Here is a 144,179-nt window from a genome sequence, read left to right as displayed (position 1 = left end):
AGCCCAATGCTCTCCAGTTCCATCCATATTGTCACAAAGCGTAGGTGCTCTTTCTTTCTGCTGCATAGAATTCCATTGTGTAAATGGACCATAGTTTTTTGATCCATTCATTTACTGATGGGCACCTAGGCTACTCCCAGCACTCAGCTATTGTAAATTCTGCTGGTATGAACATTGCGGCACACAGGTGCTTTTTGGATTGGTGTTTCAGGTTTCTTAGGATATAATCCTAGCAGTGGAATTGCTGGGTCAAAAGGCAGATCCATTTTTAGTTTTCTGAGAAAATTCCATATTGTTTTCCACAGTGGTTGTACCAGTCTGCAGTCCCACCAACAGTGTACTAGGGTCCCCTTTTCTCCACAACCTCTCCAACACTTGTTTGTTGCTTTGTTTATGATGGCCATTCTGACTGGTGTGAAGTGGTATCTCATTGTGGTTTTAATTTGCAACTCTCTGATAGCTAGTGATATTGAGCATCTTTTCATGTGTCTCTGGATCCTCTGTATGTCCTCCTTTGAGAAGGGTCTATTCAAGTCCTTTGCTCATTTTTTACTTGGGTTGCTTGTGTTCTTAGAGTGCAGTTGTGTGAGTTCTTTATATATTTTGGAGATTAAACCTTTGTCTGAGGTATCATTGGCAAATATGTTTCCCCATATGGTTGGTTCTCTTTTTATTTTAAAACTGTTTACTTTAGCCATGCAGAAGCTTTTTTATTTTGATGAGATCCCATTTGTTTCTTCTTTCCTTTATGTCCCTTGCTCCAGGGGATATATCAGTAAAAATGTTGCTGCGTGAAATAGCTGAGCTTTTCCTGCCTATGTTACTCTCTAGGACTTTAATGGTACCACGACTTATATTTAAATCTTCACCCACCTTGAATTTATTTTTATGGATGATGTAAGTTGGTGCTCAAGTTTCATTTTTTTGCATGTAGCTGTCCAGCTCCCCCCAACACCATTTGTTGAACAGGCTATTTTTATTCCATTTTATGTTGCTGCCCACTTTGTCAAATATTAATTGACCTTAGAGACTTGGGTTTATTTCTGGGCTCTCTTTCCTGTTCCATTGGTCTATGTGCCTGTTTTTATGCCAGTACCAGGCTATTTTGATGACAGTGGCCTTGTAATACAGTTTGGTATCAGGTATTGTGATCCCTCCTACTTTGCTTGTTTTTCTCCAAGTTGCAGCAGTTATTTGGGATCATTTATGGTTCAATAAAAATTTTTGAAGTGTTTGTTCTACGTCTGTGAAATATGCCATTGGTACTTTAATAGGTATTGCATTGAATCTGTAAATTGCTTTGGGTAGTATGGACATTGTGATGATGTTAATTCTTCTGATCCATGAGCACAGTATCTCTTTCCATTTGTTAGTTTCTTCCTTGATTTCTTTCTTTAATGTACTGTAGTTTTCTGAGTATAGGTCTTTTACCTCCTTGGTCAGCTTTATTCCTAGATATTTTCTTTTTCTTGTTGCTATATCAAACGGGATTTTTTTTTCTTGATTTCTGCTTCCGATGTTTCATTGTTCGTATACAAAACTGCCTTTGATTTGTGGTTACTGACTTTGTATCCTACTGTTTTGCCAAATTCATTTATTAGGTCAAGCAGTTTTTTGGTGGAGTCTATTGGATTTTCTATGTCCACTATCATGTCATCTGCAAAAAATGAGTTTTGTTTCCTCCATTTTCATTTGGATGCCTTTTCTTTCCTTTTCTTGTCTGATTGCTGTGGCTAAAACTTCCAATACTATATTGAATAGAAGTGGTGAAAGTGGACAGTGTTGTCTTGTTCCTGATCTTAGTGGAAAAGATTTTAGTTTTTGCCCATTGAGTATGACGTTGACTGTAGGTCTCTCATATATGGCCTTTATGTTGAGGAATGCTCCCTCTATTCCCACTTTGCTGAGTGTTTTTATCAAAAATGTGTGCTGTACCTTATCAAAAGCTTTTTCCACATCTATTGATATGATCACATGATTTTTTTCTTTGCTTTTCTTTATGTGATGTATTACATTTATTGATTTGTGAATATTGTACCATCCTTGCATCCCTAGGATGAATCCCATTTGGTCATGGTGTATGATCTTTTTAATGTATTGTTGGATGCAGTTTGCCAATATTTTGTTGAGGATTCTAGCATCTATGTTCATCCGCGATATTGGTCTGAAGTTTTCTTTCTTTGTTGTGTCTTTATCTGGTTTTGGGATTAGGATGATGCTGGCTTCATAAAAAGAATTTGGGAGTCTTCCATTTTTTTTTTTTTTTTTGGAATAGTCTGTGAAGGATAGGGGTTAGCTCTTCCTTAAATGCTTTGTAGAATTCTCCTGTGAAACCATCTGGTCCAGGGCTTTTGTGTGTTGGGAGTTTTTTGATTAGTGCTTGAATTTCATCTGCTGTTATTGATCTCTTCAGACTTTCTGCTTCTTCATTGAGTTTTGGAAGATTATATTTTTCTAGAAATTTGGCCATTTCACTTAGATTTTCAAATTTCTTGACATACAGTTCTTCATAGTAATTTCTTACAATCTGTTGTTTCTGTGGTATCAGTTGTAGTCTTTCCTCTTTCATTTCTGATTGTGTTTATTTGAGCCCTCTCTCTGTTTTTCTGGATTAGCCTGCTAAAAGGCTTTTCGATTTTGCTCATGTTTTCAAAGAACAAGCTCCTGGAGTCATTGATCCTTAGAAGTGTACTTTCAGTCTCTATGTCACTTAATTCTGCTCTAATCTTGGTTAGTTCCTTCCTTCTGCTTGCTCTGGGCTGTCTTCATTGTTGTTTCTCAACTTCTTTTAGGTGTAGGGTTATGTTGTTTGTTTGAAATGTTTCTATCTTTTTCTTTAGGTAGGCCTGTATTGCTATGAACTTCCCTCTCAGGACTTCCTTCTCTGTGTCCCGTAAGTTTTGGGTTATTGTGAGTTCATATTCATTTGTTTCCAAAAACTTTTTTATTTTTTCCCTAATTTCATTCTTGACCCATTCATTGGTTAATAGTGTGCTATTCAAACTCCATGATTTTGAGTGTTTTGGGTTTTTCCTCCGTGGGGTTGGTTTCTAGTTTCAGTCCCTTGTGTTTGAAGGAAATGTTTGATATGATTTCAATTTTCCTGAACTTGTTGAAGCTTGTTTCATGTCCTATCACGCAGTCTATCTTTGAAAATGTTCCATGTGCATTTGAAAAGAATATGTATTTAGCTTCTTTAGGATGAAAGGCTCTATATATATCAGTTAAATCTATTTCATCTAGGGCATTGTTCAATGCCACAATATCTTTGTTGATATTTTGTTTGGGAGATCTAACCATTTTTGACAGTGGGGTGTTAAAATCCCCTAGTATAATTGTGCAGCTGTCAATATCTTTGTTGAAGTCCTCCAAGGTTTTCTGTATGTATTTGGGTGCTCTGATGTTAGGTGCATATTGATTTACAGTGTTTATATCCTTTTGGTGGATTCTTCCCTTGAGTATTATGAAGTGACCTTCTGGGTCTCTCTTTGTGGCCCCTTTTTTTAAAGTCTATTTTTCTGATATGAGAATTGGTACCTCAGCTTCTTTTTCCTGTTTGTTTGCTTGGAAAATTTGTTTCCAGTCCTTCACTTTCAGTCTGTGTAGTTCCTTTGTCCTAAGGTGGGTCTCTTGTAGGCAGCATATGTTTGGCTCATGCTTTCTTATCCATTCAGCTATTGTATGTCTTTTGATTGGAACATTTGATCCATTTACCTTTAAGGTTATTATTGATACATACTTATTCATTGCCATTTTTCTACCCATGTTCCTCTCTCTCTCTCTTTTCCTTCCTTTCCTTAAAGCAGTTTCTTTAGCATCTCTTGCAAAGCTGGTTTGCTGGAGGTGCATTCTTTTAGACTTCTTTTGTTTGGGAAGCTCCTTATTTGGCCTTCTATCTTGATGGAGAGCCTTGCTGGGTAAAGTAGCCTTAGTTGCAGGCCTTTGGTTCTCATTACTTGGAATATTTCTTGCCATTCTCTTCTGGCTTGGAGTGTTTCCATTAAGGAGTCAGCTGCTAGACTTATCAGGGCTCCCTTGTATGTTACTTCCTATTTCTCCCTTTCTGCCTTTAAGATCCTCTCTTTGTCTTGGTATTTTGCCATTTTAATTATGACATTTGTGGAAGTGGGCCTCTTTGGGTCCTCTTGATTGGTTCTCTCTGTGTTTCCTGGATTTGTGTGACTTTTTTCTCTCATCAAATTAGGGAAGTTTTCCATCATTACTTTCTCAAACAGGTTTTCTACACCATGCTCTTCTTCTCCTTCTGGTATCCCTATTATATTGATATTATTACATTTCATATTGTCCTGCATTTCCCTTAACCCCTCTTCATTCTTTCTGAGCCTCTTTTCCTTTTCTTGCTCTTTTTGGATGTTTTTTTTTTCTACCTTGTCCTCCAGCTCACTGATCTGATCTTCTGCTTCATTGATCCTGCTGTTGATTCCTTCTACTGTGTTCTTCAGTTCAGAAATTGTATTCTTCATTTCCTCTTGGTCCTTGTTGATAGTTTCTATTTCCTTTTTCATGTTGATATAGTTTGCAATGAGTTCATTGTAGTTTCCCTGTAGTTTCTCGTAATGCTTGTGAGCTCATTGAGCTTCCTGATAACCACTGCTTTTAACTTAATATCTGATAGAGTTGCTTCCATTTCATTTAGCGTTCTTTCTGGCGCTTCCTCCTTTCCTTTCATCTGGAGAATTTTTTTTGTCTTCCCATTGTTTGTGAGACTCTTCTCGTTAGCCTCAGCTTCTTAAATTTATCTCTTCGGACTCCCTGGGTTTATGGTGTGAACTTCTATGGTAGAATAACTGTAAGATTCAGTGGTGCTGTCTCCTGCATTTCACTAGCTCACTAGTCTTGGGCTGTCATTAATGTTGGCTCCGTGTTTCTCTTTGGGTTTTGATTATTGTTGGGTCTTTCTTTGGTGAGTCCTTCCCACCAGCTTGTTAACTGAGGGTCACTCTGTCCACCACCTCTTGTATTTTGTTGTGCTGGTGTGGGCAGGGTGTGTTGAAGCTGGTTCTTCTCTGTGTACAAGGTTTTGAGGATTCTCTCTTGCTCTTATTCAGTTGTTTGTTCTCTGTAATTTCTCCATTATTAGTTTTATTGCCGGATAGGTCCTGGATTAAGGTTAGTGTGGCTTCCACTCCCTCCTTCACCTTTTTCTGTTGTTATCTGTTGTTGGTTCTTTTGTTGTTGGGTTTCCTCTTCCAGCAGGTATCCTGGTGTTCACCACTTCCACCTACTGTTTTTTGTGATCAGTTGGAGAGGGAAGGCAAAATGGTGAAAGGCAGCAAGAGTGTATTCTATGATATTCACAATAGCAGCTGGTAGAGAAGAGATAGGAGATCCTTTGGCTATGTATAGTGTTAACTATGATATTCCACCCTACTAACCAGTTTTTAGAAAGGGTGGAGAGAAGATAAGACTCTTGTTGGGGAGGGAAGGGTTGTGAGTTGGATCTAGAAAGCAGTGAGCTTGTGGGAGGTCAGATTCTGAGGTAATGTGAGAGTAAAGGATAGAAAATAGGTGTAGCATGTGGGAGAATAGAGTTAACTACAAGAGTAATAGAGTTCAGGAGACCGTGAAGTGGGCTAATATCTGGGAGGAGTGCTGTGTGGTATTTACAATTGTATGGAACAGCTGTTATTTACAATAATAATGGAGCAACAATCATATGACAGAATCTATGTAATCTGGATAACCAGAATAGGAAGTATCGGACCCTGAGTAGTGTGCTAATGGAACACAAGTGAAGTGAAAGACAGTAAATTAACAATACACTATGAAAGAGAGAACAAGGGGAAACCAGTCAAACAATACATTTTACCCAGCCAAGCAAGGACAATTAAACAGAAATAAGAGGAATACAAAAATACTAATAAAATAAGATATAAGAATAATAAAAAATAATACAAGTATGCAATAACTTGCAGGTTCTCTGTAGTTGCAAAGTGAAATTTGTCTCACTGTCTCAGCTGTTGGAATTTGGAATAACCCCTCTTTGGGTCCAACTCTGGTCTTTTCACAGTTCCAGGCGTTTTTTTTGTCTCACTTGTGGGAATTAAAAAAAAGAGCAAGAAGGAAGGAAGGAGGAAGAGGTAAGGAAAGGAAAGGAAAGGAAAGGAAAGGAAAGGAAAGGAAAGGAAAGGAAAGGAAAGGAAAGGAAAGGAAAGGAAAGGAAAGGAAAGGAAAGGAAAGGAAGGGAAAGGAAAGGAAGGGAAAGGGAAAGGGAAAAGGAAAGGGAAAGGGAAAGGGAAAGGAAAGGAAAGGAAAGGAAAGGAACCCCTGGCTGGCATAGCTTAGTGGATTGAGCTCAGGCTGCGAACCAAAGTGTTGCAGGTTCAATTCCCAGTCAGGGTACATGCCTGGGTGGCAGGCCATGACCCCCAGCAACCGCGCATTGATGTTTCTCTCTCTCTCTCTTTCTCCCTCCATTCCCTCTCTAAAAATAAATAAATAAAATCTTTAAAAAAAAAAAGAAAGAAAAAAAACAAGAAAGAAGGCAAGAGAGAAAAAGGAGTTGAAAGATAAAAAAAATAATAAAAATTAAAAAAATAAAGAATTACTTAAAAAACAATAACAAAACTCTTGCTGGTTTCAAACTGGCCAAACTGTTTTTCCTGGTCTTCTTGGCTGAAGCAGGTTGAGGGGTGATTGGTTTCTCCCTTCTTGATCCACACACAGTCAGCCTCCAGACCAGCTCCCCAGCAGCCTCTGGTCTGTCAGGTTCCACAAGTTTGGGCATGCACTCTCCCTGGGGCTAGCTGGGTGCCTCTCTCCAGGGCTTCTGGTGTGGGAGCCAGGCCTTCCCCAGAACTTGCTCTCCCTGGGTTGCAGGCGTGCGTGTTCCACCAGGCTGCCTCTGGTCCCTCAGGTTTGGGTGCACACTCTTTCCAGGGCAATGGGAGTGCATGTAGGGCCTTTTGCTCCACTTTGGAAGCCCTGCCAAGCTGGGTGTGGAGGAGGCCTGAGTGGCTGCTGTAGGAGAATTCCCCAGTGTCTCTTTTTTCACTTTCTTTTTGAGAAATTCCTCCTACTCAAGCCTGCCGCTGCATACAGAGGCCTGGCCTCTCACATAGCCCAACTCTCTAACTAGTCTGGGGACTATCCTGGTCAGGGCCCATCACAGCCCAACTCTCAACTCTCCCCAGCCAGTGTCCACAGACTCTGTGGGTGCTCACAGCCCCTGTGTGTTTGCCACTTAATCCTTATTGCTCTCTCTGTGACTTCAAGCAACCAGGTCTCTCCTGGTGCTTCTCAATCCTTAGCTTGGCAGGGGAGGGAGCTGTTGACCCAGCTCTCTCCTAAGAACCCTATGGCAGACCCAGTGGGCACTAGGCCTGGGGCTGCAGCTGCCCTGGTCCCCGTGCTGGCCCCAGGGACCTTATTGTCCTGAAGCACTCTCCTTACCATCTGGTTTTTCAATGTCCTCTACAATTTTTGGTCTCCTATCTTCATATATGCTGGGGTCCTGTTGGCTGTTTGCTCTGTTCCTCTGTGAATTGGCTATGTTTTTCTGCCATGTGTAGGGGGAAGTGGAATTCACTCCCTCCTACCTCACCTTCATCTTCAGTCTCTTAAATAAAATATTTTTAAAAATAAAGAAAAAATGGGATCATGGAGTGAGAGTGGAGGGGGGCACTGCAGTGAAAGAGGAACAAGGAAAATTCTGCTTACCAGCATGAAGGTCAGAGAGGCTGGTATCTGCCCAGAACTCTGAAGCAGGTCCAGAGTGGGGTAGGGAAGAAGGAGGTTCTTCCAAGGGAAATTGAAAACCTAAGCTTACATCATGTACAGGTTTGCAGTCCCCATGTACACAATTAGGGAGGTGTGAAAATCCCTACAGTAAAATTTTAACATGAGAATTGGTTATAATTGGGTGAGATCTATAGCATCCTGGAGGAAATAAAAGCAAAATCAATCTTTAGGAAAAATTTCCCAGCCCTAAAATTCCTGCATTAAAAACAAACAAATTAAACCCCTGCTATATGTGAGGTTCCAATTTAGAAATTTCAAAATATAGAAGGAAATAATCCACATTGAGTACAAATTAGCAGAAGCCAAACAAGAGGATTAGCCTCCCCTATTCCAACCATACTTGAGTTTGTAAAACATTATTTTAAAAGTTTATAAAGAAACATTATTTAAAATTATTAAAGAGATTAGAAAACATATCATATAAGGGAACTTTGAGAAGATTAGGAAAAAAACAACAGCAGTTGTAGCAGCTATATTTATATTAGACAAAATAAACATTAAGACAAAAAGCATCATCACATGGTGATATGGGAGCAATTTACCATCAAGTTATTTTAAAAATCCAAAGCTGTGTGTTTCTAACAACACAGTTACAAAACAGATAAAGAAAAGTCAATAGATTTATAAAGAGGAGAGTTCCAACCAAGATGGAGGCTATGTGGAAACTCTTTACTTCCTTGCACAACCAAAAGGAGGATAACAACTAATCTAAAAACAATAGACAATCAGAAGTGCCAGAAAATCAAACTCCACAGAACTCTGACAACCAAGGAGCTAAAGAAACAGTCACCAGACCAAAAGTGCCACAATGCAGCAAAGAAGGTTGCCTTGCCTGTGTGAATACCTATGGTCCCACCATCCTAAAACATAATAGGTGGGCCAAGAAAAAGAAATAGGACCCAAATGAAAGAACAGATCAAAACTCCAGAAAAAATGTATATCCTAGAATGAAGGAAATGATAAAAATCATATTTGGGGAAATAAGTGAAATTGAACCGCTACCTCATTTCATGAATAAAAATCAATTCCAGCTGGGTTTTACAGCAAAAGTAAAATTTTTAGTAAAAAATATGAAGTGAATATTTTTCTGAAGTTAAAGCAGAAAAGATTTTTTTATACAGGACATGGCAAGCACTAGCACTAAAATAAAATACTGATAACTTTGACTATATCAAAACTAAGAATTCACATTCATCAATATAAACACCTTTAAGAAAGAGAGCAAAAACCAGTTACAAACTGGGAGAAAATATTACAAAATGTATAACCTACACCAGACTGGTATAAGAATATGAGAAAGACAAGATTTCTGGACAAGATGGAGACACAGGTAAACATGCTTCACCTCCACGCACAACTATAGCAAAAAATACAGCTACACTACAAAACAAATATCACTCAGAATTGTCAGAAAATCAATTTGTGTGGAAGTCTGACATCAAGAATTTAAAGAAGCCACATTCACCCAGATGGATAGGAGGGACAGAGATGCAGAGAAGCATGGAGACATGGTGTGGTACAGAGAGACATGGAAATGGGAATAGGTGGCTCCACATCCTCAAGTGGTAGATTAAAATGGGAGGGATACTTGGGGAGCGAGGGATCCCAGCCCCATTCCAGACCACCCAGCTAGGGTCCCAGCACCAGGAAGATAAGTCCCCATAACTTCTGGCTGTAAAAATCAGTGGGGGCTGGGGTGGTAGAAGAAAATGCATCCACTTAAAGGGCCTGTAATGGACTTAGGACTCATGCAGACTCACCCCCTCTGGATTCAGCACCAGGACAGCAGCTGAGAGGCCATCAGTGGCATATGGGGAGAAAGTGAAGCATGACTGGGGAGGCAGCTTCTTCCCAGGCAAAACTCCAGAGGCCAGGCAGCAGCACTGTCCCTTCTGTGAGCCCTCCTCCACACAGAGCCACAGAGTGGTGACATGGGTTGCCCTGCCCTCACAATTACCTAAGGCTCCTCCCCATACAACTTAAAAGGTGTGCTAAGAAAGGGAGTCAAAGCAGCAGCTCTACCTAATACACAGAAACAACCACAGGGAGGCTGCCAAAATGAGGAGACAAAGAAATAGGGTTCAAAGAAAGAACAAAACAAAAACCCAGAAAAAGAACTAAATGAAATAGAGATAAGCAACCTATCAGATGCACAGTTCAAAACATTGGTTATCAGGACACTCCAGGAACTCACTGGATACTTCAAGGCCGTAAAATAGATCCAGACAGAAATGAGGGTTGCATTAAGTAAAATAAAGAAAATTTACAGGGAACCAACAGTGGAGAGGATGAAGCCAAGAATCAAATCAATGATTTGGAACACAGGAAGGAAAAAACATTCAGTCAAAACAGTAGGAAGGAAAAAGAATTCCAAAAATGAGGAGAGGCTTAGGAACCTCTGGGACATACTTAAATGTACCAACATCTGAATCATTGGGGTGCTAGAAGGAAAAGGGGAAGAGCAAGAAATTGAAAACTTATCTGAAAAAATAATGAAAGAAAACTTCCTTCTTTCATTATGAAGGAAATAGCCATACAAGTCCAGGCAGCAGAGAGAGTCCCAAACAAGATGGAATCAAAGAGGTCCATACCAAGACACATCAAAATTAAAATGCCAAAGATTAAAGATAAAGAAAGAATCTTAAAAGCAGCAAGAAAAAAGCAGACAATTACCTATAAAAGAGTTCCCATAAAACTATCAGCTGATTTCTCAAAACAAACTTTGCAGGTGAGAAGGGACTGGCAAGAAGTATACAAAGTGATGAAAAGCAAGGACCTACAACCAAGATTACTCTATCCAGCAAAGCTATCATTTAGAATGGAAGGGCAGATAAAGTGCTTCCCAGATAAGGTCAAGCTAAAGGAGTTCATCATCTCCAAGCCCTTATTATATGAAATGCTAAAGGGAATTATATAAGAAAAAGATAAAAATGATGAACATTAAAATGGCAATAATTCACAATTATCAATAATGAACCCAAATAACAACTAAACAAACATGCAGAACAAGAACAGAATCATAGATATGGAGATCATTTGGAGGGTTTTCAGTTGGAAGGGGAAGGAGGAGAATGGAGGTAAAGAGGCAGGGATTAAGAACCAAAAATTGGTAGGTACAAAATAGACAGATGGATGTTAAGGACAGTATAAGTAATGGAGTAGCCATAGAACTTACATGCATAATCTATGGACATCAATTAAAGGGGAGGGGGATTGCTAGAGGGAATGTGGGTAGCAGGTGAAGTGGGGCAAAGGGGAATAAATTGGGACAACTGTAATAGCAGAATCAATAAAACATATTTTAAAAAACAAGAATATGAGAAAAAACAACCCAATAAAAATAAACAGGAAAAAGAAATAAAGAAGAAAGGTAATGTACATGAAAAAATGTTTACAATTGTTAGGGATAAGGAAAATCAAATTAAGATCAGATTGAGATTTTATACTCATTGGATCCACAAAAATTAAGAAGTCAGAGAGCATCAAGTGTTGATATGAATTAGGTATACTTTGTTCAAAGGGGTGATATTTGGTACAACTGGTTACATGTCCAGTAAAATTGTCTGAAAAAGAGTCTTGCTCATGTATATCAGCATGTTGATAGCTGCAGTGTTTATAATATAAAAACTGAATATCTCTTGTTGACCCCAAGAAGGGGTCTACAAAAGGACTGAAAAAGGACTTCTCATGGTTAATTGGACTCAAATTCATAACTAGGCTCTAGCACTCATTGTTTACAGAGGTCCCTCACCCAAGCTGCATTTCAGGGAAAATCACAGGCTGGGCTGCCAAGCTTTCAGCACTGTGCTCCTGCCATCTGAGTCAGCCCTTATACAAGATCATAAATCAACCAATAGGCTGAAGACTTGTCCCAGCCATTGGGACTACATCGCTATATCCTCATTTGCATCTTCACCAACCAACTAGAATAACTAACTGCATTCCAACTAATCAGGACAGAGCCTTTTTGGACTGCTCAAACTGCGCTGACTTGAATTCCTCAGTGCTTGAGAACTGACCAATCAAGGACCAGGGGTAGGGAATCCTCTATAAGTCAGCTTCACCTCTATCTCCATGGAGCGCACTTTCAGTGTGCATTGAAGGCTGTGTTTCCCCAGCTACAGTGGCAATATCAGACCTGAAGCTGTCTTGCCAGACGGCCAGAGTGGAGCAGCACTGTAACACCAGGGCTGGCTCATAGCAATGCTGTTCAACAACTGAGCTGTTTTAGAATTGAGCTGTTTGCACTGAATAAGTCTGTCTCCCTCTTCACCAAATTGGGATTCCTGTTGGCACTGAATTGGCAGCAGTGACCTTCAGTTGACACTTTCAGTAGCAAAATAAATTGTGGAATGTTCACAAAATGGCATATCATACCACAGAAAAATAAAAATACAGCTACATGCAGTAACACAGATGAAACACAGCAGTATAATAATGGCTTTAAAAACAAGTCCCAGAATATAATGTACTGCAAGATGCCCTTTTTATTAACAACTCAAAATAAGTAATGTACTTTTAGAAATACACACAAAAACACAGAAGTGAGAGAACAAAAAGCATAGAAACCAGAATAGTGGTTACTCAGTTGGGGGAGCCAGAACTGGGGGGAAGGACAGAATAAATAAGTAGATGAGAGCCATTGGAAGTGTCCTCTCTATCATGTGGAGCAGTGGGCTCCCATGTGCTTATTCTTACATACACAAATACAATAAAATAGGTCACAACAGGATAATGATGGGCATTCTAAGCCAAGAATTCTCACATCCAATCCTGGGCACCTGTGGTCCATTTGAAAGTTAATAATATAGTAATCAAAGAAATAATAGAGAATGACAAAATCTAAACACTTTCTTTGAAAAGGTTCTTTGAATAGACAACAGAGACAAACATCCAGCATGATATGAAGAAAGGCACAAAAACAACCTTAGAAATATAAAGAAACAATTACAGATACAGTCAAAATTTAAGTAATCATTTAAGATAACTTTTTGCCCCCAAATTTGAAAATATGGATACAGTTAAATAGTATCTACACAAATAGAACTTAATACAAGTAACATGAGAATAGAAATGCAGAATAGATTATATCTAGTTGTTTAAGTAGAACCAGTGGTTAAAACTCTTCCCACAAATATAAATATGCACAGTAAAACAAGTGCATTTTTCCAAAACTTCAAGGAACAAATAATCTTAAGCAGATTTCTTCAAAAAGTTGAAAAGTAGGATAACTCTCCCAATGCGACATACATTCTAAACAAGAAAAGTACATGAAAGGAAAACTATATGCTAGATTCACCTATGGGCACAGATACAATGACCCTACATCAAACAGTGGTACATGGAATTGAACAGTATATTCAAAAAAGTGACAGAGTAGGATTTATAACAGGAACACAATGACACCTTTACCTTAGACAACAAAACAGTGTGCTCCATCACATTAAAAGATTAAAGAAGAGCCCTGATCAGTGTGGCTCAACTGGTTGAGCACAATCCCACAAAGTGAAAGGTACCCGGTTCAATTCCTTGTTGGGGCACATGCCTGAGTTGCAGGTTCAGTCCCTGATTAGAGCATGTATGAGAGGGACCCAATCAATGTTTCTCACATTGCTCTTCCTCCCTTCCCCTTCTCTTAAAATAAATAAATAAAATCTTTAAGAAAGAAATAAAGCCACAGTCCCTTCAATATATATAGAAGGAGCATTTGATAACATTCAATATCCACTTGTAATAATGATTCTTGGTAAAATCAGAGAAGGAAATTTCCTTAGTCTGAATAAGGCCAGCTATCAGAACGTCAAGGAAACACTATACATAATAGTGAAAGTTTGAAATCATTACCTTTAAAACAAGGAATAAGAATTTTTTAAAAAGGAAAAAACAAGAGAATCTACAGGTAAAACTAGCAGATGTTATAGAGGATTCAATCACCAATTGATAAATATACAAACAAACCATTTGGAAATATAATTTTTAAAGGTACTAATCACAATAGCAATAAAATCTATGGATACCTTTGAACAAATCTGACAGAAAATGTTCATGAACTTCTATTGCTAAAAGTATAAAACTTCACAGATGAATTTAAAGGACCTACATAAATGGAGAGTATACTGTTTTAATAGACTATTCAAAATAAAAAAAACACCATCTCACTAAAATAATATACAAATACCATCTAATTCTAATTTACATCCAAATAAGACTTTTCATATAACCTGAAGTGCTGATCTTAAAATTCCAATGAAAAAAAGAACCAAGAAAAGCCAAGTCTATTCTGAAGATGGGGATGGTGGAATTTCTACTTCACATTCCAGCCTCATCATAATGTTACAGATATTGAAATAATATTTTTACATATTATAATACATGAGGGGGACCCCCCAAAAGAATTTATTTATAAAAAATGGTGTATTTATTCTTACATATTTAAACTTCAGTCACCTTCAAAGCACTCACTATTTGATGCAATACACCTATCAAGATGTTATTGCCACTGCTCAAAACAGTTTTTAAACTCATTGATCTTTATTCCTCTTAGTGCTTTTGCCATTTTTTGTTTCACCTCTTCCACATTGGCAAAATGTTTCCCTCTGAGGACATTTTTTATCTGGGAAACAAAAAAAAAGTCACTCGGGGTGACATCAGGTGAACAGGAAGGATGGGTGATGGGGGTCATGCTGTTTTTGGTCAAAAACTGCTGAACACTCAACATGCTGTAGGCAGGTGCACTCATAAATCACCCATTATGAAACGGGCAAGCACATTTGGAGTCTTCAAAAAAATTCACTGAAGCCAAACACAGCCTCTCACAACAATGGCAGCTGGAACACTGATACAAATGGGTTCCTAGAAAACTCACCTGATAGGAGAAGCCTGTACAACAAGGGAACTGACTTTTAGAAGATAATTCTGTTTTGTTTCGTTTTTTTCTTCTGGGATTCCCCCTCATAAGCCCAGGAAGCACAGAGTCCCAAACAAGATGAATCCAATGAAGCCCACACCAATACACACCTTTAAAGGCCAAAGGCTAAAGATAGAGAAAATCTTAAAAGCAGCAAGAGAAAAGAAGTTAGTTACCTACAAGGGAGCTCCTATAAGTCTGTCAGCTGATTTCTCAACAGAAACATTTCAGTCAAAGGGATTGGCATGAAATATTTAAAGTAATCAAAAGTGAGGACCTACAACTAACATTACCCAGCAAAATTATCATTTATAATTGAAGAACAGATAAAGAGCTTTTCAGACAAGAAAAACTTAAAGGAGTTTATCACCACCAAGGCAATATTATAGGAAATGTTAAAGGGACTTCTTTAATATCAAAAGTAAAAATTATCAAATGGCAAAAACTACTTATCTATCAACAATTAAAGGTAAATGGATTAAATAATTCAGTCAAAAGACTTAGGGTGACTGGATAATAAAACAAGACCCTTACTTTACATCTACAAGAAACTCACTTCAGATTGAAAGACACACGCATACTGAAAGTAAAGGGATGAAAAAAGATATTTCATGAAAATGGAGACAACTAAAAAGTTGGTATAGCAATACTTATATCAGACAAAGCAGACTTTAAAACAAAGGCTACAAGAGACAAAGAGCAACCCAGCAATTTAAATTCTGGGTACTTATCTCAAGAAATCCATCATACTAATTTGAAAAAAATGTATGTATCCATATGTTCTTTACAGCATTATTTACAATAGCCAAGTGACTTAAGTGTCCATCAATAAATAGGTAAATAAATAGTGCATATATAATATGGAATCTGACTCAGCCATAAAAAAATGAAATCTTGTCATCTGCAACATGGATGGAAATAGTATTGTGCTTAGTGAAATAAGTCAAACAAAAACAAGGCCATAGATGCCATATGTGGAATCTAAAAACAAAATAAAAAATAATTGAACACACAAAACAGAAAAAAACCCAGAAAACATTTCTCCCAGGGGGCCACTGTTTTTCTTATTTTTAATGTCTTAAGTATACTTTATTGGTTATGCTACTACAGTTGTCCCTTTGCCCTACTCCACCCAGTACTCCCCCACCCCACCAGCGATCATCCTCGTAGTTCATGTCCATGGGTCGTGTATGTAAGTTCTTTGGCTTCTCCATTACCTATACTGTTCTTAACACCTCCCTGTCTATTTTGTACCTACCCAATTATGTTTCTAAATCCTTATACCTTTTTCCCCAATCTCTTCCTTCCCCCTCCCAGCTGATAACCATCCAAATGGTCTCCATATCTATGGTTCTATTCCTGTTTTAGTTGTTTGCTTAGTTTTTTTTTTTTGAGTCAGTTGTTGATAGTTGTGAATCTGTTGCCATTTTAATGTTCATAGTTTTTATCTTTTTTTTTCTTAAATAAGTCCCGTTAACACTTCATGTAATAAGGGCTTAATGATGAACTCTTTTAACTTTACCTTGTCTAGGTAGCACTTTATCTGCCCTTCCATTCTAAATATAGCTTTTACTAGATAGAGTAATCTTGGATGTAGGTCCATGCTTTTCATCACTCTGTATACTTCTTGCCAGCCCCTTCTTGCTTGCAAAGTCTGTTTTGAGAAATCAGCTGATAGCCTTATAGGAACTCCTTTGTAGGTAACACTCTACCTTTCTCTTGCTGCTTTTAAGGTTCTCTCATTTTTTTAATCTTTGATATTTTAATTATGATGTGTCTTGGTGTGGATCTGTTTGGGTCCAACTTGTTTGGGACTTCTGTGCTTCCTGGACTTGTATGCCTATTTCCTTTGCCAAATTAGGGACGTTTTCTTTCATTATTTTTGGAACTTTTAAATTTCTTGTCCTTCTTCTTTTCCTTCTGGCATCCCTGTAATTAGGACGTTGGCCCTTTTGGAGACGTCCCAGAGTCTTCTTAAACTCTCCTTGTTTTGTTTTGTTTTTTGTTTGTTTTTTAATTCTTGTTTCTTCATTTTGTTCTAGTCAAATGTTTATTTCTTCCTTATGTTCCAAACCATTGATTTGAATCCCAGCTTCCTTCCTTTCACTCTTGGTTTCCTCTGGATTTTTCTGTATTCCCCATAGTATAGCCTTCACTCCTTCCATTATACTTTTGCCATATTCAATGAGATCTTTGAGCATTCTGACCATCAGTGTTTTGAACTCTACATCTGATAGGTTGGCTATCTCCACATCACTTAATTCTTTTTTCTGGGGTTCTGTTCTGTTCCTTCATTTGGGCCATATCTCTGTCTCCTGATTTTGGCAGCCATCCCATGTCTGTATACTAGGTTGAGCTGCTTTTATTTCCTATCTTCGAGTACCTATTAAGTTGTATTGGACAGAGTCTTTGGTATTTGCCAGGGCAGGGAAATCCACTTGCCACTTTGTGGCTCTGTGTGTGAGGGAAGGGTGGAAGAGGGGACAATGCTGCTGCTAGCTGACTTCTGGGGTCTTGTCTGGCACTCACCTCTTTTCCAGTTACTTCATCCACTTCCTGAATGTGATTGGTGCTCCTCCAGCTGCTGTCCTGGTTGTGGTTCCCAAGGTGGGTGGGTTTGCACACATTCTGGGCTCTCCTGAGAAACCAGTTTTTTCTGCCGTCCCAACCCACAGTGTGTTTACAGCCAAGTTATGAGACTTGACTTTTCCCTGGGCTGCAACCTTGGTCTGCCCAGTCTGGCCTGGGGCTGTGCTCGCTCACTCACAAGGTGTCCCCCTGATTTTTATCTACCACTAGTGAATGTGGGACTACCAGTTTCAAAGGCCACTGCTGCCTCACCACCCCCATTTGCCCCCACCACACAGCATCATCTCTACCCTGACTGCCTGTCTCCACCCTCCTACTCATCTGAATGAATATGGCTTCTTTAAATTCTTGGTTGTTTGACCTCTGTACAGTTCTGGATGTTTTTCTGGGTATTTTCTGGCAGTTTTGGGTGTTTTTCACTTTTAATATGGTTGTGCAATGGGGTGAAGCATGTCTACCAACGTCTCCATCTTGACTGGAAGACACAGAGAACATTATCTGACAGTTACCAGATGGGAGTGAGGTTAGGGGGTTAGGTGAAAAAGGTGAAGAGATTAAGGAATAGATATTGGTAGTTACAAAAGAGTCATGGGACTTCCGGCCAAGGTGGAGGTGTAGGTAGATACACTTTGTTTCCTCATATAACCAAAAGAAGGACAACAAATTTAAAAGCAAAAACTAACCAGTACTGCCAGCAAGTCAAAGTATATGGAAGACTGACAACCACAGAGTTAAAGAAGAAACATTCATTCAGACTGGTAAGAGGGGCAGAGATGGGCAGCTGGGGTTAGAGGACTCACAGCAAGGTGGTAGCTGTAGGACGCAACAGGTGGTCCCACAGTTGCGTAAGGATAAACCAGGGGAAACAACTGGGGAGTGAGACAAGACCATGCAACCCAGGGTTCCAGCTTGGAGAAACAGCCTCAAAATCTCTGGCTAAGAACCTGTGGGGGTTGAGGCAGTGGGAGAATCTCCTAGCTTCATAGGAAAGATTTTTGGAGAGACCCACAGGGTCCTAGAATGTACACAAACCCACCTACCTGGGAATCAGCACCAGAAGGGCCCAATTTGCTTGTGGATAGCGGGGGGGGCGGGGGGGCGGGGGGGAATGACTGAAAAGAGGCCCAGAGCCGAGTTAAGTGGCATTGTTCTCTCTTGGATCCCTTCCCCATATACAGCACCAAACACTGCAAGTTGGGTTGTCCCACTCTGGTGAATACCTAAGGCTCTGCCTTATACAATGTAACAGGGGCACAGACACACACACAAAAAATGGCCCAAATGAAAGAATAGATCAAAACTCCAAAAATAGAACTATGTGATGAAGAGACACCCAACCTATCACATGCAGAGTTAAAAACACTGGTAATCAGGATGCTCACAGAAATGGTGGAGTATGGTCACAAAATAGAGGAAAAAGTGAAGATTATGCAAAGTGAAATAAAGAAAAATATACAGGGAACCAACAGTGAAGGGAAGGAAACTGGGACTCATATCAACAGTTTGGACCAGAAGGAAGAAATATTCAACCAGAACAGAATGAAGAAACAAGAATTCAAAAAATTAAGAACAGGCTTCAGAACCTCTGGGACAACTTTAAATGTTCCAACATCTGAATCACAGGGGTGCCAGAAGGAGAAGATGAAGAGCAAGAAATTGAAAACTTATTTAGAAACCTAATGAAGGAGAACTTACCTAATCTGGCAAAGGAAATAAGACTTCCATGAAGTCCAGGAATCTCAGAGAGTCCCAAACAAGTTGGACCCAAGGAAGCACACATCAAGGCACATCATAATCATATTACCCAAGATTAAAGATAGGGAGAGAATATCAAAAGCAGCAAGAGAAAAGGAGACAGTTACCTACAAAGGAGTGCCCATAAGAATATCAGTTGATTTCTCAAAACAAACCTTTCAGGCAAGAAGGGGCTGGAAATAAATATGCCAAGTCATGAAAAGCAAGGACTTCCATCCAAGATTACTCTACCCAGCAAAGCTATCATTTGGAATGGAAGGGCAGATAAAGTGCTTAACCAGATAAGGTCAAGTTAAAGGAGTTCATCATCACTCAGCCCTTATCATATGAAATATTAAAGTGACTTATCTAAGAAGAAGATGATCAAAACTATGAATAGTAAAATGACAACAAACTCACAACTATCAACCACTGAACCTAAAAAAAGACAAAAACGAACCAAGCAAACAATCAGAACAGGAACAGAATCACAGAAATGGAGATCATATGAAGGGTTATCAGTGGGGAGGGGGAGGTGGGAGAATGGGGAAAAAGTTACAGGGAATAAGAAGCATAAATGGTAGGTACAGAATAGACAGGGGGAGGTTAAGAATAGTATAGGAAATGGAGAAAATAGAATTTATATGTATGACCCATAGACATGAACCAAGGGAGGGAAATGCTGGTGCGATGGGGGTGCAGGGCAGACAGGAATAAAGGGGGAAAAAAACTTGAACAATTGTAATAGCATAATCAAAAATATATTAAAAACAAAAACAGAAAGAAAATAGTCATGAGTATGTAAAGTATAGCATAGGGAACATAGTCAATAATATTGTAATAACTATGTATGGTATCAGATGGAGGTGATCACTTTATAAATTATATGAATGTTAATCAGTATTTTAATTAGTACACCTGAAAATAATATTATATGTCAATGTAATTGAAAAATAAAGATTATTGTAACAAAGAAATGATTGTGGATATGTTTTCATAGTGCATGTAAGCCTATGCAATAAAAAAAATAAAGATCCACTATGAAGGAAAGCCAATGGACACAACAAAGAACAGAATACCAAGAATTTAATGTAACACAATAATTGGAGACTCTGTTTAAAATTTTAGCCATAAAAATATTCAATAAGAAAAAAGTGTTGAAATAAAATCAGGAAGGTTATGGTAGGGGGATGAAGCAGTTTTAGAAATAAATGTTATAAAACTTAAAATTTGATAGAGAGCTTAAATAGAAGATTAGAAAGGGTTCTAGATGGATGGAAGTAGAGAAAGCTAGAAAGAGGCAATATTCAAAGAAGTATTTCCTACAATTTTCCAGAACTGATGAAAAACATGAGTCCTAAAATTCAGAAAGCCAACAGCCCATACGGGATAAAAATAAATTTACAAAAATCAGAGCAAAATGCTAAACTATAATGACCAAGACAATATCCACAAAAGAACAACTTCAAAAATTTAGATAAAATAGACAATTTTATAGAAAAATGTTACCTAAATTGACTAAATTCATTATGGACACCTAGAAATGATTTTTAGTGTACAATTCCGTGGCCTTTAGGACGTTCACAATTTTGTGCAACCAACTCTACTTAGTTTCAAAGCACTTTAATCACCCCAAAAGAGAACTGTGAATCTATCAGGCAGCCTGCATTCATCTCCCAACTCCCAGTCTCTAGTAACCTACTATCCAGTTTCTATGAATTTGTTTATTCTGGATATTTTGTACAAATGGAATCATAAAATATGTAGTCTTTTACATCTCATTTCTGTCACTTAAATTATTTTTGAAGTTTCTTGATTTTGTAATACATATCAGTATTTCATACCTTTTCATGGCTGATTAATATCCCATTGTTTGGATATACTACAATTTTTTTAATCCATTCATCTGTAATTAATACTTCAGTGGCTCTCACCTTTTGGCTATTGTGAATAGTGCTTCTATGAACATGGATGTACAAATATTTCTTTGAGACCTTGCTTTCAATTTTTATAGGTATATACCTGAAAGTGGAATTGCTGAATCATATGGTAATTTTACTTTAAATTTGTTTTTAAAGAACTGCCATAGTTTTCCCCAGTGGTGGTACCATTTTACATTCCCCCAACAGTGCACAAGATTTTCAACTTTCCCACACCCTTGTCAACTTTTGTTTTCTATGCTAGTAGCTATCCTAATTAATGGGTGTGAGGTGATACCTCATTGTAATTTTGACTTGTATTTCCCTAGTAATGTTAAGTAACTTTTCAAGTGTTTATTGGCTATTTACCTATCTTCTTGGGGAAATGTCTATTAAGTTCTTTGCCCATTTTTAAATTTTTTTAAGTTCTTTATATATTCTGATTAATCCCTCCAAGGATATATAATTTACAAATATTTTCTTCCATTCTGTGGGCTGCCTTTTTACTGTTGGTAGCATCTTCCAAGCACCTTTTAAATTTTCATGGCACAATCTATTTTTTTCCTTGGTGTCTTTGGTGTCATATCCAAATCATTACCAAATCTAATGTCAAAACTTCTGTCCTGTTTTCTTCTAAGAGTTCTATTGTTCTGGGTCATGCTTCTGTCCTTTTACATTTATTGAGATTTGTTTTATGACTAAGCATATGGTCTATATTGAAGATTGCCCCATGTGTACTTGAGAAGAATGTATATTCTATATTTGTTGGCTGGGATGTTCTATAGAATGTTAGTTGGCATATTATGTTGGTCAAATCTTCTGTTTCACTGCTGATGTTCTACCTAGTGGCTCTAACCATTATTGAAAATGGGGTACTGAAGTCTACAACTATTATTGTTGTTTATTTCTCTCTTCATTTCTGCCAGTTTTTGCTTCATGTTTTGGTGCTGTGTTATTAGGTGCATACATTTATAATCGTTATATGCTCTCAATGGGTTGATCCTTTTACTATTATAAAATGTCCCTCTTTATCTCTAGTAACAATTTTTAAAATCTGAGGTCTATTTTGCCTGATATTAGTATTGTACTTCAGCTTTCCTATAGTTGCTGTTTGCATAATATACCTTTTCCCATTCTTGTTGTGTCTTTTAATTTAAAGTGTACCCTCCTTGTGAGAGCCCTGCCCTTGTTCTAGCAGGGAGTTATTCTCTAGTAGTGTAATGTTGTGGTTGTTTTCTCTAACATGTTCCCTGGGGAAACCTAGGTTTGCTATGAATCTGGCTGAGAATCTAAGTTCTGTGCATTAGAAACAATTTGCACTTTCCCAAATTGTGCCTGGGATAGCCACACGATTTTTCCCACCAAACCTTTGAACTGGTTTCTAAGCAAACATAAACCAGTTCAAAGGTGGCAGCCATGCATTAGATAAAAAGTAAAAGGTGAGGCAGCAGAAATGCCTTTGAATGGTTTTCTGTAGCTAATTCACTACTTTTCTTCTCTATGCAGTAATAGGTGATTTAAGTTTTCCAGTAGTAATGCTTTTGAATTACAGTACAGTCCGAGTTACTCCTCTGCTCTGACATTGCTGCTTAAGAACTAGCTTTTGTTAGCCAGATATTTGAAAGGTTGAGGGTCGAGTGATTTGGCATTTGTTTTAAATAAACATTTAAACTTTCAAAGAAAATAATAAAGTGTACCCTCCTGCAGACAAGTTAAATTAAAAAAAAATCCAATCTGACAATCTCTGACTGGAGAGATTCTGGTTGGATTAATTCATTCACATTTACTGCTAGTATAGTTGAGTTTATATCTGCTCCTTTACTTTTTGTTCTTTGTCTTGTCTTTTTTGTTCCTCATATCTTCCTTTACTATTTTCTTTTGTACTAAATGACTCCTAATGTATACTGTACAAAGTTCCTAAAATTAGATTTTTATCTAAATGAGTAAGTTACTCTACATTGTTAAAATGATTATACTTAGTTTCTTCCTCTAAGTCTCTCACTCTGGGAAACATAAGGACAATTTTTACTGATAGTCACACTGAGATATAGGAGGGCAGTGACCTAGCCAAGGTCACAACATGCCAGTAGGTGAGACAAGAACTGTACTGAAGACCACCTTCCTTTCACTGCATACAGCAGTTTCTCCTTGTCAAAAAGGCTACAACTTCTCTAGCTCAGTATAGTTTAGATTTCATACAGTATGATGCTGAAACTCTTCACACTCATTAACTGCATTAGGATGTCAATATCAGAACAAGGGGGACACAATTCTCTTACAGGCTAATGATTAAAAAAATAAAAATAAAAAAGCATTTCTCAGAAACAAAATAGTCATGAATTTGACTCCCTTATGAGCCAAGTTCTCAAGTTTAAGATTTATTAACCTATTTAAAAATCCCTTCTATGAAGACAATGATGGCTAGGAGCACAAGAATAAACTCTTCCTCTTCTAAAATCTAATACATAACGAATCACCCCCAAAAAAGGAAAAAAAATTACAGGCCAGAATAATTTTTAAAAATCAGCAGACAATCCTTGTGTTAATCCTGACTCGACGACATCTCCTACCAAAGGAGAGGGATTCTTGGCACAAGCTATTTAGCAAAATCTCAGAATGGAAAAGTACCATATTTTGTGTGTATAATGTGTTCCATGTATAATGCACACCCACATTTTTGGCCCAAACTTTCAGGAAAAAGATCTTTCATTTTAATTTTTAATTCAATTATTTATTTATTTATATTTAGATACTTGTATTATAAGAGAATTTGAGCATTTATTTTTGAACATATTATAGTACAAGAAACTCTATGTAACATAATTACAAAACACAAGAACTGATATAAGGCATTTCAGGTACTACTCATGTATAATGTGCATCCTTATTTTTCCCTCAAAAATTTGGGCAAAAAAGTACACTTTATACACAGCAGATACGGTAAAACCCAAGTCCTCCCACCACAGCTTCATGCTGCCCTGCAGACACCTCCCTAAGATCCAAACCCAGAACCCTCCTCTGGGTGGCAGGGAGGAGCACAGAGATCTGGTCAGGGCTGCTCACCTTCAGCAGGAGTATGAAATGAAAACATGAAATGAGAGGAAGATGAGCATAACACAGAAAAATCAGACAGAGGCAAATAGCAAGCCAGAGAAAACATATTCAATGAAAAAAACAAGTTGCACAGTAACAACTCTTGGAAAAAAAATTAAGGAATACAGTGAATTTAAGAAAACAAGACTTCAGAGCTGAGGTCTTAACATAACAATGAGAAGGAAACAAGAAAAACAAGGGTAAGAAAAACTGTGAGTCAAAACACCATCATCAGAAAACTATAAACACATAGCAGCTGGAAATATGCAGCAGAAAAGCAAACCTCTTAAAATGCAAGAGTTATCATGAATGCAAAGGAAAAAGAGATGGAAACAAAATGACATTAAGGAGAACAGTGTTGCCTGACATAAAGCAGTCACCATCATGAGGAATGCAAACAATGATTACAGTAAAAACATTCAGTTACCTTCCATTATGGAAAGCAGGAAGGGCTGAAATGGTGGTCACTACATAGTAACGTAGTTACCAATTTTGTAGTAACGTAGTTACAAAATTTGCAGCAACGACGGTGGACCTGGCTGTGGTCTAGAGTGATGTTTGTGTGCATGTGTATTGGTTGCATTATCTGTACATACTTTTGGTTCTGCTAATTTTTTGTTTTTGTTTTTTAAGCTAACCAACTTCATTTTCCTAAATTACAGTCAATATAAGACTGAGTACACTACAACTTTCTATAAACATGTCTTATTTATTGCCAAGCTATTTCATGCTTTACTAACAAAAATACCTGCCAATTTAACAGCATCTTAAAAGAAAGATTGTTTAGAGGCAATTAAAATGATTCAAAGATAACATCAATCAGTTGCCTCCCATATGTGTCCGGACCGGGGATCGAACACGCAACCTAAGTATGTGCTCTGACTGGGAATCAAACCGGCAACCTTTTGGTGTCTGGTATGATACTCCAAACAACTTAGCCACCCAGGCAGACAGGCCCCTGATTTTATAACATAATGCATAGAACCAAAAAAATTAACCCAAGTATTGTTTCAAAGAATTTCTTCTCTCTTAAAATTTTAATTATGAGCTAGCTATCACTCAAAGTAAACATAAAATGCAGCCAACCTCTGTTGACAAACATGATGACTACTGATTATAATTGAAAATTTCCATTAGAAAAGTCAATTAAAAGTTTATAAATTAATATTAATCAGCAGTACTCTGCCTTGAGTTTCCAAATTCCTTTGCCACCAGAAGTTCTATGAAAAGTGCAGAGGTTTCTCAATAGTTCTCGAAAGACACAAGACTGTGAAACTGATAACTTAGATTCAAACTCCTGCAGTATCTCCTGGGTACTGGCCTGGCCATCCACACGGGCCTGAAAAGCAATGAAGTTCCTCATTTCCACCAGCAGGTCATCATATTCTGTGGTGGAGGGCAATGGAACAGAAGTCTCTTGAAGGTGCACATTTTCACTTTCTAGCCGCTCTGGCAAAATCAGGTGGTTTCTAGCTCTCATTTTAGCCAGCAGTGAAGACGAAGTGAGGGTCCCGGATGAGGACTCTGCATCTTCCACTTTTCCACTAACATGCTCAGAAATATCATCTTTTCCATCCTTTTTCATGCTGCTGTCCTGAAGAAAGAGGACCACTGCATTGATACATTTAACATCTAATTTATGGCCCCAGTAATTTCCCCAAAGGTTCTGAGGGGCTTTAAATAACACATGTGCCCAGGCTAGGATGGAAAAGTTATGGGGAAAGAATGAAACAGTATCTACCACAGAGGGAAAGCAGAGTCAAGCACTTAAATCCATCCACTACCAAAGAACATTTCCTTAAAAAACAAACAAAAATCCCCTCCAAAACTACACTATTCACTTGGTCACCATTCTAGATGATGATGATGGAGGGAGAGACAAGTGGCTGGGGAACAGGTTTCCAGAGGTGGCTTCTAGGAAATTGCCTTTAGGAGGAATAAGTTCTATGGGCTTTTCTTGTTCTTCCTTCCAAATTTACCCTGATCTAGGTTGGCACTGTAGGGTAAGGAACAATATCACAGGTATACTTCTTTTTCTTCACTTTTAAATCATTTTATTCTTTACTACTTTATACCTCATATGTATTTCCTTAAAAAAACAAAGGTTCTCTGTTCCTTTGTGAAGGTTCTCTGTGTTCATATTAATCTAAAATAGGAGTCTGAACCTGGGAGTTTTCAAATTTTATCAGTAACATAACCCTTAACCAGCAAAGACCAAAGAGAGTGTTGACTCTGGCCTAGTAGTTACTCTCAGGGCAGTCAGGGAGAGATGGGCACACGCTCTGGCAGCTAGTGAATCACAAACATTCAAGGCAGTCTTCTAGACCTTTATTCTAGAGGGCAGTGGTCTTTGGAACTAGTACTGAACCTCTGGGTGGGGCAGACTGTATGGGCAATGACTCACATGTCACCTATCCCTGTATTAACTTTCTCCTCCCTGCCCCGCCATATTAACTTTCTAAGGGCAAAAGAGATTCTGCTGTATATCTTGGGTTAAAGACTTTTTCTTTTAGGAAGTTAGCTGGCCCTTTTACATTCAAATAAAAATGTTTCATAATTCAGAGCACTGAGCAAAAATATCAGATGTCATTATGCCAGCAATTTTTTTCACATCATAATTGGATTCAATTTTCATGCCAAATCAATCAAGTAAGTCTCACATGAGAAGCAGACAGGCTATTGTATTACCTGGCACTTCTCCTTTGAAGAGGCTGAAGAAAGATGCTGCACCGAGAAGCTGGAATTCCTTTTCTGACCAAATCTACTCCTAAATGGAAAAGAATCACAGTACATAAAATGTTTATCTTTGTGGCTTAAGAGATGAAATGTCCTTTCGACAACAAAACTCTTCCTGGAAAAATTTTCATTTGCATGATTCTTCTTTCGTAGTCATAAACTGATTCCTCTGCTTTATTCTCCTGGGAAGTAACTACTCTATCTGGAGTAAGAACCACTCAAGACCCTTGTTTGACATATGATGAAAACTACCCTCAATCCTAGGTAGGAAAATCCTTCCAAAAGAGTAGACTGAATAGGATAGCAATTACTAATTACTAATTGTTGAAAACTAGCTAATCATCTTATAAAGGTATATCGTGATTCTGAATCTTATTATTTTCAACATCATCTCTTAAACAAAACAGATCATTTCTCCTTTCCCTAAAAAACTGGCTTTGGAAAAGCAGGGGATGCAAGCAAGGAAGAAGGTAAGATTACAAGTGTGTTTCCCCACGTCACGCAAATTGGCTGATCTAATCTCTCCTTGACAGATTTTCCACTACTGCATATAAATAGGACAAGTATCCATACCAGTTCTGACTTTATTCCAAGCCTGCATGGTAGGAAAGTAATCTCTTACTTTATTCCCACTGGTGCACCAGAAAACCCCCTGTGGCCGGTCCAGGTGGGCACACCAGACACTGCTCCCAGACACCGCTGACGAGAGAGTCTCAGTGCTTTCAGAGCATCCTGGGCCACACGATTGGCCTCTGCCTCCACCAGCACATAATCTGGACTGGCTCCATCCATGATAGCATCATGTTTCATGACACTGTGCACACCAACTAGCAAGAACAAAGGAAATAGGGAATATGTTATTTCAGTATGTAAACAATCAGTTTTTTTCTCTGTATAGTCTAGCATGTTGTGGGTAGAGGAAAATAATGAATATTTTAGCTGCTTTTTACTGAGACCCAGGAACTTTACAAATGCTATTGCAATTTCTCTTCATCACCATCCTATGAGGGACAGGCTAGTACTCTCCCTGATTTACAATAATCATAGCATAATTCTTTGATCACAACTTCAACATAACCTCTTCCTGCCTATATGAAAAATTTGAAACCTCCTATTAATAAATTCTTTATTTAAGGAAAAAATATAAACCAGAATTATAGAATTCCTAAAATTTAATGACCATGAAAACACTACATAACAAAAGAATTTAATGCAGTTATCAGTGGAGAATGCATAGAAATACTCACATCAATAAAAATGAAAGAATAAAAGAACTAAATTTCAAGTCAAACAGTTTTATAAAAATTAAGCCAAAAAATCACCAAAACACAACAAAAACAAAAGCACAAGAAAGAAAGTAATGAAGATAAAAGTGAAAATAAGGTAGAGAACAACCATGGATCTAATTAAGAAATCAAAATCCTGGTTTACTGGGGGGGAAAAAAAAGACAAACCACTAGCTTAATTTGATCAAAGAAAAAAACAGAGGGAATATACAAAATTAGAAATGATAAGGGGGAAATTATCTTGAAACAGAAGCAAATTAAAAAAAAATTACAATAGTATTTTCTATATCTCTATGCAAATGAACTTGAAAACCAGACAAAACAGATAATTTCCTAAGAAAACAGACCAGTAACTGTAGAAAAAAGAGAGTTAACAAGTTACAAGACAGCATCAGGCCCAGATGGCTTCTTTCTGAAATGCCATACATAAACCTGCCTTCTTGAACAGAGAACATAAACAGTGATCTTCGGAAAATCCAAGTTCACATCACAATGAACACAATGACTGCCTAGGTCTGAATGAGATGACACTCCCAGGGGTGATTCACTGCACGACTACCTGTCCTCCAGGGTCCTGAACAATTATTGAGTCTGCTTTCCCAATTTTTTGCCATTAATAGTATTAGCTATCAGCTTTCCTGCTTCCAGAGTGCCTGTCTCTGGACATATCCCTGGTCTCTTTCCCCATGATGTTACTTTAATCTCCTGTGGTTGGAAAATCAGATAAATATAGCAGGTAGAGAAATTTTCTAAATGTTTAGATAGCACAAATCCATTTATTTGCATATTATATTGTACCCCTCCCATAAATGGTTAGAAGTTCTATTGTTCTCCAAAGTTTCAAATTCTCTGGGTCTTTTAAAAAAAAGAGAGGTGAATATGATTTTTAAAAATGTCAACACATTTCAAATTTTAATTTTAGAAGAAAAAATACTTCCAGCAGAGAGCCCTCTCTGCACTGTCAGTAAAGGCTGCTACTACAAGAAATGACCTATTCATGTTCTGTTCCTAAGGTATCTGTGGCAAATCCAACAAAATGATTACCTGATTTTTTTAAAAGCTTTTCTAAAACATAATCATCATTGCTCTGTTCCTTATTCTCACTCTCATTTTCATTGTCTTGCTTCTGGTACTGCCTTTTCTTCACTAGGTGTGAAATTCGTGTTCCTTCAAACTTGGCATCTCTGCAACACCTAGAGTTCTTAGGCTTTTGCTTCGTTCTCAGAAGTTTCTCTTGGGTCTCTTCTTCTGCCACACTATGTTTTGTTTTTGACTTGTGCTTATAAAAATTATTTTCCATTTGTTCATTCTCCCAAAGAGGTTCTGTTTGAACCCGGCAGCTTTCTGTTTTATCAGAAAGGCCTTGTTTTTCATTGATGCTTTCCTCACCAGACGTTCTGTCCATTTTACTGATTCTTGGAGAATTTGAACACTCCCCATTTCCATCTAACACTGATGAGTCCTCCAGCTGAGACACTGTATCTGTCTCTTCTCTAAGTCTATTCCTGCTGGTTAGATTCCTAGATGTTTGAGGGGCATCTCTCAAAGGATCATCTTGATTAGAAGCTACTGCTTTTCCATTAGATCTAATAGCTATAGATTTCTCTTCAGATGATGTGCCATCATTTGCAAATGTGTTAGACTCAGAGAACTTTTTGCACATTGGAATGTTATGCTCTGTTCCAAAGGCCAGTTGAAGTTTTCTTTTTAAATGGCATTTGGGTGTCTGAACATCTGAACCAGTTCCTACAAAAGGAAAAAACACACTAATGTTACATTACATAATTCTTATGTAATTTATCCCTTTAAGTTAAATGACTTTATGTAATACCTGCAAAAATAGCACTTGTTTCAGTGCTCTGGGATGCATCAGGACTAGTTAGACTAAACAGCTCATAAAGATCATTGGACTTGAAAAATCGCCGTTGCTTTGGATCCTTTAGCACTCTATTTGTCAAGAACTGCTTGAAGATTTGTCTAAAAGATAAAAATTAAACTAGTATGAAACAGTGTTTAGCTCTATCTCAAAATTCTAATTATAAAACAATGTAAGACAGACATGATAGCTGCAGCTATGCAGATGTCTAAATAATCTCCAGAACTTGTAGCCTTAGAAAACTACAATTCAGGAAGTACATAAAACATCAGGTGGTCTCCCATATTTCACTGAATCTAAGAGATGATACCTTATTATTATTCATACCCAATGGGTTTTTGCAACTTCCAAGATTCATCACATTTTAAGAAACACCTTGTCATATACATTCAAATGACTCTAAGCCACAAAGAGTCAGCCTCCAGATCCCTAAACCAAGGGTTCCCTGCCCTGCCCTAGGCAGAACCTTCCTATGATGGGGCTCAGGAAACTCTTACCTAGGCTTTGCAAAGTTTTCACTTGGAGCTATCTCACTAGCTTCCACCTGCTGATCCACACTCTATGCTAGAGTACCAGACCCTTGTCACTCTTGCCCAGATAGCTCCATGAGGTAGCCCTGCCCGCTCCTCCTTCTGGTTGCTTATTCTTTTGGCTAAGGCATCTCTCTCAGAGGAAGCTCTCCCCATCAGGACTCAGCTTGCCTTAAGCACTTTCATACCAGGCCCTGAAGAACATGGGCCACCCCAGGAGTGGACCAGAACAGCGTGGAAAGAAGGGGCCTCCCTCTATGAGCAGGATGTGGCTAAATAAGGTCTTCAGCAGAGGAAGGGGAGAAATTTGCAACATCTCCAACCTACTGTTGAAGTTATTCTTGCTTAAATCCCCTACTCTTTACAGAGAGAAAGATGGAGGAAAAGACAGGTGTCCTGGTCAACCTTTCTCTGTGGGCATTGTAGCCAAGGCTAACAGATACCCCTACCTACCTACTATGTGTAAATACCAGTATGTTAGCATTTTAATTTTGTCACTTCTTAAAGTTGTTCTGAACAAATATGGCAAAATATACTAAGTAGAAAAAACATTTCCCTCAAATAATATGAAGTTTAAACATAAGCACTCCTTGAAATTTAATAAGATAGAAAATGACCATGTTCAAAACATTTTTAAAAAACTCATAATCAGCCATTTAATTTAGTAAGAAAAAATATAAAAACAAGAATTTTAAAAAATCACATTATTCCTCAAGCTACTGCAACTGCTGTTCCAAGATGGAAAGACTTAAAAACAATGCTTAAAAAATAAAAAACCCTCCTCGTAACCCCGGCAGTGTACCCTGCACACACTGCAGCCAGGAGGGCCGATGTCAATCAAGGGGTAGGCAGACTGACCGGTGGTAAATCTTTTCTTCAATGGTGCCAGCAGTCAGAAGCCTATACACCGTCACCTGCTTCTTCTGGCCAATCCTCCACGCTCGCTCCCGGGCCTACGACAGAGAAACACATCTTAACAAGGGTCCTTCCCACTGCAAGTACTATTGAAAAGAGAGAGAGAGAGAGATAACTGGTTGCTTCCTTCCACTCCCAAAGTTAGAACTGTCTAATGAGGCTAAATACACCTAAGGCCTATTAAGGAAGATAAACAGGCATGTGACAAAAAAAGACTAACGTCTCTACTAAAAAACAATGAGTGTAATGTCACATACTCTTTTTACCTCAGATCTAGAAATGGATGCTGTGAACAAACTGCTGGAACTCTTCCTGTCTGTGATACTGGAGAAAATCATCATTGTGCTCATTACTAACCAACAACCCAGATGTAAAGCTGAAGCTAAGAGGAGCATGAAGGATCCTCCCAAGTGCCAATAAACTGCAGCTGACCCTCGAACAACAAGCTAACTCTCGGATGGCCAAAACCCCGCATGTAACTTCTACTCCCCAAAAACTTCACTACTAAGAGCCTACTGTTAACAGGAAGATTATTCATAACATGAACAGTTGAGGAACACTTATTTTGTATATGCATTATACACTGTATTCTTACAAAAAAGTAAGCTAGAGAAAAGAAAATATTACTAAGAAATCACAAAGAAGACAAAATACATTTACTGTATTTATTGAAAACAAATCTACATAAAAGTGGACCCATGCAGTTCAAACCCATGTTGTTCAAGGATCAATTATATGTCACCAATACACTCCTTTTAAAAAATAAACAGACCTGTGTGTCTGTGCTTGGGTTCCAGTCGGGATCATAGATAATGACTCTGTTTGCCCCCGTCAGGTTGACTCCTAGGCCACCCACCCGAGTAGTCAGAAGAAACACAAATATGGATGTATCCTAGAGGTAAAACATACAACACTTAGTATGCACATTTAAAAGCAGTTAGAACTCTTTGCCTCTGCCTTTACATACTGTACACGTGGAAAATATTCCTGACATAAGGAATAAGTTATGTTCTAAAGACCTCTAGTCAGTCAAGATGCCATCTCATGACTCCTACTTTTAATCTCAATACCAATAACATGTAAAAGTTGGGTTTTCAATTAAAAATACATACACATCAATAATCCACAAATGCATAAAGTTAAGAGCAAAACGTCCCTCTCCACTTGCTGCCCAGTCCAGACATAAGCACTGCTTAGGTTGGGTGTGGAAGCACTTCCTGTCCCTCTGCATACAGTAGCACTATCAGACTTTACTGTTACTTTCACTCATTACCTCATTGAATCTTGTAATCAGGGGTTGTCTTGAAGCTATTGTAGTAGTACCATCCATTTTGAGATAGGAATACTTTTGGGCTCTAAGGAATACTTCAAGTAAGTCCAACATCTGTTTGGGAGACAGGATGGGAAATAAGAGTTTAAAAATCAAATACACACCCACAGTGAGTGCTTCTCTACATTTGTGTAAACAGTCACACCTTCCCAATAGTCTTAAGAGGGTTTCTTGCTTTGAGGTGGATAAATATAATTGCTACAGGAGTATTTTTGGTATTTCCCTGCTGCTAATTCATACAAGTTTTGTAAATAGCTGGGTATTTATTTGAGTTCAAATCCAAACTCACCAGAACCCCAGAATCACAGGTTAAGTCTTTCTAAAAAGCCAGCTTCTGGGTACCAAAACTAGAGAAAGATCTAAGCTCCTAAAGAGATCTGCAGGCTGCAACCCCAGTATCAGCAGGTAGATTTGCTTTTGGAATCATTATTTTAGATTCTTTCCCATATTGTTTCCTGTATGAGACATGCATGCTCACCTGTCTTGACTGAGAAAATAGCAATACTCGTTGATCCTGCTTGTGCCATATCTTCAACAAAGATTCAACAACTATCATTTTCCCAGAACGTTTCCAGTATCCAAACTGATCTTCCTCCAGTTCATCATCTGAAATACCTCTGTGATTCTTGGGGCCTCCAGAAAAGAGATCAGGGTGGTTGCATATTTTTCTTAGGGCTGTAAGTCCAGAGAAAATCTATAGTATAAAAGAATTATGTGCACCTAAGATTATTCTGTGTAAACTCATGTTCACTCAGGAAAGAAGGGAAGAAGGCTGTTTGATATATAACACAGGTTAAGAAGGAATTCTACACTAGCTTCTTAACTTCCTCCCTAATCAGAGCATATTCGGAGTTGGAGGAAATCAACCTTCACTCATGTTCTTTTCTGCAAGTTCTCTTGAAACAAAACAATTCTATTGGGCCACACATGTCTATAGGGGTCATATTCAATTAATGATAATTTATTTTCCCTCACTAGAAAAAGAGATATGCAGCTCACAACATTAGAAAAACTTTATATATAAAACTGACTTATCTTTTAAATGTAAATAAAAAATGTTATACCCATCTAAGTTTTGGAGAAATCAATCATGTGACTTATCAAACACATTTAAGTATTACACACCTACCCTGGCTGGTATAGCTCAGTGGATTGAGCATGGGCAGTGAACCAAAGGGTCACCGGTTGGATTCCCAGTCAGGGCACATGCCTGGGTTGCAGGCCAGGTCCCGAGTAGGGGGCGCGTGCTAGAGGCAACCACACATTGATGTTTCTCTCCGTCTCTTTCTCCCTCCCTTCCCCTCTGTCTAAAAATAAATAAATAAAAATTTTAAAATATTAAAAAAAGAATATTACACACCTAAGTACCTCACTATAAGTTCTATAATTTAATATGAGTCAGAAGTTGAAGTCCAACTTACCTTTACATTAGTATTACATCAGAAAATATATCTGCATAGAAAATACACAAATGGGAAAGATGTGGACAGTCCATTCAGCAGGACAGACCAAGGGTAAGTACCTGCTTTCCATGACTAGCAGGGGTACATCTTGCACAGCTTCCAGAGTGTGACTCAAATCAAGAGTACCAGTATAAAAGCTCAAGCAGAAAAAGATGAATCATAAATTAAGCCAATAATCAAAGACTATGATAGTTCTGACCAATAAACAACAATTAAACAACTATAGTACAAAAGATCTCAATAAATCAGGAACACTGCCAAAATTCACCAAAAGAGTCATCTGTAACTTGGCTTCCTTTCCCTAGACCTGTGCTGTCCAACACAGTAGTCAAAAGCCAAATGTAGCTACTAAGCACATGAAGTGTGGCTAGTCCAAACTCAGATGTGCCACAAATGTAAAATACAGTGGACCCTTGAACAACATAGGTTTGAACTGAACAAAGAGGGCCTTCTTATGTGAGACTTTTTTTCAATAAATAGTCAGCCCTCTGTATCCATGGGTTTAGCATCCACGTATTCAACCAACTGTTGACTGAAAACAGTATTTTTGATCGGAGGCTGGGAATCTGCACACACAGAGTGCCAACTCTGTGTATGCATTTTTCCATGCTATTTTATAAGGGACTTGAGCAACTTTGGATTTTGGTATCCGCAGAGGGTCCTGGCCCAAATCTCTCTCAGATACCAAGGGATAACTATAGCAAAGTTTTTGAGGAGTCAAAAGTTAAAAGGAAAATTGTGACTGTATGAAGTGGGGGTGGAGTGCCCCAACCCCTGAGTTGCTTAAGGGTCAATTGTACCCAAATTTGAAGATTTACAACAAAAGGGTAAAATATCTCAATAATTACTTTAAAATTCTGAGTACATATTAAAGTATTTTAGACATATCAGGTAAATAAAATATATTATAAAAATTAATTTCACCATTTTTCTTTATCTTTTTAAATGCGATTATTAGAAAATGTTAAATCACACATGTGACTTACATTCTGTATGTACCAGATAGTGCTGACCTAGACCACCTATGGTTTCACAACTTGGAGGCATATGTAGATAAGGGGAGATTTAGAAGGAATGAATAAGTGTGAATAATTTAAAAACCTCCAATAAAACACAAAATACTAAATTATAAGAGATGGTTAAAGAACTGAAATGACAATCTGTAAGAAAAAGCATGTAGATGTTAGGGAACGCAGGTAGCCATGTCACCTGCACTCATCTCTTCACCTACCTCTATGTATAAACAGGAAAGTGTGAATGAGGCAGCATACTGTACCACCCAGCTGTACCTCCAATGAGCACAGATCAAGGACTAAGAAAGTTTTACTTATGTCAAATAAGTAAAACACAATTCACATTTTAAGATACTGAAACACAAGTTGAATAGTTTACACAAAACTTTAGACTTAAATGCTGATTATAAACCTACTACATGCACTTTTTAAAAAAGGTTTTATTTATTTTCAGAGAGAGGGTAAGGGAGAGAGAAAGAAAGGGAGAGAAACTTCAATGTGAGAGAGAAAACAGTTGACTACCTCTCCCATGCCCCCCAAGCAGGGACCCAGCCCGAAACCCAGACATGTGCCCTGACAGGGAATTGCAACCTTTCTATTCACAGGCTGGTCCTCTATCCACTGAACCAGACCAGCCAGGGATACTATATATATTTATTGAGCAGACATTTGCCTACAGATTTCTGAGCATTGCCAGTAACTAAAATGTTATGCTAGGAAAATCTGTGACAATAATTCTTCCTCCTTACACCTGCTAACCCCAGAGTTCTGAGGCTGCTTCCCTACATTATGCATAGGATTAGCAGTCCCTGAAGGACTCACCATTGCAGATCATGTTGTCTAGTGATATTCTTCTATTTCTAGACTATGCAGTGTTGGATTCAAGTATAACAGTGCTTCAGCACAGACAAAAAGGGAGCATGCGAAATTTAACCATGTGGCCTCTTACTTCTGTAAGGGTTCCAAATTAAGTGAAGGCTTCCACTGAAATGTTTTCAAGAGAATAATAGTGAATCTCTCCCTGACTAGTACTAGTTTCCTTTCTTTTCCTGCTTCCCTTAATTTCACTAGCTTCCATCATGCTTCTGTCATTTAACTGACCTGTGTCTCTCCATTGAGAATTCTGTAAACTTCTTTGGAATCAATGAAATTTTGGTAGACTTTATGTTGCTCATCTGTAAGGCGGCAAAATAGGACCTAGGATGGGGGGTTGGGGGGGAAACAGAGCAACTATAATTTCAAAAACCTTTTTAATAGAATCAAATTACCAAAAAAACTTCCTATCAAAACAGCACAATGTATGCAATTTTAACAATGTATCTTCTTTGAAAAAAAAAACAAACAAAATGAAGCCACATTTCAGAGCTGAACAATGAGTATAGTTCCCTCCTTTAACCAGGCCCCATTTCTGTCATCTGTCCACCTCTTAGTCCCCACCCCACTGTCCTGGCAGTCCTGAAGATTCGTTTCCTGCTCAGAGGAAAATACAGGACTAGTTGCACAGACCTTCCTCCATTCTGGCCAACAAGTGCTCGGGACAGCTCACTTCCCATGCCCCTCACCCACACTCCACTTCAGCAAACCTAACCAGGGAACTTAATTTCACCTGTACTCCCCTTTCCTTGAGTTCTAAGTGTAAGTCCACAAGGTCACCAGACTCATCTCTGGCAGGTACACCTAACTTCCCAGACCAACTGTGGTGATAATTCTATGCCATCATGTTCTGACTCTGCTTTTCGACCTTCCTTTCTTTCTTCAAGTCCACCACCACCACCTCATAGCTTGACTTTATTCCTTGGCTAGTCATATTTCCAAGGAATTTTCCTTCAGCCACCCCTTCACTACCCACAGTGTCTACCCTATAAACTTCCAAATGTGTATTACCTCAACCTTCTGCTTCTCTGTTCCTTTCTGTTAAGCACTGGGCACTAGAGTGTGTCACAACACACCTCACCACCCCTGGGCAGCGTCCTGCAGCACTCAGCTCCTGGTCTCCAGACGAATCCTGTGCATTTCCACCCAACAGGTTGAGACAACATTCCTCTCTCTCCCCAAGCTGCTCACCCACCCACCTACCTACCTTTGGCTCAACCTCTACTTAAAAACAATAAAAAACAAAACAACAAAATCAGAAACTGAGGCTATCAGGATTGATTCTCTAGTTTTCACTCTCTAAAATGTATCTACTTCTTCATCTGCCTCAGTTTATTTTCCTTTACTCCCAGAGGAATTGGTTCCTGAATGAGATCAAAAGCAAACCTTCAACCTTTCCACCAGATCTGAAAACCCTCTCATCTTCCTTAGGACAGAGTTCTACCCCTTAGACTCTGCAAAAATTGAGAGGACAACTCCCTCAAAGTATCATGTACAATCACCATCTCCATTTCCTCTCTTTCTTGTCACTCATGAACCAGCACAATCCCAGAAGGCACTTCCATCAGTACCACTGAAACTGTTATGAATGAGGTCACTAATAACTTCCTAGTTGCCCCACACCAGATCCCTGAGCCTCATGATTCCATTTCCCCTAACCCACCTCTTGCCTTTCTACACAGGCCTCCCATGTTCCCAGCTCACTCCTTGTCTACCCTCTCCTTAATGCTGCCACTCCCCTGGGCTGCTTATCACTCTTCATTCTACATGGACTCCTTGGGCAAACTCACTGCTGCTTCTAACTTGAACACATTCTCTGCTCACAGGCCATCTATATCCCAGCCTAGAACTTTCTTCAGAGTTTAACTCCTTTTATCTTTTTATAAGTAGACACTCCATGGACACTTCAAATGTAATCTAAATTAAACTCATCAGCTGTCTTCTCCAAATCTGTCCTTCTGAAGCCTCTGTTGCAACACATCCATCCCAGCATCCCAGTGAGAAACCTGAGAGTCACGAGGACTTTCAGCTTCCTCCTGCTAGCCCCACCCTTGTTCAGGCCCACATCTTTTCTAAGGACTTCCTAGGTTCTGACTAATTCATTCCTTTGCATCCATTTTTCTTTCCTTATTGATGCTTTCAAATGCTACCTGAGTAATCTTTATAAAGTATGGACCTGAGTGCTTATAATTCTTAACTTCTTAAATTAATATTTCAGTCCTTTAAAAATGGCAACAGAAAAGCCTCACCTCTCAATCACAAAGTTAATTGAACAAATTATTCACCTGGTACCTAGTGTGTGCAAATTATTGTTTCTGGTGTCATGCAAAATCTGTAGATAAGTCAGACAAAATGCTGACCTCAGGGAGTCCCAGTCAACTAAAGGCTGTAGTGGAGAGCCTTGTGAGGTCTTCAAACAAACTTCTCTATATGTGTGTTTGCTTGAGGGGAAGGCAAACCTTCAAGTGAAGGGAACAAATACAAATAAAAGGAAATGTGAAACATTAAAAAAACTTAGGAAGTGATTTGCCTTGGCTACTGCACAGAATATAAGAGGTATTCTATGATTCCACAGTAAAAATAAACTGTCACAAGTTAAATCAATATTCTTGGTGGGAAGAGGGATATCAAAGGTACATTGGTACAAAGGAAACCTTGGAAAAATAAATCCAGCAAAACCGAAATACTGAATGTAGTGGGAAGTGCCAAACAATGGAGTGCATTCACACTAACTACACCAGTCAGACTAAACTGCACTAATTTATGAGGATGTGAAGCAGAGATGTGAGGGAATGACAAAGAACAAATAAAACACCACAGCAACTGGTTGATCTAGAATTAAAGACAGCTCACAGGGTTGTGGCCTAAGTAACCCTGTGGCAGAGAAGGGAGAACTATAAGGGGAATGCTAAGGCAAGGGGTAAATTTAGAAATTAGTTTCGGCAGAGAGGAAAAAGGCAGTGATGTCAATAGCCTTGATGACAGATCTCTCATATCATTTAGAGTTTCAACATTCAAAATGTACAATGTGTTTACTTTTAGATGCTGAACAGACAGTGCAGTCATCTATTAAGATGGAACACTAAGATGAACACTAAGATGAAATTTAATAGGATAATCCTTTTAAAACCTAAGTCACATGATATCACTCCTTTGCTCAATAACTTCCTGTGAACTTCCTCTAAAGTCTTCACCATGACCAGTGGGCCCTGGTGATCTGGCCAGAAATTTGACCACTTCCTTTCAGCCCTCTCCTTGCTCCTGCCCTCCAGATACTCTGGCCTCTGTGAATGTACCGCCACACCCCCACTTTCCATCTACCTATAATGCTCTTCCTCCAAAATCCCCTGTAACTCCCTCTTTCACCTTATTTAGGCCTTTGCTCAACTGACAGTTTATCAAAGAAGTATTCTCTGATCTCCTCTTATAAAAATCTGTTTCCATATATCCTTGCCCTCATCTCCCTCTTCACACTTACTACCACCCTCCATCTGATATATTTATTTATGACTGTCTTGCCTCAAGAATGAATGTGAGTTCCGCGAGAACAAGTGTTTTCTTTGTTCACTTCCACTCCCAGGCATGTTGTTGGAATCTAATACAATTTGTAGCATGAATGAATTGGGGACTTGAGGAAACAGAGTTTAAAGAGAGCAGCTGTGGGAATCCATGTGTTAATGAGAGGTCTAAGTCTGTGGACTAGAGGGACAGTTCTGCTGAGAGCCTGGTACATGCAGATGCCACAGCAGTCTCACCTGTCACATCACATACTGGTACATGCAAATGTAGATTAGCCTGCCCCAAAGCTCCTACCACCACACCCATGCTTTAGGAATGTTTTGGTAAGTCCTGGATTTACAGACCTGTTCATTTTTATCTGGCAAAGAAAGACTCATTTTGACATCTGACTTCATTCTCCGCAGGAGGTATGGATTTATGGTATCTCGTAAGACACATGCACACTTGTAAGCAGTTTTAACCTTCAGTAAAACAAAAGGAAAACAATTACTGCATGTTTAAGAAATGCATTCGTTCTTACCTCTCAATTGATTCCAATGCTTAAACAAATCACTTTCAAAGGAAATGACCAGCCCTGCCTGGTGTGGCTCAGTGGATTGAGTGTTGGCCTGTGAACCAAAAGGTCGCTGGTTCAATTTCCAGTCAGGGCACATGCCTGGGTTGCTGGCTGGGTCCCCTGTGGGGGGCACGTGAGAGGCAACCACACATTTGATGTTTCTCTCTCTCTCTTCCTCCCTCCTTCCCCTCTCTAAAAATAAATAAATATAAAAAAAATTTAAAGAAACGACCAATGATCATACAAAATTGGTTGGAAATGGTTAGAAAATGGTTTGGAAAAATTAGTATATGTAAGTTTTTCCTCCAATACTCCAGGAGATGGGACCTTTCATAATAATATCAATGAAAAAAATTAATCACAATATACAATGAAAAGAGTAACTGATAATTTGGATCCTATTCTTCTTCTATACTTCATTTTAATTATCACTACATAGTTAAACTCTCTGGAGAAAAAACTGCTTTCAAACAAATCTCCATTTATAATCTTGTATTCTCCAAAAGCTACAAAGGAACTGGTACCCTGCAAGCTGAAGATCAAAAGCCAACTATGGGGGAAGCTGCTGCAATGGAAGCAACCAGATAATCAGCAGAGGTTGCTGCCCACTGGAGACTTTGGAGAGTAAGTTCAAGAAAAGCCCCATGATCCCAGAAATAAAAGGTCACTCTAGTCTACAACAGAGCCTATGGTTCTGTAATGGAGCACAGCCACATGAGATGGGCACTAACTGTATGTAGAAAAACAAAGACTCACAGCAGAAAACCACTCTCTCTTCAATTCATTTAAAGGCAAGCAAAGAATTCAATACGTTATTGATATTTGAAAAAAATCTAAATAGGCTTAACAACCTAGTAAATTACTCTTTAATGGAACTAGAAAAACCCCAACCAAAGTTTAAATTTGAGAAAGCTGCAAAATGAATGAGAGGTTGATCATAATAAAGAAAAATTTATGTAACAAAATTAACATGGTAAAAAAGAAAACATTTTAAAAGACCCTAAGAACACCTCAAGTATGTATATATGTATGTTGATTTATGTGTGTTTACCTGATGTGTTTATGAGTATGTAAACATAAATAATGGGTTTTATTTAGAATAGAAGACAATAATAAAGAAACTCAGTATCATTCAGACATTAATTAGAATTACCTTTAAGATGATGATCAGGTACATATTATGGGTTGTTAATGCAGAGATAATTAAATTTCAGAATTTAAGAAGACATTACAGTCCCACCAAAGAAGCAAGTACTTCTTTAAAATCTTCCTGAAAAGCTCTACAGTGGGTTGAGACTAAACTGTCTCCTCCAGGACTAGTGAGCTAGTTGGTTATGCTGGGAGACCAGGGCTGAGCTGCTGAATGGCCTGGCCACTCACTTCTGTTCTTTCTCCCACCTGTCCACCCCTCTGGAGAGCTCCCTTGCTCCTGGGACACTGTGATGAGCTTACAAGGGTCAGAGCCCAGAGCAGCTGGGCATAGGTCTGGGTCTACTTTTCATACAAAACTCCCTAGAGGATGATGTTAAGCTCTAGACTGGGGTGGGGATGGGAGAGCAGGAATGACTAAGAAACCCTATTTTAGTCTTCATGTCAAGCCACATTGTCCAGTTCAACTCTTAGGGAATCCTGTGCTTCAAGCAATGAAGTCGACTCTGTATTTAATTCTCATCTGCCTCTGGTGTCTTTTCCTCTGTAAAAAAAACATATGGGGAGGGGAGATCCAACTGCATTTCTCTATTACTCCCAACTCCCCAGTGCTGTGGAAAATAGATACCTAGCTGGGCATGTCCATACTTCCTTCCTCTTTCTGACAAGGCAGAGTGATAATTACTCCCCAACTTTGCTTCTTCCAGATCTAAGTGCTGAGTCTCAATAACCTTGAGAGTGAAAGAAGGTTCAGCTAGATGACTTCCCAGGTTCTTTTCAGTTCTAAAATCTTCTGCACAAGTCTAACATACAAATGTAAGAACCAGTACCCTATGCTTCCCGTTCTCCCTCCCCAACCTTTTAGGTCCTAGCACAGTCACTGCATCTCCAGGAAGCCTTTTTTAACTTCCACAAGCTCTGATAAGTGGCTTTCTCCTCTGATCACAGACCTTACCACTTGTTCATGTTTCCCACTTTCCCCCACACACCCATAGTAAACTGGGAATATTATTTAAAGGGAGGTTCTGGTTGCCAGCCATCTCCCATCATTTTAGCCCCAGACTGACACAATAAATACCTGCTGACAGACTGTCTTCTTGGGATTCAATAATGCATGACAGCCATGAACTTAAACAGAAAGGGGCAAATAAAAACAACACCTCTGCTCCCAAGGACCTTATAATCTAACAAGAAAAAAAAAACAGGTAAGTGCACAAACTTCTGAAACAAGAACTTCAAGGAAGAAACAGACAATATTACATGGTTTCTAAGTGCTTCCACACTAATGATTTATTAATCCCAAAGGAGAAGTGGTAACTTCAAAAGAGTTTAGAAATCTGGCAAACCCCACCTCATCCAAGTAATCAGATCACTGCCAATTAATACAACCAACAAAAGGATAAACCAACAGCATGTGCCTCCAGATAGGAAGCACTGAGAAAGACATGTCACTTCTGTGATATTCTTGCCAAAAAAGCATAACCTGAATCTCATCACAAAGAATGGAAGACAACCCCAAAGTGAGGCCCATTCTATAAAATAACAGGCCTGTGGTCTTCAAAATTATCAAGGTGATCAAAAGGCATAAGGAAAATTAGAGAAACTGTCCCAGATTAAAGGAGACTAAAGAGGCATAGACATATACTTTAGATAACAAAATTATAGCAATGTTAAATTTCCTCTTGATTCTAATGTTTATGCTGTGATTCAATAAGATAATGTCCTTGCTCTCAAGATATACACACTGAAGGATTTGGAGGAAAGGGCCATCTTCTATAACTTGCTCTCAGATGATTCAGTAAAAAAAAAAAACCAAATAAATTTGTGTGCATGTATAGAAAGGTGGGGAGAGGGAGGGAAGGAAAGATCAGGCAAATGCAGCAAAACATAAGCAAAATGCTAACAAGTGGTGAATGTGGGTGAAAAGTATATAGAAGTTTTTTATGATTCTTGCAACTTTCTGTTAAACTTGAAATTATTTCAAAATAAAAAGTTTCAAAAAGAACACTATAAATGAAGAATAATAGGGATTCACCGGAGAAAGACAGCCCTTTCTTTAAAAGTTCATTAAAAATCATTCAAATATAAAAGTATTAAGACTGTTGTTGATAATCTTCTAATTTTAAAAGTCTAAAATTCTTTTTCTAATTAAGTATTTCAAAACATGTGAATGTTTTCTTTGGTGAAAGGTTTTCTCTGTGGCTCAGTCATGACCTGGCCAGTGCAGGTCCCACCTGAGAGCTGCACAGAAACCCTGGCTCTCACCAAGGTGAGGACTGCCCTTAGGTCAGCTTCATGTCCTGGTATTCCTGCCTGTAGCAACTCCATTCTACCAGTCGCCCAGGCCTAAAATCTCAGGGGTCAGCTGCAGCAAGCTTACCCCTGACCTTTTCCTTTATCTTATCGGCCTTTACATTTTGTTCTTTCTCCCTAAAAAACTGCCATCTAGGGCCCTTGGTCTCCACCTTCTTTGTCAGGACCCACCACCCAGGTCCAGGTCTTCATCATCTCACCTCAATGATTCCTGCAGATCCCTCAATGCCAGCCTCCCTTCCATAACTACTTGCAGTCTGAGTAACTGAGGAACTGCCCTTTCCAGTGTCCTGCTCAGACAACCTCAGTGGCTGTCCCTGCCTGAGAACCTCTGCTTCATTTTCAAGGCTCCCATTTCCAGAACACACAGCTTTGCTGATACTTCCTCACAGCATCTCCAGTCCAATCAAGTATGTCTCTTCACTGCCTATGGCCTTATAATGTGCCTGTTGTTTTAACCTATTGCCCTTGTTCTTCTGAGCCTGTTTTCCCAGAATCAAGGTAAGGGGAACTTGTCTCACTCATTAAGTCTTCCTTAAACAATTCTCGCTGGTTTCCCCTTCTCTAAAACTTTATACTACTTTATAAGATGTACTACCTCAATCTGCACTAAATTATATGTTGTCCAGAACTGATTCACTTCTGTTTCATAATTTCTGACTGCTCTAGAGTATTTTAAGATTTTTAAAAACTCATATGGAAAAATATAAGCTATCAAGCAAAAATAATTTTGTAATTTCTATCAGATACCAATTTATAAGCTTGGCCATTTCCCTTATATTCTGAACAATTTGGCTACAAAGTATAATGTTAAAATACTAAAAGTGTTACCTGTACTGGGGAGGCATTTGAATATCCCCCCATGGTGATGGGGACGGAGAACTGTTCCATAAATACAGGTAATGTGCCTAACTTTCCTGGGAAGATAAAGTCAAAGAGTGACCACAGCTCTCGGAGGTTATTTTGCATTGGTGAGCCAGACAAGATGATGCGATGAGGGGTGCGGAACTATTTTGGGAAAGAAAATATTTTTTATTAAATTCAACTGTTAACAGATAATCACCAACCCTACCCCAAACACCCCCACCCAATCTTATTATTTAATATATTACACATCATTTTGGTCTTCTCCAAAACACAGAAGACATTTTATGAGATTTTAATTCTTCAATTACATAAGGGAATAATTTTTTCTTATTGTTCATGCTGAATACTATGGACTTGAGTTGGCTTTGGTTATATTCTAATAACTTATCCCTACAAGAGACATTAAGTAATGTGAACAATTAGAATTTTTTACAAAACATAATTAAGAGCAAAAATAAAAAAATTTGTGCATTAAGGCAAAATGTCTATTTCAAATTCCTTATGCAAAGGCACAAGGAAAGATTAAATAAGTGTGTTACTAAAATCAGGGAGTTTATTCTCAATTAAGTACTATTATTCACCTGGAAATCTCCTGTGTTATAAGAGTTCATACCTGTTTGCAAGCGAGAGTGATAGCAGCATTTGGATTTCGAATTTTGTGTCCTTCATCCAAGATCACGTAGTGCCAGTCATGCCTACTAATATCATCTTGCATCAATCGGATGTAGGAGTAAGAAGTGATTAAAATTCCATGACAATGAACAATATCTTGAATTAGTTTCTCCTAAATTGAGGATGAAATGATAAAGCCAGTTTTAGATAAGATAAATTAAATAGGCATGGCTCTTAAAATGACAATCTTCCAATCATGATGCAATCTAAAGCACTTAATAACTATGTATACAAACACAGTACATACAATTGTAATTGTACATTATCAGCAATGGAAGTTTATTGCATGTTTCACTCATCTGTAAGAAGTAAATACTACATATCCACTATTGGGGGATAACTCAAAAGAAGACCCCCAAAAGTTATAATAAACAAACACTCAATTTTTATTTTTCTAAAACATACTTTGTGTCAATCTTTGTTAAACTTACAAGGCAAATAAAAAGTGATTTATTTTAAAACAAAAGAAGAAAATATGAGAAAAGCCAAGGAGATAAGAAAAACAAATCCAGGCACTCTAATGATTGATAACATGAATTCCAGAAGGACAGAGTAGAAAGAATATAAAATAAATAATTTTAAAAATGGTAGAAAAAATTCTAAATAGAGGCTAGGTCTATAGAGCAAAACATACTAGAGTATCAGGTAGAAACATTGAAAAAAGACATAGATCTAGGCAGATATTTATTAAATGTCTGAATTCCAAAAATAAAGAAAAACAAGAGAAAATACTGTAGCTTCTCATCAGAACAAAAAAGATTCCCTTTAGAGGAAAGACTACCTGTGTTGAACACCTTTTCTGTAATATTAAAAATTTCAGGAAAAAAAAAAGGAAAATCTTCTCCATAATTCTAGGGGAAAGCAGTGACTCTGGAATTCTGCATTGATCCAAACTAGTAGCCATGCTCTAGAGGAAAACAAACTCCACCTTCAGATAGGCCAGGTCAGAAAATAAAGCAGCAAGGATGGGATAGGTACAGATTGCTACACCCAGTCAGCACAGGGCTGCCTACAGACAACAGAACTTCCAGACTGGAAAGCTCAGGACATAGTGTGAAGGCAACTTTGAAAGAGGACAGAGGTCCTTTTTAACATTTATTTTACAGATGAGGAAACTGTGGCTCAGAGATAGTAAATAATGTATCAGGTCATAGAACTGACAAGTGGTTCTTGTCAGGATTGAAGCACAGAAAAGCAACAAACTCCAGTTAGTATTAACTAAATATTAGGCATCACTGCTTCTTAATTTACTACAAAAGAAAAAATTAAGGGAAAATTACATGTAATATACATACCAATTCTTAAATTATTAAAATAATTAACATTAAAACACTTTTCAATACTAATGAAACTGTTAAGAAATGATCTAAAATATAAAATTGGATATATTTTTAAGTTTTATTATAATTCCAGTTTAGTTTAAGAAAACCTAGAGTGAGGAAAAAATGAAAATGTACTAAAAATCCCGCCCTGTCCATGGTAGAATGAGGCTTGAGTTATAGATATTGTTTAATTGTCAACTACAAGAAAAAAATAGGTTGAAATACATTTGTAAAGCATTTATGCCCACTTACTGATTAACAGTTGCTATTCTATGACATAAATAGAACACAAGAAATAGATTATAAAACTAGCAAACCACTATAGGGAAAAAAAGACTGAACATGCCACGGTCTCCATGTGATAGCAGATTATTACCAACCAGACTTCTCACTGGGTAAGTAGAGCAAAAACCTAGTCATGTGTTTAAAAGAGACCCAAACTAGACTGGCACTGTAAGTTGAAATTATGGGAATTATCAAAGATATACCAAGGAAATGAAAACAAAAACAGGGCAGGATAAGAAATATAGATATCAGACAAAAAAATGAACAGAAAGAAGAGAGATATTTTATATTTTAAAGGAGACAACCTAAAGAAAGAAGAGCCATTAGCCTTTACCTACCAAAAAAGCACTACAACAAAGCCTGAAAGCAAAGACCTTAGAACTACAGGAACCTTACCCACAGCCTTTCAGAGTTTCATAGATAAGAAGACAGAAAACATTAAAGAAAAAAAATTAAAAATTAAGATACAACTTCCAGTCAAGATGGCAGCATACGTAAACAGGGTTTGTCTCCTTGCAAAACCACATCAAAATTACAACTACACTAGAGAACAACCATCATTCAGAATCATCAGAAATCAAGCTGAATGGAAATCCTACAACTATGAAATTAAAGAAGAAATCACACTGAGAATGGTAAAAGGGGCAGAGATGTAGAACAGACTGGTACCACACCTACATGTGGTGGATAAAAATCAGAAGGGATACCTCGGGAACAAGGGGTCCCAGCCACACACCAGGCCCCTCAGCCCAGGGTTCCAGTGCCAGGAAGGTAAGTCCCTATAACTCCTGGCTATAAAAAATCAGTGGAGACTAAAGCTGTGGAAGACAGAAATGCTGAAATTCCAGACAGTTTCCTCTTAAAGGGCCTAAGCACAGACTTTCTCAGACTCACTACCTCTGAGCTCTAGCACTGAGGCAGCAGAATGAAAGGCCTCAGGGACATATGGGAAGGAACTGAATTGTCTGGCATCAGGGCAAGAGATGGAACACAGTTTCCTCCAACACAGAAGTGCTAGCAGAGGCAGTTCCTTTTCTGAGCCCTCCCCCAACACAGCCACAGAGCCAGCACTTACGCACCATATGCACCATATCTGAGACTCCATCAACCTGGCTCACACTGTTTACCCCACTCAAGAAATTCCCTGAGGCACTGCCCTACCCAACTTTCAGGCCCACCCAAACCTTTTACAGTGGCTTTTCCATATGAATGGCTTGTCTTGGCTCATGCTTCAGATTTTCTTAAATCCTCTAAAAAAAAAAGCAGCACCTGGTTTTAGCAAACCCCATACCTCTTGCTAAGTTAGCCCAGGCCTGGTATTAGCAGCAGGTGGCCATGGTAAACAGCTTGGCCTCTCCTGGGAACCTCCAAGCCCATCACAAGTAGAAGATGTATGCAGATGACTTGTGTTGTGTGACCCAAGACAAAACACAGGCAGTGACTGACCTTGGATGTATCTACAACAATCAAGGTTCAACTACAAAAGGAGGGTTTACACAGGCTTCACGCTGGGTATACCTCAAGTACCCAGGTTGGGTTACATGGGAGGCTGTGCCACTGGACCCTATAGAACACTTACTACATGAGGCCACATACCAAGCCTGGGAGACGTAGCAGCTCTACCTAATACACAGAAACAAACACAGGCTGCCAAAATGAGGAGACAAAGAAACATGGCCCAAATGAAAGAACAGAACAAAACCAGAAAAAGAACTAAGCAGAATGGAGACAAGCAAGCTACCAAATGCAGAGTTCAAAACACTAGTTATAAGTATACTCAAGGAACTTAGTGAGGACCTCAATAGCATAAAAAAGATCTAGTCAGAAATGAAGGATACACTAATTGAAATAAAGAACAATTTACAGGGAGAGAATCAACAGTAGAGTGGATACAGCCAAGAATCAAATCAGCAATTTGGAACATAAGAGAACAAAAATCAAGAAAAAAAAAGCATCCAAAAGAATCCAAAAGAAATGAGGATACCATAAGTTGTATACCGTAACTTTAAGCATAACAACATTCACATCATAGTGGTGCCAGAAAGAGAAGAGAGAGCTAGAAATTGGAAACCTACTTGAAAAAATAACAACAAAAAACTTCTCTAACTTGGTAAAGGGAATAGACATTCAAGTCCAGGATGTGCAGCAGTCCCAAACAAGAAGAACCCAAAGAGACCCACCCTAAGACACACCATAATTTAAATGCCAAAGATTAAAGACAAAAGGAGAATCATAAAAGCAGTAAGAGAAAAGCAGTGAATTACCTACAAGGGACTTCCCAAAAGACTGTCAGTTGATTTCTTGAAAGAAACTTTGCAGGCTAGAAGGAGTTGGCAAGAAATATTCATTCAAAGTGATGAAAAGCAAGGACCTACAACCAAGTCTGCTCTACCCAGCAAAGCAATCATTTAGAACTGAAGGACAGATAAAGAGCTTCCCAGACAAGAAGAAGGTAAAGGACTACATCACCACCAAACCAGCATTGTATGAAATGTTCAAGGGTCTTCTTTAAGAAGATGAAAATGAAAAATATGAACAATATATACATATCTATCTACAACTGAACCTAAAAAATAAAGAAGCAGAAACAGAAATCATAAATACAGGGAATGTTTTGATGGTTGTCAGATGGGAGGGGGGTTAAAGGGATGGCTGAAAAAGGTGAAAGAATTAAGAAGTATCAATTGGTAGTTACAGAATCATCATGGGTATGTAAACAGCATAGGAAATAGAGTGCTCAAAGAACGCATATGCATGACCCACGAACATAGACAACAGTGTAGGGATTGCCTGAGGGTGTTGGGGGTGCTATGGGGAGCAGGACAACGAGGAAAAAATTGGGACAACTGTTATGGCATAAACAATAAAATATAATTTAAAAATAAAATAAAATGAAATATAAAAACATTAAGATACAAAGGATCTCAGTTATCATAATTAGTGAGCTTCTTTTACTAGCAATCAGCAATGCTTCAGACCACTTAAGAAACACTCATTCTTTATAATATTCAGAAAGGATGAAATCAAACTCAGTCAATGCAATCTTCTAAAACGGAAAATGAGAAGATTAATAAGACAAAAACAAAAATTAGTGAATCTTAAAGAAACAAACTGGTAGAAATGATAAAGCAAATGAACTAAACAATTCTTTAAAAAGACCAAACATAACAGACAAATCTCTAAAAAGTTATGCCAAAGAACACACAAACTCAGCATGAAAACTGTCAAAAAATTGTCTCTACAGGTGCAGGGATTACAAAATGTCAACCACTACTGTGTGACCTAATTCCAAAATAATCTGAACATCTGACAGAAGAAGACTGTTAACAAAACAAATCACCAAAATGAATCCAAGAAAAATGAGACACACCAATCAGACCAATACTGAATAACTTGAAAAAGATGTTATGGTCTTCCCACCAAAGTCTACCACACCAAGGGTTTCATGAATAAAGTGAATTGATTCTGTTATTTAATCTGTTTCAAAATACAGAAAAAGATAAAACACAGTCCAAATCATTCATGTTAAGCTAGTAAAAGGTGTTTTCAAAACAGAGACTCAACACATTACAAACCCATTACTTTACAAATAAAATTTAACAATATATCAACCTAATAAGTCTATTGCAGGAATATAAGAATAAGTACCAGGAAATCTAATACATATAATCACAGTCATAAAAACTTTATAAAGTTTGACATTTCAAAAATGACATCTTAATAAACTAGGATTAGAATACTTTTTAATTAAATAAAGTACAAAAGGGTATAACATGGGCCAAGAAAATTTTAATAGATAAAAATGAAGATGAGGAAATTATCTTCTTATATGTCATAATACACTTAACACATCAGAGTCAATAACATTTGCTTCAGAGAAAAGTGTAACTCCCGGTTCCTACTGAAGGTTCAACAGGAGAGCTACTATTAATTTGACTGCTATTTTGCCATCTTCCTATTCACAATCTTCAGTGCCTGTACAATACTACATTAAAAGCCACACCTGATTTAACCATTTCCCGACTTTCTACCCGATGATGGATGCAGCAGTAAATACCTGAGGGCTCACAGCCTTACAAACATACATACAAACTCTCGCAGGACTTGCCTTCATTGACCTCTCCCTGACCACACTGCCACTTGCCCTGCCACAGCTGCTATCAAAGCAGCAGGCACCACACCCCACCAGTCCCAGGACCTTTAGAAGCCAGTGATGATTTCAATAGTCCCTCCACATCTAATTTTTCCATGGAGGATCTGTGCAAGCAAACTATCATGACTCTACCCCCATTCTTCCCTCCAGAAGTGCAGCATCTGCTAGAAGTCATGAGAGAGACAACAGCAAACTAAAACCCAGAATGTTCCATGACTCATTTAACTCCAGGCACAGAACTGTGTGTATACACAGAGAAAAGGGAGATGAAAACAATAACAACTGCTTCAAGTTTGAAATACAGAAGTTAAAATTACCACTGGGTCATAGCCAAACCCTGCAAATGTGGACCATCCAGCTCCTAATTGCTGGATGCACAGAATCACCACGGTCATTCCACTGGCCTCCAAGGACCGCCACCATGAGCTGGATTCTGGACATCACTTCTCCAAGTTAAACAAGTAAGATGCCAGGCCTCTCAGATATATATCACTGGAACCATGTTCAGCTTCTTTTCTATGTTTAAGGATTGAAGTTTATTTTTAAAATTCTGTCATGTTAGCTTATAAAGGTGTAATGATAAATAAGAATTAAGAAAACACTTTTATAAAAAGAATATTTTGAAAACATCCCCATTAAAGAGATAACCTCCACTTACTAAATAGCCACTGGATAAAAACATATCTAAGACTATTTTGACTTGATTCAATCACAGAATTCTGTAACTGCTTAGACAGGAGTTTCAATAATGGTGAATTGTTGAATATTATGGATGTCTCTATCCAAATACTTAAGACAAATTATCTCGGGCGGTTTCAAATTAAAAGCTTGTAAAATATGTAACCTCTCTCCTAGTTTTTGCAATTAATAGGGTATGTCTGCAATTAGCCTGACTTACTGAATGCAGAGCTGTTGTCATTAAAAGATGTCTGTGAAAGTACTACTGTTATTAGGGAGGCTCAGGAGACCAATCGCTCCTAGAGGGCAAACAGTGGACTGGTAGAAAACAACAGCCATAAATCACACTGTCAGCCAGTGGGAGAGCTAGTGGAGCACCGGCACATGAAGGCCATTCACGGTAAATGCAGCATGGCAGCTTCCCAGGCAGGACTTACTGCACCTGTAATTAATTAAAATTTCCTTCAAGCTAAATCTTTAATAAACAAGGATTTGTGCTGACAATGAAGAAAAAAGGACTCCAGCAACATAATTTTACAATATACCTCACAGAACAAGTATAACATCTATCATTTTTTGTACCAGGTGAATACACCATCTCTAAAGTTAATAGAAATTACATCACTTTGCATAATAATGTATACTCGGGATGGATCTGAAATATTTAGAATGACTGAGGGACTGTGGCTCTTTTCTTTTATTTACGTTTTTACTCCCAGCTTTTTAAAAAGCCAAGTCTTTTTACTCCAGTGTTTCAGAAAACTGCCCCTTTTAAAGAACATGCCAAAATAGGTTCATCAGATGTCCATGTTTTTGTGTGGTCCTTTCCTTAATCACACCTTGTAGTTGCCCCCATCCCCCACCAAAATTTTAATATTCTATTTCACTGTTTGCATTTGGGGCCAAATGTGTCTGGACACAAGGGAAAAAGGTCTATCCATGAATAAGCATGAATACTTTTGATGTATTTATAGGGAATCAATAAGAAATGCCAGAGCATCTTATGTTTCCCAACCACTGAGATAAGGAGGCCTATAATAGTCTTTGTTTCTAATATACAAGGTCTATCCAGGAGGTATCCAGCCATGTAATATGAAAAATAGAGACATTTATTAAAGATACAAGATACAAGAAACACTGTACATAGGGCAATGACACCTCAGTCCCCTTCAAAGTAGGCACCTTGGGACCTCACACAGTTCTCCCAATCACCATCAGCTGTCCCACTGTATTTCCCTGACTCTCATCAACGGTCTGAAATCTCTTCCCTTTCAAAGGTGATTTTAGTTTTGGGAAAAGCAAAAAGTCACAGGGCACCAAATCTGCGCTGTAGAGGGGCTGAGTCACTTGGATGATTTGATGTTTTGCCAAAACCTCTGCATGAGAGGGCATGTTGTTGTGAGGAAGCTGCCAATCACCAGTTGCCCATAACTCTGGCCTTCTGAATCATCTGAATAGTTTCCTTGGAGGAATGTTCAAGCTTAGCGCAAAATTTGATGCAGATCTGTCGCTCTACTCACTCAATCATTTTGAATATGAAGGCCACACAATACACATGCTCACTCAATGATGTCTACCACCCTCACTGACTAGTACAGCGAGGTTATCACTGTTCACACACGCGCATTCCAGTCCACTCTCCTTGGCTGCCAAGTTCCATCAATATTGCCCAAGCTGTTCTTGTTATATTAACAACGACTGGACTTTTTCCAGACACACCTTGTATAGTAAATGTAAGCTTTTTATGCAAACACAGTAACCAGCAAAACCTCACAAAATTACTAAAAAATCCCATTTTACAGGAGATCAAACTGGGCTTACATAAGCTGAGTGACTTGGTCAAGACAATGTTATAAAATGACAGATCCAAGACTCAAATCCTGGTAATTACAAAATCTTTGCTTTAAACCCTTTATGCCATTGTTGTATCTCTCATTCTTAAGCCTCTAAATGCCATGAATTGACCAAAATAAAACTCTGAATTATCTACAATATTCCGCAGAATTACTATATCTTACATAGAGAATCAGGTGGGAGAGACATAAAGTGACAACTGTTTCAGAATATAAGTAAGAAATTTCTCATTACACATCTTACAACAAATTGGAAAAAAGGGTCCTTAATAATTCAATAAACTTTACAACAGAATATTAAAGATACCACTACCCACTGTAAGTTATGGCATAAGGGTCACAAAAATGCCCTCTTTTATTATCTTTTCATACATTGGGTTGGCCAAAAAGTCTGTATGGTTTTCCATAAAATAAAAGATACATTTTTTTATTTTCACTAATAACTTTATTGATTTGGATATTTTGAGTATGTCAGCTACCTCCCCCATGGTATAACATTGACTGTTCTCAATTAGTGTCTCAATTTGATTGCTATCAACTTCAACTGGTCTACCCAACTGTGGAGCATCATCCAGCGAGAAATCTCCAGCAGGAAACTTCACAAACCAGTTGTGATATGTATGATCGTCACAACGCCTTCTCTGTGCACTGCACAAATCTTTTGTTGCATTTCAGTTACCTTTATCGTTCTTGAAATAAAGCATAATATGCTGAAAATGTTGTGTATTTTCTTCCATCTTCAATATTAAAATGGCTACACAAAAATTTACCGATTTTAAGGTTTTTTTTTAAATGCATGCTGATATGACAGCTGTCACAATACAATCTAACAAATTTGTTTCAAATGAATGTAAAGACAACTAAGTACTATTAAAGCCCTTACAAACAAACAAACAAACTTTCTGGCCAACCCAATATTTTCTTTCCCCGTAAAAATGGTCAGCTTTTTCCCCCTGGCTAGTGTGGCTCAGTGGATTGAGTTCTGGCCTGTGAACCAAAGGGTCAACAGTTGGATTCCCACAGTCTAGGGCACACACCTGGGTTGCAGGCCCAGTCCCCAGTTGGGGGCACATGAGAGGCAACCACACATGAGAGGGAAAAATGTTTCTTTCCCTCTTTCTTCCTCCTTTCCCCTCTCTAAAAAATAAATAAATAAAATCTTTAAAAAAAGGTTAGTTTTTCAGGGTTGTTAAAAACAACACATCCATTCTGGGGAGCCCTAACAGTATAAAAAACCTGGAATATTGTGTTTACAGTTATTCAAAAAATAAATACTAACTGACTAACACATTAAGTTTCTCCATGTAAGAAAAAAGAGATCAGAAAACATGATGAGAAGGGAAAATCTCTGACTCTTATTAAATAAGATTTCAACCACTGAAGGAGATTCAAAGGACTATAAAATGTCTTTATTGGCTTGTTTGGTTGAAAATATTAGCCACATTTTTCTGCATGGTTGGTGGGTGTTTATTTGATAATTCTCAATTATTCTGTCAAAGAGAATATTAACAAAGATAATATAAAACAGTGAGAGAGGTGGGAAGCTATTGTAAAAGGCTATTTAGGGAAGAAAAAGGATAGGTGTGCTCTATTCAGAAATTGTTTGATCATTTAATATGCTCTCTAAATGCAAACATTTCAAAATTTTACGTCATACCACCTATAAAAATCATTAGGAAATAATCTATCTGAATGATAAAGAGAACAATTCTGGCATTGTTACTCTGAAGTATTTTTAAAGAGAATTTCTCTCCTCTCCCCTATTTCCCCAGCACTGAATGTTCATATGCCAGAGCACCACTATTACATTTAGGTAGGATAGCCAGTGGGCACAGAAAGCTCTACATGGAGAGAAGGAATCTCAGCCAATAGGATGGAAAGAAGGGCAGATAGTAGATGCTAGGTTATAGACCAGACCAGTATTGACGGAATATTTGAAATATGATTAAGGAACACAAATGCTATTGCAATTTAACACACTTATAAGCTAACAGGTATGCATGGGGTGGCAAAGATCTGTATATATAAGTATAATACAGGGACCAGAGGGTGTTTGAATCCAGAAACCAAAGTTCTGACCTTGGAAGTGTTACTAACAAGGTCTCTGCCAGGAATTAACACGTTTGATATGTCATCATCACAAAGAGTAAAAATTAACATTAATAACAATAAACTGTATATCTAAGTCAAGAGGTATGGTTTGAAAGATGCAAGAGAACATCATTTTGATCTTTTGTTTGACAACTTACATCTTTAGAGATCTGAGATATTTTAAAACAAAAAAGGAACAGTAGAAAGAGTTAAGTGAAAACACAAGTCTACTGCTTTTCCTCAAAAGCTAAGCAAGAAACTTCAAGTCCTTGGTGAGCTGTAAAGCACTGAAAAAATTATGAACAATCGTATGTATGCATGTGTCTACGTGTGCAAAACAACCTCAGAAGGTGGCATCACTGTAAACAGAAGTGAATCCCATCAGACTGTCAGCTGATTTCTCAAGGGAGACCTTGCATACAAGAAGGGGCTGGAAAGATGTATTCCAAGTCATGAAAGGCAAGGACCTACACCCAAGATTGCTCTATCCAGCAAAGCTTTCATTTAGAATGGAAGGGCAGATAAAGTGCTTCTCAGATAAGGCCAAGTTGAAGGAGTTCATCATCACCCAGCCCTTATTATATGAAATGTTAAAGGGACTTATCTAAGCAGATAAAAAACATGTATAGTAAAATGACAGTAAACTCACAATTATTAACAATCACACATAAAACAAAAACAAAAACAAACTAAGCATTCAACTAGAATAGGAACAGAACCACAGAAATGGAGATCACATGGAGGGATAGCAACAGGGGAGTGGGAGGAGGAGAGGGGTGGGGAAAGGTACAGAGAATAAGTAGCACAGATGGTAGGTAGAAAATGGACAGGGGGAGGGTAAGACTAGTATGGGAAATGTAGAAGCTAAAGAAATTATGACACATGGACATGAACTAAAGGGGGGAATGTGGGTGGGAGAGGGTGAGCAGGGTGGAGGGGAGTGAAGGGGGGAAATGGGACAACTGTAATAGCATAATCAATAAAATATATTAAAAAAATAAATATCTACTCTTTCAAGTTTTGCCCTCTGAACAAGGAAGCCAGCCTTACCAAGAAACAATGACCAGTGTCAATTCTATTTCCAGTATGAGTCAATGCACTTTATTTACATGAAGGTAGTTCTTCAGGTTATAATTACAGAGAAAATGCAGGTGAGCCATGATCCAGATGAAGGTGAGAAATATATATATTTCAATAGCCCAAAGACAATAAAAGGATAAAAATGACCATATGAAAAATTTGCCTTTCAAAGAAAAACATCAACTAAAAAATTCCTCCTATAGAACTTTATAATACAAAATATGAAGAGATGTCAATAAACAATGAAAATGAAAAAAGGAATAAAAATGTTTACAAAGCTGATAACAGGATGGTTACAATTTGACTAAAAACAATCTAAACTGTTATTTCCATGCTTCTAGAAAAATCACTTTTTTAATCACAGCATTATATTTTAACTCAGTTTGTTTTCCATTTATCACTTAAAATTCAAGGCAAAGTCAGGTGGTTTTAATGACAGCTAGTACAAGATTCTGTCTCACCAAACTTGAGTTACCAAACTTGAGATATTCCTGATTCACTTCTGTCAAAAGTTCAGCTTACTCATAATAACAAACAAGATGGGAATTTGGAAAGAAAGGGTATTGGCAAAATCACAGAAACTCTGGAGCTTAGTGGCTCACGTGTCTAACTCAACAAGGCCAACCTTCACTAGCTCTTTCACAGGGTGCACAAGCGCTCACTCAAAGCTCCAAAGACATAGGAAAGAAAAAGCCCATTATAAATTGCCACTTCCTCTCAATAAAATAACTTGCAAACCCACAGTGAAAATGTAATTACTATTTATTCACCAAACACTTATGGGTACTTGGGATATAAACATGAGGAAGACACAGTCCTTACTCTACAGAGCTTACAGATCATAAGACAGATGAGAATAAAAACAGAATACAACATATCCATGCTACCCATAGGAGCACAGATAAACCTCCTTTTAGATAATGTGGCTAAAACTTGAATAAGTGAGGAAATAAAATTATCAAAACATAGTGATAATGCTTATATAATGATCAAGGATTCAAAAAACAAAAGACAACTGAACTAAAAAGCAACAATGGAAACCTTTAAATTTTCAAAATGGCAGGTTGTTCCTTTGTTCATTAAAAACATGTTTTAAAAGCATATCAACAAATGCATTTGCTAGTTATCATGATGTTTTGTACCCATCTTCCTAAAACTGTGTAAAGCTGTTAATGCCCCCAATCCAGCCAATTAACTGTACCACAGGTCCCTGATTTATGGTCCCACTTGTGCTCTCACGCTGTGCACACTGCCTGTGCCCAGTTGTTTCCCTGGACAACAAACATGTCTCAACACCACTAGGAACTATCAAACACAGAATCCAAATTAAATCTGGAAAAAGTTTAAATGCATGAAAATAAATACAAAAACATATATTTGAGAAATACATGAATCAAAGAAAAAAGTACGTAAAATGGAAGGCTTCAGGACAAAACAAACAAAAATGTACTGAAGTTCTGTAATGTTACCTTTTTGTGGGTAGACGAGCCGGTTTCATGTAGAACTGCCACTCTGAACGGAGGCCACCACGTGTGAAATTCCTTCACCCACTGATGCATCACTGTTGTTGGACAGACGATTATAGTCGGGCCCAAACCCTGAAATCTGCATCCAAACATCCAAGAAGAAAATACAGCCATAAATGACAGCATATGGGTGATCAAATGCCAAAAAACAAAAAAGAAACAAACAAAAACTCAACAGTTTTAAAAAGAAAATCCTATGTAAATTTACTGATATTTTCCTTATAGAAAAAAACTATTGAAGTTAAAACCCAGTAAGTGAAATCTCTACAATCCCATTTATCAATTAGTGAATGCGGGTACTAAAACACAAGCTAATACATTTAAAAGGTAACATCTAAAGTAAAAGAATTTCAAACAATTTCAAATAAAAATTATGTGCTAAAAACTTTTCTTTCCTCCTCTATTCTCGATTAGTGAAGGTATTACCCAATGTATCCTAAACTAAGTGCACATAAGAGTACTGTCCATTTGTTTGACCCTTTAAAGTCTACCAAAAGTTTTCACCCACAGAATTTCAACCAATCTCACATCCTGGGAAATAAGCAGGACAGAAATGCTCCAGTGTTTGGAGCCCAGAAGACTGATGTGTCCAATGTAGTATGGTTATAGGAGATGGGGGCAATGCCTACAAATCATTCTTCTGAAAGTTGCAGAGTGTTCTACAACATCATGCTGCTCGCTCCTCTGTGTGGTAAGGAATAAGTGGAGGAACATCACAGCATCATTTCTAGCAACAAGTCCATGTCAGTCAACGGCAGCCTTCTTTGTTTTTGCAGAAAACAGTTGAGCACTACATAGCAAGAGCTTTAACAATAGTCACATGTTTACCCAGCAACCCCAAAGAAACACTTATGCACTGAAACACACATTACAGCATTATGTGCACTGTGGAAAAACTGGGCCTATTTTCCCTATTTATTTCCTATTTCTACTTAAACACCCACAAGTAAGAGAAAGGTCGAACAAACCATCCGATTCTTTAATGTGAGTCATATAGCATAAGCCAGTGGCTAGGAGCACTGCCTGGGTCTGAATCCCAGCTCTGTACATACTAACTCTATGACCATGGGCACATTATTTAATCTCTCTGAACCTCAATTCTCATTTTAAAGTAGGACTAATAATATACTGATCATATAGGTTTATATAAAGATTAAATCAGTTAATATCTATAAAATGCTTGTAACAATACTACACAGTAAATAACATAGGGGCTTGTTAAATAAGATGGAATATCACATAACCATTAATATTCCTTTTGAAGAATGTTTAAAAACCAGGAAAATGTTCAGTTAAGTCTTTCAAAACACAAAATTATTTATGGAATCACCACAATTCACTTATGGATAGGTAGTAAACAGACTGGTCATGACTGCTTTCTCAACATGTCTTTCTCCTCTTTCTCCTTCTTAACAGAACTATAATTTGTGCAGGTATCTACTCTTCCCTCCCAGGCATGTACTTGATGGGCCTCCGATCACTGTCTGGCTATAGCAAAGAGGGGAGAAGCAGGAATCCTGGTTCCTCCACAGACTGTCAGTACACACCATTCCCCTGGCAATGCTTACCAGTCCACTAAGGAGCCTAGAAGACTGGCTCACTCAGTGTAAGGAAGGACTAAGAGCGGTCCCCCTCTTATATGTGGTTTTGCTTTTTGTGCTTTCAGTCTGAAAATGGAAAGTTCCAGAAATAAACAATTTATAAGTTTTAAATTGCATGCTATTATGAGTAGTGTGATGAAATCTCACTCAGTCTGGCTTATCCATGAATCGCCGCTTTGTCCATTATATACACACTGTATACACTCCCCACCCATTAGTCACTTAGTAGCCATATGGGTTATTAGATCGACTGTCATGGCATTTCAGGACTTGAGTTCAAGTAACATTTGTAGTAGCCTACACAATGCCTACGTCATTCATCTCATTTGATCCCATCATGTAGACACTGTACCATCTTACATCATTACAAGAAAAAGAAGGGTGAGTACAGTACAATAAGGTATTTTGAGTGAGAGGCCACATTCACATAACTTTTATTAGAATATACTGTTATAATTATTTTATTTTATTATTAATTACTAATTGCTTACTAGGTCTAATTTATAAGTTTAACTTTATCATAGGTATGTATATACAGGAAAAACAGTATATATAGGGTTCGGTACTATTCAAGCTTTCAGGCATCCACTGGAGTCTTGGAACATAATCTCCTCTGATGAGGAGGGACTACTGTACCTTCTAGGTTTAAAGGAGAATTTTCTCTGTTGGTCTCTCCTGCTGCTTGTGAATAAGGAAATAGCCCAAAGACCACTGAGCAGTTGGGCTACAGAGCAAGGAGATCTTATGACTACAAGGAGAACTGGCCTTAGGAGAAAATTTAAGTACCTGGGTCCCTGATGACATCTCCAATGTACTGATCATGCTGTGTGTATAGCCCACTCCTGTGGGCTTCTAGATTTATCACACATATTGGGAAGGTTTAACACCATTTGAGACCAGGTTTTATTTAATTATAGTCAAAATACCCTGATGCATTGTACATCATAGGTACCTGACTCAATCTATACCATCCTGCCCTCCCTTTCCCTCCTTACAATGAAACAAGTATCCCTTCTCTTGTCTGAAACCAATCACTCGGCCTTGCTGTAAGCCTGTGCCCCACTGTAGCAACACTCCTATTACTGTGGATGCTTCATATAAGTGCGTAAGATGAATATTAAGCAAGTCAAACTAATTCTGGGAATCTCTTCAACACTGGACTCACTCAACTCCTGTTACAAGAGTCAACTGGGAGCCAAGACTGGTTGAGGACACTGCAGACCCAAACGGCCCATCTCTCCCTCATTCTGAAATAGTCACTGGCATTTTTAAACTGTCATTCTTCTACTCCCCACCTTCTTCTGTCCAACACAGATGTTGACTATCTGAAGTTATATGCACACTGCACATACATCCCCCATGTTATCTCAATTCCCACAGTTTCAATTACTTTCTCTACACTAACCATGCCAAATCTAGGTCTCCAGGCCAGCCCAGCCCAGGACTCTTTCCTGAACAAATTACCATATACTGGGAAGTCTAACTGCTGGCTGGTATCTCCACTTGTATGTCCCCAGTGTCATCCTCCCCCACCTTGCCTTCCTCCCATGTTTCCTAATCCAAACAAAAGAACTGTCACCTATTCTCCAGGTGCCCAAATTGGAAATCTTGGCCTCATCCTTGGTCAGCCCCTCTTGTTCTCCACAATATCCAACCATCTATAGAGTTCCTGTGATATCTGACTCCTAAATCCCTCTCAAAGCTACCCTGTCTCTCCATCTACATTGTTGATACTCCAGTTCTGGCCACTATCATTTCCTACCTGGATTATTGCTCCTTCTAGCATGATCATTTCAAAAAGCAAAATCTAAATGCTTCATCCCTTTGCTTAAAAAGTCTTTTAATGTTTGCCTATTGTTCTTGGCATAGTTTTAATACTGTAACCTGGCCTATAAGCCCATGAGAATCTGACCACTGTTCATCTACCTCTTCAGCATTACCTCTCACTGCCCCCATCCCAATACTTGCCCCTGAGGTTCAGCACTCCACCTGCCAGCACTGTCTTCAGTTAATACAAAGAGCATAACCCTGATCTCTCACCCTTTGCCTTGTTCCTTCTTACTCTTTATCCTAGCTACTATTCTATTTGTCCTTCAAACATCAGCTTCTTCTATAGCATCTCCCCTGTCCTTTTCTCTCCAGGAGGGCTAAGGACCCTTCCTCAGTGTATCCACACTAATTACAACCCCATAGAAACCCTACTGTATCTCCTATTGTAATTGTGTATTAGAGCCTTCCTAAGCTCCTTGAAGGTAGAGAGAGACAGTTTCTTCAAATGATCTCAATGTCTAAACCATAGTAGGTGATTAATGAATACTGATTTTAGTAAGTGAAAATATTTTGATAAGATTGGAATACACTGAAATGCTCAAAGAGATAATTTCTGAATTGGGGGATCATGGGTGATTTTTATTTTCTTGCTACATCTTGATAAATGATACCTAAACTAAAAAAAAAAATTATAAATTAGAGTAAATCACAAAGTGTTTGAAATATTTTTTTAAATCTTCTGCAAAACTGAAAATACCTTGTAGTTCTAGCAGAAAAACAAGCTGTAACTTAAATGAGGCTTACTCTTATACTCCAATGTGACAAAATGCCTCCACCTACTCCTAAATCCCTTGAACCTCCAGCTACAGTCAGTGCCCCTGCCTCTTGCTCTGCAGAAAGGGCTGAGACTGCAGAATCCAGAGGCTGCAACAGACTCTGACACTTCCTGCAGAATTCCCAAGAATTTCTCTGCTTCTAACCAAGACAGGTCCCATGCAGGCTTCCTGGTGAGAGTGTAACTCTACCCTGGCACCTACCAAGATAATATTCCTTTTTAAAAGGATTAAATACACCAGCATTATTCTCCTAGGGAAACAAAAGAGTTATCATCAATATGTACTTAGTAGGGATTAGGAAACAACCGATCAAAACCTGTCTAAAATAAACACAAACTCACTTTCAAATAAGCATAAATACTCACATATGCTTTTTTTTAAGGGTTATACAGCCATTCTTTCTCTTTTTATAACATGCTTTCTGCAAAGAGCTACAATGATGACTCACATTTTGTCATTTAAGGCCAGTATTTTACTCTGGCCAAACATCTATCTGGCATTATTATGCCCCTTAATTTCTACCGTTTTCCCATTATTAGAAGACAATGGAGGTTTCAGGCTGAGTAGACACCTCAAACATACATTGAGAAGAGCAGACATACATTGTTCCTGAACCACTGAAGGGGCATCAAATCCATTAACAGTCACATGAACTATACCACCCTTTTCAAACCCTCAACACTAGTGAGATGACCATTAGAAATGGCCAAATGTATTAGAGTGATTAGAGAATCAATTACCAAACTGGCTACAATTCCTTTCATCTTTCATTATCACTGTTTACATCTAATTAATTTAGGACAAGCCAATAATCCCAGGGTCAAATATTTCAACCTGCAGGACAGAAATCTGCTATTTATAGCCTAGAGCTTTCCAGAAATTTCAAAGTAAAATATTTACCTTTGAAAGTTTATTTTTAGGCCACTTATTTGTAATTAGGAATTTACTGAATGATATCCAAAGACTTTAAAGTATTAACAAAAGTTTGAAAGATAAATAACTTATTTCCTCTCCATCATGAAATTTGGGGGTGGGGCAGTCCATCATAATATGAACAGCAAAGTGAAAATAAGATAGTATGTACATTATGAACTGGGAACACAACAACCAGGATATATTTTTAATAACTGCATGCAATATGCATGTCCTTAAAAACACACATACAAAACACATTAAAAAAAAAAACTTCTTTCACCATGAAGTTTCTTCTTGGTATCCCAGAGACTTATACTATTTTAATAATCACAAACCTTAAAATTTCAATACGAAGACCATCTCAAATTAGGGACCAAAAATCTACAGCTTGTAGGGGTTCAGAGGAAATGTACACAGCCAATGAAGTAATGCCGACTCACAGCACTTGACAATTCTATTTTATTTGAACTTCATTTCACTATACATCTGACTCTTTTTCTTTAGGACATAAACAAAGAGGAACACTCCAAATTCATTTAGTTTCTGAGGAGGACATGTTATAATACTGCTAAACAATTTGCTCTGGAATTTAAAGTGGGGACACCTCAGTACACCTCTGTCCATAAAAGCCCAGTTGTTTTCATGATATATAATATAACCACAGTCTACGCAGTCACTTCTACTATTTTAATGAAGATGATCTGGGCTACAGTCCAACATGCCACACTATTTCATTATGGAAAAAGAAGATATGAGCATCAATAGTTAATTGATTACAGCTGTTGCTCATTTTTAGCACTGACTTCACTCCTAGTAAGACTGTCACTACTCGAGAGAGCATATTTTAATTTTTAGATCAAAATTGCACTGCAGGGATGACTTTAGGTTTCCTAGGCCCAAAGTACTAGATTCCACACAAGTTTCATGATAATAAAAAAGGAAAGGAAAAGACAAGGGAAATAAGAAAATCCCAGAAATCTTTTAAGGAAAAATAAAAGACGGTGCTAGAAAACATTTGGGACAGCTCAAGGCATTCTACTTATATAAAAAAAAAATGAGTAGAGTTATAGAGTCAAGCTCACCTAAGAGCTTATTTAGAACAGAAAGTGTTTTTATAAATATAAACTAATTAATGGCAGTCATAGAAAAGAAAACATGAAATGCACATCATCTTCATCTTGACTTTTCCCTTAGGCTGAAATGACTTCATGCATTTCCAGGCAAAATATAATAGATGTCTAATATTTGAAGAAAAACTTCTGCTTCAATGCAACTTACTTGTAATAACAACAACAAAATATTTAGTTCATATTTTAAAATTTCCAAATGTCTTTTCCCCTTTCCCGCATTTATATAAATATTTCTAAAATATTCTAAAAGTTTAAATATGCCTCATGAGAAGCGTTCATCTGCTAAATGAATACAAGAGTAAGGGATTAAAAACAAAGCACCAAACTCTGAAAATTAAAATAAAAAGCTCTCCACTCAATAGTTTGTGATTTGTATTTGGGTCTCTACTAAACATCTGTCGGCTAGGGAACCAGATTACAACTCAGGAACCTCCTGTAGTCGCTGACTTCAGGCACACTGATGCTATTTTGAAGGTATCTCCAAATCTTATCTAGAGAGTGCCTGAGGTTTCTACAACATAACCATCTGGTAAATATCTTGCTGTCACTCCTCAGAAAAACCTGTTGGAATCTAAGAAGCTCTCAAATTAACTGGGTTCAAGATTAAATAACCCACATAATTTATGCAGAATTATTTTTACCAATACTGAGTCACAATCACGTAAATTTACAGCTTAAATATGGAAACAGTCACTGAACTTATTACAAGATAAAGTATTTGAGTCCAACCATGCTGAGCTAACAGTTTAAAGTGCTTCTTTCAGAATACTATAGCTTTAATAGTTTATTTAAATTCCTAAAGAGTACTATCACTTTAGAATTTTAGACAGTCATTTAGGTTTTGGCCTTAGAATTTATATAAAATTCTTAAAGACTTGGAGAGGGGATAGAAAGCATAGTGAGCAGATAAGTAACTTCATTAAAAAGAAATCACTCTACAAATGCTCTCATGCATACCAATTATAAAAGAAATTCAGGAGAATGGCTCCTCCAAAGCTCCAACTTTCCCCATGAATAGACTTGGTACTTACTGTAATGTTCACCTGGTCTCCTGCCAAAACAAATATTTTAATATAAAATTTAATAAATGGAACTAAAAGTATCATGTCTAATTTAAAATTCCATATTGTGTAAACTATTGATATTAACATAATTGAGTTTGTAAACAATCCATTTGTAGAAGCTAACCTTAGACAACTGTATTGACCCAAAATATCTAGTGGGGCTCATCTGCAAAATGAAGGCTCAATGCCTGGAATTCATTAAAAGTGTTACATGTTTAATTTCTCCTGCCCTACAGCTCCATTGTCTCGTAAAAATTTTCCTTTGATGTCCCCCACTAAAAGAATTAAAGGAATATTGTAATTGAAATGTCATCAATAATTCACAAGACCCTCCTCCACAGCAATACGTCTGATGAAATATTAATTGAGCTCCACAGACTGACAGTCTGCAGTGGAGCACTTGCCTGTAATTTGAACCACGAGTTCTGATCTTGCTGTAGCTCAGACCTGCCAAGAAGGCAATTATCTGGATGGTCTTGCCCAATCCCATTTCGTCTCCCAGAATTCCTCCTGCCTGCTGGCAGTGCAATTCCCACAGCCACCTAACACCTGTCTGCTGGTACCTACAACAACAAACACCAAGAAAAAAAAGAAAATGGCAAATGGTGGATGATACAGATCATAACAGAAAGTACTCATGAATTAATCATTTCACTAAGTTCTAGTAACAGTCAGAGGAACATGCCGGATGTGTGTTTTACATGAGTATTATATTCATAAGGTCATACATTTTTGATTACCTAGGCATAAAAGTACATTTTTTTCTTTACAGAATGTTAACACATTTCTAATTAAACTGACAGAAAGGAAAATTAGTAACTATTTTATTTCTTTTACAATATTAAAAATAGCTTGGTAAACAAGCATAAACTTACTATCTTTTATTCAGTATCTTTCTGGAAAATATCTTAAATATTTTTAGTTTTTTAAGTTCCAATAATTTTTCTATGATAAAAACAGGCATGAACAGCATCACAAAGTAGGACAGAGAAAGCCACAATTACAGCATATAATGTTGAAAAGTCACTTGGTAATCATATCATTTTTTTATAAAAAATTAAATTTTAAGGCCATAAACAAGTCTGAATAATAGGGCTCCTCACAAAATTAATACATAAAAGATGATTTTGTCATATTAGTAGCAGATGCAAAAAGAACAGTTTTTTGTTCTTTTACTCAACAATACAAAAGGGCTTTTTGATATTTTAAAGCAGAACTTGATTCAGGGACTTCATAGCTACAAAGACATCTGAGCTATTAAAATTTATAAATAAGGAGTACAGGCTGAAAAGATTAACACAATTCCCTCTTAAAAAAAAAGTTGGTATTTTCCTTTCTCAATGGCATGTTTAATCTACAATCTAAAGATGAAGTTTAAAAAGGAAATAAGGCAAAAAAGTTTTAGGGGGAGTGAAAGATTTAACATCACAGGTGTGAAGATTATATGCCAAGTTAAAAAACAATTGAAAGCAAAACACACCTGAGTTAAAAAAACAATGAAATCTAAAGGATTTTTTTTTTCAAGGAAAACACCAAGACTAATGAGCCTCCCACCTCAAAAGAAAACGATTTTACTGTATTACTGCCCAAATGTTTACTATTTGGCACATATTATGTCTACCTAAAACCTCACTATGAACTTTAGTTTAACAATTTTACTTAATCTTCTTTGAGTAAATATGTTACAATTAACCTTCCCCCAATATTCTGCAAATCAATTCCAAAAATCTGACTCTACCTGTTGCCATGATTATCTATCATGTAAGAAAAACTTTGAAGGACAATTTTGCTGCTTGCATCCTGGAAAAACAGGATTACAAATCAAAACACAGTATGTACAATATGAATAAAAGATCATTTAATTTGGGAAGAAGTGCAAGTTCCATTAACATGTTGCACACAACCAGAGAATAATGGCAACCACTTAAGAAGCCTAGAGCCTACTGTCAGGGAGACGCCAGGCCATGTGGTTTGGAGATAGTCTCAAAACCACCCTGCAGGAAGATGACCAGCCCATTTTACAGTTAGGAAATGAAGGCACAGAGAGGTTAAATAACTTGCCAAAGATCATGCTGATAAGAAAAAAAATGAACAAGTCAGGTTGAAATCCAGAACTTCAGATTCCAAACCACTTTAGAGATAATCTTGACCAGTGGTTCTCAAGGAGGGGGATGGTTTGTTCCCTAGGGGACATCTGGCACTATCTAGAGTCATTTTTGGTTGTTACAAACTAGAAAAGTGCCATTGTTATCCAGTGGTAAAAATGAAGATGCTGGTCAACATCCTACAATGCAAAGGAATGGTACTGACGACAAAGAATTACTCACAGCTCAAAATATAAGTTGTGTTGAGGGTGAGAAATTCAGATCTAGGAAAAAAGCTTGTTGAGAACTGGTTAAAATACACTACTTCCAGTTTTGGGAAAAGATGTATTCAAAAAAACCTTCCCCCCAAAATCTGATGTATAGTAGTCCCCCCTTACCTGTGGTTTTGCTTTTCACAGTTTCAATTATTTGTAGTCAATCATGTCCAAAAATATTAAATGGAAAATTCCAGAAATAAACAATTCATAAGTTTTAAATCAGCACACCATTCTATTTAGCATGATGAAATCTAAGGTCTTCCCACTCCGTTCTTCCAGGGACATAAATCATCCCTTTGTCCAGTGTATACACACTATAAACACTCCCCTCCCACTGGTCACTTAGCTCTCTCAGTTACCACATCTACTGTTGAGAAATATCTCACAGGGCTTGTGTTCAGGTCACCCTTGTTTTATTTAGTAATGGCTCCTAAGCACAAGAGTAGTGAGGCTGGCAATTCAGATGTGCCAAAGAGAAGAGAAAAGGTAGAAGTTTGGTACTATCCACAGATTCAGGCATCTACTAGGGGTCTTTAGGGCAAGTTAAACATTTTTATGACCTACTGTACAACAGCAAAGAAATTACTATGCACTGCTTTCTCCCATGAGACCACAATATCACAAAATGACCACAGATAATTGGTGTGTTTTGGCACTGTCACACTAATCCAATATTGCATTTACTAGTATGGCTAAAAGTTAAGTCACAAGAATGAGGTTTGTCATTCAATTGCTCAATTATACAGATGAATGCATTTGCTGGGCACACTTTCAAAACAGAATTTTAAAAGTTAAACATGATCTTGCAGAAAATAGCACTTAAATAGATGATTGTACCTTCTGACTCCCTTGTGTGCAATACCGTTAATTTAATTCCACAGAGTGCAGTAACTACAGTAAAAATATATATCTACAGTTTAAAATTAAATTGGCCTATCTAAAATTTAATCATAAAAGAAAAATAGACAATCCTATCACTTTTCTCATATAGCAAAAGAAACAGAAGTTTTATAACATTTATGAAATATTTAAATTTTGTTTTTGAGAGATGAAAGACAAAAACAAAATACTTTCCAGGAATGTACAATCAAGATACATTAAAAAACTAACAAATATGTGTTTAAATTAACTACAATAAGGTTAATAGTCAAGTCATTGAATCATATATACTCTTGGTAAGCAAAGTTTAGTTGTACTAACTGTGAAATTTTTTTGCTAGAAAATGTCACATTTATTTAAAAAAATGTACATTCAACTTGAGTCTTGAGGATATTTGACTAAACATTTACTATATATGCAGAAGTATCTTGTCTTTGATAAATCAATTTAATCTGTAATTGGGGTATTCCTTTTGCTAGTACAACACTGATATTATCTAGCCTGTTACTAATAAGCAGCTGCTTTAGAGAAGAAAGCTAAGATGAAAAGAATTACAAATAAATGTCTTTATTTACCTTTCCATAGTTAATTTTCATTTGGGAAAAGCAATAAACAAATTAGCTACCTCTCCAAGCTGTATCTATAAAAATTACTAGAGTCAGACTTTAATTTCTTCACAGTTCCTCCATCCAGTTTGGCAACCCAACCAAGACACTTCACATCTTTAAGAATCAGCTTTCCTATATGTTTGGTGGGTTAAAATAACTCTCCCCATCCTTGTTTTCTCCCCTACACTAAACAAAAATTAAAACTATAAATAAAAACTCTGAGCCCTGGCTGGTATAGCTCAGTGGATTGAGTGCCAGCCTGTGAATCAAAGGGTCCCCAGTTTGATTTCTAGTCTAGGGCACATGCCTGGGTTGTGGGCCAGGTCCCCGGTAGTGGGTGAGAGGCAACCACACCTGATGTTTCTCTCCCTCTCTTTCTTCCTCCCTTCCCCTCTATAAAAAATAAACATAAAAACTCTTTGAGATGAAATATAAAAAGCATGCTTTTTAAATAGACATCTTGCAAAAGTTTAAAGCATGGTTGGTAGGTAAATCCATGAACAAGATTAAATATAACCATCTTGAAGAAGGATGTTTGCATCCTGCACCCAACTACCAAGTGACGACACAACAGACAAAAAGAAGCTATTTAATGGTTTAACTTCCTATATGCATCTAAGAAGCCTTCCTAAAGTACCTTGTTAAGTAAGTCCCAAGAGTGATGAGATGGAAAATGTGCCTCAGTATTTACATTCATCACAGGAGACTTGCCCAGACCTTGCAGTCTTTAGGCATGCATCTCTCATGCAGCATCTGGTTATCTATAGCACTGGAACCACCCCACATTTGAAACACAGTCCGTCTCAAATAGCAACTGAATCCTGAAGGTGTTTGCCTACATCTTCTTTTTTGACATTAGAACATAGACATAAAATATTTAGATGCACATTCAGTCAGCTCAGTATTATACCCTTAAGTACAATATAGAACACTCAGAAAATAATCTAAACAGTCGAAAACCTCTCAATATTGATTTTAATATATAACTCCTCTTAATTAATCTGATTGAAGAAATTAGAAGTTTGGTTCCTTAAAATTACTAAGAACAAAAAAGTAACTCAATGCTGATGGCTTTTAAATATGTTGCTTTTAGTCTGCTAAGGTAAGTCCATATAGATTCATCAGTTTACAAACATACCCCATGCGCACTTTAGTCAATTTATTATCATCTAATTTTAATGAACAGCATGTAGCTAAAATTTCATTTGACAGTATCTGCATTTTCAATAAACTGCTGCAAGTACCTAAGGGCCCACAGGTAACTGCTGTGTAATTCCTAAAATATTAATCAGCACACAATGGCTTAATGACAGAGATAAAGAGAAAAACACATGGCACATACTTAAAAAGCCTTTTGAACAGAAAACCTGGTATTTTAAAACCTTCATCAAATTCAGCATCACTTTCCTCAGAATCATCTTCAAGCTTCGGACACTTATCTCTGTCCTGCAGTCTCTGTTTATTCCACCTCCTACCATGAAAATAAAAATCATATTGCCATTATTTTGATTATAAGGCAAATTAAAATAAATAGTTCTAGATAATGCACAGAAAAAAAAAAACAGGCAAATTAGAATAATCTTGTAGCTTTCTGCTGCCATCATTACCCCATACACCAATATTCTAAGAAGAAAAACAACTAATTCTCTTTTCCTTCCTTCTCAATTCAATTCTTATTTAATTATTATAGTTGCACAAGAAATAGTTTTGTAAGGTCCCATTTCATTATCAAAACTACTTGCTCCTCTTCTGGCATACACAAAGGGAAAACTTTTCTTCTAGTTCCTAAGATATTTGAACTTAATGCAGTGAAAATTTCAATATTAGAAGTATCACCAAAATGGCAATATAAAAAATAGATTTTATTTATAATTACTATTTCTGTGCTAAAAATATGCTAGTTATAGTATAAAACAGAACAGTATCTTGAACATAAAGCAGATTTTTGGTCAAAATTACTGTATATTTCATTCACATATTGATTACTTAATTGGAACATGGCATTAATAATATAAAAGAACTAAGCAAAATAGAGACAGACTCATAGAGAGCAGGATGACAGCTATGGGGGACTGTTGGCGGGGTGGGCCAGGGTGTAGGAATAGAACAAAAAAGAGAAAAAAAACTCATGGGCACAGACAACAGTGTGGTGAATGCAGAGGGGGGTGATGTTGTGGAGAGAGATGGAAGAGGGTAAAGGAGGGATACATGGTGATGAAAGGAGACTTGACTTGGGGTGGTGAACATATAATATCACATGTGTACACATGATGTGTTGTGAATTGTGCACCTGAAATCTATACAATTTTGTTAACCAGCATCACCCCCAATAAATTCAATAAAAAGAAAAAAATCAATATAAAAGTACTGATAACTATACCACTGAGAAAAAGTATGTTCACTAAAATCTAAGTTACAAGTTTAGTAATATGATGCTTTTCACATATAAAATGAATATTTATATTTCAGAAGGGTAATGCCAAGTATGCATAAAAGAAAAAATGTCGAAAGATCTAAAAGTCTTAGCAATACACCAAGGTTGTTGGGAAGGGGTAGCCATTTAGCCATTCTAATTCTGTATTCATATAACTATAACAGAACCTGGTGTCACGAGTTTAAAAAAAAATCAACAGCCTCACACTCTGTTCACCTCCAAAATGGATGACTTTTTTCAATATGCATGCAAGTGACATTTTGAATTTCACAAAATGGTGGAAATTAATGAAAGCAATAGAGATAAATGCCTTTGAAGTAAAAAGCTAAAAGGAAGAGAATGAGAATAGCAATATATATAAGAAGGCATTTACCTGCCACTTATTATGCAAGAATAATAGAGAACACATGAGGAAAGTTAAGGGAAAAAATGGAAGGATAACCCAAGCTGTTTCCAGTGGCTTTTCCATATGAATGGCTTGTCCTGGCTCATGCTTCAGATTTTCCTAAATCCTCTCAAAAAAGCAGCACCTGGCCTCAGCAAGCCTCATACCTCTTGCTAAGTGGCCCCAGGCCTGGAACTAGCAGCAGCCAGCTTTGGTTCACTGCTTAGCCTCACCTGATCACCTCTAAGCCCAGAACAAGTAACAGCCACCTACAGACTACTTTGTAAATTACACTGTGTGACCCAGGACAGAACACAGACAGTGGCTGACCTTGGATGTGTCTACAGCAATCAAGGCTCAACTACAAAAGGAGGGTGTACACAGCCTTCACAGTGGGTGCACCTCAAATACCCAAGTTGGGTTACATGGGAGGCTGTGCCACCGGACCCTATTGGATACTTACTACATTAGGCCACACTACCAAGCCTGGGAAATGTAGTAGCCCTACCTAATACACAGAAACAAACACAGGCTGCCAAAATAAGGAGACAAAGAAACATGGCTCAAATGAAAGAACAGAACAAAACTCCAGAATAAGAACTAAACAAAAGGGAGACAAGCAAGCTACTAGATTCAAAGTTCAAAACACTGATTGTAAGGATGCTCAGGGAACATAGGAAGAGCTTCCACAAGAAAACATAAAAAAGAGCCAATCAGAAACGAAGAAAATGCACTAATTAAAATAAGAACAATTTACGGGGAATCAACAGTAGAGTGGATAAAGCTGAGAATCAAATCAGTGATTTAGAATATAAGGAAGCAAAAAACACCCAATCAGAGCAGCAAGAAGAAAAAAGAATCCAAAAGAAATGAGGATAGTGTAAGGAGGCTCTGGGACAACTTCAAGCGAACCAACATTTCATATCATTGGGGTGCCGGAAGGAGAAGAGAGAGCACAAGAGATTGGAAACCTACCGTATTTTCGGATCATAAGACGCACCTAAGTTTCAGAAGAGGAAAACAGAGGGAATTGTTTTTTCTTGGGGGGGGGCGGGGGAGAATTTTTGAAGCAAAAAAATGTGGTAAAAACTGTGTCTCATAGTCCAAAAAATATGGTATTTGAGAAAATAATGACAGAAAACTTCCCTAACTTGGTGAAGGAAACAGACATTCAAGTCCAGGATGTGCAGACAGTCCCAGACAAGATGAATACAAAGAGGTCCACCCTAAGACACACCATAATTAAAATGCCAAAGGTTAAAGACAAAGAGAGAATCTTAAAAGCAGCAAGAGAAAAGCAGTTATCTACAAGGGAGCTCACTTAGGACCATCAGCTGATTTCTCAAAAGAAACTTTAAAGGCTAGAAGGAGTTGGCAAGAAATATTCAAAGGGATGAAAAGCAAGGACCTACAACCAAGATTACTCTACCCAGCAAATCTATCATTTAGAATTGAAGGCCAGATAAAGAGCTTCCCAGACAAGATGATGGTAAAGGATACATCACCACCAAACCAGCATTGTATGAAATGTTCAAGGGTCTTCTTTAAGAAGAAGATCAAAATATGAACAATAAAATGGCAAAAAATACATATCTATTAACAATTGAATTTAAAAACAAAATTTTTAAAAAACAGAAGAGAAATGGAATCACAGACACAGAGAACATTTTGTTGGTTGCCAGATGGGAGGGCATCAGCAGGATGAGTGAAAAAGGTGAAGGGATTAATAAGTACAAATTGGTAGTTACAGAATAGCCATGGGGATGTAAAGTACAACATAGGGAATAGAGTAGCCAAAGAACACATATGCATGACCCATGGACATAAACAACAGTGTGAGGACTGCCTAAGGGATAAGGGAGGTGGTTTGGATGGAGGGGGGCAAATGTGGAAAAATTGGGACAAATATAATAGCATAATCAATAAAATATAATTAAAAAAATAAAAAGGAAGCAGAAAAAAGAAAATGGAAGGATAACACCACATACACTACTGGGTTAGAGGAATGGTATATTTTCCAGTATTAATTACCAAACCAGCACAGAGGCTAAAACAAGTGACAGACAACCCCATCCAGAATGCTGCTTAAAGCACATCCTCTGATAAACCTTTGCCTTAATGAAATTTCAACTCCTCAAAGTAACAGAAAGGAAGGGTTAGCTGAAGCTGAACTGTAACCAGTAAGGAAGAACCAGCTGATGATAAGAAATTGCCTCCCAGGGCACTAAGAGAATGTACAAATCAGCACTGCTGGTAATTCTAGAGAAGAACAGCAAATGGAAGAGGCAGTAAATAGTCAAATGTAAGGAAACAGCTATCATATAAGGTTTAATATGTGATAGTCTTTTCATGTAAAAAAATAGACCTTTCTGTGCTTACCTTGTAAAGGAAATGTCTTCCTCTCTTTTATTTGTATTTTTCTTTCTTAAAATCATTTCCATGCAATTGACAAAATGAAGTACCTCTATGTGGCGATATTAAGTCTGCTATTCTTCTGAGTTTCACATAATCTAGAAATTTACTTACAAGCAATGGCATATAGCAGTGGTTCTCAACCAGGGGCAAACCGACCATCTTATGCTGCACCTTCCTTTGCCCCAGGGTCATGTGACAATGCCTGCAGATATATTTGGTTGTTACAATTGGTGGGGGAGGGGAGATATCCAACAAGCATCTAGCCAGCTGAGGCCAGGGACACTGCTAAGCATCCTACAATGTACAGGACAGGCCTCTACAACAAAATGTTATCTGATCTCAAATGTCAATAGTGCCAAGGATGAGGAACCCTGGTATACCGGTATCCCTTACTAGTGGAACTTAAACGTTTATACATTTCCCTGATATGTGTGTGTGGGTGTGTATACGCATATGTGTGTGTGTGTGTGTGTGTGAATTCCTGTTACTACCTGAAATTTAGCAAGCAAGCAAATTCAGATAAGATATTCCTCAGTATCCAAACTTATTATCAGAGCTCAGAGCCAAACATCTGCATAACAAAAGATACTTCTATTTAGCAAATTTGTGTATAATATGAAATTTGAGGGAAAATCACAAAACCTATCACAGCCTCTTAAGATAATTTTATGAAAAGAAAACAAAAAACACCAGAAGTTACTGGCTTTAGAAGTATGGCACAACAGGTCATTAACTATTTTACATATAAGAGGATCACATAATAAACTTCATTGACAGATAATGATTATTTCCTCAGACATAGCCAGGAATTCTCTATGGCTGTTAAATTTCCCACCCCATCACTTAGTATCAAGAGGGTTTCAGCTTCCTCCTCTCCCCTCCCTCCTAAAATATAAGCATCATGTCCTCACAGAACACACAGAACCTGGGAAGCCCCATGAGCCATTATAGAAATGACTGCATTCCACCATCTTCCACTTCACAAAGAAAGATGAAAAGAAACAATCATTCATTCAGTCTGGCTAAGGGATAACTAAAGGTGGTGGGGAAAAATCATTATTGCCTACAATTATTTATATCATTGTGAAGACAAATCACCCCAATAGAGTCACATACATATTATTAAAGACAGAAAATACCAGCTATAAACCACATACATATGTGACTCAGGCTAAGAGATTCTTCGGTTACATAAAGGAGCAATTCTCATGTGGTTTGTAGTCAGAACAGATCTGACCATCTAACTGGTTCCACTAAAGCAGAGCTGCACCAAGTGCTAGCTGACACGTACAAGGCACACTGTATAGGTAGAGGAGAGCCAGATTCTGAGAGAAATATGGTGGGCTTTTCCCATCCTAAATGCCATCAAGGGTCACATGCTCTTTTTAGAGTGCTTGACCCACTTCTCCTACAGCCTGAAGCTGAGTGATCTGTCTAGCCAGCAGATGTCAAGGGGGATTCTGTGCTATGAAAAAGCTGAGTTGCACAAATGTAGTAAGCACAGGCCAAAACATAAAATCTGAGACTCAGGCAGTCTAGAATCAAATCCTGACGGCGGTAAATTAACCTCTTCAGCATCTAAGTTATCTCAACTGTGAGATGGAGAGAATAGTGTCCCCTTCACTAGATTTGGGGGAGGATTAAATGAGGTATCACACTTAGTAGCATAAGCCTAAAATAAAATAAGTGCTAAATGAATTAATATGCTATTATATTCAATACATAATGCTACCTACATGTGCAAAACCCTCACACAACCCTGAGGCAGGAGCTATTACTATCTTTACTTGCAAAGGGGAAAACAAAGGCAACACACAGCCAAGTACAATCTCCATGTGATAATGCAGAGCACCACAGTTTGACAGAACTCCCTGAAAGTGTGTATTTGAACTAAAAACTATAATAGTGTACCAAATGAATGCCAAGTAAATTATTATGAATACCATGATCACCATGAATAAAGACATCAAGCCATCACAGGGTACCTGCTGAAATACAAGTGTGTAATACTTACTAGATTTGTAAATCTAGTAAGCTGTGAGCTGTCATGAAGTATGTCCATCTTTTATATAATGTAACAAAAAAGGATGCAGAAAGACTTAAAATTAGCTGATGGTGGGAAAATAAGATCCAGGTCCAAGTGATCTGAAATCTTAAAAATTAGAAATGGCTTCAAAATCTCTAAATTCTGTTACTTTAATAAATAAGCTAGGTAACTGATTTAAAGTGGAAGGAGGCAGCAAGCAGTCCAATATTTACATTTTTGGAAAAGAAATAACTTTTTTTCTGTTTTTTATTCTCTCATTTAAAAAAATCCACACATGTAATAGTCACAGCTGCAGGCACATAAAACCAAGCAGGCATGGTGTTTCTGGCAGTGTCTCTAACTCCTCACACAACTACCATAGTCAGTCCATTGTTGACTCCACTGGTAGCCACTTAGAAGAGAATCTAGTAATAAACATAAACTGCAATTCCAATCATATACAAGCAGAGAAAATACTCCCTTACCTCCCTACATTCATGCAAGAATGTGAGCCTGGCTCAGGCTGAGGGGCCTGGGGCTGACACTACAATACAATAACAATCTATCAGAAGTAACTTGGACCCAGGGCCAGGCAGCTAGCAACACAACACTGCATAACCAGTTGAAACAGGACCAGAACAAGAAATACTTCCTCCAGTTGTAACCTACTGAGGGACCCTGTCAATGAAACCCTAATAATGCACCTGAGAGCTAGCTGCCATTGCTTACAGTTAACTTATTTTCAAAAGAGAATTTCTAGCATGTTAAGGATGTTCAAGCAGAAAAATACACCTAGATGGCATTGTTACACCTTGTAGCTTCCTCATGTCTGTGCATCTGCAGTCCTGCACTGTCCCCAATCTCCCTCCCTCCAATACACACATCCACACACTCCATGGATCCTACAGACCTCTGCCCAAGAAGTGCCTCTAGCAAAGAAAGCCTTTTCTGACCAGCCAGTTAGCCATCCTGTCCTCCAGGTTCCTTCCCAGTCCTGGGGAACTTTGGGCACACCTGGTATTTCTACTAGAACACTCATCAGGTTTAGCACCTTTTGAAATCCTTATCTGTCTACCTCTAAGAGTGGGAGCCACTTGAGATTAGAGACAGTCTTAGTCATTTTTATATTCCTAGAAACTAATATAGTAAATGTCCACCTCACCACAGACACTCAAAAAATGCTGACTGCCAAATGAATGAATAAATGAGGTTAAGAATTGGGCCAGGGATAAAGAAAACATCATGGAATGAGAAGCACGGCTTGAAAATGGTCAAAGTAAATCAGAAATGGATAAAGAAACTTCCATTTCTATCTCATTTATAGCCTAACTCCTGGTGCATTTATTACTCCTCCTACACATATGACTTTAAGATACTACTCCTGGCTGTAGCCACAGGATAAAACAGGGTTAAGGTCCACTACAAAGAGTCAGCCATGGCAAACAGCAACTGCAAAGTCAAAGAAATTGTTAATTTAGAATTTTATAACAAAAGAAATTTATATTGAATATAAAAATGTAAATTATTTTCAAGTCCAGAGTTCTGTTTTTTGGGTTTCCCAATGGATTCACTTTGCAACTGGGTTCTGCATACCAGCTGATGAGAAGAACCATAAACCCCAAGTTAGGGTCCAAACTTCCCTAGGAAGTTTGCCCCAGAAAGGCTGGGCAAAAGATTAAACTTTTTATGAAGGAATTTGTCTTCTGATAGAGGAAAAAAGAGGTCTGAGTAGCCTTAAGGTACAATACATTTACTTCAGTAAAAAGGAAATAGTGTTTTTGATGTTCCCACCTTCATCTTTTTAATCCATACATATAACAGTCACAGCTGCAAGCAAATAAAATGAGTGTATTATTCACTTGTTGGGGGTGGTGGTCTAACTCTTATAGTCCCTCAGTCTCCAGTGAGGGACCCAGCCAAAAACACAGAGGAGAACCCAGCCAAAAACACAGATTTAAGATATCCACTGAGAGTGAAATCTGGATGTAGGCAGAGAGATATATTATATGTCTGTAACAGGTGAATATGCTTTACTGATTTGAGAGAAATAAGAAGGGGGAGAAGTGGGAAGGGGGGGAGACCAGGGGAGGGGGGGAAAAAGAGAGAGAGAGAGAGGGAGGGAGGGAGGGAAAAGGGGGGGAGAAAGAGAGAGAGAGAGGGAGGGAGGGAGGGAAAGGGAGAGAGAGAGGGAGGGAGGGAGAGAGAGAGAGAGAGGAAAAGAGAGAGAAACATCAATGTTTCTAGATAAAGAAACGTTGAGAAAGAAATCTCGATATATGCCCCAAACAGGGATTGAACTGCAACCTTTTGGTGCCAGGTACAATGTTCCAACCAACTGGGCCACCCAACCAGGGCAGAGAGATCTGAACTTTAAAAACATCATTTAAGGGAGGAGATTAAAGAGGGTATTAAGGTGGGTAAATGATAATGGAAAAAAATACAATAAAAATAAATTAAATAAATGAAAAGTTAAAACATCATTTAACAATTGCTGCATTTGCCTCCTTAACCACAAAATGAGCCAAATACTAGGTTCTAATAGAACAAAACACAATCACATATGTATTACATCCTTTGGAAGCTCTTTTCTTTTTTTAACACATCATACATGTCAGATGGTCCTATAATTATTGGCAGGAGATTACACAAAAAAGGTAAAATTAAGAAATTTTAGTTAATTGGAGTCCTGAAGACTAAAGGACATAATGCTACCCCATCCCTACTGTCAGCCAAAATTTAGATTATCCACTCTGGGCATGTCATCTTACATACCTAGGACAGCAATAGTGTAAAAATCAAGCCTTACAAGGTACAACAGGATCTGGAACACTGACCTTAAAATGGAGAGAACTATACAAGAGCAAATCAAATTCTAAAACTTCAATTTAAATCTGTTGCAAAAAAATTCAGTGCTAAAGCTTAAGGAAAGATGGCCTTCATTTTTTAACAATAACATGATTCCTTCCCTACCTCGGTACTGTACAGATGACTCCAAACTCACTTTTCACTGTACCCCTGGGTCTGGGTCTTTGACAAGAACAGCAAATTCAGTTTAATTGTTTTGACTACAGATGATCTGGGATGAACAAATACTTAAGATACACTTAATATCATCAAACCAGTATACTCAACTACCTATACCAACCTACAAAAATATAATGTACCTATTAACTAGAATTGTCAAATATTAGTAACCCGAAATCGTGTATTAATAAAATGAACACGCCCTCTCCAAAGATTCAAGGAAGTCACTACTGAGCAGCTTAAAATTCAAAATTTACCTTACTGTTCTGTCTTCATTTTTACACTGCAAGGGCCGCCAAGCCCGGAGCAGTTCAGCTCTACACTGAATATGAAAAAAAGTCACACATCATACGGTTAAGTCATTCTTAATAGAGAGTAAAATTTCAATCTGCAGATCATTCTCCACTTACTGCAATATCCATGAAACAAATTCTACAACAGAAGCACAATAAGTTCAATTTGATTTTTAAAAACATATTCAAGGCACCAAGCTGGGTATTTAATATACTTTGCATTTCTGTAGTGCACTAGGTTTTCTATTTCAGACAGCTTAGAATCCCTTACAGATTAGTCTAATTTACTAAATTGAGATACTTGGTGTCTTACTTTTCTTATCTGCGTTTTTATGGTCTATCTGGGTGGACTTAATTGGCACATCTAAGTATATGAAATATCCTCAGTTAGGAGTCCAGATCTCACAGAGTAAATTAAGACTGATGCAGACAATTATGCACTAGAGCTGAGAAAGAGAGGTGTGTGCAGAGCACAAAGCAAAATTAGTCTTCATTTGTGTCTTAGCTTTGACATTTAAAAGCAGCCAAGATACACTCTAAGAAAATTCCTTAAGGGAGTAACTTTTTCTTCTCTTTAAAACACAGATTCTTAGAACAGAACAAAAAAAGGACATAGTTTTATTTCTTTTTAAAGATTTTATTTATTTATTTTTAGAAAGGGGAAGGGAGGGAGAAAGAGAGAGAGAAACATCAATGTGTGGTTGCCTCTCATGTGGCCCCCACTTTTTTTTTTTTTTTTACATAGTTTTATTTCTTGAGAAAGAAATTAATTCCCAAAACTGATTACATTTATATTTCTGGATCAAGTCTAGGTTAAACTTTCACTAAATTCAGGCTTTTAAAAAATCAAGTCAGGTTCAGTTGTATGTGTTCAAAGATACAAGCAAATCATGCCTCACTATGTAATTTGGCCTTTGTGTAAGTGCCACCTGAAGGTGCTGAATCCTCATCCAGTGCAAACAAAGACCCAACTGAAGGACAAACAGGATAATCCCAGTGCAAAGGGAGACACTGCTAAGCAAAAGAAGAAAAGGAGGAGGAGAAAGGTTCCATGAAGACAATAAAATGGAGAGAGCAGCTGGGAGAGTGGTTCTTGGGACCATGGTCTTAGCAGCATTGCAGGAGAGGAAAGGGCAAGTGTGCACTAGGCCTCCACCAAGGGGTGGGAGAAACCAGCAGCTGAGGCAATGCTCTTCTGAGTCTACCACACCAGACCAAGTTGATGCATACCTTCCACCTGACGCAAACTACCTTCAGACTCCAATTTACTTCCACTTTTTGGACTCAGATTCTTATCTCCTAGGGAGGTGTGAGGATTAAAACAATGAATCCACATGACATGCAGCACTGCATAGTAGTAAACATTCAATAATGTTAGCTATCACTGTTGTTCTCGTACAACCTCCTCTCATCCCCCACTGATGCCACCCTTGCTCAGGCCATTGAGGCCTCCAAATTTCCAAATCCAAAAGACTTTTTTCAACATTTATCCTACTTAGCATGACCACTCTCAACATCTGAAAATGCTGAGTGTTTCCCTTCTAGAATTAGACATGCATATACTACAGCCCTCTAAACCAGGATCCAACTCACCCCTGATCACAAAAGCCCCAACGCTCAAGGGGAAAGACAATAAAGATATTGTTTTCCCAAATGATTACGGCTTGCAGAGTATTAAAAGGTATTCTGTGAGATTTACATAATGGAGTCATCAGTCCTTTTTAGCTCAAAGTTATTCATGTACAATAAAGTGAAAAATAGGGCAGAAGAAAAAAATCTTTAAGGTAAAAATGTATCAAAAACTAGTTACATCAACAGGCATCAAAGCTATAGATTCAGGTTACACTGGACCATGAAGCAAATTCTATCCACCTCCACACCAAACTTGTCAGGTCTAGACTCCGGCAACTTTTCCTAAATGCCCATACAATGTGCTGTTTAGTTTGCTTTATAGACAGGAAGGTGAAGGCAGCTATGTGCTGACTCTTGGCACCACCTTGTGGTCACATCTAGATATTGCACATTCCACATAATTCCACAAGTGGAAGGAAACTGCTATTTATACAATACTGTCCTGGCTCCCAATCCCAGTTCTACCTCCTAACAGTGAGATAGATCATGGACAAGCTGATCAGTGTTGGGAACCGCCCTGACTGGTATCAGAAGCTGAAACCCCCACCTGGCTAAGGCTAAGGGAACGCCCTTGGAACTGTAAGCCAGCAAGGAGACAAAAGCTTATCTTCCTGGCAGGAATGCTGTTTCTGCTGCTTTATTCATAACTGAACCCCCAAAAGCTTGGTCGGTTAGCCAAAGACGGGTAAGATTCCCCACGGGGGGAACGACCTAAGCCAGGCACGATCACTTTGGGAGGCCCCCCCAAAAGAAGGACTTGGGGGGCTGCAGCAAAAGGGGGTGATGGACCCTCGCTCCTCGGCTCTGACATAGCCTGAGTTCTCAGCATCTGGGAGAAAATCTCCTTATCTCTTGGTTACCTAGTTCCCTTGCTCCACCTAAGCCTGAAACAATGACAGGGTGGTGCAGCTCGGTACTGAGAAGTGGGGATTCCTCAGGGTGATCAGGCCTAAGAAAGAATATGTAAATTACTGTGAAACCTTCTTTGTTTAGAATGCTCTCAGTTGAATGAGAAGGGTCTTAGGAGGAAGTTAGTTTGTTCCTCAGTCTTACAGCCCTTTGACCCCCAACTCAATAGACCGGCAGAGTTCTTTGTTTTCTATAGTTCCTTACTTCCCCTAATGAGTACTGTACTTTACCTGAATTATTATGCAGCATGAGCCCAATAAAAGCAGGTATGGACTGTAAATCGGCGTGCTCCCCACTAGGGGGGTGGCCATTTCGTCCCTACTTCCCCACAGAAACTAGTTTGTCTCTGTGCATGTGTTGTTTTTTCTCGCGTGTTTATCGTCGAGCCATCCACAGCGTTCCATGGTCACTGCTGGCCGGTGACCCACGCGCAACAGATCAGCTTGAAAAGGCCAAGATTATGTGTCTGTATTTCCTACAACAATTATAGCAACTTAAAGCTATGTATACATTGAATCAAAGACTGGAATAAAATGTAGAAAAAATACGATGTAGATTGTCAGAATGGCTATCATCAATACATCAACAAATAACAAGTGTTGGCAAGACTGTGGAGAAAAGAGAACCCTTGTACACTGCTAGTGGGAATAAAAGACTAGTGCAACCATTTTAAAAACAGTGTAGAGGTTCCTCAAAAAATTAAAGAAGGAACTGCTTTATGACCCAGCAATTCCACTTCTGGGTATATATCCAAAGAAAATCAAAATACTACTTTAAAAGAATATATGCACCCCTATGTTCATTGCAGAGTTATGTGCAATAGCCAAGATTTGGAAGCAACTTAAGTACCCATCAACAGATGAGTGGATAAAAAAGTTGTGATGTATACTACTTGGCCATAGAAAAAAATGAAAGACTATACTTTCAGAGACATTTCTATAGCTTGTTAAAAAAGAATAAAATCTTAACTTTTTTGCCACAAATGGATGGACCTAGAGGATATTACACTACGTGAAATAAGTCAGAATAAAATAAACACCACATGACTTCCTATGTGGAATTAAAGAACAAAATAAACTAACAAAACAGAAACAGACTCAGATATACAGAACAGACTGATGATTGCCAGAGGGGTAGAGGATTGGGTAAAAAAAAGTGAGGGGATTAAGAAGTACAAGTTGGTAGTTACAGAACAGTCACCGAGATGTAAATAGCAGCATGGTGAATGTGGTCATTAATATTGTAGCAACTATGTATGGGTTGGGTACTTGAAGTATTGGGGAACCACACTGTGGAGTATATGATTGGCCACTATGTTGTATGCCTAACCTATAGTAGTATAATATCAAATGTAAACTGACACTGAAAATTTTTTTAAAAAGGTGTAGGTAGTTTTTTTCCTCTTATAATTTTATTATTCAAAAAACAAGGAATCATCAAAAGTGAAAGGTAGGGATGGCAGGGAGGCTTTCAAACCATTTGAAGGTACCAACTCAAATCAATTTCAAGCTATGATCTTAGCAGCCTGGCCCAAAGTACCAAATAACCTGAGGAGACTCAGGCTCCACCTACAGAAGAGTCTGATTCTATGCTCTACTGAGTCTCAATGACTGTAGGGGGTAAAGGGAAAGGGAGTGGTGCCAGAGTGGAGACCATTACCTTCTCAAACTCCAACATCCTTATCAACAATTCATTCCAATTGCCTCAAAGGTTTCCTAATTGAGAACACTAAGGGCCAATAATAATGAAGAATGCCACCAACCTCACCTCAGAATTAGTGGTAACTCAGTCAAAGTGCAAGAGCAAGGCCCAGCTCCTCCTGCCCCTGACCTGCTGCCTCAGATGCTCCAGACCAAGAGCCCTGATGATATTCCTCAGGTGATTCTGAAGCAAACGCCCTAATAGGAACCAGGTGATCTACTATGTACGGCATTTAACTAAATGAATTGCCCCAAAGGTCCTCTCCAAAACCTCTCCTATATAGACACAGTTTTCAGGGTACATAAAAGAATTTTAGAAAAACTGATGTACAAACTGAATCTGACAGAATCTATAGCCCCCCAAAAGAAAATAATACATAAACCTACTTACATACATCAACTGGTTCCCAAACTTGACACTGCATTAGAATCACCTGGGAAAGCTTTTAAAACTTATTGCCTGGTAGCTCAACACCAGACTTCTTGAATCCACACTTCCGAGGGTGGGGCTCACAGGTGATTCTGCAGAGTCAGCCTATGGACTAGGAACCTTTGCTTTGATCTATGCTCATTGCCAAGGAAATACAGGCTGATAGGTTAGCAAGTTAAACAATAACAGCTAACAAGTGGAAATAGTAACAAGAGCTTCAGAGTATGGGTTTAAGCCAAATTACAAACGCTAACTCTAGTAGTGCCAACAGAAGACGAAACTTATTTGAAAGTGTATCCTCTCACTCAAGATGTAACCTGACCTATGCCTAAAGTCTGACCCATGTAGTATTGACTGCTACTGGGAAAGAGACAAGAGTTGTTGACATTTTTTTGTGTTCTATCTCAAGGTTGGCAAACAGCTACAATGAATGCTCCTGCTTCCATTCACTAAGGTGAGGGCTTCTGTCCTCCCTGTCCTGAAGCAGACAGCTCAGAAACTGAGCCTCTGCAGACCATGGCCACCAGACCAATATCCAAGGCAATCTAATGAGAGCCCTAAGGAAAGAATGTGCTTCCAAGCAAAGAAAGCATTTTCCTTTCCAATGATGCACTTGAAGTTATGGACAAATGTAGCATGTATCTGACCTGCATCCTAAGGTCCATATCAAAGTATCTGAAGTAGCCATCAGACGAGGCCCTGTGCTGGGATGAATTTGCTCCAACCAACTCCTTCCCAAATACCTGGTCTGAATTCATTATTTCCCTCATACTGGTTAGGTCCTATCTATACACATATTCCCTGAAATACTCCAAGTTCTTTGCTGGAAACCCTAGAAGCTAGTCCTAGAATGCAGATATGCATTCATGCATTGAGAGCAAAGACAAAGCAGTGGCAGCTGACCTACCTCAACTGCGAACTGAGTCAACAACAGAGGTCACAAGAACCACTGATCTTTGATCAGCTTGAGGAGAAAGGCACACCTATGGGATGTGGGGTTTTCTAGGCCACTCAAGGGCTGTCCTGGCTATACAAACTGGACTAGATAAGAAACATGTACATGTACATCAGGGACATGTGTCACTCAAACACTGAAAATGTGTTATTTGTATTAAGTCTTTTTTGGATCCTGGAGCTCCCAGACTCAAGCTTTCCAAAACAACAGTAAATTTTAAGAGCTTAATTTTACCACTAAGAACCACACCTTCATGGAAACTTTGGTACCACAAAATTAAAATTAGGAAATAATGGATGTTTTGAAGGAACTGACCAAATATTTACTTCTAAGAAATGCTCATCCATCCTGATACATTAGGAGATAGGAAAATCAGGGAACACCACTGAGGAGATAGCCTCTGAAAGCAATTTCATGCAGCAAAGGAAGCAGGCTAAAAACGTGGGAGAGGCAAAATACATGGGCAGTTTAAGAAATGGTTAAAACTACACTACAAAGACTGATCTAAGGTCTTGGGCTGAATCAGAAAGTTGGATCGTAAGTGCTAATATCCAGTCCCAGAAAAGGTTAAACTGTACAGGAAAGTTGGTAGCAAATTCCCACTAAGTATCAGCTAAAAACAAAGATACCTAGTTAGGACTAACCCAGAGCTAATGAGACCTATGACACAATCTGAGAGAATAAAGATGTCTAGAGTCACCCACTTTCACTTTTAAGAATTTAAAAGAACATTATAATGAACAGGGCTATAATATATACTTAAGTTCAAAAATGTGCCTAGACGTTGGCATGTAATGGGGAGAGGGAGGGTGTGTGTGAGGTCATCAAGCAGGGTTGGGTGGTTAAAACAAGACCAAGACGGAACTACAGCCAGGCACGGGTAGTAGGCATGGTTCTGCCAAGAATGAAGATGGCAGTGAACATAGACTCAGCATCAGTCATGAATAATAAACTAAGTCGACATAACATGCAGGCCTGGATCAATGAGTCTCTGCAGCTGGATCTGATAAAGATCCAACAGTTGTGCTCAGGGGCTGCCTACTGTCAGTTTATGGACATCCTGTTCCCTGACTCCACTGCCTTAAAAAAGTGACATTCCAAGCTAATTTAGGACATGAATACATCTACAACTTCAAAATACAAGCAGTTTTTAAGAGGATGGGTGTTGACAAGTAATTCCTGTGGACAAATTAGTAAAAGGAAAGTTTCAAGGAAATTTTGAATTCTTTCAGTGGTTCAAGAAGGTTTTGATGTAAAGTATAATGGGAAAGTCTTGTAGTTGCCAGATAAGGTAAAAAAAAACCCAGCAGTGGCTCCCTCCCTTGTTGCTCTAACTCTAACTCTGAACAAACTCAAGAAATCTCTCAGTTACAGCAGTGCAGCTACCTCCACAGAGGCCCAATGAGACACACAGAACTACTCCAACACCTACGGCTGGCCCAGGTGTGGTGCCAAAGAATCCTGGTGTGGGCGATGGGGATGACAAAGCAGTCAAACTGATGCAGCAGGTCAATGTATTGAAACTTACTGTCAAAGACTTGTAGAAGGAGAGTAATTTCTACTTTGGAAAGCTAAGAAATGTAAAATTGATTTGCAAGAAAGAGAGGGGAAACAACCTTGTATTGCAAAGGGTTGTCGACACTGTCTATGCCACAGATGAAGGCTTTGTGATACCTGAGGAAGCAGCCCACAGAAGACACAAGAAGAGTATTAGCAGCCTGGACTAGCAGAACATTCAAACTCTTCATTCTAAATCATGCACTTAACTGTGAAATAGTCTTTCAGTATTCTTAGAAGATTCACTGGTTTCAAAAGAAAAAAAGTACATTCCTTAAAGTGCACTTTGCAGAAGTTTCATTCCTTTTCCAGTAAGTTTGAGTTAGGAGCTTTTTTACCTTGTAGCAGAGTATTTTTAATATCTAGTTGGTTCAGCCTGGAAACAAAGAGGCTGACCATGGGGCTTACAGTATGGATGCTGGTAACACCGATTGCTGAAGAAATTGTTTATATGATACGTTGAGGTGGAGACTTTAGCAGAGAAACAAAGACTAACCTGAATTTTGAACTAATATATAATCTTGGCAGAGAACATTCTAATACATAAATACCTTTTAAAATATGCTTCCATATTTTAACCTGACAGGAGAGTTAGTGTTTTGCCCTTCTATCTGCAAAGGAAGGGTCAGACCTTGGAACTTTGGAACCTGCTATTCACAGGACTTGCAGGGCTGCCTGAATCTTCACAGACTTAACCTTGGCCCAGAAGGAAAGTTTAAAAGCTTGGTCTGGAAAGTCATTTGGTGTCCTTGACCAGCTGCATCTCTGCTATGAAGCAAGAGGCATTGTTGCCTGAATAAACAGAGGGTGATTCAGCCCTGAGATATTTGAGTTCAATAGCTTGATTTTCATTGGGCATTATTTCTCTGACAACTTTTCCAATTACCCCTGAAATTTTTATTTATTGTGTATGTGTGTATGCTTTAACTCTGGGATCTGAATGGGGATTGTGTACCATTTTAATGTCTTTTAAGTTTACATTTAACATGTTTCTTTCTTGTTCCCCTTACCCACAGGGGATTCCTTTTTGACTCCTTAAAGTTTGCTGCGTAGAGTGGAAGTTCAGCAGGCAGGTGATCATAGTTCAAGTTCTTTCTGGTCCTCTGACAAAAGGAGTGTTAAGTAAAGGCTGTCAGTACCTTGAGATCTGCCAGGCTGGGTGTTTTGGTACCTATTTCCACAGCCCTCCACTGTTGTCAGAATACTTTGCCAGTGCAGTAATCTCCTTGAAGATAAAATTCATTAGCGTGTCACTAAATGTTAATTTTCTTTTGCATAAAACATAGCACCATATCTGAATTATTATATTTAAAATGTTCCACTCCTTTACACTCACTCATTTGCTTTGCCCACAGCCTATTCAGTTCGTTTGGCGGGATTCTGCAAAATGTGTGTCACCCACTACCGAGACTGCTCGGCCCCCAATGCACTTGTTTGTTCCTGGTGGTGGAGTGTCCTAAAATGTGTGTAGAAAGCAGGTATTTTAAGATCAATTGTTATGTAGTGCATGCTCTATGTGGAATTCAGAGGAAACACAGATTAAATGACTAACAATGCCAAAAATGCAAGTAACTAGCCACTGTTCAAGAACAGTGGTGCTATGTTTAGACTTTTGTTGTCCTAAAATTCCATTTTATTGGAGACCCATTTTCCATCTGGTCTTTCAAGACAGGGGTTTTTTTTTCTATGTTAAGCAGTTTATAAATAAAATTCTGTATTTTAAAAAAACGGGAGGGAAATGACTATCCTTCGTACATATTCCTAAATTCTAAACATTTAAAAAACTCATTTCCTATGCTGCAAATTATATGGGGCTTTTTCTGATCATCCACCGTCAAACCATTGCTAAAATAAGAAATCCTAAAGTCTTTTTCTTTACTCAAGGGAATACCATTATGACTTCAATCTGTCTACAAAGATCAAGAAGAACGAACAAAATATAATGACTGGCAGTTCTAAAATGTTCTCAATATGCTTCTAAATCCTAAGCATTTTATTTTTAATATCCTCAATTCAAAGAACACCAAAGGAGATGTACAAACATTTCAATGTGGATATCTTCAGTTTAACAGCCTTAATAACTACAGCTACAAAATTTTGAAAATATAGTATTTTGGTGGCAATTAAGAGTTATTGACATTTTTTAAATTCATTTGAGGTTTTACAGTAACTTCAGCAAAAACTGACTTATGATACGGCTTTGGAAAAAATTGTTTTATGATCTTAACATTATTAAGAAAAACTCAAAATTTAAACTGAAACCATTACTGAAAATTCAGTTAAAATAAATTTCTCTTGATCAAAATACTGATTATTTAAAATATACTTAATATTGATCCAATTTAATGAGAATATATTGTTCCATTTAATCAATATGTTGACATTGACACTTTTATTAATTCTCTACACTAGTTAAAAAGACTGACACTGCTCACTGTTCAAGAGTATTGACCAATACTCCTCAAAAAATTTCAGATATTAAATATACAAAATAGCTTTAAAATTGCAATGAGAAAAGACAAATTTAAACCACTCTTCAACTATGTATTATTATACCACTGAAGGTACTCTACAATGTGAGTGTAATGGTTCTACACAACTAGATTTAGGTCATAGATCCCCAAATTGTGAAAAGAACTAGGTTGCACTTCCAGCCAAGATGGAGGCATAGGTAGACACAATGTACCTCCTCGCACAACCAAAAGGATAATTTAAAAACAAAAAATAATCAGAACTGACAGAAAATCAAACTGTATGGAAGTCTAACAACCAAGGAGTAAAAGAAACATTCATCCATACCAGTAGGAGGGGCGGAGACGGGCAGCGGGGCAGAAAGGACTCACAGCAAGGCAGCGGCTGGTGGAGCAGGCAGTCCCACATTCTCGTGTAGATAAACTGAGAGGAACAACTGGGGAGTGAGATAGACCCTGCACCCTAGCGCAGGAAAATAAAGCCTCAAACCTCTGACTGAAAACACATGTAGGGGTTGAGGCAGCAATGGAAGAGACTCCCAACCTCACAAGAGAGTTCATCGGCGAGACCCACAGGGTCCTAGAATGTACACAAATCCACTCGCCAGGGAATCGGCACCAGAAGGGTTCAATTTGATTGTGGGTAGCCAGGAAAGACACTGAAAGTCAGCACATAGTGGAGCAAGCGCCATTGTTCCCTCTCAGAACCCTCCCCCACATACAGCATCACAACTCAGTGAGGTGGGTTGCCCTGCCCTGGTGAACACCTAAGGCTCCTCCCCTTATACGTAACAGGTGCACCAAGACAAAAAAAAGTGGCCCAAATGGAAGAATAGATCAAAGTTCCTTAAAAAATACAACTAAGCGACAAAGAGACAGCCAACCTATTAGATGCACAGTTCAAAACACTGGTGATAGGGATGTTTACAGAATTGGTTGAATATGGTAGCAAATTAGATGAAAAAATGAAGTTATGCTAAGTATAATAAAGGGAAATGTACAGGGAACCAACAGTTATGGGAAGGAAACCAGGACTCAAATCAACGATGTGGACCAGAAGGAAGAAAGAAACATTCAACCAGAACAGAATGAAGAAACAAGAATTCAGAGAGGCTTAGGAACCTCCAGGCCATTGTTTAAATGTTCCAACATCTGAATCATGGGGGTGCCAGAAGGAGAAGAGGAAGAGCAAGAAATTGAAAACTTATTTGAACAAATAATGAAGGAGAACATCCCCATTCTGGCAAAGGAAATAGACTTCCAGGAAGTCCAGGAAGCTCAAAGAGTCCCAAAGAAGTTGGACCCAAGGCCAAACACACCAAGGCACATCATAATTACATTAGCTAAGATTAAAGATAAGGAGAGAATCTTAGAAGCAGCAAGAGAAAAGGAGACAGTTCCCCACAAAGGAGTTCCCATAAGACTGTCAGCTGATTCCTCAAAAGAGACCTTGCAGGCAAGAAGGCGCTGGAAAGAAGTATTCCAAGTCATGAAAGGCAAGGACCTACATCCAAGATGACTCTATCCAGCAAAGCTTTCATTTAGAATGGAAGGGCAGACAAAGTACTTCCCAGATAAGGTCAAGTTAAAGGAGTTCATCATCACCAAGCCCTTATTATATGAAATGTTAAAGGGATTCATCTAAAAAATAAGATTAAAAATATGAACAGTAAAATGATAGCAAACTCACAGGTATCAACAACCACACCTAAAACAAAAACAGAAACCAACTAAGCAAACAACTAGAACAGGAACAGAATCACAAAAATGGAGATCACATGGAGGGTTATCAGTGAGGGAAGGGGAGAGAGGGGCAAAAGGTACAGAGAATAAGTAGCATAAATGGTAAGTTGAAAATAGACAGGGGGAGGGTAAGAATAGTATAGGAAATGTAGAAGCCAAAGAACTTATATGTATGACCCATGGACTGAACTAAAGGCGGGAAATGTGGGTGGGAGGGGGTGTGCAGGGCAGAAGGGAATAAAGGGGGTAAAGTGGGACAACTGTAATAGCACAATCAATAAAATATATCTAAAAAAAAGAACTATGTTGCATTGCCTTTTAAGAGGTTAGGGAATCCATGTAGCAGTCTGGATGTGGATATCAGCCGTTTTAAATAACAGAAGAAAAGGTATCAGGTCAGTGGAAAGCTACAAATAAATACAATAAAGTAGGTCTCCCTACACTGAGAAATAAGAAAAACCTGTTGATGACTAGGAAAAAACCACCCTGAGAGCAAATATTTAAAAAGTAATCTCTTAACCTGATTCCTCTATACTGTGAGTTTCTTGGTGCTCTTAGTAAGCTACACTGTGAGACTGGTGAGACTGGAGAGGCAGCACTGCTGTGCTCAGGGAGAAACAGTGGAGAAACCTGCAGCATACACTGTCATTGGCTCACAGAAAATGTGTGGCAACATGCAATTGACTTTAGAAGGAACATATTCACCTTCCCTTTTATTTTATATCTTATTTGCATCATATACTAACAAAGTCAGGGAAATAAAAGCCAGGCTACGTCTCTAATATAAAAAGATAGTAAATAGGAAAGGTATGCTGTGCATGCAAAGTATATTTCTAGCACGACAGTGGTTTATAATCCTATAGATAACTACTTTTAGAAACCAAGCTCATTCTTTCACATGCTAAAGCTTGCATTTAGACTCTTATTTGAAGGAAAATTCTCTAAAATTACTTTAATGCTTCAAAAGAAAAAACCAAACATCTAGCAAACACTGCACAAGCCAACCTTTTCCTTCTTCTAACCCTGTCTCAGGGCAACCCCTTACACAGCTCATGCATCAGGCCTCCACATTCCCTCTTGTCCCAGCCCTTCCCACAAGGCTTTTCTTGTAGATTTGCCCCCAAATCTGAGTGAAAATCCAAAAATAAAAGCATTTTGGGTCATCTCCATCAAGAACTCAGCAGCATTGATGACTCTAAAAGGCTAAGACTGCAGAAGTCCAACCTTTGAATAAAGGAGGGTGTAATGTAATAAGCTGGATTTAGAACTCTTATTAATAAACCCGGGGCCTAAGATAAATCAAGAAGTACAATCTGTTTACAATAATCTCTGCAGACTGACCTTAACCGCCGTTTATAATAATCTTCATCTCCATCGTCTCGGCATCTCACCACTTTCTGACCTCCTCCTCCTCTGGTAGCTTCAGATTCTTCCCCCAAACTTGGAAAAAAGTCATCGTCAGTCTCTTGCATTGTGACTCTTTTCTGCCATTTCCGGCGCTTGAGCACAGGCCCCAGTTCAGAGTCAGTGCCTTCTGCAGACAGGTCAACAACCCCTGCTGCCTCCTCTTGCTCCTCCTCCTCAGTGGCTAAGTACTCGGACTCTACATCGTCACAGTCTCCCTCTTCTTTTGGTCTCACATCAGATTCCAAGTGTCTCTTTCCCTTCAGCAATCCCACTTTCCCCTGGAACTGAAGAGCCCTCTTCTGGAGTTTCCTTACATGTTTTTTCAAGCGCTTGTCTGTTTTCGAGAGAATGTTGCTGCTCTTGTTTGGTTTGTTTTCACTGACCATTGGACTCAACTCAGAAGTGACCATGGCTGGAGTTTTTCTAGCTGCCCTTTTATTACAAGCTTGTTTCTTCCTTTCAAAAGACAGTTTTGCTTGATCTGCCAAATACTTTTCAAAGCCTGATGCTTCATTAAGCATTAGTTTTCTAGGCTTTTTCTCCTGTTTCTGAGGAATCTGGGTACCAAAAGGTGTCATCTGGCCAGTGCGGATGAGTTCTTCCCAAGCAATCTCCTGAGCAGGCATGAACATGCTGCCGAGACAGGATGGCCCCGCTTCTGAAAGAGGGTAACAATACACTGAGCACTAGCATAACACTTCCCGGGAATACAAGGAATATATTCACTTATTCAATAAATAGTAGGTACCTACAAATAACTCACTTTAAGAAATATATCATTAATGTACTAAAGCATATTACTTATGAAGGATAGAGTAAAATTTATTACAGTATTCATCATGCCACCTTCAATATACTCTTGTTCAGAAATGTGATCTCTCAGTAACTTTTTCCAGAATATTGCATTTTAAATACACTTTTATGCATCCAAAGACAGAACTAGTCATTTGTAACATAAAATAGATACACTTAGCTATGTTTCCTTATCAATTAAGGAGTCACCCAGGAGGAAGCAATCTCCCAAACTGCCATGTCATTGCTAAACCAGCATTCAGGTGGACTTAAATTCAAGACACAGTAAAACTGAAAACAGACACCTAAAGAAACAGTATGCACCTACATAGGTGAAACATAAATGTTAGATCTGCACTGCCCAATATAGTAGTCATTGTGTGGCTATTTAAATTTAAGTTCAAAATTCAGTTCCTCAGTTGCATTCGTCATATTTCAAGTGCTCAATAGCCACATATAGCTGGACAACACAGACTCCTTTTCCATCATTGCAAAAAAGTCTACTAGACAGCACTGGGCTATATATAATATGAAGTTAACTGACTGAAGGAATGGGCTAAAATTGGAAGCTATGCCATAACAAGTATTAAGTAACCTAGCAATCATCCTTCTTTGTTAGTTGAAATTAATAATCTCTGGCAAGGTCACTTTACCCATCACCAAAATACCAAAAGTTAAGGCTTAACAGTAGAAATCCATATTCTAAACTCTACATTTCTGGTAGGCCAATTACACCATGGCCAGTTTCTCATTAAACTTGTACTAAAAAGAAAAAAAACCACAAAGTGCACAAATCCTAAATGTACAGTTCAATGAATTTTCAGAAGGAAAAAAAAAAAAAACACATACACCAGCATCCAGATCCAGAAACACACATTACTAACACCCTAAAATGTGCCCTTATTGACATCTCCAAGCCTCTACCCCACCTCAAGATAATGAATGACCTATCAATGGTAAAGACAAATTATACCTGACTTTGAACTTTATGTCAACGGAAAAGTTCATACTCTTATGTCTGGCTTCTTTTACTAAACATTACACATGTAAGATTCACACTTGTTGAATATAGTTGCAGTTTGTTGAATCTCATTGCTGTTAGAATTCAATTATATAAGCATACTACAATCTTTCCATTCCACAATTAATGGATAGTTGGGTAGTTTCCAGGTTTTGGCTACTAGGAATAATGTTGCTATGAATACTGTGGTACACATCTTTTGGTAATATGCTTACAATTCTTTGGTTATGTTAAGCTTTAGTAGATACTACCAAACAGTTTTCCAAAATGAGCCTACCAATTTCACATTCCACCAATAGTATTTGAGAATTTCAACTGGTCCATAGTCTTGCCATTCCGTTTTAGCTATTCTGTTTGGCATGTAGTAGTACCACTGTAAGGAATACTTTTTATTTTCCTGATGACTAATGAACTGTGGCACTTTTTCATAGATTTATTGATCTTTTGGATAATCTCTTTTGAAAAACATGTTCAAGTCTTTTGTCCCTTTTTCTCATAGGTGGCATGCCTTTTAAAAAACATAAAGACTTCTAGTTCTTTATACATTCTGGATTCAAGTCCTCTGACTGATACATGTATTGGCAATATCTTCTTCTACTCTGCCACTTTTCAGTCTCTTCATGCTATCTTTCACATACAGAAGTTTTTAGTTGTAATATAATTAGTTTACCAGAACTTTTCTTTCACAGTGAGCATTTTTGTCTCATAAAGTCTTTGCCCCAAGGTCGTGAAAATGTTTTCCTATGTTATACCCTATACTTCCCACCCGACATCCTCTTTCTCAAACCCCACCCTGGGAATTTATATTAGGGTAGCAGTGAAACTATAGATGGATAAAACTGACATCATTACAATACCACATATTCTGACTCATTATCATAGTGGGTGCCCCCCATTTATTTGTTACCAATGAGAAATATGGTACCTCAAAAACAGAAAGCATGAGGTTTAAAAGCATATCTAATATTTCTTCTATCGCCTCAATTAATTCTTCATAATTATCCTGTCTTATTGAATAAATTTCTGGAGCTAGTAGAAAATATTTGCTTGAAGAGCTTAAGTGCTAAGAAGCCTTCACCTTTATTTTAAGTAGTAAATGAATGAACAGCTACCAATAATTTCTAAACACACATATACATCCACTGACTACAAAGATACTTCGTTTTTTCAAAAGGTTTTCCAAAAGACAGCCATCCAAGGCAGTTATATAAATAAAATCATGGCCATGGTATAACTGGAATGAAGGTGTCTTTTCTTAAACAACAGAACTGATGTTTGTAAAACCTGTCAAATATGTCTCAAAAAGACATGTGAAAGCAATTCTGTAAATACAGTTCGATGATGCTGGGCTTACAAAATGTAATTCAATCAAGATGTTAGTTGCCTATGAAATTAACTATACAGAAATTTTAAGATACCTAATTTATTAAACATAATACTAAATATGCACCAGCAGCCAGCATTAGACTGAGTTAAAATTTTACTTTCACTTTCTAAATTAAAAGAGATTTGGTTCTGCAGATGTAAAGAATAAAATTTTCCTAAATTAGTTTTGACAATAAGGCAAAGAAATATATTTTTCTCAAAACCTAGGCCAGAACTCTGACTATAGGCATCACACATCAATTTAAGAACACAGAAACACCATTACCAGAATCGTCACCTGCGTCCTCCTCCTCCAGACTGGCATGATCTATTTCAACTTTTACTTCCACTCCTCCAAGGATGGCCTGGAGACGTTTTTGTTTTGCTGTGATTTTCTTTAGCTGTTGTTCCTTAAATGGTAAATATTGAATAATACAGAAAACAGCAATGCAGTGATTTATTGTTAAATACAAAACATTACAAAATTTAAAAATTTTAATCAAGAGCAAAATAAAAATAAAACAGAAATTTCATACATTATTATTACTACAGAGAACCTTATTTGAGCAATGTCCTTTTCCTAGCAGGAAGTAGACCTCAAAGCATTTCTACCAGACAGGCATCCCTGTCCCTACCCTCTCTCCTGACACGGCTATGTGCTGAGTAATGATGTTCACATGTACTGACTCTCCTTGATTTGGGAGATGGAACTGCTCTTCTTAGTTCTCCCATCACAACTGGGTAAATCACCACACTTCTTTGTGTTCTGGACCTTATTAGCCAATAGGGTATTCAGTCAATAGGCTATAGAGATAAGAAACATAAAAATGAATGTTCAAAAGTTGAAAAAGTCAATCTCCTTTGATAACTTACCATATTTATGATTGTCCATTATGGTATTCTACCCAATCACAAAATTTTAAAAGGAAAATATATTTTGACATATCCTTTTACCCCACTCACCCCAAACTCCTCTTTGTCTAGTCACTCTTTATATCACCAAAGCTCAGATAGAGTCATTCCTAGTGCCTCCCCAATTAACTAGGCCTCTAGTACCTGGTTCTTCCCAAGGTCAAGAATGTTTAAGTTTCCCCTTGTCCCACACCAAATACAAGTGTGGGGCAAGGGGAAATCCTGAATATAAAGACCATGTTAGAATGACTTGTAATTTGTTTTCTCTTGCAGTTTTTCTCAGCACAATCTAATTTAAAACAGCCTTTCTCTCTGAATAGTCTATGTCTAAATATCAAAGAGCTGCTAAAGAAAGACAGGAATATATAATTGAGTTGTACTATTACCTAAAGCAGCCTAAAGTTTGATGCTCTCCTTTCCTTGAAACTCCAGCCTACCAGAAGCCCAAGGTCAGAGAAGGTATCTGCACATTAATTCACATGCTCCCACCGGAGGCCAGGTACTCACTCCCTCTCTAATTTGGGAATACCAACAGATGCCTCAAGCTACTCCTAGCTGTGACTTACGGGCTGCTATTCTGGAGGTGAGAGAAGATGGGTGGTAAAGACAATGGAATGGTGAGCGGAAAGCAAAAAGAGGAACTAAGTCTATACACATCCCCACTAGCATAGTTTAAATGAAAGATGCGTGGACTCTCCTCATTGCAATAATCAACTGCAAGCACAAAGATATCTGTTAGTCACTTTGAATGGCAGAAATAAAATGATCAAAACTAGTCATTCTTATCTCCTACAATGTATTTTCATAAACTGTATGTAAATTCTAAAAAGTGTTTCAAATCTTACAAAAACAATGTCATAAGTAACACATGTTCCCTTCACTTAAGTTTTACAACTCTAAATGCAGACACAGTGTGGCTGGGTAATGAATGTAATACCTAAGTCCAGCCTCTCAGAACAGTGAGCCTGAGTGTGTGAGGGATGGTGACTGCATCAATAGAAAATAAAGTGTAAACAATCAGTGCAAGCAGGAGCTAAGCAGGAAAAAAAAGAAAGTTCATACAAAATAAGGAGGCTGACCAGAGGCCAGCACATAAAACAGAAGCCTGAGCTGGGTAAAAGAAAATGGTGCAGCAAAGACAACTATGAAAGCACACAAGTGAGGAGTCATGTAATCCAAAAGCAGAACTTTCTCTAAAATATGCATGTATGTATCTATACATGTATGTCCGTGTTTTTAAAAATATTCTTTAACAAAGGATATTAAAGGGAAACAGCTGAAAAACTAAACAACAAAAAATAAACCTCTAAATTGTCTATTATAAATATTTGCTTCACATCTTATAAGTATTTCTCAGAATACTTTCTAAATATTAAATGAGTCTAAATGATCACTTTTCCAAGGGTTATTTCAAATCACCTTATTATACTTTTGCCGTTTTACAGAATCTAGTTTCCTGTTGATGTCTCTGTTGGTGGCAGCTTGAGGGCTAAGTTGTTCAATAATTTTATTGATTTGCCTTAGGGATGTCGTACATGACCTGAAAAATAAGACAAAATGTCTATTTTCCACACTGGTAACATTTTTAATAATATAATATAAAGAGAAAAATATTAAAAACATGTCCTTTTTACTTCTTATTAATTAAGATAAAAGAAATTAACCAGAATGAATATCTTTCTTGGCCACAAATAGAATTTGAAGGGTTGTTAGAAGTTTAACATGACTACTAGTGTTTTATCTGACTTATTTAAATCAGTTCATCTAGCTTTATAATCAGATTAGTTTATTCTATATGCATTTTAAGTGTCTGTTTTATTCCAGACACTGTGCTAAAAACAATGGGCAATAAGTTGTCTTTTAATATGAAAAAAAAATGCAAATATGGTTTTTTTAAGACTATTTTTTAGAGCAGTTCTAGATTCACAGCAAAATTGGAGGAAGGTATAGAGATTTCCCATACTTCCTGCCTCAAGTATGCACAGCCTCCCCCCATTATCAACAAGCCCATTATGGAAATCTTCCAAAATTTGGAAAAGTACTAAAAATGCTGAAATATTTATTATATAAGTCAGACATCTATGACATTATTTTTCTTTTACATGAGGCTAGAAGACACATTTGCTGTAGTACTACCCTATGTGTGGCAAAGGGGAAAAATATTAATTTATAATACATTGTTCCTAAAATAGACACCATAAAATTATAGCTCCCAATTTTCAAAAGACAAATTCAGTCTTGACACTTGTGTAATCTGGTGCTGCATCGTTTATGGATTTCAGGATAAAAGGATGTTATCAATGCAAGTTATGTCAGACTAAACACCACACGTCACCATCCATCTAGTGTTAATCTGCCTTGTGACTCTGCAGCACTCTGTCACCTCTGTAAGCAGATGGACACATTTCTAAGGTCAAATGTAAAAAGGCGTGTTCATTACAAAGAGTCAAGGTCTTCACACCTAAAGATCAGACTACAACTATTTGAAAACACACCAGAAAACATGTCCTTTAAGTGCCAATAACCACCTGTACTACAGCCTTCCCCAGGGGCTTGGCAATAGTTCCATGTTCCTCCTTCCTCTCCCCTCCCCCAACCACCCCATTTGAGATTGTGTCATCCTTCCACTCAGTCCTCCCCTTCTCTTTTTTGCTTACCTGACACTGCCTAGAAGGTAAGTACACAAGTGAGGAGTCATGTAGTCATGGCCAAGGGAAGGAAGACTGGCAATGGAGAGTGAACCTAATCTTTCACACCCTCCATTTAGTCCAGGTCCAGAGCCTGTTCCACCTCTACCAATGTGCTATGCTCAACAGAGCCCAACCCTGTGTTTCCTCTAAAACAAAAATGAAATCCCCATGAGACTCCATCTTCCCTCAAAGTCAAAAATAGGAGAGAAAAAAGAAAAAACAGAAAGACGTTTCTCATTTCTAGAAATACAAAATTTTAAAAATTACCAAAAGACTGACACTTGGTTTAAAGACAAGAAACTGGAAAGAAATTATAGGACAGAGAAAAATGTGAAGGGACAGATGTGTTCCTAATATCTAGAGCAGGACATATCAGAACTGTAGGTATACTTCACCTAAGAACCATTTTGTGCATATGCTTGTGAGTTCTGGATCATTTACTTCTCCCCAAGACATTATGCATAAACAGACTATTGCAAGCTGGACTGAGACCCTAACTACCATGCACAATGCTGCTCTAGAGGGAAGGGGCTAGGGAAGGTTCAAACACAAGGTCAATGATGGCCCTTACTAACTCTACCTCCCAAATAATAAGTTCTATAAATCTCCTACTATTTCTGGAATACTACAGCTATTACCTGAATTTCTCCATCATATGTAAATACAGGTTTGCAATTAGAAAGAAGATGGTCCAACTCACGTGAGGTCATCCAGGACTGACTGATACTCCCTCTCTGCATCAACAAGCTGGGCAACACGGCTGGCCTCATGGATGGCACTGTCCACCTGCTGAAGCACACCTTGCTCCAGCACGTCCTGGTCATAGACGTCCACACCCAGTCCCTGCAGTTCAAGGGCCTGTGCACTTGGCTCCACTGCCTGGATCTGATGTCTGTTGATGTGCAGCAAGGCAGGCTTTCTCCTTGGAACTTCTGATGGACACCTCTCAGCAGAAGTGGATGGCTCAGTTGGAGAGGAACAGGAAAGGAGGCTGTCTTCCATCTCTGCATCACCTTCATTTTCTTGCTTGATTGGCATTTCTTCATTATCACCGACACACTGACTCTGTAAACAGTCTTGCTCCTGAGTTTGACTTGAGTGCGGAATTCTCTCATTTGACATCCTCCTCAGACTACCTAAAAAGAAAATATTTTTTCAATAAGCTTTTTGGTTATATAGAATTGATAGTTACACAATTTCTTAAATATTTTATGAAGCAGACTGATTTCTCAAAAGGTCAAGTAACAATCCTTCAATCATACAAATTCAAGTTTCAAAGTATGACTTTTCTTAAAAGCTATATATCTTCTTGAGTTCTGATAATAAGTAAGAAAAACTAACCAAAAGAAAACCCCAGAAGAAAAAATGCACCATCATCAACAGAGGACATTTGGGTAGCCAGCTAAAAAAGCTGGTAACCAAAATCCTGAATGACACCTAGAGTCTTCTCCAAATCAATTGAAGTCATCTGGCTAATGTTCTCCAAGTTAGCATCTTCGTTGCATTATGGCACAAATAATTTACATTACAGAGTATGATCAACTGTAATATATAGATTTAGTGATATAAAAAGAGAGGTTTTTATACGAATCTGACACTGAAAACTTTTGGCTTGAACATGTACTCCAATAAACAGAAAACTCTGAACAAGAGATAATCATAGCTCCACTCAAGTTGGAATCTCAGAAAAATTTAAATATCCTCAAAAAATAACTCCATTTCAATGTGTGATATAATCTCTCACCCATCAGGTTGGCAAAAACATAAAATTGGATACTATCCAGTACAGACAAAAAAGATACACCCTCACACAATGCTAGTGAGAATATAAATTAGTAAAGCTCCTTTGAAAGGCAATTTAGCAATACCTATTAAGGTTTAAAATGTACACGACTAGGTGTTTATTCTAGAGATATGCACAAGCATGTTTACCATGGCATGTTTAATAGTTTAATATAGGTATCAAGCATATTCAGTGGTACTGATATAACTCTTGTAAACGGAAAAAAGCCACATAGTCTAAACACATTTATATTGAAAAAAAAAAAGTTTATTTGCATCTGTATGTATGTAGTGCATTCAAAATGATCTACAGATATACACTAAACCTACAATAGTTGGGAGGGGGAAGCAGACAGTGCAGGGAAGAATAAAGAGAAACTTTCACATTTCAAGTAGTCAGGAACTCCTTGAATGAAAATGTATTCACTATATTGCCTGTATAATTATAATAAATAGATTATTAAGCAACACAGTGGTCAAGAGATAGCCCTGCTTTTAACTGTGGATAAACTAAAGTTTCCTTCAGCACTGAAACTTTGTTTCTATGAAATGACCACAAGTTCCCCCACTAAGCCCCACTTATTCCTCATTAAACAAAATGGTCCCAGAGGCCATGCACTGGGAGAGATGCTAGAACTTAGCATTGCCCTACTCTGAAAGGCTCACTCTCTAGCAGAGAAGAGTATCAAAAACAACACAGTGGGACAAAATGTAGAAGAGACATGGACAAGAGGCCACGTGAAAACAGAAAAAAAGTCAGCATTGGGTGTGGAACTCAAAAAACATGTACAGGCTAAGATTTGGACACCTGTCCCAGGGTCTGGTACACAGGTTGTGCTCAATATATGCTGAAAGGAAGATTCAGAGAGGAGTCTGAAATAACAAGTCTGTCCTGGAACTGAGTCTCTGGTGAATGCAATCACAAAAATGAAATCTCTGTAAGAAAGCAGACAGACCAGGGAGATGGGCTGGTAGGGAGCTTACAAACTGCCCAGCAATATGTCCAAAATGCAGTGAGAAGTGCAAATCTGGGCTCAGGAGAAAGAAATGTGGACGCATCACTAAAGTGGACAGCCAGGAATCCCAAGGATATGACAAGTACCAGAGATCCTTTAAGAGGGTAAGAGGAAGCTAACATTGAAATGGTTAAAAGTAGACAACAGAGGAAGAAACTTCCTCCTTTTTTTGTCCTTCTGAATATTTTCAGGAGAATTAGCTTAGTGTGCCATCATTAACTAGTCTTCCCCTTTCAACAGAGAAGGCAGGATTCTGCCTCAGATTCTTAATACTAGCTAGAACTTAATCATTTTCATTTTTCTTATTTGTATGTATGCTAGGATTTCTTTTTTGGCTAAAAAAGACATTAATTCAACCAAATATACTAAGTAGTAATATTGTAGAATAAAGAGGAGGTTAAAATAATGATGTTTGCAGAAAACTTCTAATAGAAACGGAAGAGGGAATAGTTAAAAGTAGAAAATATCCCTGGCTGGTGTGACTCAGTGGATTGAGTGCCCACCTGAGAACCAAAGGGTCATTGGTTCAATTCCCAGTCTAGGGCACATGCCTGGGTTGTGGGCCAGGTCTTCAGCAGGGGATGTGCAAGAGGTAACCACACATTAATGTTGCTCTACCCAGTCTGCCCCTCTCTAAAAGTAAATAAGTGAAATCTTTTAAAAAAGAAAAGATTATGCCAAGTTCACATAAGGAAACTAAGAGTCCAGAGAATTTGGAATTAGCAGGTCATTAGTTATCTCAGTAAAAAAAAAAATTCAGTGGAGCAACGGGTACAAAAACCAACTATAGCAAATGAAGAAATGAGTAGGTGAGGAAACAGAGGCCACAAGTGGGTAGCCTACCCTCTAAGGGTCTTGCCTATGGAAGAGAGACATCTGGAATGATAAAATAATGGGTTGGGAGAGGAAAATTAGATCAAGAAAAACTATAAAATGTAATAACTGGAGAGGGAGTTGGGAGATAACCTACACAGAACATTGTACAAAAGTCAGAAACAGGAAAAGATAAAAGTATAGAAGTAAACAAAAGGCACAACACAGCTTTCTCCAATTCTGGTAGAGGATGACTTCTGATGTACTTAAATTGTAGTACAGAGGAAGAGAAACTGAGGTGAACCTTAAAGAAAATATCAGGTAGAAGTTTGGGCATCTCATGAGTCAGGGGACAGTCTTTGGATGGGGGATGAAGCATAAGAATCTGGAATGAATGTCCTGTAGAAGAGAAAAGCTGACTGGAACACACAATGGTGACAGGTGTGGAGGGCCTATCTAAAGTTGGACACCCCAAACCATATTCACTAACCACTGCTAACAATCTTCAAGGCTGTAAAATTTCCTTCTTCAGTAATTAACAATTCCAGGGGAAATACCCCAAACAGTGGTTTGGGGTTTTCAGAGCAAAAGTAGCAAAAGGACAGATGGGTGTGCGATAAAGATGCTAAGGAAGAGAACAGTTTAAGTTACTGACTCTGGGGCCCAAGCTGTGCAGAATAAAAAATAAAAAACCAGAAGGGACTAGAGGAGGAAGGGAGAACAAAAAAAGAAGGGAGACGGGGAGGGAGGAAGAATGAAGATCGAAAGGAAGACATCAAGAAACTACTTGGCTGGAGTCTGTGGACCAAAGAACACAATTCCTGGAGTGAGAGTTGAAAACCAGAATATTCTTATTAGAAGGTTAAGAGATTCAGAAGTGAAATAAATCATCCATTCAACAAATATTTATTGAGAGTCAATTACACCAGGCAATGTGCTAGTTTCAGTCCCCATAGGGCTTAGTCTCTAGGAGAAGACACATATTTTAAGAATTATATATAAAAAAATATATAAGGGTGGCAAAAGTAGGTTTACAGTTGTTCATATGGAAAAATATATAATACATGAATAAACTGTTTCATGCACTCACAACTATAAGCCTACATTTGCCCCATCCTGTACACACACACACGTGCACACACAAATGTCATTAACTGTTATAAAAGGAAAGCACAGGATTCCTTATGACAAAATAACAGAGGAACCTAATTAATTAACACTGTGAAGACAGGTGTGAGGTCAGGGAGGCTTATCTGATAAATTGATATTTAAGGCAGTATCTGAAGAATAAATAAGAGTTAATTAGGCCACAAGTAGAGTGAATGTTTTTTGCAAAGCAAAGAAACAATATATGTAATTTCTAACGCTGGTGCTTTTGGGAAAATGGAAGAAGTGAGCACAGTGAGAATTTATTTTACATAAATACTGAATTAAAGAACTTGATAAGGAGTTCATTCATCTGCAAATCTTCTAACATTCTGCAAGGTTTAAATCATCTGAAAAACAATATCTTCATTGTCGTCCCCTTTGAGCACTGGGGTTTCTGTGGAACACGACTTGGATTCTGGTTTGGCAGTTTGGCTGCACACACACAGAGCTGAGGGGCGGGCCTAAGTGAAAACGAGAGTTAGGTGAGGACAAGGTCTAGGGGGCCTGGGTTATAAGTGAGTTTGAATTTTACTACAAGTGCAATGGTATGTGACTTTGAAGAGTTTTAAAGACGGCGATGAGAGCAGGACCCAAGCGATGTTTGTGGGCTGCTGTATCGATAATGGATTGGAGGAAACAGTGCAACAAGATGATGATGGGACACACGGGTGAAAAGGGACAGCAGTGTGGTACAGGGCGACAGCAGTGAAGATGGATGCTACGTAAGAAATCACTGTTACAGCACTAACAAACTATTCAATCCTCCTTCACAACACTGACAACCATCGATGCCCAAAACCTGACTTGTAGTTTGCCCCATCTTGTTTCTCAAGAATTTCTAGAGTTACCACTCTAGTATTAAATCGAGATCAAACTGGGCCAAGCTGACCCTCTGCGCGCGGGGTCCTGACACAAAGCCAAGAAGCTGATGCCCCCTGGCTGGCTCACCCATCCCAAGCCGAACCAGAGTCGGCGGCCCCCGCGGCCTGGGTGAGCGCTCGCCTCAACGTCACTTCCGACTGCAGGTGAGCGGCCAAGGAAGGCGCGCTCTGGACGAAAGGGCCTGCTCCCGGCCACCGGCGCAGCCGGGTTCCAAGACAGAGACCGGAGACTAGGGACTTCCTGGGGAACCAAGCGAGGCCCAGACACTACCTGCCCGACGTTCAACCAGACCGCGCCGGCACTCACCCCAGCGTCAAGACGTAGACGGTAGGGAAACGTTTGTACTGCACCAGCCAAGGCCTTCGTCTGGTAGCCGCCACGGCGCATGCGCCTTGGGCCCGCCCCCTAAAGTGAGCCCTAGGGCTTTCGGGGGTGGGGCCAATGGCTCAGGCCTCCAGCCGCGCAGTGGATCCCGAAAGCCGGCTAGATCACGTGGCTTGAGAGCCGGGTTCAGCTCCGCCTTTCCAGCTTTGACCCAGATGTGATTGAGGACTCGGATTGTAACCGCCTGGTACCTTATCAGCGCTTCCCTCCTGGTGAAATGCCTGTGTAGTAAGGCGGTTACCACCATTAAACGACACGTTTCGGAGAGAGAGGTATTTGAGTAGACTGTAGGAATTCAAATGCTTATAATCGTGAACCCCAAAGAGAAAGTAAGCTTGGGGAAGGGAGCTGGCTTCAGCGCCGAGGGTTTCAGTAACCAGGCGCAGGCGTAGTGATCTCCGTTGGTTACCTGGTACCCATGTGAGCACGTGAAAAATAGGGGGAGGGCTTGCTCGTCCGTCTACCGTCTGGCAGGCACAACTACACCCACACACCCTCACCCTGGGCGAGAGCGGTGTGTACTCAAATTGCCTAAGTGAATGTTTTGATTGCGTTAATGAATCAATCATTTAATATCTGCTCTCATGCCGAAAAGGTAAGAAAGATTTTGAGCCAGATGAGAATTTTAGCTTGGAGCATTTGAAGAAATAAAATGTCCACGCATAGAAATGTTGAGAAGAAACGGAGGAAATTGAGAATCAGCTGAGGAAGGAGTAGCCTTGATTGTGGGAGCCCTACCAAGTGGCAGCGGTTGGCCCAGGGATTCCAGCGCTAGGAGAGGGTGGAATTTCTAGCATCGAGAACCAGAAAGTCCTTTGGCAATGACAGGGGACCGTGGAAAAAACCTTTAGGGCCTGAGTAGGAAAGTGCCTTTCTCATTTTGAAGACGAAAGTCTTACAATAGGAAAGGGGATTGGGAAGTGAACTTGAAAATGCTTAGTAATATAACCATATTGAAACCGGAAAAACCGAAATGCCTGTCACCTACCAGACCTAATAAGGAGAAACATGGATTGAATCTTTATGAGTGCTTTATTCAAGTGCTCGGCAGTCTGAGATGATGGTGGGTTTGTATGCTAACAGACCATCTTAAATTCCATTTTTAAATGGCCCTTTTTATAAGGAGAACAAAGTGTAGGTAAAGGGTTTGGAATTCAGGGAAAAGTTAATTGGATTTTTTTTTAAACTGCAGAATCCTTGCCCTGGGTAGTGGCCTTTGGTGGTGGTCATCTTACTCTGGAGTACAGTGGCTCAGATACCATCTTGAATTGTTTACAGTCCTAAGGCACAAAGGTGGAACTGCTCATAGTATTCTGGAGTCAAGGTGGGTCATACCTTCAGTTACTGGAACAATAGCTTTTACATGCATTAATTTCTAAGCTTATTAGCTATTACTTAAACTAAAATTTTCCACCTTTCAATTACTCTGTCATTCCCCCACAAGAAACTATCTTGTATCTGTGAGCTCCGTTTCATATGAAAGTACTCATTTTGCTGTTGAGTACATATCTTAGCATAAGACCATCTGGTAAGGGGCCTAGGAATTCTGTTAATTGCAGATCTACATAAGGGGACACATAGTATGCAACAGCAAGTTATGATACTGAAAAAACTGAAAAAAAGTAAAAACAACTAATGCCTCTCTAATACCAGTAATACTAGCCAGCCATGATGTTAGTTTAGACAAATCAACACCAAAGAATCCCTCTCTTTGTTTTATTTACTTGCTTTAATTTTTGCTCTAGGAACTGTGAATTATCAGGTTGAAACTTGAATTATCAGGTTGACGTCCCAAGGTCCAGTCTACTTTTTTCATAGTTGGTTTTCTGGAGATCCCCTCTTTCAGGTCTTGAGTAGCATCTTGTCTTCAATGTAGCAAACGTGTGGAGGAGAAGTCCCTAATACAAGCAAGGTCATTAATTATAGCTAAGGTCTGACTTAACTATTGTACATATTTCTTAACCTTTACTTCTTGATCTATATACATAACTCCCACCCCAATCATAGCCTGAAATGGTCGGCCATACACAATTTCATAAAGACTCAATTGAATCCCACTTTAAGAAGCCACCCTTAAGCTTGGTCCCAGTGAAGATGAGCATCTTGACACAACTTGGCTACATTTTTCTTCAAGGTGTGATTCATTTTCTCTACTTTCCCAAAGGCCTGAGATCTCCATACTGTATGGAGTCTCCACTTTACTCCTAAAAGTTTACTAACCTATGTGGTTTCTGAAACAAAAGCAGGTCCATTGTCACTTTCTATGCTGCCAGGGAGGCAAAAGTGAGAGATTATTTCCTTCAGTAAGGCTTTCACAACCTCCAAGAATTTCTCCATTCTAGTGGGATAGGCTTCTACCCATCCTGAAAAGGTGTCAGCAAAAACTAGCAAATATTTCCACCTTCAGACCTTTGGCATCTGGGTAAAGTCTATTTGCCAGTCTTCAAGCAGGCCCTGCGCTTGGTGTTGTTTCCCTTCTTTCTTTTGATGGGGATCTGTCCTAGGGTTGTTCTTCTGGCACACAACACATTTAGAAATAACATTTTGTATAGCTTTAGAAATCCCAGGACTTGTGAACCACAGTTTAATATATGTGGTTAATGAGCCCCTTACATAGTGAGTGGCCTGGTGCAAATGCTTCATGACTGGCTCTACTGAATGTTCAGGAAAGCAGTATAACTCTTTCCTTACTCTTTCTCCATCCACTATCAGCTCCTTCTTCATCAAAACCCAGCTCTCAGCTTCCTCTTAAGTCTGCAGTAGAATGTTCAGGGTCAAATTGTGACAAGTCCAAGACAGATACCAAAGGCATTATAAACATTCCTTCAGCCAGATTGTTTCCTATAGTCATTTCAGTGTCCTCTTTCTGATGCCCCAGGCAGTGCATAATTGCAACCTGTAAACATACCTGAACAGCCTCTAATAATTTTAAAATTTCTGCTGCATGCTTAATCTCCTTTTTATTGGAGGTTAATAGTTCTTTTTCCCTTCCAGATTGGACCATGTGCATGCAAAATTAAGAAAGCTTACCTTGAGTCAGTGTACACATTCACTCTTTTTTCATGCGACAATTCCAGTGCCCTCATCAATGCAATCAGTTCAGCTTTCTGAGCAGAGGTTCCCAGCAGCAAGGCCTTGACCTCTACGATTCCTTCAAGAATCACAACTGCATACCTAGCCTTTATTTCCTTTAGCCACATAACTGCTTCCATCTGCATATAGAGTCCAGTCTGGTGCTTCTAGAGGATGGTTCTGTAAATTAATTCTGCTGGAATAAACATCATCAGTTATCTCAGTACAGTCATGTATTAGCACAGCTGAGTCAGACTCTGGGATAAGAGAGGCAGGACTTAGCATTTTGAGGGAGATGGGATTGTCAAGAATGGCTTGGTACCTGCCGATTCTTCCAGCACTGACAAATTTCCCTTTTTCTTCAGCAGGTTCAATACTTGATAATGCATAAACAGTGATAGGCTGTCACAAGCAAAATTTTCAGCTTCCTGTAAGAGCTAACAGGTGGCTGTCACAGCTCTCAAGCAAGCTGGCCACCCCTGCACAGTATGGTCTAGTTTCCCTGACAGTGTGATCTAGTTTCCTTGACAAGTATGCAGTGGATTGCACCACAAAGTATTATCACCTAGCTTACACTCTAACTTAGTCTTCAAAAGGCTATTCCACCATTCTTTCAAGCCAGTTGCTTTAGGATGGTGGGGAACATGAGAAGACTAGTGAATTCCACAAGCATGGGCCTATTGCTTCACTTATTTTGCTGTAAAGTGAGTAAGTATACATCGCTTTCTTGATCAGAAACACTGCTATGTGAAATAACATGATGGTGAAGAAGGTATTCTGCAAAACCATGGGTGATAGTTTTGGCAGAAACATTGTATGCAGGGAAGGCAAATCCATATCTGATTAAGTGTTTGTTCCAGAAAAGACAAAATGCTGCTCCTTCCATAACAGAAGTAGTAATCCTGTGTAACCAGCCTCCCACTATCTGACTGATCACCTCAGGAAATGGTACCATATCAGTGACTCAGTGTTGGTATGTGCTGCTGGCAGTTGGGGCATTCAGTGGTGGCCATAGCTGGGTCAGCCTTGATGAGTAGAAGTTTATATTGCTGATCCCATACATAAACTCCATTCCTGCCACCATGGCCAATTTGTTCATGGGCCCATTGGGCATTGACAGGAAAGCCTGAGGAAAGGCTGAGTAGTGTCCATAGAATGGACCATCCATCATCTTGTTTATTAAAATCCTCCTCTGCTGAGATCACCCTTTGGTGAGCATTTACGTGGGAGAAATACATTGACATTTTTTGCCCATTCAGAGAGGTCTATCAACATAACCATACCTCTTCCCCAAATTTCTTTGTCACTTGTTATTCAAACATATTCCTTCCAAGTCCCATGCCAGCTATAGCTCATGAATCAGCATATAATCAATCACATATCTGACCATTTCTCCTTCCAAGCAAAGTAAACAACCAGGTACACTCCTCAAAAGTCTGCCCACTAGAGTGTTTTCCCTTCATGGTTTTTCTTCAGGAATGTCCCAGAAAGGACCAGTATTGCTGCTGTCCACTTTTGGGCAGTACTTGCATATCATGTACAGCATCTGTAAACCAGACCTCAGTCTTCTGCTGCCAACTGATCATAAGGCACTCCTCATGAGGCCATAGGTGCAGGTTGGGAGAGAAGGCCAAGTAGCAGGAATGGGGTCTGTGGGCATGTGGGCCACCCTTTCATGTAACTAACTTGTAACTTCAGTGGCTGGTTAGCCCCAATCATGTCAATACCACTTCCATTTGATGTTGGAATGTTGCTGGCTTGGTGAGTCAGATAATACCTGGTTCATGATGGGCAGCACTGGTCAAATTGTAAGTTGGTGGTCCATGGATAAGTGTTTCATCTCTGCAGACCCAGTAGCAGGCCAAGAGCTGTTTCTCAAAAGGAGAGTAGTTATCTGTGGGAAAGACAGGGCTTGCTCAAAATTTTAAGGCCCTGCACTGAGATTCAGGTGGAAATGCCTGCTGAAGTCTCTATACCACATCCCTATCTTCCACTGACATTCAGTCATTTTAAAGACTATTTTTAAAAACATAGGTATGGCACTTGAATTTTCACTTGAATAGTAGCTTCTCCCATGCTCCATAAATAATATTTTTAAAATACAGCATGAGGCTTTAGCAGTATGAGCATGTATCACACTGTTATAAGTCCTAAATATATATTCTATTTCTAATACAGCCCAAGGGCTGAGATAGAAAGTACATACTGTACCTTTGTACCCTCCCTGCCTAACACAATACCTCAGATGTGATTCTGTTTGGAATGAATGAAAGTCCAGCTCATGAGTCCTTGGAAGGGCCTACCAGGATTTCCTACTTCCTGAGTCCTGAACACTCTCCTTAGCTTGGCACAGTGGTTCTGAAAGGGTGGTCTGAGGTGCACCTGTACCAGCATCATGGATGTACTTACTAAACACAGATTCTATGTTCCCTCAGAACACCAGAATGGAATCCTTAAAAGTAGGCTAGGAATAGAATTGTCTCCCTACTTTCCTGCAGACCTGACATGTTGAGAGGCAGACTCTGGGACCTCCACACCAGGGGAGGCATTTCTAACTCCTTCCTGTCTTGGGGAAGTTCCTTTGCTCCATTCTTTTCATCAGTGAGGCCCTTTAGGTTTAACTTTACTTACATTCACCTCTACCTCCTGGTTATTTCCCCTCCAACGGTTGGCCTACATCATACACCAGAATAATAGTTGTGGAGTCCGTTAGTAACATTTTCATAAAGTTACACTTTCACATTTCCCACTCAGAAATGATGGTATTGGGTTAGCCAAAAAGTTCATTTACTTTTTCCATGAAAAACACATGTTTTCATTTTCACCAATAACTTTATTGATTTGGATATTTTGGATTTGTCAGCTATCTTGCATGCGGTATAATGTTGATTGTTGTCAGTGTCTCAATTTGATTGCTATCAGTTTCAATTGGTCTACTCAACCATGGAGCATCCAGTGAGAAATGTCCAACATAAAACTTAACAAACCACTGTTGACACTTTCAATCATTCACAACAACTTTTCTATACACTGCACAAATCTTTCTTTGCATTTCAGTTGTGTTTTTACCTTCCTTGAAATAATAAAGCAGTGTCCCAGGTTCGATTCCCAGCCAGGGTACATTCCTGGGTTGCAGGCCATAACCCCCAGCAACCACACATTGATGTCTCTCTCTCTCTCTCTCTCTCTCTCTCTCTCTCTCTCTCCTCCTCCTCTCTCTCTCTCTTCCCCCCTTCCCTCTCTAAAAATAAATAAATAAATAAATAAATTTAAAAAACAACAACAAAAACAGGACTTTAAAAAAAAAGAAATAATAAAGCATAAAATGCTGAAAATGCTGTGTATTTTCTTCCATCTTCAATATTAAAATGGCTACACAAAAATTCACCAGTTTTGATAAGTTTTTTTTAAAATGCAAGCTGATATGACAGCTGTCACAATACAACCTAACAATATTGTTTTGAAATAAGACAACTAAGTGCCACTAGAGTCATGTTAGGGAAAAAAACAAGTGAACTTTTAGGCCAACCCAAAATTTTATTTGTAGCTGGCTGTTCTAGCCCAGTCAACACAGAAATGATACAGGTCAACAGTGAGAAGCAAAGGTACAGAAATCAACAAATGTCTCAGGAAGAATCCCAACTTAAAATAATATTTAAGAAAACAATGCACAAAACACTAATGCCTCAGAATCCCAGCTTTAATTAAAAAAAAGTTAACACCCTTATTGGTGCTGAGGGTTGGGATTCATAGCCACTGTGTTGTGTGTTGTTTTCTGACTGACAAAAGAATTGAGGGTCCCTGGTCCAGAGGAGAAAATGCCAGGCTCAGCGAGATCCCAGAGTGGAAGCAATTTGGAAGTAGTTTGGAAATCATTTCCCTGCCCAAAAGGTCTGAACAAACTCAAACCAGAGCTTTTTACATAAATGATGAGAAATAAAAGCAAAAATTTTGTCAAAACAATGGTGTGTGTGCAACAAAAAGGCCCCCTTGGTGTCATTTGAAGGAAATTAGTGTGGAGGGCCTAGAAGATGGAGTCTGCAATATCCAATGCCCCAGAGACCCACCTGCAATCTTGCTCCTAGTATAGCAGAAATAAATGCTCCCAGCAAATCTACAGGGAGAGAGAAGACGTGCATAAGATTAATCAGTAAAACTGCTGTCAACCTAATGAATCATCTTTGATATCACAAAATTAACATGAGGTTGTATCCTGTCAGATCTGTGCACTCTCAGAAACAGCCAATGGGAGCTGCCCAGGTGCACAGCTGGAGGCAGCTCTTACAGCACATTAGCTCATCAGTGGGAAAATAATGGAAAAATGGCTACATTGGGAGTTTATTGACTCACGTGGGTCTGTTTCTGAGAGGAGATTTGGGGTGGGGGAAAAGAAAGGCTTGGGGCTCATGCTCCTCCCCTTAGTAGTCCCCTTCTACCTATTCAAATAAAGCTCCCAGGGAGGCTGTGTTTCCATCCAAACAAACCATCCACTGGGCTTTCCTGGAGTGCAGCACCACCACCTTCCAGGATACTGGGAAAAGGAGAGGCACAGATCATGCCTAGGGTAGCGACTTCATGAGGCAAGACCTGAAGGTTTCAGGCCCTGGCAGAAGAGTGGAGTGGTCTTGTGTCCAGTGAGCTGCCACTTCACCCCCATTTGTCACCAGATCCTGTGGGCCAACCTCATCTAGAATTACACCCTCCTTTCCACTATTCATCTGCACCTACTCAGACACAGGCTTTACTTCCCTTGAACCTGAAAAACTAGCATGTCCCTCTCCTCAGCCTGGATTATCCCCAGACTCAATCAAGGAAAGGCCAGAGGTCGTGGTACTGTCCTCACAAAGTCATAACCCATTTATTCAGTGCTCAGATGTCTCCAGCCCTGCCACCCTTTACCATCAGATGCCAAACCTCTTGGAGAATTGTGGTTATCTGGCAGGCTAGAGCACAGACTCCCTAGGTACTTGGTTCTCAAAACTTTTCTTCGAAAACCCCAAAAGCTGAAATCCACCTTTCCTTTGCTGACTGGTTCCATCTAGATAGCATACCCAGGAGCCCTAGAGAGTTCCTTTATGCTTTGAGCTTTCTGAAAGAATAGCCATGACTCTCCACTATGCACAGCTAGGTTCTGTAGGAGCAGAATCCTCCCTGCAGAGACCATACCACATCACACCAGCACTGGACCCAGCCTGCATCCAGAGGTCTCCATCCCACTGCCTACACTGCTGGCTCAGCTGAGTGTAGCTACCTGTCTGGCTTATTCTACAAGACTTGAGTACAGCATCTAACATCCTGGGCACACATACTCCTTCCCTAAGTGGCTGATTCTAGAAGTCCTCAGCCAGGGCCTCAGATCATGCCCTCTTTCTGAGGCCATGTGCTCCTTGTTCATGAATGCAACTAGAAAAGATGTTTCTGGGACTCTTCCTCATGATGGCCATTTAGTGTATGAAATGGCACGAGCTTTGGAGCAATGCAGCAACATGCCTGACCCAATGTCTTGGCTCAGTCACTGCTGTGCAACCTCACAAGTGAGTTAATATCTCAGAGCGTTGGTTTCCTCATCTTTCTCTAAGTCAATGAATAATTACTATTCCTACTCTTTGCTTGAACTGTTCTAGTTACTAAGGATATAGCTGTAAATAACAAAGACACAATCTCCACTCTCCTAGAGCTTAGATTTTAGTAGAAAAAGACAAATGAGTAAACAAATAAATGCAAAAACATCTTCCAGGGGTGAATGGCACTGTGGGCTGGATATATGGATATATGGGACTTGGAAACTCAGAAAGGTTAGAAAAGGCCTTTCTGAGGAGGTGATCTTTGAGATGAGACCTGATAACCAAGAGGAAGTCTGGTGTGGAAAGATCCAAAGTGAGGTGAAAGAAAGGAGAGCTTGCTGAGGTCAGAGTGAATTCCAGGTCTTCAAGGGGCAGCACTGCAGACAGTAGAGGAAATGAGAAGATGTGGGGGTGATATGAGTCCAAGAGCTGTGTGGGGGCTGGATCACGCAGGACCTTATGAATCATAAGGTACTCCCTGCTTAAATTTTATTCTTGTTGTAATAGAAAACCACTGGGTGGTTTTTGGTAAGATAATGATACCAGATTTCAGTTTTCAGAACTTTACTCTGGCTGCCAAATGATGGGTGGCAGAGGCAGGGGTGGAAGTGGGTGGGATAGAAGCAAGTGACTATTAGGCAGCTTCTGCAATTAGGATGGAAATAGTGGAGAGTGAGAATAGGGACAGATTTGGATTATGCTTTAGATTAGAATCTTGCCAAGGGATTTGATGTGAGGGTTAAGGAAGGAAAGAATTAGGAATGAGTCTAAGAATTTTGTCTTATCCACTGGGTGAATGGCGGTGTCATTTACTGAGAAGGGAAAGCCTGGGAGAAAAGCAGATAAATTCAGGTGGGGAGGAAATAGGAGGAGTGTTTTGGCCAGGTTATGTTTGAGAAAATTCTTAGACCTCTGAATGAAAATTCCAAGTATACACTTGGATATATGAGCCTAGAATTGAAGAAGTCTGGGGTGGAAACCTGAGGTTAGAAGTCTTCAGTACATGGATGGAATGCAAAGTCATGATGTCAGAAGAAAGCACCTCAAGGCAATGTGTAAATAGAAAGTTGGACCAAGCTCTGGAGCCTCTAACATGTAAAAATGAAGCATGATAAACCAGCGAAGGAGATTGAGAAACTGGGGTAGGAGAAACATTGGGAAAAAGAGAATATCGTGAAAATGAAAAGGAGACTATTTCAAGAAGCGGCAAGTGATCCATTGTATACTGTCCACTTCAAGGACTGAACAAAACTGTATGAAAAAGCCCCTGTGGGCCATCCCAGGAACGTGCACCATGACTATTACCTATTAAAGGGCCCATTGTTGTTGGCCTCCAGGGCCTACTGCTCTCATAAGGCTCCTCTGTGCTACTGTGAGACATTACATTCTAAATTGCCAGTGATTTTTATAAAAGGGAGAACAATCACAGCACCGTTTTCCTCATGAAGTCCAACAGAAATTGTAGTGATCATTGGGTAACAAGAGTCTTTCAATGGGATAGACCCAGAAGGATCACATGACAGAACAGAATAAAAAGAGGAATAGAGAGTTTATGAACATCTTACCTGAGAACCAGGATTTTCACCAAAGATACAGAAAATAACTTGTCAAAGAGTAGAGATTGTTCTAAACCTTATTATGACACTGCAACTGAACATTACCTACCTAGTCCTGGTTGTACATCAGTTGGTAAAATGGATTATCTGTACAGTAGCTGGGTCAACAGAGCTGTGAGTTATTTTGTGGCCTTTTGTAAAAGAGCATGCAGTATAAAACCATTGTTTCAAAACAGCCCAGTCATTTCCGAACATCTCTGTTTCTTCATGTCTTGAACAAGCTACCAGAAAATGTTCACAATATCCATGAGCTTTGGGGGTATATGTGTTGTGTGTGTGTGCGTGTGTGTGTGAGAGAGAGAGACAGAGATAAGACGCACAGAAGAGAGTCGTAGATAATCAAATTTGGGGATAAATTAATCTCCTAAAAAGCAGATTTCTATGTAAAATACTACCATATCAGATGTTATCTCTGTCTCCCCCTCTCCCTTTCCCTCCTTCTCTCTTCCTCCCCTCTTTCTTCTTCTTCCTCTTTCTGAGAGTACTATTGGCTTAAAACTTTGACATTAGATATAAAACTAAATAAGGCCCTACATTATATTTCTTATAGTAAATAAAATGAAAATCCAAATAAATTGTGCAGATTATTTTGGATTCTCATAAACATCAAATTGACCCTAGTATCTAATCTGCTTAAAAGGTCTAAGACCCAGAGATAAGAATTAGTAGCTGCTAACACCCACTTGCTGATGCTAAGCTAAATGCCACTGTGGGAGGATGCACAGAGGTGCCTGTGGAGCAGGTCCTAAAATGTCAAAGGCAGCCCCACCACATCAGAATTTTGCATGGACCTTGCACTCTTGTAGGCTAGCTGCCCTTGCCTTGCTTCTTTCTTAAATACCACTGAGCAGCACTGGCTGGTTCTCAGCATTCTGGCTCAGCCTGGGTTGGTTTCTTTTTCTGTTATTACAGTAGACTCTAGTGAGTTTCCAGTGTCCTCTAGCCTCTCTCTAGTCCTAGATTCTCAGTTTTGTCACCCTCCTTTGGTCCTGGCCTCTCAGTTGAACCGTGTTCTCCCTTTAGTCATTCAATTATCTATCATCTATCCATGAGAATTTATTGATCACCTGCTCTGTTTCAGGTAGTGTACTTGATGCTGAGAAGTCAGAAATTCAGAATAGAACAAAACCATATTTTGAGAAGAAGTAACAAGGACCATATTTACCCTGTCATATATAAAAACTAGAAATCCAGTCAAAATACGTGAAACAATGGATTTCAACACACTGTAAACCAGACAATGAAATATAGGGATGCCTGAGAGATGGAAAAAAAATTGAGATGAGACTTACTATTGCCTCAGCCTTCCACCTTGGAGCATTTCATAGAGTACGGAGAACTGTACTGCAGTGCACTGAGGAGAAACCTAAACAGAGCCAGCAGACTATCTGACTTTAGAACATCGAGCCCATAATCTGAGACAACCACAATAACTACAGTTCAGAGGGCAGAGTACCAGAGAGGAGAGAGAACTATAGAGACTTAAAGGAAAGCTTCCTTGAGTATTTGGCAGAATATGGATCAACATATTTGTTTAAGAAAAGTACCCAGGTCTGGGGGAAAAAAAGCCACCTAAACCTATTAAAGGAAATAATGCCCAATGCTCACACAGTGGCTGGAATAGTGTCTGTTCCTACCAGACAGACTGGAGAACCTCATAATTAACAGTAGAAGTAGTTAGGAAAATCTTTTCCTCAATAATGCAAAATAATTAACCTGAGTCTGGGCACTGCTCCAGACCCACTAAACAAATAATAAATCAAAATTCAAAGGATCAAACTGTCACCAAGTAAATCAACTGCATTCCAGAACAAAGCTCAAGAAGATTTAAAATAATAAAAAGTATTCCACACCCAACAAAGTAAACTCACACTCCACTCAAAGATTACCAAACATCCACATAGGCAGGAAAACATAATCCATAATAAGGATAAGAAAGTTATTAAAATGAACCTTATAAATTTCTGAGATGCAAACTACAATGTATAAAATAAAAAATACCCTGAATGGGATTAATGTCAGAAAAGACATTGCAAAAGAAAATGTTAGTGAACTTGTAAACATTGTGATAAAAACTATCCAAAATGCAGCAGAAAAAAAATTAGTCTTAAAACTGAAAACAGCATCAGTGAGTTGTAGGACAACTTTAAGCATCCTAGTATGTGTTTGATTGGATTCCCTGAAAGGGGAGAGGGACAGAATATACAATCCTCTTTTCTTCTCCATTGTATTTGCTTCTGAAACCTGTCCACCACTTCTACAGATACCAAAATCCACAGATGCTCAAGTCTCAAATAAAGTGGCATAGTATTTACACACAACCTACACACATAATGTCATATATTTTAAATCATCTCGAGTACTTATAATACTTAATACTATGTAAATAGTTGTTATACCTTATTGTTTAGGGAGTAGTGACAAAAATGTCTGAACATGTTCAATAAAGACAGTAGGCATCAGCAACAATGTAACATTTTTGTCAGGTATTTTTGGTCTGTGGTTGGTTGAATCCATGGATGTGGAGTCAACTGTGTTTGAAAAAATAATGGTTGAAAATTTCCAAAATTGATAAAAACAATGAACCCACATATCCATGAAGCTTAAAAAACCCTAAACAAAGGAATATGAAGTAAATTACACCAAGGTATATCATAATCAAATTGCTCAAAACCAGTTGGAAAGAGAAAATCTTGAAAGCAGTCAGAGGAAAAAGACAAGTTATATACAAAAGAACAAAGCTAAAAATAACTGACAATTTCTCTTTGGAAACAACATAGGCAGGAACACAGTAGGGCAGCATCTTTAAAGTACTAATAGAAAAAAATCCATCTAGATCTGTATACTCAAGGAAAACATCTTTTAAAAATAAAAGTGAAATCAAGACATTTTCTGACATATAAAAAGCTGAAAGACTTCATCATGAACAGACCTGCAATACAAGAAATGTTAAAGAATATCTTTCAAACCAAAGTGAAGTAATACCAGATAGAAATCTAGATCTGTACAAAGAATAATAGAAGTGGTAATTATATGAGTAAATATATAAATCCTTTTCCATATTTGTTAATTAAAATATAAAAAGTTTAAACAAAAATGACAATATATTATATTTATAACACAAGTAAAAGTAAAATGTATGACAAAAATAGCATAAATACTAAGAGAAAGAGTACGTATACTATTATAGGGCTCTTACACTGTATGTCAGAGTTTATCAACTACACCACTGTTGACATTTTGGACTAGGTAATTTTTCATCCTGGGGACTGCCCTGTGCATTGTAGGATTTTTATCATCATCTCTGTTCTCTACCCACTAGAGGTCTGTAGTCTCCAGACATTGCCGATTGTCCTCTGGAGAACAAAATTATCTCCAGTTGAAAACCACTGCTGTTTGCAAAAGGTTTTGTGTCACTTGAACATAGACTATAATAAATTAAATATATATACTGTAAACCCTGAAGCAACTACTAAAATTGCAAAACAGAAAGATAATAGACTAAAAAAGATAAAATTAAACATTAGAAAGCACTCAATTCAAAGAAGACATGAAAATAGTTGAAAGGGAAAAAAGAACAGGTGGAATACATGAAAACAAAAGCTGATAGACTTGAATTTAACCATAGAAAAATCATACTAAATGTCTAAACATTGAATTGAAAGGCAGAGATTGTCAGACTGCATTAAAAAAGTAAAACCAAAATTACCTTACGCCTAAGATAAATGTACTTTAAATATAAAGACAGAAGTAGATGAAACATACCAAACTAACACTAGTCAAAAGAAAGCTGTAGTGGCTCTATCAATGTCAAACAAAGAAGATTTAAGAGCAAAAAGTAGTATCAGGGATAAGGAAGGTCATTTCATAAAGTAAAGGGGTCAATTTATCTATAAGACATAATAATTATAAGCACTGATGACCCTAATAACTTCAAGTATATGAAGTAATACTAATCTAACTGTAGTGAGAAATAGACAAATCCATATTATACTCAAGAATTTAAATACTCCAATAATTAAAGGACAAGCACACCAAAAATTAACAAAGTTATACTAGATTTGAGCATTCTCAACCAACTCGACCTGTTTGACATTTTTTAAATGCTCCACAGCCAAGTACTGGTTCTACTCAAATGCATATGGAACATTTACCAAGATATTCCAGGCTCTAAAATAAGTTGCAAAACATTAAAAAAATATTCCAGTCAGACAAAGTATGTTTTCTCACTACAATGTAATTAAGTTAGGAATCCATAACAGAAAGATATCTGGAAAATCCCCAAATATTTTGAAATTAAATAACACACTTCTATATAATCCATGGGTAAAAGAAGAAATCCAAAGAGAAACTAGAAAGTATTTGAACTCAATAAAAATGAAAATACAATATATCAGTACTGAGGGGAGATTGTAGCACTAAATACCTAATTTAAAAAAAGAAAGATCTCATGTCCATAACTACAGTTTGCATCTTAACAAATTAGAAAAGGAAGATCAAATTTAAATAAAGAAGGAGAGGGAATAAAGATGGCAGCCAAGTAGGTGGGAGCTGAGTCAACTTGCTTGTGCCCCCAGCATTGATTTTTGGTTGCTCTTCCAGTGAGTGACCTGAACAATCAATGGAATCTCAGCTGATAAGAATTTTTGAAGCCAAGGAGTATAGAGGATCCTTTGCACTGTCCAGTAAAAGATTTCATAAGTTGAAGGAAATAGCCTGTGTAAGTTGCCTGCAGCAGAGGAGAGACCGGACAGAAAATGAAGCTTGGTAGTTTCTTCTCATCCTAGAGCAGGGATGGGGGTTCAGTCACACACAGGGAACCCCCATCCAGAATCAGGAGTGACTTGGAAGAATATACAGATTCTGGGAGACTAAGGCTACACACACAGCAAGCAGCATATCCATAGCTGTGCCACCAATCCGGAGCATTCCAGAGAGAGATTCTACCTCCTAAAACCGTTGGAAGCACTGGAAGGTTTTGGCCAGCCCTGACTGAGACTGCTTTTCAGGCAGGTGGAGTGTGCAGTAAACTAGTCAGTGACTCACTGCTGTGGTGGAGATGACACATAGAGACATTTTAATTTTATTATTGTTCAAGTACAGTTGTCTCCATTTCCCACTCCCCCACAACATCTCCCCCGCCCTACCCACCCCACCTCCCACCATCAATCCTAACCCTCTTTGGCTTCATCCATCGGTTCTTTATATATGTTCCATGATGACCCTTCCCCTTCTTTCTCCCATTATCTCCTTCACCCCAACCCTCTGGTTACTGTCAGTTTGTTCTTTATTTCCATGTTTCTGGTTCTATTTTTGCTTGTCCATTTTGTTGATTAGGTTCCACTTATAAGTGAGATCATACAGTATTTGTCTTTCACCACCTGGCTTATTTCTTAGCATAATGCTCTCCAGTTCCATCCCTACTGTCACGAAGGAGTAGGTCTTCTTCTTTCTGCTTCGTAGTATTCCATTGTGTAAATGTAAAAACACAAGAAAGCAAACTACAAGCCAAAATTACTGATGAACATAGACACTAAAATCCTCAACAAATATTGGCAAACCACATCCAGCAATACATTAAAAAATCATATACCAAGATCAAGTGGGATTCATCCAAGAGTTGAATCAATAAATCAATAAACGTAATACATCACATAAACAAAGGAAAGATAAAAATCACCTGATCATATCAATAGATGCAGAAAAAGCATTTGATAAGGTGCAGCACCCACTTATGATGAAATCAATCATCAAAGTAGAAGTAGAGGGAGCATACCTCAATATAATAAAGGCTATATACAAGAAACTTAAAGCCAACAACATACTCAATGGGCAAAAACTAAAAGATGTTTCACTAGGATCAGGAGCTAGACTAGGACGTCTGCTTTCACTACTTGTATTCAACATAGTATTGGAAGTTCTAGCCACAGCTATCAGACAAGAAAAAGAAATAAAATGCATCCAACTTGGCCAGGAGGAAACAAAACTGTCATCATTTGCAGATGACATAATCATGTACATAGAAAACTTTATAGACTCCACCAAAAATCCATTTGACCTAACATGTGAATTTGGCAAAACACTAGTATACAAAGTGAATATTCACAAAGGAAAGGCATTTTTGTACCCCAACAATGAAATATCAGAAAGAGATGTCAAGAAAAAAAACTCGTTTGCCATAGCAGAAAGAAAAATAAGGTACCTAGGAATAAACCTAACCAAAGAGATAAAAGACCTGTACTCAGAAAACTACACCACACTAAAGAAAAACATTAAGGGAGACATAAACAAATGGAAGCATATACTGTGTTCATGGATTGGAAGAATTAACATCATCAAAATGTCCATACTGCCTAAAGCAATCTATAGATTTAACACAATTCCTTTTAAAATACCAATGATATATTTTACAGATATAGAACAAACATTTCAAACATTGATATGGACCCATAAGCGACCCTGAGTAGCTGCAGTAATTTTAAGAAAGAAAAACAAGGTAGGAGGGATCACTATACCTGATACCAAACTATATTACAAGGCCACAGTAATCAAAAGAGCCTGGTACTGGCATAAGAACAGACACAGATCACTGCAACAGAATAGAGAGCCCAGAAAGAAACCCATGTCTATATGGTCAATTAATATTGAACACAGGGGGCAAGAGCATAAGGTTGAATACAAATAGCCTTTGCAATAAATGGTGTTGAGACATTTGGACAGCCACATGCAAAAAAATGAAACTCAACACCAACTTACACTACACACAAAAATAAACTCAAGATGGATAAAAGACTTAAATAAAAGAAGTGACACCATAAAGTCCTAGAGGAGAGCATATGCAGGAAATTCTCAAATATTCTATGCAGCAATATTTTCATCAATATATACCCTAGAGCAGGGGATATAGGAGGAAAAATAAACAAATGAGACTTCATCTAATTAAAACGCTTCTGCAGGGCTAAAGAAAACAGGGAAAAGGGAACCAACTGTATGGGAAAATATAGTTGCCGATGATACCTCGGACAAGGGTTTGATCTCCAAAATACACAAAGAACTCACAGGACTTCACACCAGGAAAACAAACAATCCAATAAAAAAAAAATGGGCAAAGGACCTGAACAGATACTTTCCAAAGAGAACATACAGAGGGCCCACAGACATATGAAAGGATGATCAGCATCACTAGCCAATAGATAAATGCAAATTAAAACCACAGTGAGATACCACTTCAGACAAGTCAGAATGGCCATCATAAACAAATCAACAAACAACAAGTGCTGGCAAGATTGTGGAGAAAAGGCAATCCTAGTACACTGTCATTGAGAATGCAGACTAATGAAGTCACTATGGAAAACAGTATGGAATTTCCTAAAAAAAAAACTGAAAATGGAACTACCTTATGACCTGGTAATCCCACTACTGAGGTAATAATCTAAGAATCCTGAAATACCAATTCAAAAGAACCTATGCACGCCAGTGTGCATAATAGCACAATGTAAGAGCCAAGATCTGGAAACAGCCAAGGTGTCCATCAGTAAGTAACTAGATTAAAAAAACGGTGGTATATTACACAATGGAATACTATGCAACAGAAAAAAGGGGCTGCTACTCTTTGCAACTGTGTGGATGGATAAGAAGAGCGTTATGCTAAGTGAAGCAAGCCAGGTGGTAACTTTCAATGTCTTTGGTTATATTTTGCTTGCTTATTCATTTTCTTGATTGGGTTCCAGTTAACAGTGAGATCATATGGTATTTGTCTTTCACCACCTGGCTTATTTCACTTAGTATAATGCTTTCCAATTCCATCCATGCTGTCACAAAGGGTAGGAGCTACTTATTTCTTTTTCTCCTGCATTGAATTCCATTCTGAAAATGGACCATACTTTTTTTTTAAATTTATTGATTATGCTATTACATTTGTCCCTTTTCCCCCCTTCCCTCCCCTCCACCCTGTACCCCCTCTCCCACCCACGTTCCCCCCCCTTTAGTTCACTTCCATGTGCAATTCTTATGAGTTCTTTAGCTTCTACCTTTCCTGTACTATTCTTGCCCTCCCCCTATCTATTTTCAACCTACATTCTATGCTACTTATTCTCTATACCTTTCCCCCCCCCCTCCTCCCACCCCCCTGTTGCTATCCCTCCATGTGCCCTCCATTTCTGTGGTTCTGTTCCTGTTCTAGTTGTTTACTTAGTTTCTTTTGGTTTTGCTTTAGGTGTAATTGTTAATAATTGTGAGTTTGCTGTCCTTTTACTATACATGTCTTTTTCTTTATCTTCTTTTCTTAGATAAGTCCCTTTAGCATTTCATAAAATAAAGGCTTGGTGATGATGAACTCCTTTAATTTGACCTTATCTGAAAAGCACTTTATCTTCCCTTCCATTCTAAATGACAGCTTTGCTGGATAGAGCAATCTGGGATGTAGGTCCTTGTCTTTCATGACTTGGAATATTTCTTTCCAGCCCCTTCTTGCCTGTAAGGTCTCTTTGGAGAAATCAGCTGACAGTCTGATGGGAACTCCTTTGTAGGTTACTGTCCCCTTATCTCTTGCTGCTTCTAGGATTCTCTCCTTCGTTTTTTACCTTGGCTAATGTAATTATGATGTGCCTTGGTGTGTTTCTTCTTGGGTCCAACTTCTTTGGGGCTCTCTGAGCTTCTTGGATTTCTTGGAAGACTGTTTCCTTTGCCAGATTGGGGAAGTTCTCCTTTATTATTTGTTCAAATAACTTTTCCACTTTTTGCTCCTCCCCTTCTGGTACCCCCTATAATTCGAATGTTGGAACGTTTAAAGGTGTCCTGGATGTTCCCAAAGCTCTCCTCGATTTTTTTTAATTCTTATTTCATCATGCTTTCCTGCTTGGTTGATTCTATCTTCCTTCTGGTCCACTGTATTGTTTTGAGACTCAGATTCCTTCCTTTCTCTATTGGCTCTCCTCCGCGTATCTTCCTGCATCTCTTTTATGGTAACCTGCATCCTTTCATCTAAATTGCGCCCAAAATCAACCAATTCCGTGAGCTTTCTAATCACCAGCGTTTTGAACTGTGCATCTGATAGATTGGCTATTTCTTGGTCGCTCAAAAGGATGAGTCCTGGGGGACTGATCTGCTCTGTTGCACTCATGTCTTATGTCTTTCCCTGTCTCTCCTTCCCCCCCCACTGGTCGCTCTTGTTAAGGTGGGGGGCGGAGCCTTAGGTGTTCACCAGGGCTGGGCGCCCCAGTCGCTAGATTGTGACGTTATGTGTGGGGGCGGGGGGTAATCAATGGCGGCAGTTCAATTCTCCTGAGCCCAGACCTTTCCCGGGGCTCCTGGGCTGCGAGCTCTGCCCTGGTCCACAATCGCTGCCCCACTGGGTCCAGCAGCCGCAGCTTGCGTACTCAGGGTCCACCGCTGTGTTCCTGCGCCCCGATGGCTGTCGCGCCAAATTTCCCCCGACCTCCGTGCGCTGCCGACCCGCGCCAGCCCCGCACCCACTCGGCTCGTTGTCTCCTACCAGTCTGGATGTACGGGTCTACTTCAACTTCTTGGCTGTCCGACTTCCATTCAGATGAATCCCCTGTCGGTTCTGGGTGTTATGCTGACTGTATTTTATTGTTGTTCTAATCTTGGTTGTGCGAGGAGGTACGGTGTGTCCACCTATTCCTCCATCTTGCCGGAAGTCCGGACCATACTTTTTTGATCTATTGATTTACTGATGGGCACCTGGGTTAATTACAGCACTTGGCTATTGTAAATTGTGCTGCTATGAACATTGGGGTGCAAAGGCTCTTTTGGATTGGTGTTTCAGGGTTCTTGGGGTATAATCCTAGCACTGGAATTGCAGGGTCAAAAGGCAGTTCTATTTTTAGTTTTTGAGGAAATTCCATGCTGTTTTCCATAGTGGTTGTACCAGTGTGCAATCTGACCAACAGTGCACTAGGCTTCTCTTTTCTACACAACCTCTCCAACCCTTGTTGTTTCCTGCTTTATTTATGATGGCCATTCTTACCAGTGGGAAGTGGTATCTCATTGTGGTTTTAATTTGCACTTCTCTGATGGCTAGCGATACTGAGCATCTTTTCATATATCTCTGGAACCTCCGTAGGTCTGTCTTGCAGAAGTGTCTGCTGAAGTCCTTTGACCACTTGTTAATTGGGTTGCTTGTTTTCTTAGAGTGGAGTCATGTGAGTTCTTTATATATTTTGGAGATCAAACCCTTGTCTGAGGTATCATTGCAAGTATGTTTTCCCATACAGTTGGCTCTCTTTTCATTTTTAATGCTGTTTTCTTTATCCGTGCAGAAGCTCTTTATTTTGATATGATTCCATTCATTTATTCTTCTCTTTATGTCCCTTGCTATAGGGGACATATCAGTGAAAATATTGCTACATGGAATATCTGCAATTTTCCTCCCTATGTTCCCCTGAAGGACTCTTATGATGTCATGACTTATATTTAAATAGTTTATCCACCTTGAATTAATTTTTCTGTAAGGTGTAAGTTAGTGATCGAGATTATTTTTTTACATGTAACTTTCCAGCTCTCCCAACACCATTTCTTGAAGAGACTATTTTTACTCCATTTTATGGTGCTGCCCCCTTTGTTGAATATTCATTGACCATACAGACTTGGGTTTATTTCTGGGCTCTCTATTCTGTTCGATTAGTCCATGTGTCTGTTCTTATGCCAGTACCATGCTGTTTAAATTACAGTGGCCTAGTAATATAATTTGATATCAGATACTGTGATTCCTCCTACTTTGCTCTTCTTTCTCAAAATTGCAGCAGCTATTCTTGATCATTTAGGGTTCCATATAAATTTTTAAAGTATTTGTTCTATATCTGTAAAATATGCCATTGATACTTTGATTGGTATTGCGTTGAGTCTATAAATTGCTTTGGGAAGTATGAACATTTTGATGATGTTAATTCTTCCAATCCATGAACACGGTATATGCTTCCATTTGTTCATATCTTCCTTAATTTCTTTCTTCAGTGTTGTGTACTTTTCTGAGTACAGGTCTTTTACCTCCTTGGTTAGGTTTATTCCCATGTGTTTTTTTCTCTTCTTGCTTTATCAAATGGGATATTTTCCCTAATTTCTCTTTCTGATATTTCATTGTTGGTATATGAAAATGCCTTTGATTCCTGAATACTGACTTTGTATCCCATGGTTTTGCCAAATTCATTTATTAGGTCAAGCAATTTTTTCACGAAGTCTATAGGAGTTTTGATGTACACTATCATGTCATCTACAAATAATGACAGTTTTGGTTCCTCTTTTCCACTTTGGATGCCTTTTATTTCCTTTTCTTGTGTGATTGCTATGGCTAGGACTTCCAATATGATGTTCAGTACAAGTGGTGAAATTGGCAACCTTGTCTTGTTCCTGATCTTTGTGGGAAATATTTTAGTTTTTGCCCATTGAGTATGATGTTGGTTGTAAATCTCTCATATATGGCCTTTATTATGTTGAGTAATGCTCCCTCTATTCCCACTTTGCTGAGTGTTTTTATCATAAATGGGTGCTGTACCTTATCAGATGCTTTTTCCACATCTATTGATATCATCGTGTGAATTTTGTCTTTGCTTTTTTTTATGTGATGCGTTACATTTATTGATTTGTGAATATTGTACAGTCCTTGCATCCCTAGGATGAATCCTACTTGGGCATATTGTGTGATCTTTTTTAATGTATTGTTGGATACAGTTTGCCAATATTTTGTTGAGGATTTTAGCCTCTATGTTCATCAGTGATATTGGCCTGAAGTTTTCTTTGTTTGTTGCATCTTCATCTGGTTTTGGGATTAGGATGATGCTGGCTTCATAAAAAGAGTTTGGGAGCCTTCCATCTTGTGGGATTTTTTGGAAAAGTTTGTGAAAGATAGAAATTAGATTTTCCTTAAATGCTTTGTAGAAATCTCCTGTGAAACCATCTGGTCCAGGGCTTTTTGTGTGTCAGCAGTTTTTTGATTACTGCTTCAATTCATCTGCTGTTATTGGTGTGTTCAGGCTTTCTGCTTCCTCTTCATTGAGTTTTGAGAGATTATATTTTTCTAGAAATTTGTCCACTTCACTTAGGTTTTCAAATGTCTAGGCATACAGTTCTTTGTAGTAATTTCTTACAGTCCTTTGTATTTCTGTGGTATCAGTTGTAATCTGTCCTCTTTCATTTCTGATTGTGTTTTTATGGGTCCTCTCTTTTTTTCTTGATGAATCTGCTAGAGGCTTGTCAATTTTGTTTATCTTTTCAAAGAAACAGCTCCTGGATTTATTGATCCTTAGAATTGTCCTTTTGGTATCTATGTCATTTAATACTGTTCTGATCTTGGTTATTTCCTTCCTTCTGCTTGCTCTGGGCTGTCTTTGTTGTTGTTCCTCCAGCTCTCGTAGGTGTAGGGTTATGTTGTTTATTTGAAATATTTCTAATTTTTTTTAGGTAGGCCTGTAGTGCTATGAACTTCCCTCCTGGGATTGCCGTCGCTGGGTCCCATAAATTTGGGGTTGTTGTGAATTCCTTTTCATTTTTTTCCAGAAACTTTTTGATTTCTTCTTTGCTCTCATCCTTGACCCATTCATTGCTTAATAGCATGCTATTGGATCTCTATGAGTTAGAGTGTTTGGGGTTTTTTCCCTTGAGGTTGGTTTCTAGTTTCAGTCTCTTGTGGTCAGAGAAAATGCCTGATATGATTTCAATTTTTTGTAAATTCGTTGAGGTTTGTTTTGTGTCCTATCATGCGGTCTATCTTTGAAAATGTTCCATGTGCATTTGTAAAGAATGTGTATTCTGCTTCTTTGGGATGAAAGGCTCTCTATATACCAGTTAAGTTCATTTGATTTAGGACATTGTTCAATGCCACAATATCTTTGCTGATAATTTGTTTGGAAGACCTATCCATTTTTGAAAGTGGGGTACTGAAGTCCCCTACTATAATTGTGTTGCTGTCAATATCTTTCTTGAAGTCCTCCAAGATTTTCTGTATGTATTTGTATGCTCCTATGTTGGGTGCATATGTATTTACAATGTTTGTGTCTTCTTGATGGGTTCTTCCCTTGAGTATTTTGAAGCATCCCTCTGGGTCTCTTTATGGCCCTTTTTTTGAAGTCTATTTTGTCTGATGTGACTATTGCTAACCTGACATTTTTTCCCTTTCCATTTGCTTAGAATATTTGTTTCTAGCCCTTCATTTTCAGTCTTCGTAGGTCTTTTGTCCTGAGGTGGGTCTCTTATAGGCAGCACATGTGTCGGTCATACTTTCTTATCCATTCAGCTATTCTATGTCTTTTTGATTGGAGCATTTAATCCATTTACATTTAAGTTTATTATTGATAGGTACTTATTCATTGCCTTTTTTTCCTGCCTCTGTTCCTCTTTCACTCTTCTCCTTCCTTTTCTTAAAGCAGCCCCCTTAGCATCTCTTGGCAAGCTGGTTTGGTGGAGGTATATTCTTTAAGACTTCTTTTGTTTGGGAAGCTCCTTATTTAGCCTTCCATTTTAAATTGAGAGCCTTCCAGGGTAGAGCAACCTTGGTTGCAGGCTTCTGGTTTTCATTACTTGGAATATTTCTTGCCATTCCCTCCTGGCTTGGAGTGTTTCTGTTGAGAAGTCAGATGCTAGCCTTATGGGGGCTCCCTTGCATGTTACTTCCTGTTTCTCCCTTGCTGCCTTTAAGATTCTCTCTTTGTCTTGAAATTTTGCCATTTGAATTATCACATTTCTTGGAGTGGGCCTCTCTGGGTTCCTCTTGATTGGGACTCTCTGTGTTTCCTGGATTTGTGTGAGTTTTTCTCTCATCAAATTAGGGAAGTTTTCCATCATTACCTTTCAAACAGGTTCTCTATTTCTTGCTCTTCTTCTTTTCCTTCTGGTATCCCATTAAATGGATGTTATTATGTTTCATGTTGTCCTGCAGCTTCCTGACCACCTGTTCATTCTTTCTGAGTCTCTTTCCCTTATCTTGCTCTTTCTGTGTGTTTTTTCTACCTTTTCTTCCAGCTTGCTGGTTCAATCCCTCTGCTTCATCCAGCCTGCCTGTAATTCCTTCTAGTGTGTTTTTTTTTTTATTTCTGAGCTTTTATTGTTCATTTCTCCTTGGATTTTGTTTATAGTTTCTATTTTTTTCCATGCTGATGTAGTTCTCACTCAGTTCTTTGTAGTTGTCTGTGAGTTCCTTGAGCATCTTTATAACCATTATTTCAAATTCTATATCTGATATTTTGGTTGAGTCCATTTCATTTAGCTCTTTTAGTGGGGAGTCTTCCATTCCTATTCCCTTTGATTGCATGTTCTTTTATTGTCTCCCCATTTTAGGTGACTTTGTTTGTTTGTTTCTGCACTTCCTGATGTTTCTCTTTGCTAGCTGCCTTTATAGAGTGAACTTCTATGGTGGGAATTCTATGGGGTTCAGTGGTGTGGTCTCTTTGAGTTCCTTGTCTGGATGCTCTAAGTTTGACCTTTCTTCTGTTTGTGTGGACTTTCTTGTACTTGGGTTTTTACCTTTTGGTGGTTCTCTTGTTGGTGGTTTCTCTCCTCCTGTGGGTATACTGATGCTCACAGCTCCCACCTCTCTTTGTATGTGATCAGTGGCAGGGGGTAGGCAAAATGGGTTAAGACAGCGGGAGAGTATTTTATGGGATTTAAAGTGCTAGCAAGTAGAGAAAAGATAAGAGATTCTTTGGATAAGTATAGCATTGACTGTGATATTTCACCCAACTAGCCACTTTTTATAAAAGTTGAAAGAGAGATAAGACTCTTGTTAGAAGGGAGGATTGCGAGCTGAATCTAGAAAACAGATCACTTGTGCAAGATTAGATGATGAAATATAGTGAGACTAAAGGATAGAAAGCAGGAGTAGTGGGCAAGACAGTAGAATTAACCACAACAATAATAATGCTCAGGAATAAAGTGAAGTGGGCTAGTGTGGCGGATCTGGCCTGCAGGATCCGTGTATGTTGTGGCTGCTAGTGAACAAATACACACAGACAAGAGAAGTCCTGTGGAGAAAAAGGGATCGCATGGCCACTCTCTGAGAGAGAGAGAGAGGGCCCAGAGGCCCCCGACCTCTGCCTGGACAGGCTTTTATTGCTTTTCTGGGTATGTTACATGGAGGGGAGTCCTCATTTACTATGCACAGTTTCACTGCAGGGGATTACCTTTTACAGATAACAAAGGAAAGAATGTTGCTAATTACTTCAAAGAGATGATGTTACAGATCAGGGGGAAAAAGTGGTTGAACTGGTTACACTCCATACTTGGGAGGTTTAGCCCAGACTTTAGGAAGTTACAGTAAGCACTTGCTGCCTCAATTCAGGGTGAGGGAGTTTTAGCAAAAGCAAGTCTCAGCAGTCTAGGTACAATGCAGGCCTGACTCCCCCATGGGAAAACCTCTCCATGGGCATGGTCCTGCATGCCACTCAGTCCCCCTCTGGTTTTCCACGTGAGTGCTGAGCTACATTTCCACACCACACAAAATAGTTCCCTACAGGCTAAGATCAGGGAGGGTTACTGTGTAGTATGTGCAATTGTATGGAACAACAATTATTTACAATAGTACTGGAATAACAATAATATGACAAAAATATATGATTTGGATCACCAGCATAGAAAGTACCTGATCAAGAGTAGAGTGTTACTGGAACATGAGTGAAGTGAAAGAAGGAAAATTAAAATACAATAAAGAGAGAATAAGGAAAACCAGCCAAGCAATGCAATTAAAAGGAGAAATAACACGAAGAAAACTAAATGTAAGGAGGAGAAATTTCAAAAATACTAATAAAATAAAAGTAGTAAGAATAATGAAAAAATAATAATAATACACATAAACAATTAAATTCCATTTCTATGGGATAGCAAAGTGACATTTGTCTCAGTTTCTCAGTTTTGGTGGTTAGCCTTGTGCTACCCCTTTGGATCTGTCTCTGGACCTTTTATAACTCCATGTCTTATTGTCTCACTTGAGGGGAGAAAAAAGGAAAACAAAGAGAGAGGAAAGAAAAAAAAATAAGCCTCCTGCTGACTTTAACCCCATTAAGCCAGTTCTGCTGGTCTTCCTGGATGCCACAGGAAGAGGGGTTCTGGGCTTCACTTTTCTCCCTTTCTTATGGTTTCATGAGGATAGCGGCCAGGTCTGGGCTGCACTTTTCACAGTTGCCCAACCTGTGGCCCAGGTCCTCTGTGAGCTGCCAGGCTCAAATCAGAGCCACTCAGCCTCTGGGCATGCAGTGGGAGTCAAGCTCAGGGCCAGAGGCTTAAATCACCCTCTGGGCGAGCCAGTAGCTGCTCATGAGTTCCTTACAAAGCAGCTGCCCTCAGCATGACTTTTCACAAAGCCCAACTTTCTAACCAGTCTGGAAACTATCTGGGTCAGGGTCCAACACTGCCAACTCTTCTCCCTTCTCCAGGTGTCACCCAGCACCCCAGTTTCTCTGGGAATGACCTACTTGGTGTCCACAGTCCCAGGGGATGTATATCGTGTCTCTGTGTCTTCCACTTTGTCTCTATTCCCCCCAGCGACTTCCAGCATTCAGGTCTCTCCTAGTGCTGGGCTGCCCTCCCTGCTCTGGTAGGGGAGAGAGCTGGTGATCTAACTCTCCTCCCCATATCCTGTGGCAGACACTGGCCAGGGGCCACAGTGGTCTAGATCCCTGCACAGATCCCAGGGACCCTACCGTCCTAGCACAATCTCCTCACCACCTGTTTTTCAATGTCCTCTACAATTTTTGGCCTCCAGGCTTCATATAAGGTGGGATTCCGTTGGCTGTTCACTCTGTTTCTCAGCAGATCAGCTAGGTGTTCCAGCTGGGCACAGGGAAAAATGGGCTCTGCTCCCACCTACCTCACTGCCACCTCGGAATGTTTTCCTTTTGATCTAGATTATCTAATTTTATTTTGTACAGTTGTTCATAATATCCTCTTATAATACTTTTTATTTCTGTAATGATAGCAATGTACCTATTTTAATTTCTTATCCCTTTTGCATGTTTTCTTTTTTAACTTTACTCTAGCTAAATGTTTGCCAATTTTGTTGTTCTTTTTTAAGTAACCAGTTTTTTGTTTTGTTAGTTCTCTGCATTGTTTTTCTATTCTCCTGTTTCATTTATTTGTGTTCTATCTTTATTATTTCCTTACTTTTGATGATTTTGGGTTTGTTCTGTACTCATTTCTCTAGCTTGTAAAGCTGAACAGTTAGGTTGTTGATTTGAGATCTTTCATCTTCTTAATGTAAGTGCTTACCACTGTAAGTTTCCCTCTGAGCACTAGTTTTGCTGAATCTTATAAGCTTTGGTATGTTGTGTTTTTGTATTCATTCATTTATCAGTATTTTATAACGTCCCTATGATTTTTTAAACAATTGGTTGTTTGAAGAATGTTGTTTAGTTTTTACATATCTGTGAATTTTCCAGTTTTCCTTCTGCTATTGATTTCTAACTTTATTCCCTTATGTCAGAGAATATACTTTGTATGGTTTCAAACATTTAAACCATTTTGAAGTATCATTGGCAGATATGTTTTCACATACAGTTGGTTTTCTTTTCATTTTAACACTGTTTTTTTTTAGCCATGCAGAAGCTTTTTATTTTGATGAGATCCCATTTGTTTATTCTTTCCTTTATGTCCCTTGTTCTAGGGACAAGACAGTGAAAACATTGCTGTGTGAAATATCTGAGATTGTACTGCCTATGAACCCTAGTACACTGTTGGTAGAATTGCAACCACTATGGAAAACAGTGTGGAATTTTCTCAAAAACTAAAAATGGAACTGAGCTTTGACCCAGTAATTCCACTGCTATGATTATATCCAAAGAACCCTTAAATGCCAATCCAAAAGAACCTATGTACCCCAATGTTCATAGCAGCACAATTTACAATAGCCAAGTGCTGGAAGCAACCTAAGTGCCCATCAGTAAATGAATGGATCCAAAAACTATGGTACATTTACACAATGGAATACTACACAGCAGAAAGAAAGAAGGAGCTCCTGCCCTTCATGACAGCATGGATGGAACTAGAGAGCATTATGCTAAGTGAAATAAGCCAGGCAGTGAAAGACAAATACCATATGATCTCACCTTTAACAGAAACCCAATCAACAAAATGAACAAGCAAGTGAAATATAACCAAAGACACTGAAATAGAGAACAGGCTGACAGTGAGCAGAGGGGAGAGGGGAGGGGATTATAAGAGAAAGGGTGAAGGGTTTGCAGGAACAAGTATAAAGGACACATGGACAATAATGAGGAGGGAGGAAACAGTGGAGAGAGGTGAGGAGGGCTGGTGTGGTGGGGAAGGGTGGGGGAGAAAGGCAGAAAACTGTACTTGAACAACAATAAAAATGTTAATTAAAAATAATAAAAATAAAATACATAATAAAAAAACATTTTGAGAATTGCATTGTGGCCTAACATATGGTCTATTCTTGAAAATGTTCCATGTGCATTTGAGAAAAGTGTATATCTTGCTGTTGTTGGATAAAGTGCCATATATATATATATATATATATATATATATATATATATATATATATATATATATATATACTCTGTTAAAGCCTAGTTGATTTACAGTATTAAGTCCTCTATTTCCTTAATGATGTTTTCTTCATTGTTGAAAGTAGGTATTCAGAGTCTCCAGCTATTACTGTAGATTTGTGTATTTCTCTCTTCAATTCTGTCAATGTTTGCTCCATTTATTTTGGCACTGTTTATTGGTGTGTATAAGTTTATAATTATTATATCTTCTTGATGAATTGACTATTTTATTAATGTATAGTAATTTTTTTCTCTTGTAACCATTTATGACTTAAGGACTATCTTTTTCTGATATTAGAGTAGCTTCCCCAACTCTTTTGGTTACTATTTATATAGTATATCCTTTTCCATTTTTCCACTTTTAGCCTATTAATGTCTGTATCTAAAGTTAGTTTATGACAGAGAGTTTATTTTTGAATCATGTTTTTTAACAATCTATTCTGCTAATCCCTGTCTTTAACTGGAGAATTTAAACAATTTACATTTAGGGTAATTACTAACAAGAACGGACTTACTCCTACCATTTTGCTTTATTTCTCTATGCCATATATCTTTTTTGTTCCTTATTTCCTCCATTACTTCCTTCTTTTAGTTAACTTTTTGTAGTGTACTTCTTTGATTCTCATCTCATTTCCTTTACTGCATATTTTAATAAATATTTTATTAGTGGTAATAATGATTACTATTAAGACACTAAGCTTATAACAGTATAATTTGGACTGATACCAAGTTAGCTTCAATAGCATATAAAAACTTTGCTCCTATACACCTCCCCCAACACCTTTTATGTTGTCACAATTCTGCCTTGGCCTTCACTTCCTGCTTGCACTGATTGTAGAGATCAGCTAGAGGTAAAAGCTTAAGTTCTCAGTTCTTTTTTGAGTATGCGGTCTTTGTTTTCTTAACCCTCATTTGAAAACTTTTTTTTTTCATTGCTTTTAGAGCGGAAAGGAGGCAGAGAGAGAAACATCTATGTATAAGAGAAACATCGACTGGCTGCCTGCCACACTAGCCTGGACTGGGATCCTATGCAACCAGACCTGGAATTGGACTTGCAATCTAGCACATGTCTCCACCAGAACTAAAATGAAACTCCTCAGTTATTGGATGATGCTCCCGCCAACTGAGCCACACTAGCCAGGGCTTTTTTCAGCATGCATTCTGCCCTGGGCATGCATGTGGTTTTCTTAAGTTTCTTAAGTTTCTTAATTTGCACAGGCACTTATTTTTGTTTTTTAAATTATTTCACAATTACAGTTTATAGTCAATGTTATTTTGTATCAGTTTCAGACATACAGAATAGTGGTTAGACTATGTACTTTAGAGAGTGGTCTGCTCAATATTTTAAATACCCACCTTGACCCAATACAAAGTTATTATGATATTATTAACTATATTGCCCACACTGTAATTTATATCCTCATAACTATTCTGTAACTACTAATTTGTATTGCTTAATCCCCTCACCTTTTTAACCCAGTCCATGAACCACACCCCTCTGTCAACCATCAGTCTGTTCTCTGTATCTATGAGTCTGTTTCTATTTTGTTTTTTTTATTTTGTTCCTTTGATTTCACATTTAACTGAAATCATATATCTGTCCTTTTCTGTCTGACTTATTTTACATAGCATAATGTAAAATAACAGCATAATTCCATCTAGGCACATCCATGCTGCCACAAAAGTTAAGACTTCATTTTTTATGCATAGTAATCCATTGTGTTATATGTATATATAGCTTTTTTATTCAGGGGAACTTCTATGTCTCCTATTTCTTGGTTATTATAAATATTGCTGCAATAAAAATGGGGGTGCACATATTCTTTTGAATTAGTGGTTTGGGATTCTTTGGATATATTCCTGAAAGTAGAATTACTGGTTCATAAGACAATTCCATTTTAAATTATTTGAGGAAACTCTACAGTGTTTTCCATAGTGGCTCCCAACAACAGAGCATGAGGGTTCCCTTTTCTACACATCTTTGCCAACATTTGTTTGTTGATTTATTGATAGTAGCCATTCTGACAGGTATGAGGTGGTATCTCATTATGATTTTGATTTGCTTTTCCCTGATGATGGGGGATGTTGAGCATCCTTTCATATGTTCATAGGCCATCTGTATGTCTTCCTTGGAGAAGTGTCTATTTATGTTTTGTGCCCTCTTTTAATTGGTTGTTTTTCTGGAGTTAAATTGTCTGAATTATTAATACATTTTGGATATTAGCCCTTTATTAGATGTATCACTGGCAAGTATCATCTCCCATTCAGTACATTGTCTTTTTGCTTTATTGATAGTTTCCTGTGCTGTGCAAAATCTTTTTAGTTTGATGCAATCCCAAATCCCATTTATTTATTTTTTCTTTTGTTTCCCTTGCCTGAGGAGATATATCAGAACAGCAAATGCTGTAAGAGAAATGTCAGAGATTTTGCTGCCTGTGTTTTCTTCTAAGAGTATTATGGTTTTGAGTCTTACATCTAAGGTTTTTTTCAAACTCTGAAATTAATGTTTTTATTTTTTTATTATTGTTCAAGTAAATACACTAAGGACCCTGAAACACCATTTCAAGAGAACCTATACACTTCACTGTTCATAGCACCACAATTTACAATAGCCAAGTGTTGGAAGCAACCTAAGTGCCCATCAGTAAATGGTGGATCCAAAAACTATGGCACATTTACATGATGGAATACTATGCAGCAGAAAGAAAGAAGGAGCTCCTACCTTTCATGACAGCATGGATGGAACTGAAAAGCATTATGCAAAGTGAAGCAAGCCCGGTGATAAAAGACAAATACCATATGATCTCACCTACATTTCAGTTTTTGATTTTGAGTTTATTCTTGTGTATGATATTAAAGGGTGGTCTCATTTCATTTTTTTTGCATGTATATGTCTAATTTTGCCAGCAAAGTTTATTGAATATACTGTCTTTACCCCACTGTATATTATTGCCTTTTGTTATATACCAATTGACTATATAGGCAGGTATTTATTTGTAGACTTATTCTGTTCTATTGACCTATATGTTTGTTTTTATGCCAGTACCTTGCTGTTTTGATTATTATGGCGTTGTAGTATAGTTTAATATCAGATAGTATAAAACTTCCAATTTTGTTTTTCCTTCTCAAGATTAGACAAACTCATAGATAGAGAGCAGGCTGACAGTTCTAGGGATGGAAGCTGGGGAGTGCAGTGATTGAACAAAAAACAGAAAGGACTCAGGGACATGGACAACGGTGTGGTGATTGTGGGAGTGGGGAGGTGGGTGGAGGTGGAAGAGGGTTTAAAGGGCATAAATTGTAATGGAAAAATACAATAAAAAGATTGCTGTTGCTATTCAGGGTCTTTTTTGGTTCCATATATGTTCTTGAATTATTTCTTCTCATTCTATGAAATATGCCATTAGTTTCTTAATAGGAATTAGGTTGAATTTATAGATTGGTTTAGGTAGTATGGCATTTTAATAATGTTAACTTTTCCTATTCATGACTACAATATATGCTTCCACTTATTTGTATCTTCTTCAAGTTCTTTCTTTGGTGTCTCATAATTTTCTGAGTACAGTTCTTTATCTCCTTGGATAATTTTTTTCCTTGGTACATTATTTTTTATGTAACTATAACAGAATTGTTTTCTTAGTTTTTCTTTCTGAAAATTTATTATTGGTGTATAAAAATGCAACTGAATTCAGAATATTAATTTAATACTTTGCTACTTTACCAAACTTATTTATCAATTCTAGTAGTTTTTTTGGTGGACTCTTTAGAGTTGTCTATATACAATATTATGTCTTCTGCAAACAATAACAATTTTCCTTCTTCCTTTCCTATTTAGCTGCCCTTTATTTCTTCTTCTTGTCTTATTACTGTTCCTAGGACTTTCAATACTATTCAAACAAGAATTGTGAAAGCAGGACTTCCGGCCAAGATGGAGGTGTGGGTAGACACACTGCACCTCCTTGCACAACCAAAATAAGGACAAGAAAAATTTAGAAACAAAAAACAACCAGTACTGACAGAAAACTGAACTGTATGGAAGCCCAACAACCAAGGAGTTAAAAAGAAACATTCATCCAGACCGGTAAGAGGGGCAGAGTCAGGTGGCTGGATGGAGAGGACTTGCAGCAAGGCAGCAGCTGGTAGACCCAGCAAAGCAGTGGATTGTGGAGGGGCTTGGTGCACAAGGTGGCTGGCGGACCAGGAGGTCCCACATTCATGCACAGATAAACCAGGTGAAACGGGAGTGAGACAGACTGCACAACCCAGGGTTCCAGTGCAGGGAAATAAAGCCTCAAAACACTGATTGAAAACACCGATTGAAAACACCTGTGGGAGTTGAGGTGCCAAGAGAGACTCCCAGCCTCATAGGGGAGTTCATTGGAGAGACCCACAGGGTCCTAGAATGTACACAAGCCCACCCACTCAGGAATCAGCACCAGAAGGGCCCAGTTTGCTTGGGGGAAGTGGCAAAAGAGACTGAAATCTGGCAGAGCAGAGCAAGCACCATTGTTCCCTCTCAGACCGCTCCCCCACATACTGCGTCACAACCCAGCAACTGAGTTGCCCTGTCCTAGTGAACACCTAAGGCTCTACCCCTCACTATGTAACAAGTGCATCAAGACAAAAACAAAATGGCCCAAACAAAAGAACAGATCAAAGCTCCACAAATAATACAACTAAGCAATGAAGAGATAGCCAACCTATCAGATGCACATTTCAAAGCACTAGTGATCAGGATGCTCACAGAATTGGTTGAATATGGTTGCAAATTAGATGGACAAATGAAGGCTATGCTAAGTGAAATAAAGGCAAATAATGATGGGAAGGGAACTGGGACTCAAATCAATGGAGTAGACCAAAAGGAAGAAAGAAACAACCAAACAGAAAAGAAGGAAGAAACAAAAATTTGAAAAAACAAGAAGAGGCTTAGGAACCTCCAGAACATCTTTAAACATTCCAACATCTGAATTATAGGGGTATCAGAAGAGGAAGAGCAACAAGTGGGAAAGTTATTTGAACAAATACTAAAGGAGAACTTCCCCAATCTGGCAAAGGAAATAGACCTCCAGGAAGTCCAGGAAAGCTCAGAAAGTCCCAAAGAAGTTGGATCCAAGGAGGAACACACCAAGGCACATCATAATGACATTAGCCAAGGTAAAAATTAAGAGAATCCTAGAATCAGCAAGAGATAAGGGAACAGTAACCTCCAAAGAAGTTCCCATCAGACTGTCAGCTGATTTCTCAAAAGAGACCTTGCATGCAAGAAGGGGCTGGAGAGAAGTATTCCAAGTCATGAAAGGCAAGGACCTACAACCAAGATTGCTCTATCCAGCAAAGCTTTCATTTAGAATGGAAGGGCAGATAAAGTGCTTCTCAGAAAAGGTCAAGTTGAAGGACTTCATCATCACCCAGCCCTTATTATCTGAAATGTTAAAGGGACTTCTCTAAGAAAAAGAAGATAAAAAAACATGTACAATAAAACGACAGCAAACTCACAATTATTAACAACCACACCTAAAACAAAAACAAAAACAAACTAAGCAAACAACTAGAATAGGAACAGAACCACAGAAATGGAGATCACATGGAGGGTTAGCAACAGGGGACTGGGAGGAGAGAGAGCAGGAAAAGGTACAGAGAATAATTAGCATAGATGGTAGGTAGTAAATAGACAGGGGGAGGGTAAAAATAGTATGGGAAATGTAGAAGCTAAAGAACTTATAAGTATGACACATGGACATGAACTAAAGAGGGGAAATGTGGGTGGGAGAGGGTTTGCAGGGTGGAGGGGAGTGAAGGGGGAAAATGGGACAACTGTAATAACAATCAATAAACTAGATTTTAAAAAAAAATTGTGAAAGCAGACATCTCTGTCTTGTTCCTGATTTTAAGGAAAATGCTTTTAGTTTTTTCCTGTTGGTTTTAGGTTTGCATATATGGCCTTTATTATGTTGAGGTATGTTCCCCCTATTCACATTTTGCTCAGAGTTCTAGCATCAAAAATAGATGCTGGATTTTGTCAAATGCTTTTTATACTTCTGTGAATATGATCATATGGTTTTTATTTTTCATTTCATTTAGGTGTTGTATCACATTAATTGATTTGTGGATATTGTTACCAACCTCGCATCCCAGGAATAAATCCTACTTCATTGTGGTATGTGACCTTTTAAATGTATTGCTGGACTTGATTAGTTAATATTTTGTTGAAGATTTTTGCATTTATGTTCATTAGAGATATTGGCCTGTAATATTCTTTCTTTGTAGTATTTTTATCTTGTTTTAGAATTAAGATAACTCTGACCTCATAAAAGGAGCTTCAGAATTCTCAATCCTCTTGAATGTTTTGGAACAGTTTAAGAGCAAGTGTTAGATCTTTTTTGAATGTTTGGTAAAATTCACCTATGAAACCATTCGGTCCAGGACTTTTGTTTGCTGGGAGCTTTTAGATTACTTCCTCTATGTCATTACTCGTAATCATATTATGTTTCCTCTTGATTAACTTTTGAAAGATTATGTTTTTAGAAATCTATTCATTTCATCTGTTTTTCCAATTTTTGGCATATAGTTTGTAATATTTTCTTATAATCCTTTGCATTTCTGTGGTGTCAATTGGTAATCACCTTTTATTTCTGGCTTTATTTATTTGAATCCTATCTCTTTGTTTCTTTTTTTTTGTATTTTTTCATTACCACTTAGTGTCCTTATAACCCCTCACCACTCCCACAGTCACCACACTGTTGTCCATGTTCATGAGTCCTTTCTGCTTTTTGCTCAATCCCTCCATACCCAACCATTCCACCATCCTTATATGCCATCCTGATCCCTCTCTATGAGTCTGTCTCTACTTTGCTTGTTAGTTCAGTTTGTTCATTAGATTCCACATATAAGTGAAATCATATGGTATTTGTCTTTTCTGACTGGCTTACTTCACATAGTGTAATGTTCTCCAGGTGCATCCACACTATCACAAAGTGCAAAAAAAATTTTTTTAGGACTGAGTAGTATTTCATTGGGTAAATGTCCCATAGTTTATTTCATCCACTCATCTACTGATGGACACTTGGGCTACTTCCATATCTTGGAAATTGTAAATAGCACTGCAATGAACATAGGGGTGCTTATGTTCTTACAAATTAGTGTTTTGGTAAGTCCAGTTAAAGTTTATCAATTATCTTTGCCAAGAACTAGCTCTTGGTTTCAATGGTCTGTTATATCTTTTTTTAGACTCTATTTTATTTACCTCCACTCTGATCTTTCTTATTTCCTTTCTTCTACTCACTTTTGGCTTTGTTTGTTTTTCTTATTCTAGTTCCTTTAGACCTAAGGCTAGATTGCTTATCTGAGATTTTTCTTTTCTTCTTTAGTTGGGCCTGTATTGTTATGAATTTTTCCCTTTGGGCTGCATTTGCTTGTGTTCCACAGATTTGATGTTGTTACTTCTATATGTTCATTTGTCTCGGTGTAACTTCCAGTTTCTTTTTGATCTCATTGTTAACCTGTTCATTGTTTAGTAACATGTTATTTAACCTCCATGTGTTTGTGAGTTTTTCAAGTTTTTTTCCTTATAATTGATTTCTAGTTTTATACCATTGTAGTCAGAGAAAATGCTTGAATTTGTTGATACTTGTTTTGTGTCCTGACTTGTGGTTTATATTAAGGAGTATTCCATGTGTGCTTGTAAAGAATGTACATTCTGCTGCTTTAGAGTGAAATGCTCTGAAAACATCATTTAAATTCACCTGGTTTAGTGTGTCATTTAACGCTGCTGTTTCCTTGTTAGTTTTTGTCTGGAAGAGCTATCCATTGATTTCAGTGGGGTGTTATTGTTGATCTATTCCTTTCTATCTATCAAGATTTGTTTTATATATTTAGGAGCTGCTATGTTGGGTACATAAATGTTTAGGAGGGTTATATCCTTTTATGGGATTGATCCCTTTATCTTTATGTAAAGTCCTTTGTTGTATCTTATTATATAGACTTTGTTTTAAAGTCTTTTTTCAGGTATTGCCACCCCCACTTTTTTATCATTTCTATTTGCAGGAAATATCTTTTTCCATCCCTTTAATTTCAGCCTGTATATATCTTTTGTTCTGAGGTGGGTTTCTTGTAGACTGCATATATATATGGGTCTTGTTTTCCGATGCATTCAGCTTCTCTATGTCTTTTGATTGGAACATTTAAACCGTTGGTCCTGTTTATGTTGAGATATGTTCCCTGTATTCCGCTTTGCTGAGTGGTGTTTTTTTTATCATAAATGGATGCTGGATTTTGTTAAGGGCTTTTTTGCATCTATTGATATGATCATATAATTTTTATATTTTATTTTGTTTATGTGGTATATCACATTAATTAATTTGGGGATATTGAACCAAACTTGTATCCCAGAAATAAATCCCACTTGCCTATGGCCTATGATATTTTTAAATACATTGCTCGCCCTGGCTGGTATGGCTCAGCAGATTGGCAGCTGGCCTGAGAAGCAAAGGGTTGCCAGTTTAGTTCCCAGTCAGGGCCACATGCCTGGGTTGCGGGCCAGAAACCAGTAGGGGGTGCACAAGAAGGAACCACACATTGATGTTTTTTTACCTCTCTTTCTCTTTCCCTTACCCTCTGTCTGGAAATAAATAAAGTCTTTTCAAAAATAAAATTAAATGCATTGCTGAGTTTGGTTTGCTAATATTTTGTTGATAATTTTTGCTTCTAAGTTCATCAGTTCAATTTTAGAATTTTCTTTATTTGTAATGTCTTTGTCTGTTTTTGGAATCAAGGTAATGATGTCTTCTTAAAATTAACTTGAAAGCCTTCCTTCTCATCCATTTTTTGTAATACTTTGAGAATAGTTGTTAATTCTTTTTTGAATGTTTGGTAAAATTCACCCATGAAGCCATCTGGTTTAGGGCTTTTGTTTGTTAGGAGTGTTTTGATTACCAATCCAATTTTGTTAGTAGTTATTGATCTTTTCTTATTTTCTGTTTCTTCTTATTTCACTCTCGGAAGATTGTATGTTTCTGGAAATTAATTTCTTCCAAGTTGTCTAATTTTTTGGCTTATTATTATTCTTAGTATTTTGTTATAATCCTTTGTATTTTTGTGCTGTCAGTTGTCACTTCCCCTCTTTCACTTCTGATTATATTTGTTTGGGTCCTTGCTCTTTTTTTCTTGATGAGTCTAGTTAAAGGTTTATCAATCTTGTTTATCTTTTCAAAGAACCAGCTCTTGGTTTTACTGATCTTTCGTATCATTTTTTTTAGACTCTATTCTGTTTATTTCTTTCTTGGTCTCTATTATTTTCTTCCTTTTACTCACTTTGGGCATCACTTGTTTCTCTTATTCTAGTACCTTTAGGTGTAAGTTTAGATTGTTTATTTTAGGTTTTTCTTGTTTGTTTGTTTGTTTGTTTGAGGTGGGCCTGTATTGTTATGAAGTTTTCTTTTAGGACTGCTTCCACTGGGTTTCATAGGTTTGGGTAGTTGTGTTTTCATGTTCATTTGTCTTAAGTTATCTTTTGATCTCTTGCTTCATTTCATTGTTAAGTAATGTGTTTGTGTGTTTCAGGTTTTTTCTTTTAATTGATTTCTTCATTCTGATCAGAGAAGATGCTTAGTATGATTTTAGTTTTCTTAAATTTATTGAGAACTGTTTCATGCCCTAACCTGTGGTCTATCCTGAACATTTTCCATGTACAATTGGAAAGAATGTATATTCTGCTGCTTTCAGGTAAAACGTTTTAAAAATATTAATTAAATTTGTCAGAATTTAATTGTCCTTTAAACCATTGTTTTCTTGTAGATTTCCAGTCTGGATGATCCATCCATTGGTATAAATGGGGTATTATAATCTCCTGTTATGGGCACCTGGATTTTTAAATCTCCCCTGGTGATTTTAATTAAAGTCAAGTCTGGGAACCACTTACTTGTAGGATGATAGAAGAAAGAATGAAAGGAAACTAGATATCTGAATGATGACATTGAGCAGAG

General features: G+C 38.3%; 1 protein-coding gene, 2 long non-coding RNA genes and 1 pseudogene across 6 annotated transcripts; 2 read left to right on the top strand and 2 right to left on the bottom strand.

The window, feature by feature from the left end:
* Positions 1–24,692: 24,692 nt before the first annotated feature.
* Positions 24,693–105,459, bottom strand: ERCC6 (ERCC excision repair 6, chromatin remodeling factor). Of its 4 annotated transcripts, XM_045841972.1 has the most exons (21): positions 105,364–105,459; positions 100,116–100,551; positions 98,145–98,265; positions 96,100–96,223; positions 92,570–93,293; positions 70,597–70,725; positions 65,810–65,968; positions 58,033–58,168; positions 45,043–45,213; positions 44,394–44,570; positions 39,889–40,005; positions 36,254–36,349; positions 33,155–33,370; positions 32,620–32,730; positions 32,119–32,238; positions 31,290–31,384; positions 29,857–30,002; positions 29,070–29,771; positions 27,362–27,566; positions 26,692–26,770; positions 24,693–25,597 (listed from the first exon to the last, which is right to left on the bottom strand). In XM_045841972.1, the coding sequence occupies exons 2-21, from the start codon at positions 100,535–100,537 to the stop codon at positions 25,175–25,177; spliced, it is 4,473 nt and encodes a 1,490-aa protein (XP_045697928.1). In that variant the 5' UTR covers positions 100,538–100,551; positions 105,364–105,459; the 3' UTR covers positions 24,693–25,174. The 4 variants fall into 4 exon arrangements, with proteins under 4 accessions (XP_045697928.1, XP_045697929.1, XP_045697930.1 ...); XM_045841973.1 differs by lacking the exon at positions 36,254–36,349; XM_045841974.1 differs by lacking the exon at positions 65,810–65,968.
* Positions 86,362–87,171, top strand: LOC123820884 (annotated as a pseudogene).
* Positions 105,460–105,585: 126 nt separating the features above from the next.
* LOC123820885 lies at positions 105,586–136,204 on the top strand. The gene is made up of 3 exons (XR_006786037.1): positions 105,586–105,713; positions 106,634–106,765; positions 135,142–136,204. It is a non-coding gene; the product is annotated as an uncharacterized LOC123820885 (long non-coding RNA).
* Positions 107,175–108,661, bottom strand: LOC123820886. Its single transcript, XR_006786038.1, has 3 exons — positions 108,472–108,661; positions 107,662–107,707; positions 107,175–107,339 (listed from the first exon to the last, which is right to left on the bottom strand). It is a non-coding gene; the product is annotated as an uncharacterized LOC123820886 (long non-coding RNA).
* Positions 136,205–144,179: the final 7,975 nt, after the last annotated feature.

Source organism: Phyllostomus hastatus, unplaced genomic scaffold (genome assembly GCF_019186645.2).
Source record: "Phyllostomus hastatus isolate PE091 unplaced genomic scaffold, TTU_PhHast_1.1 phas_contig_38, whole genome shotgun sequence".
In the NCBI taxonomy this organism is placed as follows: Eukaryota; Metazoa; Chordata; class Mammalia; order Chiroptera; family Phyllostomidae; genus Phyllostomus; species Phyllostomus hastatus.
Note: the sequence above shows the minus strand (reverse complement) of the source record. Positions and strands in the feature narration are given on the sequence as shown.

Excerpts from the sequence above, each read along its gene's own strand:
- ERCC6 (XM_045841972.1), bottom strand. The coding sequence starts at position 100,537 with ATGTCAAATGAGAGAATTCCGCACTCAAGTCAAACTCAGGAGCAAGAC. Across the intron at positions 30,003-31,289 it reads GAAGAAAAGATTTACCACCG|ACAAATCTTCAAGCAGTTCT; the intron begins GTCAGTCTGCCT and ends TTTATCTTTTAG. Across the intron at positions 27,567-29,069 it reads AAAGCTTTTAAAAAAATCAG|TTGGTGTGCACAGTGTCATG; the intron begins GTAATCATTTTG and ends TGTTCTTGCTAG.